The 121,896-nt window shown below is 37.0% G+C and overlaps 1 protein-coding gene and 1 non-coding gene across 6 annotated transcripts; both read left to right on the top strand.

Moving 5' to 3' along the window:
- The first annotated feature begins 3,219 nt into the window (after positions 1–3,219).
- On the top strand, positions 3,220–103,150 carry OPA1 (OPA1 mitochondrial dynamin like GTPase). Of its 5 annotated transcripts, XM_053564738.1 has the most exons (31): positions 3,220–3,444; positions 10,922–11,240; positions 12,163–12,259; positions 13,205–13,312; positions 14,098–14,148; positions 14,833–14,900; positions 22,303–22,413; positions 27,284–27,337; positions 30,630–30,734; positions 40,193–40,279; positions 41,266–41,379; positions 46,954–47,034; positions 47,161–47,235; positions 47,540–47,611; positions 47,697–47,796; positions 48,433–48,563; positions 48,824–48,896; positions 48,999–49,071; positions 49,969–50,084; positions 50,915–50,979; positions 52,041–52,117; positions 64,881–65,046; positions 67,329–67,481; positions 69,056–69,164; positions 69,974–70,053; positions 73,317–73,457; positions 75,482–75,598; positions 76,602–76,695; positions 77,276–77,386; positions 99,972–100,047; positions 102,705–103,150. In XM_053564738.1, exons 1-30 carry the CDS (start codon positions 3,413–3,415, stop codon positions 100,034–100,036), a joined length of 3,045 nt encoding a protein of 1,014 aa, XP_053420713.1. In that variant the 5' UTR covers positions 3,220–3,412; the 3' UTR covers positions 100,037–100,047; positions 102,705–103,150. The 5 variants fall into 5 exon arrangements, with proteins under 5 accessions (XP_053420713.1, XP_053420714.1, XP_053420715.1 ...); XM_053564739.1 differs by lacking the exon at positions 14,098–14,148; XM_053564740.1 differs by lacking the exon at positions 22,303–22,413.
- LOC128568277 (small nucleolar RNA SNORA46) lies at positions 51,159–51,295 on the top strand. The gene has a single exon (XR_008375091.1). It is a non-coding gene; the product is annotated as a small nucleolar RNA SNORA46 (small nucleolar RNA).
- Positions 103,151–121,896: the final 18,746 nt, after the last annotated feature.

Below are 121,896 nucleotides of genomic sequence, written 5' to 3'. Positions count from 1 at the left end.
AACCACAGAGGAAGGGTGCAGCATGGAGGATCTTAGCCGTCTCCCAGGAACAATTTTGCAAACACTTGTATTGCAGAAATTTAGATATAAAACTAGTGAATACAAATGCAAACATTTCAATTTCCATTGACCTCTTTTATTACCTACTTCTCTTTTTAAAGATTCCTGATTTATTATAACTCTGAAAAAGATCTTTTTGCAGGTCATGGTATATATTTTTAGTTTTACATGGTGGATTGCTCAATTCTTGGTTGAATCTGAATATTAACTTTAAACTAGTAAAATTATTTTATGACTTTTGGATCAGAAAAACAGTTCTATTTGTTGTTTTTTGTTTGTTTGTTTTGGTTTTTTTGAGACAGAGTCTCAGGCTATCGCCCTGAGTAGAGTGCCATGGCGTCTTCATATCTCCCAGCATCCTCCAACTCCTGGACTCATGCTATTCTCTTGCCTCAGTTTTTGTATTTTTAGTAGAGAGAGGGTCTCCCTCTTGCTCAGGCTGGTCTCAAATTCGTGCACTCAAGCAATCCACCGGCCTCGGCCTCCCGGAGTGCTAGGATTACAGGCATGAGCTACTGCACCTGGCTCAGAAGAATATTTCTAACATCTATTTTTTTAAGTAATCAATACACACATTAACATAACCAAAGTATAAAGGGTTTTATAAAAAAGTCTCCCTCCCACATATGACCCAACAAACTCAACTCCCTCCCTGACCCTGCCCTTCACTAGGACTTATCAACTCAAATACTTTCTTGGGTCAGGCACGCAACATGCATGAGCAGTGCAGGTGTGTTTGTTGTATGTTGCCATATCACACCGTACCCTTTCAACATCACATAATTTACTTGTATAGTTGTGTTCTTCAACAAGAACAAATGTTGTTCCTCATTATTTTAGAAATACCTGATCCTTTCAGTTTTTCTTTTTCTCACTTTTGATATAAATAGTGGCTCTTTTCCTCTTCATTTTACTAAAAAAAGTAAAAGCATAGCTTCATGATATACATGTTTAGTAAATGATACATTCAATTTAAGGAAGATTTCAGGAAGGAGTGTAACCTGCTGGAGAGGACTTGACGGGGTAAAGGACAGAACCACTCCTTGACTCTGGATTCTAAGAAACTTTTTATAGTAAAAATAGAGGATTGATGTTGGCGGGCCTTCTGATATTTTGATATATTTTTTTTCTTTTCTTTTTTTAACTGTAATTTCCTACGGTAATATCAAATACTAGAACTTATTCCTTCCCTTCCTCCAACTGTATTATTTATTTAATTATTTAATTATTTGAGACAGCATCTCCCTCTGTCGTCCTGAGTAGGGTGCTATGGCATCATAGCTCACAGCAACCTCAAACTCTTGTGTTCAAGAAATTCTGGTGCCTCAGCCTCCTAAGCTGGGACTGTAGGCACCGACTACAATGACTGGCTAATTTTTCTATTTTTAGTAGAGAGAAGGGTCTCCTCCTTACTCTGGCTGATCTTGAACTCCTGAATTCAAGCAATCCACCTGCCTTAGCCTCCCAGAGTTCTAGGATTACAGGTGTGAGCCACTGTGACTGGCCAAGTATGACTTGTTTTAATGTGCAATTTGTTGTTTTTTACATGTTGACAACAAATCCAATCTTATTTTTAAAACACTGGATAGGCCAACACTGTGCAAGCCAAACAAAATAGGTCTGCAGGCTGAATTTGGACCAAGGGTGAAAGTTTGATTATAGAACAGTCTATTTCTTTTTCTTTTATAATACTAAGTGTATACTAGAGATTACACACAGGATATACACATCTACCTCATAGGTTTTCATGTCTATTAGGTGTGTAATTTGTTTAACCAGTTCCTATCTATGAACATTTTTGTTGATTCCATTCTTTTGCTATTTCATACAATGCGGAAATCATCATCATCTTGTGTACATCTTTGCACATGTAAGAAACAACTAGAAAGTAACAGTAACAAAGACATTTTCACACAATTTTAGAAAGACATACATTATGCATAGGTCAGTATAGGAAGCTTCTATCTTGATCTTCCATTAAAATAGTCACCATGAAAAATACAATAAAGAAAATTCCCTGAATCCTACATTTGGAAAATTACTATCAATGGCTGGTCTATAGGTAGCAATGCTGTGAGTGGATGGAACCAGACTCATAATTCTGACAATTAAGGAAAAAGGAGTTTTCTTTATTTTGTATGTGGCGGGGGGGGGGGGGGGCAGAAGAGGGTAGTGTCCTTAAAGAGGGTACACAGTACACTTCGATTTTAGTCTCTCAAAATGGGCTCCTTACCTTTGGTAGGCCACATTCCTTTTACAGGCCCTAATTTCCTTAGAAAACATTTAATAATGAAGTTGGAAGGGGAAAGGCTATTTATAGCCATGGAACTGACTTATATTACCTATGAAGAGAATATAGACAGAGAAAGAAAGGGACGCGGTCTGTTCTGAGATTCGGACTCCCAAAGGAGACTGGGGAGGGGCAGCTTCGGAGAGAAGGGAGACCGTGACCCCGACAACCAGATTGGCGCGTAGATTTAGTAGACCCTCAGCTAAATGCTGCTGAGAGGTCCAGAGACTCCAGACAATGTGGAATTGTTGGGGACCCTCACAAGGACCGTGTCAACAAACTGCTGAGCTTAAAAGCCAGGTGAAAGCCAGTTCAAGAGTGAACAAACTCATTTTTGATGCCTTTGTAAACTACACAAGCTTATTCCAAACCCACAGGTGCGGAGATTCTAAGGCACTCAACATATCCGGGACTCTTCCTCCCGCCTCCCAAGATTGTTCTAAGGATATGAAAGTGCTTTTAAACTAAGACACCCAGCAAGGGCATCCGGCAAATGAGCAACTATTAGTTTTTATTCCTCTATTCTACCACTGTATTCATTTTGCACTCTCTGGGTTTCTCCAGGCTCCCTCAATACCTAAACCTTAATAAACTGGTCGCAACTGGAGAACATTTATCAATCCAGAATCCAGGGCTCTCACTGCGCTGGTCCCCACGCGGCCCTCCCCTCCCCCGCCCCTTTCCCAGTCTTTCAGCTGGGCGGCTAATTCAGAATTCTAACCCGAAGACAAAGACCGCAGGGCGGGGCGGCGCAGGCGGGAGGAGGCGGAGTAGCCGGGGCCTTCCAGAGGCTTTGGGCGCATGCGCTAGTCCTCCACGGACCGTTTGTGCTGTTCGCCTAAGAAGCGTGGGGTGCTTGTTTCCTTGACGGACTGAGTACGGGTGCCTGGTAGGCTTTTGCGGAAGTCCCTGCGCCATTGGGAGGGCCTCAGCGGCTGCTCTGTGTCCTTGTTACTGAGAGTCTCTTTCTGGGTCATTCCTAAGAGCAGGAGCCGGACTGGGGCTTATAAGGTGGCTCCCGCGTGGCCGTCTCGGCACCTGTGGGACTTCCCCGCTGGCGGGATGTGGCGACTACGTCGGGCCGCCGTGCCCTGGTAAGTGCAGCCTCAGACGTGGCTCCGTTATTTCTGGGGCATCTTGAGAACAGGCTTGTCCCATCACTATCTCCAGAATGTGCAGATAACTCTCTGGGCAGGCCGGGGGCTGTCGGATAATTTCCGGATATTTTTGAGCATCCAGAGTGACAGAAGCCGTCCCTGGCTGGCTGCAATACCAGCCCTTGTCTTTGTCCCTTTCCAGCTCGAAAATTCTGGACGCCTCTCAATCTTGGCACGTCTCTAGTCTCCTTTTGTCCCTGTCCTTTTACACCTTTGTGTTCTCGGTGTTATCACTGTCTCTGGTTGCTTCTTTTTTCCTGTCCTCTTCCTGCCCAGTTTGTCCGTGAAGCGCTCTTTCCGCGTTTCTTTTAACCCTTGCTTGTCTTTCTTCCACCTCCACGCCATGTGTACATTGCAGTTGCAGGTACTTCTGCTCTTCTCCTGGGTGCAGAGTCCTCGGTCTCTTTCTCTAACCGGCTGATTGGAGTCAGAACTAGAGCGATGACGCACACGGTGGCAGAGGTGGTGATTAGAGATGCCCTCTTAATAGCAGCTTTTTTCAGTGTTTAGGGAGAGAGACTTGCTTTTTAAATGCTAAGTAGTCAATGTGGCACCACTTTTCAGATCACATATTGTTTCCCTGACCTGGTTTAATCTGAAGTACAAAATCATAGAAGTCCTTTTATTTTTGTGAGTTACTATATACATTTTAATGAGATTAAATTTGATTTTATTTCTGTACGTAGTTTTGTTCTCGAAGGTATTTTTAGATACCTTTAAGCTTAACTCACTGTTGCAGGCATTTGGTAGTGATGCCTCAAGCATGGTTGGAAAAACTTGGTTTTTCTGAATTAACCCGACCTCTGAACACCTGTTTTGTTTTTTTTCCCAGAATTTTTAAAAAATGTCGTAGATAATTTATAGTGTTTATAAAGAATGGAATCCTTTATTTTATCAAGGTTAACTGAAGTCCAAATACGGAACTAGAGGACATATATTAGTTACAGTGTTTGTTAGTCAATTAGAATAATTGCAGTTATTTTAAATCTCTTGGAATTTGAGTTTTGAGTAAATTCACAGACCTTGGTATTAAAGTTTCTTATTTACAGCCTTTGTGTTTCTGTTCCCTAATATTTAGTGAGGAAGCATACCTATCTTTGTTGAAATAAAAAAAGATTGCAGAAAGAGCATGCTCTGTTGGAACACTTAAGATATGTAAAAAAAACTTTAAAAATTGAGTTTCAAAACAAATTGATTTGTAACTATTATTACTGCTTGATTCAGTTGGATGTTGTAGGGCTAAATTATTTCTAAAGTTACTGTGGATGCCATAAGTACTGGCTTTAAAGTGTCTCATGTTGATGACAACATTTTAGCTACCTGAAGAAGTTGGGATGTGGAAAGTCAGAAGTCAAGCTCTGGAATTTGCCTTTCACTGCAGTTCCTTAGCATGTTTTGAAGGAATACAGTTGAACTCCCACTTTTTTTTTTGAGACAAAGTCTCACTTTGTTATCCTCGGTAGAGTGTAGTGGTATCATAGCTCACAGCAACCTCAAACTCTTTGTCTTGGGCAATCCTCTTGCCTCAGCCCCCACAAGTAACTGGGACTACAGGTGCCTACCACAATTGCTGGCTATTCTTAGAGATGGGGGTCTCACTTTTGCTCAGACTAGTCTCAAACTCCACCTCCCAGAGTGCTAGGATTACAGGCATAAGACCGCACCAGGCCTAAACTTCCACTCACATGGGACCTTAAACGTTTTTTGAAATATATATATATGATCATGGATATGTGAGAAGACCAATGACCAATATTTATTTGGGTGCGATAAATGACTTGTGTTAAGTTATAAGAAAAAGAACTATGTATTAGGAAATGGCATATTGGTTAAAAGAGATGATAAATGAACAGGATAGTAGATGATTTCTAGGGGGAAACCTATTTTGCCTCACATTTGATTGTTAGTTTTGATTGAATAAGTGTGTATAAAATCCTTTTCCTTCAGAACTGTGAAGGCATTGCTACATTGTTTTCTAGCATCCTTTGCTGCTGGTGAGAACTCTCATGACAATCTGATGTTTTTCATGTTTTTAGGTATCTTGTTTTTCCCTTTATGGAAACTTGTAGGATCATTACCCTTTATCCTAAATTTCTCAAGGCTTTGTCCAGGCGTGGGGTTTTTGTTTTTTGGTTTTTTCTTTTATCACTTGTCTGGCTTGATAGTCAGTGGGCCTTTCCATTTCAAAGATTCCTATCTTCATTTCTGAGAAAATGTTTTCTCTTATTTCTTTGTTTTCTTCCTTTCATTTTTTCCTTTTTCTTTTCTAGTTACCTATTAGGTCAATATTGGTTCTTTTAGACTGATCCTCTGTGTCTGTGATTTCCAAATAGGATTTGCAGTTTTGGGCTGGGGCTGGGTTTGAACCTGCCCACCTCTGGTATACTCCTTGGACCACAGGCGCCGCCCCCTCCCAAAATTTGTACCCTTCATTTGTTGAAAAAAAAAAAAAAATACAAAAACATGCATGTACTGCAATGTGTGTACATGCGTGCTTACTTTTAAATTATATATATCTCTGTACTAATTGTTTACACGATATGTCTACCCTCCTATCATCTTAAAAGAATAAGATAAAATACTTCATCGGGAAGCTTTGGTACTTTCTTCTGCAATATCAGGGAATCATTTCATGTACCCTATAGGATGCATTCCACCCCTATCTTTCCACCAACTTTGGATACCACTTCTGTGCATCACCTAACTTTCTTTTATGTTTTCTGCCTTTTTTTCTACATACTGGGGAATTTCCTTAATTCATTTTCTGTTTTTGCTATTTATTATTTTTTTTTATATTGGCCATTGTAACCTTTATTTCCATGAAGCTTTATTTTTTTATTCCCTTTCTTCCCAGGTACAGTCTGATCAGATGAACCTTTTTCTTTTAACACTTATTAAAATCTTAAAAGATGTGTTTAATTCTATAAACTTTCTATTCTTCCATTGTTAGCTTTGAATAATAATAGGCATTCATTTTACATCTGCAGTATTTTTAGGAACCCTCCAAAGAATACTAATTAGCATTTCATATCTCTGTTTTTTCTAGGATTAATAATATTGTTTATTTTGGTCTTTTTAAGAGTTGATGGTTTTCTATAAGAAACTGGTTATTTAATCATTTAAACATGAAGGACTAAAGATTGACGTAGATGCCTTGTGTGGGCTACCCTTGAATGAGAGGGCTGATTTAGCAAACTATTTTAGGTGTGTAACATACTAAAGCAAGCTTCATTTTAGAACCCTTGAGGAGTGGGCAGATGATCTGAGCTTGGTATAAATGCCAGTATTGTTGAGGAGGTTCACTCTGGGAAGTCCTCCTTCCTCCAGCACACTTGGGAGTCTTAGTTCTTCCCTGGCAGATTGCTCAGCCTGGGGTAGTTGCTGTTGTTAACATTCAGCTGGATTGGAATGGGATGGAGTGTGACCAAAGCATCCTTTCCTAGGATGGGACATCAATAATGTCAGTTTCTTGTCTTTTCATTCTCTGCCTTGTATCTCAAGAAGATCTTTTTTTGTGAAAAATAGTATTCTCCTGTATGAACACTGATCTTTTAGAATATCTTCTTTAATTGGAAATCCTAGAGATAATTCTGAAGATACATTTCCAAGAAATGCTAGAATTTTGCTTTGAGGCAATTATCTCTTCCAGGGGACTAATTGAAGAACATTTTAAATGTAGTTACCTGAAATACTGGATTCTATTCTCCCCATCGTTGGCCCTGCCTCCTACCCATAGTTATTGATGCTGCCATCGTGGAAATAGGAATTTTAGGGATTTGGACGTAAAAGAGGGAGGAAATAATGAAAAGCAAAAGTGGGTTGGGCGAGGCTGCTCACACCTGTAATCCTAGCACTTTGGGAGGCTGAGGTGGGTGGATTCCTTGAACTCAGGAGTCTTACTCTGTCTAAAAATAGACAAACTAAAAATAGAAAAACTAGCTGGCATGGTGGTGGGTGTCTGTAGTCCCAGCTACTTGGGAGGCTGAGGCAAGAGGATCATTTGAGTCCAAAAGTTGGAGGTTGCTGTGAACTGTGCCACCAGGGCATCCTATCCAGAACACAGAATTAGACTGTCTCAAAAAAAGAAATGAAAGAAAAGCAAAAGCATCCTAGGAATGAACTCAGTCCTAGAATTCATCTAATTACTATATTTTTTAATTAACTCCTTTCTGAAAAATGCAAATTAATTTTTGAGGATTAAAATTTATACATTAAAGTTAGTTCAAAGTAATACTAAAATAACATTTATTGAGCACTTACTCTGTGCTGGCCAGTGATCGGTTCTTTTACCTGTTTTTATTGCAAATTAATTCTTCCAATAACATGTTCATTCAATAAATTTATTGTCTACCATTTGTGAGGCACTGGGGTAGACCTTGGAAATACAGCAGTGCAGTATGAAAACTAGTCCAGGTGGAGCTCTGACACTAGTGAGAGAGAGCTAGGGACCAGAATGTGCAAGTCTGAGGCAGATTCTCACTCTGTCGCCCTGGATAGAATGCCATGGCATCATCATAGTTCACAGCAACCTCAAATTCCTGGGCTCACGTGATCCTCCTACCTCAACCTCCTGAGTAGCTGGGTCTATAGGTGCCTGCCACCACACCTAGCTAGTTTTTTTCTATTTTTAGTAGAGATGAGGGTCTCACTTTTGCTTAGACTGTTCTTGAACTCCTGAGCTCAAGGAATCATCCTGCCTCGCAGAGTGCTAGAATTATAAGTGTGGGTCACTGAACCCAGCGATTTTGCTATATATATATATATATATTTTTTTTTTTTTTTTTTTTTTTTTTTTGAGGCAGAGTCTCCCTATGTCACCCTTGGTAGAGGAGTGCTGTGGCATCACAGCTCACAGCAACTTCAAACTCCTCTGCTTAAGCGATTCTCTTGCCTCAGCCTCCCAAGTAGCTGGGATGACAGGTGCCTACCACAACGCCTGGCTATTTTTTGTTGTTGTTGTTGCAGTTGTTATTGTTGTTTAGCAGGCTTGGGCTGAGTTTTAATACGCCAGCCCTGGTGTATGTGACCAGTACTCTAACCACTGAGCTGCAGGTGCTGAGCTACCTTTTATATATTCTGAATTTCAGGTCAGGAGGAGACTTTAATCCCTTGGCTAATAAAAGTAGACAGACTTACCTTTTTTTTTTTTTTAAAAACAAAGTCTCAAGCTATGCCCCTGGATAGAATGCTGTGACATCATAGCTCACAGCAATCTCCAATTCGGGCTCAAGTAATCCTCTTGCTTCAGTTTTTCTATTTTTGGTAGAGACAGGGGTCTTGCTTTTTGCTCAGGCAGGTCTCGAACTTGTGAGCTCAAGCAATCTACCTGCCTTGGCCTCCCAGAGTGCTAGGATTACAGGCGTGAGCCCCTGCACTCTGCTGGGAGTTACTTTTTTTTTTTTTTTTTTTTTTATAAGATGGAGATTTTGATTTATCTTATAGGCAGAGGTTAAAAAAAAAAATAGTGAATGGGCGGCGCCTGTGGCTCAGTGAGCAGGGCACCGGCCCCATATACTGAGGCTGGTGGGTTCAAATCCAGCCCCGGCCAAACTGCAACAAAAAAAAAAAAAAAAAGAAAGAAAGAAAAAAAATAGTGAATGTTTACCAACTTAAGAGATGATAAATGTTTTTGTGACCAGAAGTAGTATTTACATGTAGAATTACAAATAAGCAGAGTGCCTAATCTCACATTATGATTTTTTGCCCCACTATTGAATCCTGTTTCCCTTAGGTTTCCTGAGTTGGTGGATTCCTGTAGAGCAGTGTTTTTCAATCTGTTTTATCTCACGGCACACTTGAACCTATAGTTAAACTTCCACAGAGCACTTAAATTATGTAGATTTAAAAAATAGTAAAGAAAAGAACATACTGTGCTTTGAACTTCTTCCAAAAATAATTTAATTAATGATCTTTAAAAAATCTCGTGGCACACCAGTTGAAGATCGACTGCAGTAGAGTTTTGAGTCAGAGCAAGGCCCAGTGTCATCCTGAGGGTGCTAGAGCAGGTGATGAGTACTGCATGGTGTCCCCGCAGCCTCCTCTCCAGAGCCACGTGTATTTCTGCATTGGCTGCTCCCACACTCCTTGCCCTACTATCTCCTGTGGAAAGAACTGGGGCTTTACTCAGGCTGACCTGAGTTTTAATGTCTCTTCCACCAGGCGTTAGTCATCCTACCTTAGAAAAACATAGTTTTAAAGAAAGAATTTTGTAAAATGAGAATACTTGCCTTACTGGGTCTCTTCTGAGAGTAAGAGCAGCATTTTAAAAGCATCTCACATCTTGTGCTCAGTAGGAATTCAGGAAATAACCCCTTTCTCCCGTTATCCTTCTATATAGCATCATTTCTGTGTTCCTATTCTTTTTCTGAGGTTTTCATTCTCATGTAATTAAATGAATTAATATTTTAAAACTATTTAGACTCAGGCCTAGCCCTCCGTAAGCTAGGCCTTACGGTAAGCTGTTGTGTAAGATCAGGCTGTGCCGGTTGTTGGTAATCTTTCATTCTCTTCAGGAAGGACAAGGTAGAGCTAGGAGAGCTAACTTGTGCGTTTAGATTCTCCTCTCTGGTGAGCATTTTTACTACTTTCACTTTTCTTTGGCTCCTGGTGCCTGAGGTGGAATCAGTCAATTTCCTTAATTTCCATTCCTGGGCTATTTGAGGATTAGGAAACATAGATTAGGGGGCAAAAAATAGGTCTTCCAAGCTGTCAGTAGAATTTTTGTTCTTGGAGGTAGAAATTTGTGTGCATTTTTTTCCCCATTTTTTAGGTAGAGTGCCGTGGCGTCACAGCCCACAGCAACCTCCAGCTCTTGGGCTTAGGCGATTCTCTTACCTCAGCCTCCCGAGTAGCTGGGACTATGGGCGCCCGCCACAACACCCGGCTAATTTGTGTACATTTTTGTTTTCAATTTTTACTTACAGTGAATAGCAGTTAAAATAAATCCTTACCTTTTCTGTCGTCACTTTTAGTCCTTTGGACCAGGATTGTAGCTCACATGTTGGAGTGCAGGCTCTGGAGTCAAGCTGCCTGAGTCTAAATCTTGCCTTTATTCCTTATTTCAGTGTGTACTTGGGCAAGTTATTTATGTCTTTATGCCACATTTTCCTCATCTGTAAAATGGGGATAAGGCTAGTACTTTCTTCAAAGGGTTAGTAACAGGATTAAATGAGATAGCACATGTTACAGTAGTTTAGATTCTCCTCTCTGGTGAGCATTTTTGCTACTTTCACTTTTCTGTGGCTCCAGGTGCCACAGAAATGGTTAGTAAATGTGAGCTACTATGTGGCATGTGGTTGGTCGTGTGTGTGTGTGTGTGTGTGTCTTGTCTTTAGTATATTGGGTTTTTTAATATCATTTCCTTTGTATTTTTATCCTGCCTGATCTTTCTCCTATATTCATTTTTTTTTTTCAGTGAGGTCTGCCAATCCTTAGTGAGACATAGCTCTGGAATAAAAGGAAATTTACCACTACAAAAACTGCATCTGGTTTCACGAAGTATTTATCATTCACGTCATCCAACCTTAAAGCTTCAAAGACCCCAATTAAGGACATCACTTCAGCAGTTCTCTTCTCTAACTAACCTTCCTTTACATAAACTAAAACTTTCTCCAATTAAATATGGCTACCAACCTCGCAGGAATTTTTGGCCCGCAAGATTAGCTGCACGACTCTTAAAACTTAGGTATATCATACTGGGATCTGCTGTTGGGGGTGGCTATACTGCTAAAAAGGTAAGTTTAACTTTCTTACTGGTTTTCTAGTTATTCTAGCATGATTATGTTAAATTGTTTAGCATAAGTAATTTTTCTTTAGTAGAAAATTTGGATGTTTAAACATTTATTAAGAGGCTTGGCGCCCATAACACAGTGGTTATGGCACCAGACACATACGCCGACATTGGCGGGTTCAAACCCGGCTTAGGCCTGCTAAACAACAATGACATCTGCAACAAAAAATAGCTGGGTGTTGTGGCGGGCGCTTGTAGTCCCAGCTACATGGGAGGCTGAGGTAAGAAAATCGCTTGAGCCCAAGAGTTTGAGGTTGCCGTGAGCTGTGATGCAACAGCACACTACTGAGAGTGACATACTGAGACTCTGTCTCAAAAAAAAAAAAAAAAATTTTTTTATTAAGAGTCTCTACTATGTACTAGGTTGTTTTAATAATGCTAATAGGAGGATGCCTTCTGAATCTTAGTTATAATTATGGAAGATAAAAATGGCCTCCTGGAGGAAAAACTGGAGTGGGAGTAAGAACACCTAGTTTTGATTTTGAGCTTTGCTGTTCAGTAGCACTGACGGGGAAGTTAGGTAGCCTGTATTTCTTGGCAGCTCTGGAACAGAGGCAGGGTGGTCTACCTCCCAGTCAGTCTTCTTTCTACTTTGGCTTCTCTACAGTCAAATCATGAAAACTTTTTGAAATATAAGTATATTTTGAATTTTTACATTTTCTATATTTTGTAGAGGAGTATTTACATGTTTTATGTGCTTACCTGTTAAATTGTTTTTAGAATAGTTGAGGCCATTTAAAATTTGTTTTAAAAATTTCAAATATACATTGCTTTTAGTTGCTGTGTTTTAATGAAATAAAATAATTTTCTTTACATTTTAATATGGGATTCAGTGCATCTAATTGACATACTTTCTTATCTTTTAGACTTTTGATCAGTGGAAAGATATGATACCTGATCTTAGTGATTATAAATGGATTGTGCCTGACATTGTGTGGGAAATTGATGAGTACATCGATTTTGGTTTGTATCATCAACATTAAAATACTCTGGGGGGTCTTTTCTGTAGGAAAGAGAAATATTTTTGTTAAGATGGCTTCTTATGAGTTCAATATGTAGCAGTTTTATTTTAATGATAGAAGTAATAGAATGTAAAAAAAATGTACACGAAATTACAAGTTATAGTGAACATATGCTTTGGTATCTTTTTATTTATTTATTTATTTTTGCTACTATTTTCTCAGCATTTCCATGCTGCCAAGTAGCCTTTCTAAATATCATATTCAGTGTTACATAATGTTGCCCAGAACATACACACTAACTAGCTCCTTTTGATTGGATGCCTTTGTTACCTATACTTTTTGTAGTTAAGTTCTTTAAAAGTCTGTTAATACACAGAGTGATTTGACTTCTTAGTTAACCGTTCTCCTCCTTGTTTTAATAGGTAGATGAGAAAAAAAGTATATTTGATGGCTGTGATTAACAGTAATTATGAATTCATGGTGATCTTAAAAAAAATGGTGAAATATTTTCCATGGTCCCTTTTTTTAAAGACATGGTCTGATTTCTCAACTTAGTTGTATATGGAGGTAGATTTAATTTCTGCGTGCTCTCTATTCACAGCACTTCAAAAGATAAACCTGTGCTGTATTGACAGGTACTTATAAGAAAAGCAAACTTTAAAATTGTTTTTCTAATACTCATGAGGAGAGCTTTTCAATTTGATACATTTGCCAGTACCAGTAGCTAAGAGCCTGGATTCTGGAGCTAGACTGGCTTGAACCCTGGCTCTCCCTGCTCCCCCTTTCTTGCCGTGTGCCCCAGTTTATCATCTCTAAGTGGGTTAGTATTAATAGCAGTTTTGTAGGGTTGCTGTGAAGATTAAACAAGTTAATATTTTCATAGCCCTTAGAATAATACCTGGTACAGCTTCTTATTTTGAGACTTACATGTTTTGGTCTTTTCCAGAGAAAATTAGAAATTCCCTTCCTAATTCAGAAGACCTTGCAAAGTTAACACCTGACTTTGACAAGATTGTTGAAAGCCTCAGCTTACTGAAAGACTTTTTCACCACAGGTAAGGAAGAGCCTGTTTGATTTAATTTAAAATTTTCAGAACCACAGAGGAAAAATACATAGATGTATTTGTTTTATTTCTATTTTTTTGGATGTTTTATGACAATCTGCCTTTATTTATAATTAAAAATATACGAGGGTTTCATTATTCATTTGCTTCTGTATATTACAAGCAGCAGCAAAGTGAATACATGTTGTTATCCTCTTTCTCTTACTGAGAAAATGATGGAAATCTTCACTCTTCTTCTCTGACTACATGGATCTTTTTTTTTTTTTTTTTTTGAGACAGAGTCTCAAGCTGTCGTCCTTGGTAAAGTACTGTGGCGTCACAGCAACCTGAAACTCTTAGGCTTAATTTATTTCTATTCTTTAAATTAGAACATTCATTTCAAATGAAAAACAGGTTTATAAAAGGATAAACAGAAAATTTTGTTGCATAGTGGTTTTAATCTTTAAAATCTTTATTAGATTAAAAGTTTAATAAAGTTAATATTATAGGAACTTAAACATGCTGAGCTTTAAGTAAGAGGAAAAAGTATTACTTGTTCTTGGCAAGTAGATGAGACTTCTTTATTTGCTTTTCATAATTGGTTAGAGCCAATTTGGTGGTTTTAAAACAAGTTTAATTATGTTGGACCATGGTGAGTAGAATTTGTTAAGGTTAATTTTGGCATATTAGCCTATTATTGCCCTATCCTGGTACAAATCTGAGATCTCAGACACCTTTGTTTGCTCATTCCTGTTAAATTTTACATTTCTATTTCCCCTTTTGCTGATTTTTCACAGGTCACAAATTGGTTAGTGAAATCATAGGAGCTTCTGACCTTCTCTTGTTAGGTGTGTAAACAGACAATTTTGCTCACCTTAACATGCCTTTTAAATGCTTCTAATAAACTAGTTGCAAATAAAATTGCAGACCAAATTGATAATGCTGCTTACGCTGAATTTTAAAACTCCAGCACTATATTAGGCAAGCTCATTATCCCTTAGGTAGAAATAATAAAATAATTATTTTGTGATAAAAGTGAAATTCCTAAGTATGTATGTATAAGATTAAAGCTATTGAAAGGATATTTGCTTATCCAAAGTATTTTCTTGAAATAGACTTAATTATTTTTAATAATTGAAATGAAAAGTAATTTTAGTTTGTCTCATCTGCCCTGTCACAGTTGACATTTTAAATTTGTTTTCCTATTATACGTGATCGGTAATGACAGTGGTGTGTGACTGAACTGTAAGTACTCTCATGTAAAATAATCCTTACCAAGGATTGTCTTTAGTTATATGTTTTTTAAATAGTTAGGTTAAGTATACGCTAAAATTGCTATAATTTAAAAAAAATTTATATAGATTGTCAATATTGTTCCTTATAAGAACAAAGGTGATTTGATGCTTTGAACCTGAGTTGCTCTAAAATTTCTAAAAATTCACTTTTCTTTTAATTATTAGATACAATTTTGATTTTAACTTAGGCTATTGATATCACTGGAGACTTTAAAGGAATGCCTATTTATCTTTCAGGTTCACCTGGAGAAACAGCATTTAGAGCAACAGATCATGGATCTGAAAGTGATAAGCATTATAAAAAGGTACGTATAAAAGATAATTCTCGATATCAGTAGTCTTGAAAGATTTTTTTAAAGTTTTTACCTTTTTACTATTTGAAAATAGTAACATCCGAGGAGCATCTAAGTAGAGATGCTCACTAGTCTTAGTGTGCAAAATGCAAGGTGTTATATGGTAGTTCTGGAATGTGGCTAGAGAAGCCCATTTTCTACTAATAGGTTCTGTGAAATATTAGCTTCAAGGGTTGTCCCAAAGAAAGGGTTTTATTGTTAAATATATGTGGAAAAAGCTGGATTAGACCAAATAGTACACTCTTCTTCTTTTCCTGAGGGGACCGCTCATTTATATACATTCTATATCTCCAAGAGGAATCAAAGCATACAGGGTTTTTGGATCGATTTCTTATTAACAGAACTCTTTTTCTCATGAAACATCTTTTAGGAAAACTAAAGTTGACTTAGGAGAAGTATTAAATAGAATGGGAATAAATCAATTCCTTTGTATTGCAAGTTAACAAATTTACTGTGTGGGGTTATTAAGGTGTGTCAGTTTTAATGTATGTGCAGTAACAAAAATAAGTTATAGGAGAATTTCATAGGAAAGCTATTGGAGAATTTCTGATGTAGAATCATGTACATTACTTCATATTCTGAATACGAATTTACCTGATGTTTTCTGAGTCTTCACTTTTTTCATTCTTTTGGAATGGGTAAAATGATTGCTTGAAAGTTTTTTTTCAAAAAATAATACCTAGATAAATGGATTTATAGAAAAAAATATTCTCTGCACATTTAAAAATTAAATATGGAAGATGTGGCTTATATATTGAAGGTTATTAATTTACTATATCAGAGTAAGTAATTTTATGTTTTTTAGGGAGCAGGATAAAAAAATAATTTCTATGTATAGGTTTCCATCTCTTTCCTGTTCTTAAACTTTGAACTTTATGTATGATTTTCCAGATTTTAGTTATACTTGAAAAGTATTTTTTCTTTTGCCTTTTAGATTTATTTTTTAGAGAAAACATGTTTCCAAATGTGTGTGCATGCATGCAGTTGGCTTTTAAATTGTTGGGGGGGGGGGGGTTCTTATTGTTGTTCGAGGCAGAGTCACTCTGTTGCCCTAGCTAGAGGCCAGTGGGGTCATCAAATCTCACAGCAGCCTCAAACTCCTGGGCTCAAGTAATCCTCCAACCTCAGCCTCCCAAATAGCTGGAACTACAGACATGGGCCATCATAGCCAGCTAATTTTTTTCTGCTTTTTAGTAGAGACAGGGTCCTGTTCTTGCTCAGGCTGGTGTCAAAGTCCTGACCTCAAGGGATCCTACCACATTGGCCTGTCAGAGTGCTAGGATTACAGGCATGAGCCACCAAGCCCAGCCAAACTTGATCTTTTTGATACTCTCTGCATTAACTCTTTTTAAACAGAGTCTCACTTTGTTATCCTTGGTTGAGTGCTGTGGTGTCATAGCTCATAGCAGCCTCTAATTTTTGGGCTCAAGTGATTCTCTTGTCTCAGCCTCCTGAATAGCTGGGACTATAGGCTCCCACTGCAACACCCAGCTATTTTTAGAGACGAGGTCTCACTCTTGGTCAGGGTGGTCTCAAACCTGTGAGCTGAGGCAATCCACCCACCTCGGCCTCCCAGAATGCTAGGATTACAGGCATGAGCCTCTGCACTTGATCTTTTTTGATACTCTCTGCACTGACATTATTTTAACTGAAGGACACTCTTTGGCTATCCATACTACTAGGGGAAAAAAATAAGTAGAAATTACCCTAGTATGTGCAGCTTATTTTGAACTCAGTCCTTGGTCCTTAAGGTAAGTAAACTTAATATGCAGAGATGACCTAATCTAACTGGGGAGAAGGAACCTCTTTTACAGGTATGGTAGTGTGGGTTCTCAGAGTGACAGGATTTGTTTTTGCTAAATCAGATCGGGAAGGTCTTGCATGTCTGCTTCCTCTCTAATATGGCCTGGGATCACTTTGGTGGATAGAAAACCTGTTTCAGAGTCTGACTTTAATAATTTTCTTAAAACCCTGCTAAGGTGATAAGTGAATAATCAATGATTGACCAGGAGCTCTGCAATATAGAAGAAGCAAGAGAATTTAACATTGGAAATTTAATTACGTTACGGATTTTATTTTACACAAGAAAAGTAAATTTATTGCTTTATGTTATAATTTCCTGTTTTGCTTATTTGATGATAAATGCCCTTGTAGACTATTTCTTTTTAACTTTTTTGTAATTTATTATTATTTTTCCCATTAAAAACTTAATAATATTTCCCCCAATTATTTGTTATAAATATTGAATAGAGTTGTAATTAAGCTGCTTTCATTACAGGGTAAGTCACATTGTAGCAACTGCTACTGTAAAAATGTACCATGCACAAAAGTATCTCCAGCTTTTAATTCTGAAATATCTTATTTTTTCTTCTACCACTCAGCCTTAAAGCACAGTTCATAACCTTCATGACCACGTTAGTTTCATTACTTACACTTTGCTCAGTGTTTCAAACACTTGCCACGTGAAAGACTTTACTTTGGCTTGCATTCTTACTATTCAGTGGGCCATTTCTATCACTAAATCTTTATTCTCAGAGCACCTAGAATAGTATTGAGCTCTTAGCAAAATTAGTTGATTGATTTAACTCAGTATAAAACAGGTTAATTTAAAATAAATAAATTTGGTTTATGTCAACATTTTTTGCTCTGATTACCTGTGAATTCTTGGCCTTTATGTTTGACAATTATTGAGGAGAACCAGGCTATAAAAGTGGTTCATGTACTAATATTCTGAGTTGGAATAAAGCAATGTTGCTTAAGCAGAATTTACATTTCTGGGATTTCTTACACAACAAATAATGTAGTTACTGTGGCGAATTTAAATTCTCACAGCCAGCACTGTCAAGTAACCACAGATTCAGTAACTCTTAACTAGCAGCTATGCTTGGTTAGATTCTTAGACAAAGGCCAGACCACATGTGCACTGGAGTATGAGAAGCTAAGCAATCAGAGGAAGAAAAGCAGGGAATATCTGTGTGAGGAAAATGGAATTACAACATAGACAGTCTTCATTTCATAACTACACAGCATTTTTATGTCATTCAAAAAAATATTTTTATTTAATATGTGCATATATATACCACTGTTTTAAGATAATTTTATAACAAAAGAGATTTAATAAAATTATAATATTGATAATGGGCTGTTTTGTTCATTTCTTAAAATTTCTTGTAAAAATTTTCCAAGTAGTAAAATGGGATACGATATTTCTGGATTGTACATTAAATAATCCCAAAGTATAAAGATTGCAAATTAAATAATCCCAAGTATAAAGAACTATTTCCTTCTGATAATCAATAGTAAACATTATTCAGTAGCTACAAATATCTTCTGCAGAGTTGTATGTTACTGGGAGGGAGAAAATAGGAAAATACTTCTTTTTAGCTAATCAGATAGAATTATTCAAACTTTAAAAAGTAGTTTGCTGCTTAGGAATATTTTTTAAATGGAGGAAGAAAGAAATCTTTATTTTCATAAAGTTCTTTTGCCAGACCAGAGTCACTATAAAATTTCTAAAGCAGCGATTGGCAAACTTTTCCTTACAAAGGCCAAATAGCAAATATTTTATGTATGCAGGCCATAATGTTGCTATAGACTACTCACTAAGCCCACCATAGTTTGCCAACTCCTGGTCCAGAGGGTAATTTAAATTTACTTTCCATTGTACTGTAGATTTAGCATTTTCCTCTTTAAATATAGATTGAATATGGTGGGTCAGTAACACTTTGAAAATAGTAAGACCACATTAGAGATGGTATCAGATTTAGGTTTGAGAATTATAACATCTGGATTAATATTCAGCCCTTCCAGCTTTCTAAACTGTAACCTGGGATAAGTTATTTAGTTTCTCTGAATTTCTTGTTCTGTAAAGAAGAGGAGACCCTACCTGAAAGTGTTGTTACAAGGGTTATATAAAGTTCTCTGGCACAAGACCTGGTGCATATAAAATAATAAATAATAAATAAATAATAAATTTTGGCTTTTAAGAGGAAGAGGAGGGTGAGAATGATGACAACATGTGATCATTATTTTCTTATACTTGGGATTATTGTGTGAGTTAATACCATATTAATATATTTGATTTCTTCCCCTTTTCTTCAATGGAATCTTTCTGAGGATTGTGAAAAGTGGGAAAACAGGTTGTAGGGTTGATGTATGGCTTATAGATGGCATAAGCATTTTTTTTTTTTTTTTTTTTAGGGACCCCTATTTGGATTTTATACTAGAAACTTTAAATGATTACTGGGTGAAATTGGGTTGTAATTTGATTCATTGGAGTAGTAAACATGTGCCAAGCCCTGTCCTACATGGTGGCTGTAACACATCTCATGTTCCAGGTCTTATTCTAGGTATTAGATATTAAAAATGATCAGGATATTGGCCTTGCTCTCCTGTAAAATACTCTCCTTTTAAAATACTATTAAGAGTTAAATACTGTAAAATACTCTCCTTTTAAAATACTATTAAGAGTTATAATATCTTAAATGTATTCACATGGGAGTGACTTATAATTGTCTTGGTCCATTCAGGCTGCTGTACAAAAATACCATAAGCCAGGTAGCTTATAAACAACAAAAATTTACTTCTCATAGTTCTAAAACCTGGGAAGTCCGAGATCAAAGTGCTAGCAGTTTTAGTAACTGTTGAGGGCTGGCTCTATAGATAGTGTCTTCTCCCTGTGTTCTCACATAGCAAAAGGGGTAGGCGCCTAGCTCTCTGTCGCTTTCTTTGTAAGGGTATTAGTCCTCATAACTTGATCACCATCCAAAGGCCCCACTTTCTAATACTATCTATCACATTTTGCAGTTAGGTTTTAAAATATGAATTTATCAAGGGACAGATATTCAGACCATAGCATGATGTTTCAAGATTACTCTTTAATTTTTTTTTTTTTTTGAGACAGAGAATTACTCTGTTGCACTGGATAGAGTGTCATGGTGTCATCAGAGCTCACAGCAACCTCAAAACTCTTGAGCTCAGCTCAAGCAGTCCTCTTGCCTCAGCCTCCCAAGTAGCCAGGGCTGTAGGCCTGTACCAGCATGCCTAGCTATTTTTTTTTTTTTTCTATTTTTAGTAGAGGTGGGGTCTTCCTCTTGCTCAGGCTGGTCTAAACTCCTGAGCTCAAACAATCCACCCACCATGGCCTTCCAGAGTACTAGGATTAGAGGTATGAGCGACCATGCCCAGCCTCAAGATTACTTAAAAACTTTTCTACCAAACTCATTAACTTTTAGGTTAGCACAGTTATTTTTTTAGTTGAAATTTTGGTGTCTGGAGTTATTACTAATTTTCTTGATCTGATATTAAATTAAGAGAAAAAACAACTGAGAACATTGTACATGAAATAGGACACTGAGGACTGCAGTGTCAAATTGGCAGTAGCCAGGAAATGGTTAGAGAGTATATCACCTGTAGTTACTAATTATTTATTGTTATAAAAATTACTATATTTTATGTATAATGTATACTGTTTCAAAAATAATTATTTGTATACTATTTCTCAAAAGTGAAATGTTCAAGTTCAGACAAATATTCATTGAAAAGTGTAGTTTGTGCCTTTGAGGCGTGCGTCTTGCACAGTAGGTACACACATTTCTTCCCCTTACCATTCCACGTGGTCTTCACTTAGAAGCTCTGTAGCCTGTCACTTGGTATGTACGGTGAGACTTGACCTAAATTGGAGTAAGGTATCTTCAAGATGTATAGTATAGTATAAACAGCTTTTTATATGTCTAATTCTTGTTTTCTTCCTGCTTTTTTCAGGAGGTAAAAGTTAATTTCAACTATCTTCACATAAGAGTGCTTCATTAACAGACTTGGAAGGAAAGTGAGGTGTCACTAGAAATAGGGTGTTTTCTTATAATCTGGTATATATTAGTGTATTAACCATATGGTTGCATGTAGACATAAGAAATGAGTTAGGGAAGAGGTAGAGTGTTTAAAATATAAATAAAAAAGAATTGTGTGCCTCATAGACCTGCACAGTTAGTGTTTTCTAACTGCTTTGGCATTTTATAAATTAGAATACTGCTGTGATGTACATACAGCAGGTGCACTACTGTGTGAGCCAACATAGGAAGCCTTATTCATTCATTCATTTAGAGGCAGAGTCTTGTTCTGTCACACAGGCTGGAGTGTCATGACCTCACAGCAACCTCAGACTCCTGGGCCCAAGCAATCCTCCTGTCTCAGCCTCCTGAGTGGCTGGGGCTGCAGGCGTATACCATCATGCCTGGCTAATTTTTCTGTTTTTAGTAAAGATGGTATCTCACTCTTGCTCAGGCTGGTCTTAAACTCCAATAATCCTCTGCCTCCAGAATGCTAGAATTATAGGCATGAGCCTTCACATCTGGCCAGGAAGCCTAATTTAAAGGGAATTTAAAGGGAATGCAAACACCTAAATAATTAAGAGATGATGATAAGTAACTGAATGAATGAAAGTAAGCCTAATTACTTTCTGCTTGATGAAAAGCAATGGTATAAAAAGGGAAAAATTACAGGAGCGACAGGGATAGTCTATTCCTGTAGTGGCATTGTCTATTGATTTATTTAAAAGATCTATCTTTAAAGGTAACTTCAGGTTTTTGTAAATTATTTTGTACTATTGAATCTGGAAACAAATGTTGAATTTCACTTGTCATATAGAAAAAATCAACTAGTTTCAAAATTTTAGTCAAATAAGTTTGTGTGCAGAGGCTCAGAGAATATATGAATTAATGTAAAACCTTGATTAACTTGATGCTAGAGATGTCAAATTCAGAGGGTGTTTAGAGACTGTAAGCTTTAATTGAAGAAATCAGATATCAAGAAAAAATATTTACTTAAGAATAATAAGTAAATAAGCTTTTAAGATCTTCAGTCAACCCTATGAAAATTATGTTTGAGAACTTGAAGATTTAAACTTATAAGTCAGCACTGTTTAAAAATATATCAGCAGCATTTGTAGTCCGTTTTGGCAATTCAAAAATAAGGCTTGAAGTTTTTTTTTCTTGATTATCCTGTTACCAGAAATTTGATGAACTACAGGGCCACTTTTCAAGCTTACCAGTTAGTCTAGGTTTTACCATGTGCTATGTTATATATCTGGCTTGTTTTATTTAGCGTTTATAGTATTTTTCTTTTCACTTTTTAACTGCTGTTTTATTTTTCTGAGACCCCTAATTTTACTGAGGGGGAAATGGAAATGCAGTACAGAGCCCAATTGTATGATGGCTCTACAGGTACTTGAGTTTCCATTTTTGTTTTAAGCTATCCATACCTCCCTATCTTACTTCTGATCCTTTGTTGTATCTTTTGGTTTAACATTGTTCTCCTCCCCCAATTTCCTCTTCTCCTCATTGTAAACTCATGGCAGGGTCTGCTTGGTGAGCTCATTCTCTTACAACAGCAAATTCAAGAGCATGAAGAGGAAGCACGCAGAGCTGCTGGCCAATATAGCACGAGCTATGCCCAACAGAAGCGCAAGGTGATGGATAGTTTAAGGGGGCTACTGAGGTGTTCACACTAATCAGCCATTTCTGTCAAGATCATGTCGCTTTATTCCATTCATGGACTCCAATTATGAGAAGTTATTTTTGACAGAGTAAAAATATGAAGCATATATTACATAAATAAACATGGAGCTTTTCTGGGATAGGTTGTATAGACAAAGCTCAAAATAATTAAGCTCAAGCACAGAAGCTTAGTTTCTGAAAATTGAGTTATCTGGGAGGTCCATGGATTTATAATTACTGTAAAATTATGAATTGCTATTAATGCTTGGTCCTGTTGTTGAGTCACACCAAGTGTGTAGCCAAGTTATCTACTTGCTTGTTCTCCAAGTTTTTATTTCTAAAATGAAAAGTATTACTATAGATGACCAGCTTCAATTGAACAATCATATTTATTTGTTTTAGCTAAAATGTGCCAACAGGGAACATTCATATTCTTATAGAAGAAAATTATTTTGACTTAACCTTTTGGGCAAAAACGTGTTCTTCTTATATACTTTGATAAATTTTTTACATTAATGAGGTGAGTGCAAATAAATGTTCTCCTTAGACAACAGAAGGATTAAACATTGGAAATTTTGTATAGTTCTGATTACTAAAAAACAGATTCTAATAAATATCAGCATAAATCTATACAAATATTTAGTTACTGGTGTGAGCAAGAAGTCTTTAAAAGTATGATTTTGGCTGGCTGTTAGATAATCCCACAGTGAAGATTTCAAGGTTTATGTGCTGAAGAAACTTTCAGGTTAAAGTGAAATAAACGTAATGATTTTAATGGTACACTCTTAAGATCTTAAGTCAGCTACTTACATAACATCTACTAGATCAGAAAAATTCTAAAGTTAATTAAGGGAAAAAGATTGAGTCTTACAATTCCTATGGATTCTGATATTTAAAGCAACCAGTTTTACAGACAGTGACCTTGTGTAATAATTCTCACTAACCTCATCTCATTTGGTGGTGGTTAATACTGAGAGTACTCATTATTTTTTCAGTGTCACTTCCTGACTTCTCAATTCCATGGCTGTGGAATCAACTCTTGTATATCGTGTTGCTTTCAGTGAATGAATAACATAGGTAGAAAAAATAGGTGTTCTCTTGCATAGTTAAATTAAATCGGATGCATTTAAACCAATGAGGACTTAGTTTAAATGGTACTTGAACATTCTCTGTTCTGTATCCTGTGATTGTATCACTTAAGTATTCTAACAGATTAGATACTTAGGTTTAGCCATATATATATATTAGTTTTGTTACAGAATGATAGAGAGAAGGAGCTAGTATGTTCTGTGTGTTACTTTGAAATATGAATATAGGTCTAGTTAAAGGAGCTAGTATGTTCTGTGTGTTACTTTGAAATATGAATATAGGTCTAGTTACAAGTTGTTCTTAAGTGTTTTTTCATAATGATAATATGGAGTCCCATAGTTCTACTATTTTAAAATTCTAATACATGGTTTAAGATCATCAATGTGCTTTTGAATCTGGCAGTTCAGAGGATATCAGTAATAAATAATGATTCATTTTCTACATTGTTGAAGGTTACCATTCATTTTAGGCCTACTTTACTAGTCTTGATTTATTAGGCTTAGAGATATTGTTCCTGTTTCTGATATTGATGGAATTATCCATTTAACCCTTCTCAACCTCCATTTCCCTGGCAGGACTGTACCTCCATCTGTTTTGTTTATTAGGGTGTACTTGGTTGAGTACCAAACAGGGCCTGTTCCTGCCCTTTTTGTAGATGACCTTGTATGAAAGTAAATGAGATTTTGAAAATGACCTGGGCTCTTCAATGATGAGATCCATTTCCTTTACTGCCCTGAACAACTATTTCCTTACTGTACCTTCTCCTCCTTTCTCCCTATGTTTAGAACAGAGATGATTTTTCAGCTCTTAACTGTCATAATTATCAAAATCCTAGTTCATGAGATTTTATCATTCCATTCGTTTGAGGTTTACTTGAGGCACAAAACCACAGGTATTTTTTGTTAGTTTTTAATCACTCTCCCTTACCTGCTCGAAGATAAGAGTAGCTCATCATTTTTTCCTGTATCTTCTGAGCAAAAGAGTTTACTCAGAGACAGTAGGTTAAAATGACCATTAGTAGTTTTGCTTCCTGTGGATACGTACACATACGTAGAACTTTTCAGAATACCTCTTTTATATACGTACTTCAGAATAGCCACAATCACTATTTAGAAAGAAATACTTAAAACTTTTAAATCAGGCTTGGTTTTGTGAGGAGCTAGTTAAAAGTTTTTCTCTTTCAGCTTTAGCTTGTTTCTGCGGAGGATTCCGCTCTTTCTCCATCAGTTTCACAGCCCTGGAATTGTAGAAAAGCTCTGGTTTCAAGACCATTAATAACCATTTCTGGCAGGGTGAGTTTTAAATTAATGTCATAATGCAAACTGAATATATTAAACAACAGGCCCTAAACTTATTTTTGTAAGCGGATGAATTTTCTAGTAAAGCACATTAAAATCAAATATACTGAAATTGCTAGTTAAGACCTAGATGAATGAGTGCTAGATTGCAAATAAATAATTTGTGCTAGTTTTTAAAATATATAAAAGTATCTTCTCATCGATCTTTTGAACCTAAAAGTTTTTAATATTATTTCTTAGAAGATATTAGGTCTAATTCTTCACTCCACCACTTGTTCTTTAAGGTTGATTTTGACCTTCTATTAAAGTAAACAGATAGAAATATATTGGTAAACTATGCATGACTTATTAAGAATTATACCAGAAAGGCAAATGATAAATTTAAATATTTCTAAAAATTCAAATTTAAAAAAATCTTAACAGTTGTGATCACTAAATACTAATATTGTATTTATAATATTCTAATAACTTTATATCATTAATTTTTTATATAACACTTTTATTTTACCAAATTACTAAGTTAACCTTTTATAGCCTTTGGCTTATAATAAATACTCCAACTTTGTAATTGTGTTAGTTTTTAAGTTATTGCCTCAGATAGCAAGTCATGTTGGATTTTCTGTAGTAATTTAGGATAGGTGTATTGCATGGAATCAGTAAATACATTCAAAACTAAAACAGTTTATACTAATATTGTTAATACATTCATACTAATTTATGAATTAGCATGAATATTTAATGGGACAACGTAAATCTAAGTGCCTTTTTAAATGAATGAGGAATTTACTCTGCATTATCAATTTTATGACCATGTTATTATGTATGATGGCAGGTGATCATAATGTAGAATTATTGATTTCTTCGGTGGTCTTCAAGATTTTGTTTTTTGGGTTGTGGGTTCCTCTCTTTCTTGCTTATCTCCTCACAGTTTAGGAGACTATTAATAATTATTGTCCATTCTATACAAATACACATAATTAAAAAGAAAAAAGCTTCTGCCTGGGCAGCACCTGTGGCTCACGGAGTAGGGCACCAGCCCCATATACCGGAGGTGGTGAGTTCAAACCTGGCCCTGGCCAAAAACTGCAAAAAATTAAAAAATAATAAAATTCATTAAACAAAAAAGCTTCTGCCAGTAATGCTCTGCTTGCTGTACAGGAATGGTAAAACAAAGTTTTCCTTATATTATCTTTTTTCTAATTTAAAAATCATTTTTGGAGATGTTTAGGCGTAGGCTTTTCATGAAAAAAATGTACTTTTCGTTTTCGGTAAGCATTGTCATCTATAGTATATAAATCAAATCTGGGGGGAAATTTTGAGAAAGTATTTGACATAGGAATTAAAATTTGAAAATAACTTTTTGTAGCATGGACAAGACTTATTAATGTTTGCCTCAATAAGCAAATCGTTGAAAAAATTTTCGTGTATATTTGCTGCCATGACGTCTTAAGTGCTTAAATAACCAATGAGTGAACGTCAACAAGAATTTAAATGAAGAAGAATATGAATTTGACTTTTTTCTCCTATGAAATAAATTCATATTTACACATTTTGATTTTTAGAAACTAGACAGATATTTTTAAAGGCTGAGGATGATAACTTCTGCACCTCACCAAGAAGTCAAAGCACGTTATGTGGATTTGTCATGACAACATTTTTATTTTAATCATTGGATTTTGTGTTTAGCTTTGTATTGTGACTACTTTAGAACTTGTTAGAAGTTAAAGTTCTTTGGGTTTTTTTGAATATTTTATCCTAGAACTATTAGCATTAATAACAATTGGAAGTAGTTCACACAATACCTGTGGATTTTATTCTATTTTTTGTTTTATGTTCAAGTCAGTTTTAGTTGTTTTACTTGGCTTCATTGCTACAGATGCATTCTCTGTATTATGGGTTAGCAGATCTTGCATTAGAACTGAATTTAAAAGCAAGCCTCTGGCTCCATATAAAGCTCTGAAAATGCCAGTTGTTCTATATATTATTCACTTCCCTACTTAAAATATACAAATGGGTAATAGTTCCTGAAAGTATACACTGTGACCGATGAACTTGTTTAATAGCTGTAAACAAATAACTTGTATCTGATTTCCCAAAACATGTTTCTGGAGGGATTTCAATGCTTTATGTCTCCAAATGTCTAAATCCCTAAGCTTTCGTACAAAACAACCTCTCAAGAATATGGTAACCATATGTGTTGATCTCTGATTTTTCTAACCAACCTTTTGTAAGAAATGACTCGAACGACAGCATAAAATTTATTTTCTTAAGTATTTACTTCTACTATAAAATTTTGTTTTATCAATGAATACGTGTATTTTTACTTTCTCAAATCAATTGCTTTAAAATTTTTACTCTTAATACTTTAAAAAAAACTTTAATTTAACTGTACATTTTTACATTTTATATAAGTCTAATTCTACACAACTAAAATTAATTTATTTTAAATATTTAGGTGTCAGACAAAGAGAAAATTGACCAACTTCAAGAAGAACTTCTACATACACAGGTAATTCTGATGAGTAAGAAAAGTAAGAGGAAGGGGGGCACCTGTGGCTCAGTGAGTAGGACGCTGGCCTCATATACCGAAGTTGGCAGGTTGAAACCCAGCCCCCCTGACAAAAACTGCAAAAAAAAAAGAAGAAAGAACGAAAAGTAAGAGGGACTTTTTCTTACTAGATTCTAGTGTAAGTTTGGTGATGTAGAAATTTATTTTTTCAACCAAGAAAAATGTGGAATGGCTTAATAATAGAACCTTACTATCAGTAGATGCAAAAGCTAATTGAGAAGAAATAATGTAGGAGCTAGACAACTAAGCATTTAACTCATTTACGTATAAAAAATTATTTTGGTGAATCTTGTGCTTCTAATTTTAAAGAAAAACTGAAAACAGAAAGTGGTTTGTCCTTGTGTAAATTCCTGCTTGAATTTTTACGTTGATAGGCTAATTACTTAAGTTAACAGTTGAAAAAAATTGAGTTGTCTACCCCATTGTTCTAGTAAGCCATCAGGAACCTTTTACTTTGCTTCTCTGAAGGTTGAAACCAATCAGGTAATATTTTTCTAAAGATATTTCTGGCACTACTTTGAAAAGCTATTTTGTTATATTTAATGATAAGATCATTATTTTAAAGACTGTTCTATGCATCTGAATTCAAGCTTTGTGAAAAAAAAAATAATAACGGGGCAGCACCTGTGGCTCAAAGGAGTAGGGCGCCGGCCCCATATGCTGGAGGTGGCGGGTTCAAACCCAGCCCTGGCCAAAAACTGCAAAAAAAATAATAAATAATAATAATAATAATTGTGCAATGTAATGAGTAGGTAACGTTTTAATGCCAAATTGATTCATCACTTATACCACCAGTTTTTCAATCATATTCATTAATTAAGAAATTATTTTTTAAATTTAAAAGACTTATCTTAGGTATATGTTTATAGCAAAATAAATAAATAAATAAATAAATAACAAGCACCAAGGATGGATAAAATAAACAACTGAAGATTAAATATCCCCTATCTGAAATGCTTGGGGCCAAAAGTGTTTCAAATTTCATATTTTTTCAGATTTTGAGATATTTGCATTATAATTAACCAGTTCAGCATCTCTAATCTGAAAATTCAACCTCCAGAATGTTCCAATGAACATTTCCTTTGAGTATCATGTTGGTGCTCAAAATGTTTCAGATTTTGAAGTATTTTGGATTTTGTATTTTCCAAAAGATTAAGATTAAGATTAGAGATACTTAATTTGTAGCATATTTTGAGTAACAGATTTCTTTGCTATATCTCTTCATTAAGTCTCATACCAGCTTACACACTAGACTCAGGTGGTACCAAATATACTTTTTTTAAGGCTTCCCAGGGAGATGATTTCCATCTGTAGTCAGATTCCACTGTGGTCTCTGGAGTAGGAACATTACTGTCTTTTGGGAGCTTGTTAGAAATGCACATTCTTGACCCCATACCATGCCTACACCAGAGCCCTCAATATAATTCTGATGTATTCTAAAATTCCGGAATTACTATTCTAGTTAAATTTTAGCGGACAGCCCTTTAGCACATCTCTATAGGATGACTTCAAATTGGCATCTGTACCAAAGAATGTTTCCATCCCCAGAAAATGTGAACTCCCCAGATTGATTTCATATTTACAAAGAAATGAACCAGTGGAAATCCATTTACCCTTATGTATCCATAGATAACAACCCTTTGGCTTGTACAGTTGCAATAGGTAGCCACTGAGCCTTCACACAACACTGTATTGGAGAGTTCATGACATAATAAAGCATAGCTTTATCTACAGCAATAATGCCCGGTTGAAATACAAAGCATATTATTTTAAATTTTCACATAAAAAAAGAGTAAAAGATAATATATATGTTTTCTTTAACCCGGTTTATCCAAAGTATTGTCATTTCATCATATAGTCAGTCTAAAAAATATTAATGAGATATGTTACTGCTTACAGGACATCTCAATTCAGACCAGCCTGTATTTTAAGTGCTCAATAGCTACATGTGGCTAGTGGCTGCCATCTTAAACAGCAAAGATCTAATTCTTAAATATTAGCATAATTTTGTTGTATTATTTGATATAAATGAACAAGTTTATTTAAAAATATGTTTATAGTAGAATCTGTCTTATAGTTCTACCTGTGTCATACTGTATAATTCAACAGTGTATGTTTTCCTTCAGTTTGGCTTAAGTTGGCCATTCTCAGAGGGTAGAAGTATGGATTTCCTATTATTTACTTTCTTCTTGAAGATGCAACCACCTAAACATTTTCTAAGAAGTATTTTTCATTATAAAAGACATGATATAAGGCGGACACAAATAGTCTGCTGATTATAGGAGCGAGTAATTTTTATCATTTTCTGTACATTGTTAATGGTGGTAGAAGAAATCAAAACTAGGAATACAAATTAGAAAAGATCAAATTTATTTGAGAAAAAGGTAGATAGCCAAACAACTACTGTGACAAACTAACCTGACTAATCATCAGTTTTCTTTCAAATCTGTTCTTGTATCATTCTTTTAAATATTGGTGTATTATCTCTGGACATGGTAACTTAACAAAACTTAGAAGAGTGTGAGCCTATAACTCAGATGTATATTCAAAACCCTGTTTTTTTTATCACCTACAAGCTTAGGTGGCCTTGATCAGGTTATAAAATGTTCCTAATGTCAAATTCCTAATCTGTATAATGCCTGCCTCATGAGGTTTCTATGAAGGCAAAGAGAGTAAATCCCTGGGAAACACAGTGGAGTGCCTGTCACATAATGCATGCATGCTTCCATACTGCTAGCTTTTGTTATTTTTATTTTATTACCTTAATTAAAACATAAAATAATGTGGGGAATGAATGGAAAGAATTTGTATTTTTATCAAATGACTCTGTAACAAAGACTTAAAATTTTGATATAGTAGGAAACATTGCTTCTTAGATTACACTTAAGAATTTGTTTCTGTAAACTCTTACATTTTTAGTATCATAAAATAATTTCTTCAATGTAAGTAGCAAAGAAACCCTTCAGATGAAATGCTAAATTATGATAGAAAATTATAATGAATTTTACTGTTTGAGATAATATTCACTGTTTATTCTCTTAACATTTTTGTAGAAGCTTTAAAATAAATAATTCTTTTTATTTATTTTTTGTTTTAATTCAGTATAACCTTCCTATAGATAATTCATTTTAAATAGAAGATACGGCATTAGGATTTTTGAATATTTTAATTTAGACTTAATATTGTTCGTTAACCTTTTTCTTATATAGCTATGTGTATTATTTTGTTACAGTTAAAGTATCAAAGAATCTTGGAACGATTAGAAAAAGAGAACAAAGAATTGAGAAAATTAGTATTGCAGAAAGATGACAAAGGCATCCATCATAGAAAGCTTAAGGTATTTTAAGTTTATCTTAATTTGTTAATTCTCAGAACTTTACTACTTAATGTTGTGTTCATCAATACCAATTTTTGCAGAGCTTTAACATATTCTTTCATTCTTTTTTTTCTAAACTCACGTCCTTAGGGTTTGGAGGAGCTCTTCCTGTATTAACATAGTTTACAAGTTATAGAGTCCAAAGATTTGGTTTATACTAAGCCCATAAAATCTTTATGCTTTTTTTTTTTTTTTTTTTTAAATCATAGCTGTGTACATTGATATGATCATGGGGCATCATTCACTAGCTTCACAGACCATTTACCAAGTTTCACATATATCCTTGCAAGATCCACCACTGGTGTAATCCCACCAATCCTCTTCCCTCTACCCACCTCCTCCCTCCCTCCTCTCCCTTTCCCTCCTCCCCCTATTCTTAGGTTGTAACTAGGTTATAGCTTTTATGTGAAAACCCTAAATTAGTTTCATAGTAGGGCTGAGTACATTGGGTACTTTTTCTTCCATTCTTGAGATACCTTTCTAAGAAAAATATGTTCCAGCTCCATCCATGTAAACATGAAAGAGGTAAAGTCTCCATCTTTCTTTAAGGCTGCATAATATTCCATGCTGTACATGTACCACAATTTATTAATCCATTCGTGGATCGATGAGCACTTCGACTTAGCAATTATGAATTGAGCTGCAATAAACATTCTGGTATAAATAGCTTTGTTATTATGTGCTTTTTGGTCTTCTGGGTATATGCCCAGTAGAGAAATTATAGGATTGAATGGCAGATCTATTTTTAGATCTCTAAGTGTTCTCCATATCTCTTATATCTCTTTCCAAAAGGAATGTATTAATTTGCATTCCCACCAGCAGTGCAAAAGTGTTCCCTTTTCTCCACATACGCACCAACATCTCTGGTCTTGGGATTTTGTAATATAGGCTAGTCTCAATGGAGTTAGATGGTATCTCAAAGTACTTTTGATTTGCATTTCTCTGATGATTAAAGATGATGAGCATTGTTTCATATGTCTGAAGGCCATGCGCCTGTCTTCTTCAGAGAAGTTTCTCTTCAAATCCCTTGCCCAGCCTGCGATGGGATCCCTTGTTTTATTCTTGCTAATGCATTTCAGTTCTCTGTGGATTCTGGTTATTAAACCTTTGTCGGAGACATAACCTGCAAATATCTTCTCCCATTCTGAGGGCTGTCTGCTTGCTTTACTTACTGTGTTCTTGGCTGAGCAGAAGCTTTTTAGTTTGATCAAGTCCCAGTAGTGTATTTTTGATACTGCTTCAATTGCCTGGGGAGTCCTCCTCATAAAATACTCGCCCAGCCTGATTTCTTCAAGGGTTTTCCCTGCACTATCCTCTAGTATTTTTATAGTTTCATGTCTTAAGTTTAAATCTTTGATCCAATGAGAGTCTGTCTTAGTTAATGGTGAAAGGTGTGGGTCCAGTTTCAGTCTTCTACAGGTTGCCAGCCAATTCACCCAGCACCATTTGTTAAATAGGGAATCTTTTCCCCACTGAATGTTTTTAGTTGGCTTGTCAAAGATTAAATAACAGTAAGTAGCTGGATTCATCTCTTGGTTCTCTATTCTGTTCCAGACATCTACTTCTCTGTTTTTGTGCCAATACCATGCTGTTTTGATCACTATTGATTTGTAGTATAGTCTGAGGTCTGGTAGCGTGATTCCTCCTGCTTTGTTTTTATTTCTGAGTAATGTCTTGGCTATTCGAGGTTTTTTCTGATTCCATATAAAACGAAGCATTGTTTTTTCAAGATCTTTAAAGTATGTCAGTGCAGCTTTAATAGGGATTGCATTGAAATTATATATTGCTTTGATTAGTATAGACATTTTAACAATGTTGATTCTTCCCAGCCATGAGCATGGTATGTTTTTCCATTTGTTAATATTTTCAGCTATTTCTTTTCTTAGAGTTTCATAGTTCTCTTTTTAGAGATCTTTCACGTCCTTTGTTAGATAAATTCCCAAATATTTCATCTTCTTTGGCACTACTGTGAATGGGATAGAGTCCTTAACTGTTTTTTCAACTTGACTGTTGTTGGTATATATAAAGGCTACCGATTTATGAATGTTGATTTTGTAACCTGAGACGCTGCTGTATTCCTTGATCACTTCTAAGAGTTTGGTAGTAGAATTCCTGGTGTTTTCCAGGTATACAATCATATCATTAGTGAAGAGCGAAAGTTTGATCTCTTCTGACCCTATATGGATACCCTTGATCGCCTTTTCTTCCCTAATTGCGGTGGCTAAAACTTTCATTACAATGGTAAAAAGCAATGGAGACAATGGGCAGCCTTGTCTGGTTCCTGATCTGAGTGGAAATGATTCCAATTTAACTCCATTCAATATGATATTGGCTGTGGGTTTGCTGTAGATGGTCTTTATCAGTTTAAGAAATGTCCCTTCTATACTGATTTTCTTAAGTGTTCTGATCATGAAGGGATGCTGGATATTATCAAAAGCTTTTTCTGCATCGATTGAGAGAATCATATGGTCTTTGTTTTTTTTTTTGTTTTTTTTTTATTGTTGGGGATTCATTGAGGGTACAATAAGCCAGGTTACACTGATTGCAATTGTTAGTTAAAGTCCCTCTTGCAATCATGTCTTGCCCCCATAAAGTGTGACACACACCAAGGCCCCACCCCACTCCCTCCGTCCCTCTTTCTGCTTTTCCTCCCCCCCCCAATAACCTTAATTGTCATTAATTGTCCTCATATCAAAATTGAGTACATAGGATTCATGCTTCTCCTGGTCTTTGTTTTTTAATTTATGTGCTGGATTACATTTATAGATTTACGTATATTGAACCAGCCTTGAGATCCTGGGATAAAACCAACTTGGTCATGATGTATAATTTGTTTCATATGTTGCTGGATTCTGTTTGTTAGGATCTTGTTGAATATTTTTTGCATCTATATTCCTTAGTGATATTGGTCTATAATTTTCTTTTCTTGTTGGGTCTTTTCCTGGTTTGGGGATCAGAGTGATGTTTGCTTCATAGAACATGTTGGGTAGTCTTCCTTCTTTTTCTACCTTTTGGAACAGGTGGAGTAATATAGGTACTAATTCCTCTTTAAAGGTTTGGTAGAATTCAGACGTGAAACCATCTGGTCCCGGGCTTTTCTTTTTAGGGAGGTTTTGTATGGTTGATGCCATTTCCGAACTTGATATGGGCCTGTTTAACATTTCCACTTGATTCTGGCTAAGTCTTGGAATGTGATGTGCTTCCAAGTATTGGTCAATTTCCTTCAGATTTTCATATTTCTGAGAATAAAGTTTTTTGTAATATTCATTAAGGATTTTTTGGATTTCTGAGGAGTCTGTTGTTATTTCGTCTTTGTTGTTTCTGATTGATGAGATTAGAGATTTTACTCTTTTTTTCCTGATTAGGTTGGCCAGAGGTTTATCTATTTTATTGACCTTTTTGAAAAACCAGCTTTTTGATTTATTGATCTGTTGTATTATTCTTTTGTTTTCAATTTCATTTAATTCTGCTCTAATTTTGGTTATTTCTTTTCTTCTACTGGGTTTGCGGTTGGAATGTTCTTCCTTTTCCAGTTGCTTGAGATGTCCCATTAAGTTGTTAACTTCCTCTCTTTCCGTTCTCTTGAGGAAGGCTTGCAGTGCTACAAATATCCCTCTTAGAGCTGCCTTTGTGGTGTTTCAGAGGTTCTGATAATTCGTGTCTTCATTGTCGTTTTGTTCCAAAAAGTTGGCGATTTCTTTCTTAATCTCATCTCTGACCCAGCTATCATTCAGCATAAGGTTATTTAACTTCCATGTTTTTGTATGAGTATGCAGATTCCTGTTGTTACTCAGCTCAAGTTTTACTCCATGGTGGTCCAAGAAGATGCATGGAATAATTTCTATTCCTTTAAATTTACTGAGGTTAGACTTGTGACCTAAGATGTGATCGATTTTGGAGTAAGTTCCATGGGCTGATGAGAAGTATGTGTATTCAGTTTTGTTGGGATGAAATGTTCTGTAGATGTCTGCTAAATCCAAATGTTGGATGGTTAGGTTTAAATCTAAGATTTCTTTGCTCAGCTTCTTGTTGGAGGATTGATCCAACACTGCCATATGAGTGTTGAAATCTCCGACTATTATGGAGCTGGAGGAAGTCAAGTTGCTCATGTGTGTTAGAGTTTCTCTTATAAATTGAGGTGCATTCTGGTTGCGTGCATAATATTAATAATTGAGATCTCATCATATTGAGTATTACCCTTAACAAATATGAAGTGACCATTCCTGTCCTTCCTTACTTTTGTTGGTTTAAAGCCTATTGAATCTGCAAATAAAATTGTAACACCTGCTTTTTTCTGATTACCATTTGCCTGAAATATGGACGACCATCCTTTCACCCTGAGTCTGTATTTGTCTTTTAAGTTAAGATGTGACTCTTGTATGCAACAAATATGTTGCTTGAGTTTTTGTATCCAATCAGCTAACTTATGCCTCTTTAGAGGACAGTTTAAGCCGTTCACATTAATGGAGAACATTGATAAGTCTGGTGAAGTTTTGGGTATCGAGTTTTTCAAAAGTCCAGTGGGCATTTTTAATCCTTTCGCCCGTGTGGAAGTTGGAGTTTGACCCGAAGTTTCTGAGTGAGTTTACTTTTGTGGTATAGGGTTGGGTTGGTCATTATGGAGGATAGGTCTGAGAATATTCTGAAGATCTGGTTTGGTTATGGCAAATTTCTTCAACATATGAATGTCATTAAAGTATTTAATTTCTCCATCATAAATGAAACTCAGTTTAGCTGGATACAGGATCTGGGATTGAAAGTTATTTTGCTTTAGGAGATTAAAATTCGGTGACCACCCTCTTCTGGCTTGAAAATTTTCAGCAGAGAGATCTGCAGTCATTCTAATATTCTTCCCTTTGAAGGTAATGGTTTTCTTTCTCCTGGCCGCTTTGAGAATTTTCTCCTTCATATTAACTTTAGTGAAGTTAATTATGATATGCCTGGGGGATGTCTTATTGGGGTTGAGTTGTGCTGGGGTTCTGAAGCTGTCCGCTATCTGAATTTCAGAATCTCTAGGCATGTCTGGAAAATTCTCTCATAATTTCATGCAGAAGGTCCTCTGTGCTCAGCGAGGCCACTTCATCTGTTTCTGGAACTCCAATGATTCAGATATTCGCCTTCTTCGAATTATCCCAGAGCTCTCTGAGAGAATGATCCGTTTTTTTTTTTTTTTGAAAAAATAAATAAAATAGATAAACCATTGGCCAGACTAACTAGAAATAGAAAAGTAAAATCTCTAGTAACCTCAATCAGAAACGATAAAGGGGAAATAACAACTGATCCCACAGAGATACAAGAGATCATCTCTGAATACTACCAGAAACTCTATGCCCAGAAATTTGACAATGTGAAGGAAATGGATCAATATTTGGAATCACACCCTCTCCCTAGACTTAGCCAGGAAGAAATAGAGCTCCTGAACAGACCAATTTCAAGCACTGAGATCAAAGAAACAATAAACAAGCTTCCAACTTTTTTATTGCTCCATTTCTCTTCCTCTTTGAAAGTTTGGGAGCATTCAAAGGCTTTATGTTCAATGTCAGAAATCCTTTCTTCTGCTAGCTCCATTCTGTTGCTGAACGGATTCTACTATATTTTTCATATCTTTGAGGGCTGCAAATTCTTGCTTCAGTGTGTCTAAGTCTTTGGTGGTTTTGTCTTTAAATTCGTTAAATTCTTGAGACAACTTTTGAATTTCTCCTCGAATTCCTAATTCCACTTTGTTAATCTTGTCTGCAATCCAAATTCTGAATTAGATTTCTGACATCTCAGCTAGTTTTTTATGAATGGGATCTTCAATTACATCTGCCATATCTTTCCTTGTGGGAGGTTGATCTATTCTGGTTATTCATGTTGCCAGAGTTTTTCCGCTGATTCCGCCCCATGGTTCTTTTACTCCCTTTGATTTTTTGCCCTGGGGCTTTGTCAAGGGCCTGTACAGTGTTGTGGCCTGAGAAACTGGGGCCCTGTCTGGTGTGGTGGGGCTAAGTGGTTCTGTCTTGTTTTCAGCTGGTTTCTGTTCCACTCTAGTGAAACAGATACTTTGGATTGAAGTCTCAGCTGTGGAGAAATATCAGCAATTAAGTCACCCCGCCCCCCACCGGCAAACAATTGGAAAAGAAAAATCAAACCTTCCTACACCGTGCACCCAGGGCACCGCCTGATTTGTCCTCAGGTGATTGGTTCAGTTCAAAAGGTCCAAATCAATTGTCTCAGTCTGCACCTGTCTCGGGTGAGAGAGTTTAAGAGGTCTCTGGGAACTGGATCCCAGGGGTCTGGTGACTACTCTGGTGTGGCTTGCTCCAGTGCTGTGTGGAGTCAGGAGAAGCCACCCAGCCAATAGATCAGTCTGGGAAGATTGCTGCCTCCTTCCCCACCTTGCACCACTTCACACCCAGTCACTGATAGCCCTGCAGTTGGCTGACCCAGTTGCCTGTAGTGAATCGGTACTCCAGGAGTTTGTACCTGCCTGAATCACAAGGAAGTCTGCCAGGCCGTTGCGCTCTGCCTCTCTCCAGCAGGAGGAGTTGAGGCCTGACAACCTCGGGCGCTTGATGAAGGTTGAGGGGTTTTCACTCAGGTCCAGTCTTGCCCCTGATTAATGTTACTGACAGAACATAACAGAACAACTCTGCGGTTCCCCTGTAGAAGAGAAGCTGAATTGATTTCCAAATCAGCTTGTCTTTGCTCTTGTATTGTCTGTAGGCTGACGATCCCCTGAGGGCCAGGTGCGTCTTAGGTTTAGTAAAGCGGACCTCTGGGTCAGCCCCGCCCTGGGCGTTTCCCTGGTTTGCAAGTTGGAGTTGCCTCAGGCAAACTCAGAGTCTCTGGTTGCCTAGGGAGACAGGGGGTGTGGTTTCAGAATATTTGGTAGTGAGCCGTATTGCTAGCAAAAGAGGGCTGCTGCTTTATGGCTCAGGCAACCGCTGCTGTGGTGTAGCTCCCCTCTGGCCAACCGTCCTCTCTCCGCTCCCGTAGCCCAGAGTCTGCACCGACTGGCTGCAGCCCAGCACTGTCTACATCCCTCGAGCAATCGCCCAAGGGTCTGGACCTCTGGGGCACAGGCCTCACAACCATGGAGCGAGAGCAGAGGGGAGTGCGCGGAGTGCTGGGAGCCTGGGGTTGTGGGCAGAGAACACTCACAGCTTTACAGAGTTTTATGCCTGGCCATATTGTCATCAAAAGATGGCTGTCGCACTGTGCCTCAGGGAACTGCCACTCTGGTGCAGTCCCCTCTCGGCCGACTGACCGGGACCGGCCTCCAGACCCCAGTGTGAGCGAAGGGGAGCGCTGGGAGCTCAGAATTCCAGGTAGAGACTATATACAGTTTATACAGTTTTATGCCTGGCAGGAGGACGCCGTGGCACCCTAGCAGGGGAGGTAGGTCCAGTTTTTAGAGGGTCTCTCCCATGGAGTGTAATGGGAGGACCTTTGAACTCTGCCCGGTTGTTTGTGGGGCACTCTGATCAGTTCTCATGGGGGAGGGGACTCCCGTCCACTTGGTGATGGATTTTGTACCTTTTGTTTGTATCCTTGTGGTCGCAGCTCGCCTCAGCGGGGTTGACGTGCGTTCTACAACCTTCTCTCTTAGTGCAGCTCAAATCCACCAGGTTACTTGCTGAATTTTTGTCCTTTAACTCTCCTTCTAGACAGGAGCCTCTGTGGAAAGCTGGCTTCAGTCAGCCATCTTGTCTCCTCCCCCCTCTTTATGCTTTTAAGAGTCATTTCTTATGAATCAATTTATTTTTCTGAAATACTTAGTTTATTTCTAGACTTAATATCTGTATCGTAAAATCAGAATTGTTAGCTGATAGACATTGAAATGACTTACTATCCTTGCTTTACTTTTTCCAGTGAATGATTAGGCCACTTAGGTATTTTTTTTTTTTAATTAACATTGTTTCCCTAAGATTCTTAGGTATTTACAGAATTTTTGAAAAAGCATATGCTGATATTATTATCATAAGCACATTGGTAATTACCATTAAATCTTATTATTCTCCATCATAGCAATTGTATTTGCTAAATTAAATAGAAGTAATTCTTTTAAGTTAAATTTCTTGTATGTAAACAATTTATGTGCAGCAAAACAGCAGTAAATCATGGCACACATGTTCTGTAGCTAGAGTCCAAAGATAACATAGTTCTGATTTAAGCAACATGAATTAATAGTTCTGACTCTAAATCATATTTATCAAAACAAATAAATATGCTGGCTGATTTATAAGAGGCATTTAGTAGTTGTGGAAAGTCATGTCCAAGTGTTAATGTATTATCAAGAGTTTAACTGTAGAAACTGTATTTTCTCTGATAAAATGCAATAGTAATGAAAATTTTTTGTTTATGTTTAGATAGAAGGGTTGCCAGTCGTTTGCCATTTAATTATTTCTGGTATTAAGAGATGAAAGGAACCTGAAGCCCTCATTTTGCTCCTATCTTAGCATTAAAACTTTTTCTTATTTATGAAATGATTGACTGTACCCATCTTTCCCATTCATCAAATAATTATTTGACACTTGTTACATGCAGGCACCATGTTCATTCCTGGTTATACAGAAACAGTACAGGGTGTTTGCCCTTGGCATTCATGTTTTAACCTGCCCAGTTATCAGGGTACACTTAAGCAGTTTTAGTGCTTTACTGTCTTCTTCATGTTCATTTCTCGTTTTAGCCTTTCTTTAGGCATTTACTTGTACATTTTCTCTGTTCTCTTCTCTCTCTGTTGCCGAACTTGGCAAATAATTTCATTGCTAGTTGATCATATGACTCCTTACTTGGCCCATTTTTGTATTAATGGTCTTCCTCTGTTGGGCATTTAATATTAGCTCATCAGTGTTAAATAATAATTTCTCTAGCTGGGCACAGTGGCTCACGCCTGTAGTCCCAGCACTTGGAAGGCCAAGATGGGTGGATTGCCTGAGCTTACAGGTTCAAGACCAGCCTGAGCCAGAGCAAGACCCCATCTCTAAAAAACAGCCGAGTGTTATGGCGGGCACCTGTAGTCCCAGCTACTTGAGAGGCTGAGGCAAGAGAATTGCTTAAACCCAGGAGTTGGAGGTTTCTGTGAGCTACGAGGCCATAGCACTCTACCCAGGTTGACCAAGTAAGACTCTGTCTCAAAAAAAAAAAAATTTATCTTTGTTATCATTTAATTAGAAGGTTAGGAAATCCTAAATTAATGAACCTTATTAAATCAGTTTATCACTAAATAAAATAAACTGAGTAAAAAGAAATGGAATTTTTATTCTGTACTGTTTAGTTTTTACTGTGAAAATATATTTATGTAATTAGGAATAAACAATACAGTGATTATGGAAAAACAATTTAAATTTATCAGTTTTTTTCTTGACCTGTTTTTGGTATTTCTTTTTTTTTCTTTAGTATTTATTCTATATTGTTATTATTTTTAAATTTTACAGAAGTCTTTGATTGACATGTATTCTGAAGTGCTTGATGTTCTCTCTGATTATGATGCCAGTTATAATACACAAGATCATCTGCCACGAGTAAGTAAAACACTTACTAGACTGTGAACTTGCCCATTAGCAAAAAGGAGAAGGCAGTTTAGCCTCTTAAAAATTACATGTCCATATATACACTCATATAGACCACATATATGCATGTATATGCATATAGGAATATATTTTTTACATAAAATTATTCATGTGTTCCAGGTGATATCCTAAGTAGTATCGTTTAACAATTTTGGTCCATTTAGCTACCTAATATTTATGTGTTGCTTGTATTTATATGTTATAAAGGAAAGCTACTAGGTATTATTTATTCATAATATTTATGATATTTAATTACTGAATAGTAGATTATTTTAGGAAAATGAGTGAAATTTAATCCAATAGAATTGGAAATGTGTTTATAAAGAATAAACTAGCTATGGGAACGATTTGTGGAAAGTTAGTAATCTCGTTTTAGGAATGGTAGTCTAAATTAGTGTAACTTTTTTAAAATAAACACTTGGCTATAAATAATGGATCCAGTTAATGTTTTACAGTTTAATTTTTCAACGTGCACATGTGTATCAACCATAATTTTTTTCATGGATTTTTAAAAAATTATTTCTTTAATTGTGAATATTTTCAGGGACTAAAAAGCTGGGCATGGTGGCTTCATGCCTGTAATCCTAGCATTTTGGGAGGTTGAGGCAAGTGGATTGCTTGAGCTCAAGAGTTTGACACCAGCCTGAGTAAAAGCAAGACTTCGTCTCTACTAAAAGTAGAAAAATTAGCTGGGCATTATCACAGGTGCCTGTAGAGCCAGCTACTCGGGAGGCTGAGGCAAGAAGATTGCTTGAGCCCAGAAATTTGAGGTTGCTTTGAGCTGTGACTCTATAGCACTCTACCCAGAGCACAGAGTGAGACACTGTCTCCAAAAAAACAAAAAAAGACTAAAAATCTCAGAGCAGCATTCCAGATCTACTTAAATTTAATTTGGCCTGAGAGAGATATGAATAAATGGTATTTGTTTTTGTGCTAAGGTTGTTGTAGTTGGAGATCAGAGTGCTGGGAAAACAAGTGTATTGGAAATGATTGCTCAAGCACGAATATTCCCAAGAGGATCTGGAGAGATGATGACACGTTCTCCAGTTAAGGTAACAAAATAGGCCATCTGAATGGAGTTCCATAGGAAGGTAACCACTACAATGAGGTCTGTTCATTGTGTTAAAATGAAGACTTTTAGGCCAGGCGCCTGTAGCTCAGTGGCTAGGGTGCCGGCCACATACACCAGGGCTGATGGGTTCGAACCCAGCCCGGGCCTGCCAAACAATGACACGTATAACAAAAATAAATAGCCAGGCATTGTGGTGGACTCCTGTAGTGCCAGCTACTTGGGAGGCTGAGGCAAGAGAATCACTTAAGCCCAAGAGTTTGAGGTTGCTGTGAGCTGTGATACTATAGCACTCTACCTAGGACAACATAGTGAGAGTCTATCTCAAAAAAATAAATAAATAAAAATAAAATGAAGACTTTTAAACAAAGGAAGAATCAATGTATGGTTCTTGGAATCATTCCTGGTGTAGAAATCAGTAGGAGGCACAGTCAGGAGAAGGCCATTGTGGTAGGAGCTGACTGAGGGAAGGTAGGTAGGGGGAAGATGTCAGGACCCAGAGGGAGGCCAGAGTATACTGAGCTATTACAAGGCCTTTGGGCTTTTATTCTGAGTAAGGTAAATGATAAGTTGAGTAGAGAATGAGAATATTGGAAGTGGAGTTAGTGAATGTAGAAAATTTTCTAGTTTTATTATTAAAAAGAATAGAGAAATGAAAGAGTACCAGTTGAACTTGATGAGTAAGGGCAGGTTTTTAAAGATATTTTAAGGGCAGGTGAGAATTGTAATGATCTAGAAAAGGGAAAGAAAATGATGGACGGGAATGCACAATGGGAAGAGCAAAGTTACTGAGGTAAAAGAGGCTGGGAGTCCATGTACAAGTTGTTCATATATATAAGCACTAATGATTTATCCATGTCAGAGGAAGAATATGGCTACAGAGTCTTTCACTGAACAAATATTTATTGAATAATTAATATGTACCAGCAGCCAGGCACAGTGGCTCACACCTGTAATCTCAGTACTTTGGGAGGCTAAGGCAGAAGGATCACTTGAGGCCAGGAGTTTCAGACCAGCCTAGGCAACATAGCAAGACCCCATCTCTATAAAAATTAAAAAAAAAAAACATTATCTGAGTACAGTGCCTGTAGGTCCTAACTACTCTGGAGACTTGAGGCTGCAGTGAGCTATGATCATGACACTGCACTCCTGCCTGGGTGACAGAGTAAGACCCTGTTCCCAACTCCTTCTCCCCCCAAAAAAAGAAGTGCTGGCACTGTTGTGGGCAATGTGTTGGTTAAAACAATCAAAAAAGATCTTTGCCAAGTGAGATGAATAGAATCTTCTTTGAAGAAAACAGACGAATGACAAACGTATGAAAAAAGGCTCATCGTCACTAATTATCAGAGAAATGCAAATCAAAATCACCTTGAGATATCACCTAACCCCAATGTGAGTGGCCCACATCACAAAGTCTCAAAGCTGCAGACGCTGTCTTGCTGTCGTGAATGTGGAGAGAAGGGACCACTTTCTTTTACATTGCTGGTGGGACTGCAGACAATACAACCTTTTTGGAAGGAAGTATGGGAGAATCCTCAAAGAACTCAAACCAGACTTCCCATTTGATCCTACAATCCCATTACTAGGCATCTACCCAGAAGAAAAAAAAATCCTTTTATCATAAGGACATTTGCACTAGACTGTTTATTGCAGCTCAATTTACAGTTGCCAAATTGTGGAAACAACCTAAATGCCTACCAATCCAGGAATGGTTTAACAGGCTTTCATATATGAAGTACTATTCAGCCACTAAAAAAGATGGTGACTTTACGTCTCTTGCATTAACTTGGATGAAGCTGAAACACATTCTTCTTAGTAAAACATCACAAGAATGGAGAAGCAAGAATCCAATGTACTCAATTCTGATATGAGAATAATTGATGCTAATACTTGGTGAGGGGTGGGGAAGTGGAGAGAGGGAAGGAAAGAAGGGGTTGGGGGTCACGGTGTGTGACACGCCTCTTGACATGGGACACAATTATAAGAGGGACTTTACCTAACAAATGCAAGCAGTGTAACCTGATTCTTTTTACCCTCAATGATTCCCCAACAATAAAAAAATAAATAAATAAAAAGATTCTTGCCATAAGGGAGGATGCATTCTAAGAGGAAGAAACAGACAATAAATAATAAACATTGTGAATAACCAAATAATATAGTATGTTAGAAGGTGATAAGCGTTGTGCCAAAAAAAAGTAGAGCCAGGCAAGGGGAATGAAAGCCAGATTATCAACTGTTTAATTAAAGGTCCCAGGGTGCTGGCCTACTGCATTGATAAGGTAGCCTTTGAACCAACATTTGCAGTAGTGAGGGGGAGGCAGTCATGTGGGTATCTAGTGCAAAAGTGGGGAGATCAGAAGGGTAAGGGAGGGCAGAAAGAAGCAGAACATTATGGCCTCAGAGGCCGTTATGCAGACTTTGGTTTTCATTTTTAGTGAAATGGGGAACCAGTGTAGGATTTTGAGCAGAATAATAGCATAGCCTTTTAAAAGGCTCTTGCTGCTCTATTGAAGATGGATATAAAACAATCAAAAAAGATCCTTGCCAAGGATCCTTGCTCTATTGAAGATGTATATAGGCAAGATAAGAGACCGGGTTGGGAGGCTGTTAGAGTAAATACTTGGAGCAGCACGGTAGCAGTGAAGGTGATGAGAAATGGTTGGATTGTGAATCTGTTTTGAAAGCAGAATCAACAGGATTTCTTGACAAATCAGATACGGGAAAAGAGAAAAAGAATGTGTCAGTCATCAGGGGTGGCTTTAGGGTTGGCCTGAACAAATTAAAGAATGTGGTTTGCATGGATAAGTCTGTAAGTGGATCAGGTTTGGGGTAAGAAGATCGGGAGTTCAGTTTTGGACTCACCGAGGGTGATAACAAGTAAGCAGTTGGACATACAAGTTTGGAGAGAGGCCTGGACTAGAGACACAAATTTAGGAGTCATGATCAAATATCTAAAAGTGATATTTAAAGCCATGATCTTACTGGATAACATTTCCAAGGGAGTAAGTAGAGATAGGGAAGATGCAAGACCAAGAATTAGATCCTGGACACTCAACGTGAAGAGGTTGAGGGAAGAGGAAATGACAAAGAAGTGTGTGAAGGTGAGGGTGAAACCAGTATGATAGGAGGGAAACCGGAACAGGGCAGTGTACTAGAAGTCAGGGAAAGAAAGCTGAGGAGTAGGGAGTGATCAAGGGAGATGAAGACTGAGAATTGATTATTGAACCTACCAGTGCAGGCAAGTAAGTGAAGTGTATGGAACTTTCCTTCTCATTGTGTCTGTTTCCTCAGTTAAATAAGAAGCCAGATTACCAGCTGTTAACTAAAGAGAAAGGAGAAGAGATTGAAGATTAAAGCAGGGACAAAAAGTGAAATCTTTTCTAAAAGATTGTGGTGACTCTAGAAATAAATTGATGAGCGAAGTCAAATAATATTAGGATTGCTGAGTTGGACTTAAACCCTCATTAAGGTTTGTGGACATAAGTTTAAAGTGAATCTATGGGCTGGGAGCAATGGCTCATGCCTGTAATCCTAACATTCTGGTAGTCCAAGGTGGGTGGATTGAGCTCAGGAGTTCAAGACCAGCCTGAGCAAGCCACGAGCTCCCATAGCAGACAAACAAACAAACACTAACCAGGCACTGTGGTGCACACCTGTAGTGCCAGCTACTATGTGGAGGTGGGGGGTGCTGAGGCAAGAGGATCGCATGAGCCCAAAAATTTGAGGCTGCTATGAACTGTGATACCGCCATGGCACTCTACCCAATATGGTGAGACTAGATAGATAGAATCTATATGGTTATGTTTGTTTTGTTTTCTTTCATGCTCACTTGATAAGGGTAGGTATAGTAGAGATAAGAAAATTGAAATTACCAAGAATTATAACCAGAATAGTTGTGGAAAATGAGACAGTATGAGGCTAATGCCTTTAAAAAATGAAATCTGTTTATAGTTACAAGAAGGAAGAGTATTGGGTGCCTAGTGTGATTCATGCAGAGTGCACTTTTGCGGGTCTGGCTATGAATTGAACCATATTGTTGACACTGGCTCCTTTTTTCGTGTTCTGTGGTATTGTGTGACTGTACTACACTTGATGTATCTATTTTACTGTCAATGGGAATTTGGAATGCTTCCAGCTTAGGGGGAAAAAACAAAAAACAAAATGAACCTCAGACTCCACCTCATATTATGCTCAAAATCATTGGAAACCTACCTTTTACATTATTAATAGCAACCAAAGGTAGAGGCTATGGATGATATTTCAGGAAGGAGTTAACTGTTTATTGGCAGGTGAATAGCGTATGGCAGGTTTCCTTGACACAGACAAGGCTGTTCTTTTTCCAGTTTGTCATCAGTTCCCTAGTGTTTACCAGAACTTCTCTTTGAGGGGCCCTGAACTCCAGGTTTTTCTTTCCCTAGAACAGTGAAAATGCCAAAATTTTGATTTAGTATTTTAGCTTTAGCAATTCTGCTTGGTTTTTAATATGCCAATGTCTTGAAGGGAAATTGTGTGTAGGGCTTAGTTTGGGAGGTTATTTCTGTGGTCCACTTTTCTCTGAGATCTCAGTACCTTAAGTTGTGGCTGCATGATAACCTTGAACTGTAATTTTTTCCTGTCACCCAAACTGCTACAGATTTTAAGCTTTTCACTTGGGCCTCTGCCTTGTGCCACAACTTAGCATATGCTCTGATGAAAAATAACTACAGGAAAATCCTTACAGAATCCTTTGGGATCCTGGACTTTGAAGCTGGACTGCCATGACTGCTTTAAAACAGCTGTTTTTTTATTTAATATAGACTATTCAGCTAATCTCAGTGAAAGGAATTTTTTTTAAGTAAAATAGAATAATTACAAGATGCCGAAAAGCTACAGCTGAAAGTTAAGAAATGTGAAGTTCGTGTAACCTCTGATTTTTAATATACATTGCTATAAAATTTCTTGCCCCAGCATGGCTCCTTGGGTGCAGCCTGCCTTAGCTCCAGTACAGTCAGTACTCTTCTGTACAGGGTACAGCCACGTTGTCTTCTGTGGCAGCCTGGGTTTGGTTATCTCTTCTGTTTTATCTGTGTACATTGCTTTCTCCCAGTATACAGTGGAGTTCGTAACAGAGACAGTCTACTCTTTGTGTTTCCCCACCTGCAACACTGGACACGTGAAGTTCACTCTCAGTAAATAAACGTTGAATGAGTGAATTGTCCCTTAAAGTTAAGTGCAAGTTTTCTTTTAGTTTTTTGTTTTAGAGTGATGACTTTGCGCTTGTATAACATTGACTTGGGAAAGAAGTGCAGCAGCATTTTACATCACAAAAGGTATAAAGTAGCTAGCAGTCTGGTTGGGAAATCACAATATGTGTGACGTACATCTGAACGATACAATACAAAATTATTGTGTTCTCAGAACTAGCATGTTGACAGCTCCGGTGGTGCTCCTCAAGTGTCATGTGAAGGGACTCTCAGGTTCATGCAATGCAGTGGCCCTGTCTGAACCATGTAGGTGCTATAGAAGTTACTGTTATTTGTAAATGCATTATTACATCTAAGTTTTCTATTACTATCAGGTGACTTTGAGTGAAGGTCCTCATCATGTGGCCTTGTTTAAAGATAGTTCTCGGGAGTTCGATCTTACCAAAGAAGAAGATGTAAGTAGACTTCATCTAATGTTTATGTGTGTAACTTTATAACTTGCGTGAACTGTGCAAAAGACAATTAAATGAAATATTTGTAAACTAAAATTTTCTTAGCCTTTTGTTGTTTTCCATCAACAGCTTGCAGCACTAAGACATGAAATCGAACTCCGAATGAGGAAAAATGTGAAAGAAGGCTGTACTGTTAGTCCTGAGGTAAGGGTCATAGTTAATTTCAACAGTGTTTTATGGAAATCAGTGTTTATGGTTTCAAATAAATCATAATATTGACATTGATGTTTAGATTGCAGCTGTTCTGAGATGCACAAATTTAAAAAAAATTCCAAATATATCATTTTATGAGTAATTTTCTAATAATTATTTTAGTATCTGAAAAAGAATACCTTTTTTCTGAATAGCATATCTGATTGGATGAGATATAAAATTTCAAAGTATATGTTGCCAAAATAATTTTAGCAAACTCCCTTCAAAAACTAATATTTTTTTTCTTCCTGAGTAGACCATATCCTTAAATGTAAAAGGCCCTGGGCTACAGAGAATGGTGCTTGTTGACTTACCAGGTGTGATTAATGTAAGTGTATACCAAACATATATCTTGTTTTAATTGCTATTGTGGGAAACATTTTTAATGACATTTAAAATCTTTTTTCTTCAAGACAGTGACATCAGGCATGGCTCCTGACACAAAGGAAACTATTTTCAGTATCAGCAAAGCTTATATGCAGAATCCTAATGCCATCATTTTATGTATTCAAGGTAAATATTGTAAAAATACTTTATACTGATCTACTTCCTTCTTTAGCAATCCAGGCTTTGCTCTAAATAATGCACATTCTGTGAACAGACAAAATAAATGCATTTTTGCCTTCTCTTCTTACTCATTTTATTAGCAAATAGAATTGAATTTGGAAATATTTTGATAAATTTCACTGTGGGCATCATAGAAATTTTTATTGGCTAGAATTTCTTCCTTTCTTTTTTTTTTTTTTTTTTGAGACACAGTCTCACTGTGTCACCCTCGGTAGAGTGCCATGGTGTCACAGCTTATAGCATCCTCAAACTCTTTGGGCTTAAGCTTTTCTCTTGCCTCAGCCTTCTTAGTAGCTGGGACAACAGGTGCCCACCACAGTGCCCCACTATTTTTTTTGTTTGGAGTTGTCATTGTTTAGCAGACCTGGGCCAGTCTTGAACCTGCCAGCCTCGGTGGCTGGCACCCTACTCACTGAGCTACAGGTGCCAAGCCTGGCTAGAATTTCTTTTCATAAATAAGGTAAATATATTAAGAAATATTTCTTGCTATAATGTAGACCCAAGTGTATAGCTTGTGCCAAGATTTTAAAATTCACTTTGCATTTTAAAAATCTACAGTGTCATTTTTAAATTTTTTTTCAGATGGATCTGTAGATGCCGAACGCAGTATTGTTACAGACTTAGTCAGTCAAATGGATCCTCATGGAAGAAGAACCATATTTGTTTTGACCAAAGTAGACCTAGCAGAGAAAAATGTAGCCAGTCCGAGCAGGGTTTGTATAAGCTCCAGCTATAATAAAGATTAACTATTTAAAAAATTAATTTCGGTAGCTATGTTTTAATAATACATTCTCCATATAGTAAAATTAAATGTATTTTTTACTCTTACAGCAGTTGAAATATATTTTAAATGCTTTTGCACAGATATTTATACATATATGGTGTCATTATTTTGCTTTTATATTGTATATTATGCTTTTTAAAGTTACGTAAGTCTACATCTCACATTTATTTTTTCTACTTTTTAAAATAGATTCAGCAGATAATTGAAGGAAAACTCTTCCCGATGAAAGCTCTAGGTTATTTTGCTGTTGTAACAGGAAAAGGTATGCAAAGATATACTATTGTAATTAATTTTTAGTTTGTGTTATTTTCACATAATAAAGGTTCATTTTCTTGGTGAAAATTTGGCCTCCATCTTTTCCCAGGAAACAGCTCCGAAAGCATTGACGCTATTAAAGAATATGAAGAAGAATTTTTTCAGAATTCAAAACTTCTAAAGTAGGTGACTTGTTAAACATTTTATAGTGAGAAAGTAGCTTAAACTTTTTACGTAAAAGTTCATGTTTTATAGGTATTAGTTTGACATCTAATTTCTAGAATTTTTTGTAAATACTGATACGTATTTAATCAGCAGGAGCTCAAGCCACTCTTTGACGGTATTGGGAACAGTGTATCTCATGGTACAGCATCATAAACTGCCCTTCGGAAGGTGGGCACCAAACGAAACACAGACAATAATATCATTTTACTTTCCATGTAATTTTTAAAAACGAACACTTTCATTTTTACATACGTGTACACATTTTTCTTACATATTAGGGGAAGTTGGAGTGAAGGGTATCAAAGGACTAGTATCCCTGATACAGTGACAGAAAATAAGATATTGACCAAAAGGCAAAAAGGAAGAGGTAAAGGGCAATTGATTACTATATACTGAAACTATATGTAGAGAGTTTCTGGACATAGGAAAGTATGTTTGCTTCTAGATACAGTAAATCAAGATAGTTCTTGCAGACACATCTTGCTGTCATCTATCGGGAGGGAACTGACAAGCACATAGAACTGTGCTGTCCAATACGGTAATCACTAGTCCTTATGTGGTTATTAAAATTTCAACTAGCTGGTGTTCAGTAAAATTAAAAATCCTGTTCCTCAGTCACACTAGCCACACATATAAAAGGCTCAGTGACCCCATCTGGCTAATAGCTGCTATATAGGACAGCTCGGACATAGAACATTTTCTTTATTACAAAGTTTTATTAGATAAAAAGCATTGAGATAAAAGGTGTAAGTAGCTACTCTCATTATAACAAGTGCATTCTCAGACTTAGTGATAGTGTTATTATCCACTTTGCCATTTTACTATGCTTTAGCTCTTGTTATTTTTTTTTATAGGACAAGCATGTTAAAGGCACACCAAGTGACTACAAGAAATTTAAGCCTTGCTGTATCAGACTGCTTTTGGAAAATGGTACGAGAGTCAGTCGAACAACAGGCTGATAGTTTCAAAGGTAAGTTGGATTTTTAAAATAAGCGAATAAATTTTGACATTTTAGTAGACGGCAACCTTTATCATTTATTATGTCTATACTCCTTTTATTTTAACAGCTGCATAGTAGTTCATTCACTGCTAGATATAATATGTGGAAAATGAGAAAATGCAAATCATCACTTGTACAAGAACAGGATTTTTCCTTTGAGAGGAAAATTGCTAGTGTTTGGGAGAAAGTTTAGTAAACTGTAGAGAACCTGGATTTCCCCCCCTGTTGCAGGAGAAGAGAGGAAATGTGTTGGGAAACAGAGTGCCCTGGGCTTCACTCATACTATACTGTTTCCCCAAGGTCTGTTCAGTGACTTTGTTTTCATAGTTCTGTCTTTCAAGACTATATTCTCCTTCCCTTTTTTCATATGGAAATCTTACCTGTTAATTACCACTTAGTCCCTCAGCAACCCTGTAAATATATTATCTTTATTCCCATTTTACAGAAAAGAAACCGGAGAACAGAGTAACTTACCCAAATAGCTTGCCAGTATCAGACAGTAGTAGATAATAGACCCACGATTTGGATATTGGTGATACGACTGCAGAGTCCATCTTTTAGCATCCATACTGAACTGCTTTAACTGTGTGTTTGTGGATTGAAAATAGAGAAACTAGAATCAAGGAGAATTGCTTACAGAGCTTGCAGTAGTGAAATTCGGAGATGCTGAGAGCCCAGAGTACAAAGGAGCCATAGGTGCACTCTGAGAAATTCAGTTAGTACTGTAGATACGCAATACAGCCTTGAACCACTACAACTGGAATGAAAATCATCAAATTTGTGCATTTCCTTCTCCTCAGCAACACGTTTTAACCTTGAAACTGAGTGGAAGAATAACTATCCTCGCCTACGAGAACTTGACCGGGTAATATTTGGTTACCTCATGTATTTTGTAGATATCTTAATTTAATATTGTGTTCTAATGAAATTTACGTTGATGGTTGGAATCTGGTAAGGTAAATTACTTTGGTTTGGGCCATAACTACTAATTTAGAGCTAAAGGAATACATATCTAGAAGTAGTCTCTTCTACAATAAATTATTCAGCACTATATTTAAACCTATGGATGGGAATTTTCCCCATTCTTGGTTACGCTGTAGTGCAAAAGAATTTCTGGCTCTTTCTCTTGCACAGCTGACTTATACCATTCTGCTGTTGCTATATGGAGTTCAGGAACATGAGTATACTCCTCTTTAAAAAAAATAACAATAATAATTATTTACTATTAAAAGTAAAAAATATTTAGGGTCTAGATGCAATGCCTTTTGCCTATAATCACAGCGCTTTGGGAGGCTGAAGTGGGAGGATTATTTGAGACTAGCAAGGTATAGTGATCTGTGATCTCACCACTGCACCCTATCTCTAAAAAATGAACAAAAATAACAATTAGAGATCATAAGATGTCAAACCAAATGTTTGCAATATTCTGAGAAGATCAAGAATATTCTTTAATGGTCTTATAGAATTAATGTATGTAATCTAATTTTTTTAAGTTTATATTAACTTTTCATCTTAAGCATTTACCTTGGAGAAGTTATTCTGATTTAGTGGGAACTAAATATTGTCTTTCCTTGATTTTAAAATGATGTTTTTCCTTGATTTTAAAATGACCATTGGTTATTAAACAGCATTAATTTACTGATCGACTAAATTAACATGTTTTGATGCTTTCACTTAACATTTGTTATGTGACAATCTTATATGAGCAATGTGAAAAACTGCACTCAGAATTGAGTAAATAAGGTAGACATTTATCTGTTTCTTTGTTCTAGTCTGAATAATAGCGTTCCTAAAAAAGAAATTAGAAGAGTATTTTTGCTAGTCATGCATGTTGAAAGTCAAACTCAGTCTGCTTAGCTGTCTGTAATCATGACAGGGCAAATTTACTATATTAACGGAAATCTTACTTGTATCCATATTGCCTAGAATGAACTATTTGAAAAGGCTAAAAATGAAATCCTCGATGAAGTAATCAGTCTGAGCCAGGTTACACCGAAACATTGGTGAGTATTTGACTTTCAGCCCTTGCCTCACAGACTTTACTGTACGAGTAGGGTGAAATACTAAAAATTAGACTGATGCAGTGGTGATTACTGTGGTCTTAGCTTGTCTCTCAAAGTACTTAGTAACTATGCAAAACATGCAAGTATGTCTTTTTGCAAAGACTAACCACTGTTACAGTCTAACCAATTGAATTTCTGGAAGATAACTTTCTCCATGTCCTTTTTCAGTCTTAACTCATGATTTCTATAAAATATTTTGGGCAAAATACCAAAATACCAAATTGTCCGTTGTATAATAAATGTTAAGCATCTGTCTGGACTGGTTGCTCCTGTTGGATTAATTATAGAGAATGAAACTGTAGAGAAAATTGATCAATAAAAGGAAGTTGGTATGTATTTTCAAGTTCTAATTCCTGAGTAAGAATAATTACTACTTCCTGTGACATGTGTTTATGTTGTATGTAAAGCACATTTTGAATTGAATCATATTTAATACTTTAGATAGCAAGTAAATGCATCCTTTTGAAAAATTCTCATGCAATTCTCTTTTAAAGCAAACTACTGCCTTGAATTTATGTTTTATGTAAATTTGGCCATTCTTAAGTTTGTTGAAATGGGGCACTATAATAAAACACACATTGGGGGAGGGCCAATAACCAGTCTAAGCCTTAGTTTCCCCATTTGTAAATAAATAAATTTATTATTTATTTACAAATAAATAAATATACAAAAAATAAATAAATAAATATATATATAAAAAATTAATTTATTTACAAATTAAATTAATAAATTAAATTTAATAGATTTAAATAAATTTAATAGATTTCAACCTTCTGGGTTGGGGACGATCTGAAAAAAAAAAAATAAATAAATAAGCACTAAATACCACAAACCAGCTGTGTGTAAGTAGCCTTAAAATTTTTTCAGTCATATTTTAATTAATAAATTCCTTGTGCATAAATTATATTTCTAACAAAGTCTGTGGTATATTTAAGAATTTGTCATTCTTGTAGCAGAACTATTCTTATTGCCATTTATGATAAATATTACTTCCATATACTACGGTAAAGGTTATCAAAATTGAGCCTAGACAATATCTAGTCCTTAATCTTAAATTTGATATCACTAGCTTTCTCACCTCAGTACCCTTTCTTCCAAAGTGCTGAAGCCTCTTCTCTCTTTAAGTAGTCAAAATTCGCCTATGTTTAATCTCTCTTTATCCACAAAAAGAGATCTGACCTTGTCAGTACTTATTAATTGATTAATTAAATGTTATATATACAACAGTACTGATGTTTGTTACTTGTATTTTAAGCCAGTTCTATGGCTTTGTGTAAGTCATTTAGCTTTTGGAGTTGCAGGGAACAAAAGGATTTATAGATAAGTGTATGTATGTATACACTTACATACATATATACACATATGTGTGTGTGTGTATATCTGTATGTGTTTACACAGATAAATCTCTCTTGAAATGACCTAGAAAGGCAGCCAATATTATTAATTCTGTGTGTCCCATAGAATGAATATAATACTAAATGTTGCCCTCCTAGGATACGTATGGTAATGTACATAAAAGATTTGTAAAGTATAACAATTAATAATGCTATTTATAGGAGGAAAAATGTGATCCCTTTGTAAATTCTGACAACAAATGGAAAGGTTAATTTTGTTTGGGCAGAGCAATCGTGAAATTAAAATATTTCTCCACTAAAGTAAACCTTGAAGACAAATCTAATTTATTGGAATGCCAGGTGTCTGAAAGGAATTGTAAAAGTACAAGAAAACAATACTGCCAGATTGCCCATTGAAAAGGCAAGAGAAAACTAACACATCTGGCTGCCCAAGATTTATTTCTGTGAGCTGCCAGATCGCATAATTCTCGATGATCTTTTTCGTGCCTTTTTTTCAGACTCCGGAGCTTAATGCAAACATAAATCAGAATACCAGGTCCTCACCTTAACTATTCATGCCATATTGAATTCAGCCACATTATACCCAAAGCACTTCACTTTTTTGTGATATAGTTGATGTTGTCTTATGAGTTTTTATTTATTTATTTAATTTTTTTTTTTTTTGTACAGACAGAGTCTCACTTTATTGCCTTCATTAGAGAGCTGTGGCATCACACAGCTCACAGCAACCTCCAACTCCCGGGCTTAAGCGATTCTCTTGCCTCAGCCTCCTGAGTAGCTGGGACTATAGGTGCCCGCCACAATGCCTAGCTATTTTTTTGTTGCAGTTTGGCCGGGGCCGAGTTTGAACCTGCTACCCTAGGTATATGGGCCGGCATCCTACCCACTGAGCCACAGGCGCCGCCCCTGTCTTACAAGTTTTTATGGATATATTTTTGCTGCTTAATGCTGAATATGGTATTTTAGGACCATATTCATATTTTATGGTGCCTAGAATGTTCAAAATTATTTTGTCACAGGACTGTTTTGATTTACATTTGGTGATCTGAAAGTAGTGTTATAAGCATTTTACATCCTGACATGAAACTTTATTTATAAACATTCTGTTGTTCTTTAGTTATATTTTAAGAATGTTATTGGGCGTTTATATTTGACTTATAGTGCATTATAGTGGGAAATAGGCTCTTTGATTTTTCAATATACCTGATTTTCAAGATTCAGTTAACTGACATTAAGCAGGAGATGTTGGTATATCATTAACATTATATGACCATCAATGTAGACGTATATTTTCTATAAGAATAGCTGGCTAGCTCATAGAATATTTTTACCTGTTAAAAAATCATACTATGATATGCATGCAATATTTGAAGAGAAGTAGTAAGTTTATTTTGAATTAGTTTAAAGGAATAAACACAGTCAAGTACCCTAACTCAGATTTGAGAAATCAAAGATTTAAATATAATCTGACAATTAAAAGGTAAATAAGTGTTAGGTAAACGGAGGGGCAGGAATGTTGCAAAGGCCAGGTGAAAACAAGAAAGGTAACACAGGTACCTGTGTCCTGTGGCTTTAATACAGATGAGGGCTAGAGGCAGGAGATAAAACAGGTGTGACAAGATTATTACGGTTATAGGCATGTTCAGAAGCTTAACATTTAGCCTATGAGCAATAGGGATCATTAAAGAGGATTAGGTTAATTTGCATTTTAGAAAGATTTTTGTAATATGAAAAATGGAATCAGTTGTTGCAGTAATGTAGACAAGAGGTGATGGTGGTGTGAACTTCGATAGTAGTAGTGCAGGTAGAGAAGGAGAGGTTTTTGAGATGTTCGAGAGGTAACCTAGAAGATAGAAATGACAGGACTTGAGGGCGGAGCAAGATGGCAGCCGAGTAACAGCTTCCTTGCATCTGGGCACCGTGAGTCTGGGGATATAGGACTCCAGGCATCTCTGGCTGGTGGGATCTGCCTATCATCACCCCTGAGAGGATACAGGGAGTCAGCGAGAGACTTCTGGACCCCAAGAGGAGGACTAAAACAGTGGAAAACCAGCAAGTGGTCGTGTGTGTTCAATCCGTCTAAACCCGCCCGCAACTGTAAGTTCAGTTGCAGCGAGACTGCAAACCAGAAAGGCCTTACCTGTGAACCGTTTTGGTGTCTTTGGACTTGGCACTCAGCTGAACTGCCTTGGGGAGAGCCTGAGCGGCAGTGCGGAGAACTTTGGCCTTTGTCTAGGGCCCCGTCTGAGCCACTGAGCCAGACGGAGCTAATAGTGTTTGGCTCTGGTTCACAGGCAGACATTGTGAGCGATCTGCCCCGGCAAGCTCCGCCCTCAAGGTAGCAGAGCTGGAATTGGGTGGGAGCTGGTAACCCAGCAACCAAGTAGCCTAAGGGCGGGGTATGAGCTGCCTTGCAGCCCTAACCCTCGGGGGCAGAGGGAGACCAGTTTTGACACACAGGGTAAGTGGACAGCCACTTCAGCAGTGATTCCAGCGACAAGCACTTCCCTGAGAAAGCTTCTGCTCTGTAAGTGAACAAGTTCAAAGTGCCTTTTAAGTGGGCTGAAGAGAGATTTAGGGTGTCTACCTGCTGAGGTTTGAGAAACTAGCAGCCTCCAGTCGTATCAGAACTGTGATTAACATCTCATACCCCAGAAGACCACGTGTTGCCCAGGCAATATTCAATAACATATACATACTGCTTTGTTTTTGGTTGTGTGTTTTTTTTTTTTTTTGGTTTGGTTGGTTTTTTTGTTTATTTTGATGTTGTGGATTGTTGTTTTGTTTTTTTAAGTTCAACCTTTTCCATACAGATCCTTTTTCTTTCTCAATTTTTCTAGTTTAATTATAATTTCCCATTGCTGCCTATTTCAATAATTAGAACTTCATTTTTGTTAGTGTTTCTACCGCTATTATTTGGTTTTTCCAGCCAATTTTATCCCGTAAAGTTTTCTGTTTGCTTGTTTTGCTTTGATTTATAGCATTTTTGTCTTTCCTCTCTACTTGGTGGAGGTGGGGTACTGTGTCTGATCAGGTTAGCAAAGAGCTATTGACCTCAAGGGAACCACCCAACTGGGCACCCCCAGAAGGTGGTTTTTTTTTTTTAAGGTTGTATCAAAGTACCCTACTGTACACCTATATTGCTCTGTCTCCCTCTTTCTGTGCCTCTCTTCTTTTTGTCAATATTCCTTTTATCCACCCCCTCTCCTTTCTCTATTTTTCTTTTTTTTTTCTTATCACTCGGTCCTTCTTTCTTTCATCCCTTTTTTGCTCTTAAACCTTCTCACCCTTCTGGTCCTGTAACCCTTAGTCCACAGGCACAAGAACTTAAAGAGCAAGAGGAAGTGAAAGGAAAATTAGGGCAAGGAAACAGATAAAAGAAATCACCCATGAGGAAGAATCAGCAGAAAACTCCAGGCAACATGAAGAACCAGTCCAGAACAACCCCGCCAAGGGACCATGAGGTAACTACTACAGAGGATTCCACCTATACAGAAATGTTAGGAATGACAGAAAGGGAATTTAGAATACTCATGTTGAAAACAATGAAAGAAATGATGGAAACAATGAAGGAAACTGCTAATAAAGTGGAAAATAACCAAAAGGAAATCCAAACACAGAATCAAATCAGAGATGAACGATATGAAGAATATATAAAGGATATAGCAGAGCTGAAGGAAATGAAACAGTCAATCAGGGAACTTAAAGATGCAATGGAAAGTATCAGCAACAGGTTAGACCATGCAGAAGAAAGAATTTCAGAGGTAGAAGACAAAGTTTTTGAGATAACTCATAGATAGTAAAAGAGGCAGAAAAGAAGAGAGAGAAAGCAGAACGTTCACTGTCAGAATTATGGGACTTTATGAAGCGTTCCAACATACGAGTTCTAGGAATTCCAGAAGGGGAAGAAGAATGCCCCAGAGGAATGGAAGCCATATTAGAGAATATTATAAAAGAAAATTTCCCAAATATCACCAAAGATTCTGACACACTGCTTTCAGAGGGCTATCGGACCCCAGGTCGCCTCAACTCTAACCGAGCTTCTCCAAGACACATTGTGATGAACCTGTCCAAAGTCAAGACAAAAGAAAAGATTCTGCAAGCTTCCAGGAGTAAGCGCCAGTTGACCTGCAGGGGCAAATCCATCAGATTGACCGCTGACTTCTCTAATGAAACTTTTCAAGCAAGAAGACAATGGTCATCTACCTTTAATCTACTTAAACAGAACAATTTCCAGCCCAGAATTCTGTACCCTGCTAAGCTAAGCTTAAAAGTTGACAGAGAAATCAAATCATTTACGGATATACAAACATTGAGGAAATTCACCACAACAAGACCAGCTCTACAGGAAATACTTCAACCTGTTCTGCACACTGACCACCACAATGGATCAGCAGCAAAGTAAGAACTCAGAAATTAAAGGACAGAACCAAACCTCCACACTGATGCAAAAGATAAAACTAAGCAATGGACTCTCACAAAATAAGACGAATAAAATACTACCACACTTATCAATTATCTCAATAAATGTTAATGGCTTGAATTCCCCAAAGAAGAGACATAGATTGGTTGACTGGATTAAAAAATACAAGCCATCCATTTGCTGTCTGCAAGAAACACACCTGGCTTCAAAAGACAAATTAAAGCTCCGAGTCAAGGGTTGGAAGACAATTTTTCAGGCAAATGGAATTCAGAAGAAAAGAGGAGTTGCAATCTTATTTTCAGATTCATGTGGATTTAAAGCAACTAAAGTCAAAAAAGACAAAGATGGTCACTTTGTATTTGTCAAGGGAAAAATACAACAAGAAGACATTTCAATTCTAAATATTTATGCACCCAATTTAAATGCTCCCAGATTCTTGAAACAGACCTTACTCAGTCTGAGCAATATGATATCTGATAATACCATCATAACAGGGGACCTTAACACTCCTCTTACAGAGCTGGACAGATCCTCTAAACAGAAATCAAACAAGGATATAAGAGACTTAAATGAGACCCTAGAACAACTGTGCTTGATAGACGCATATAGAACACTCCATCCCAAAGATAAAGAATATACATTCTTCTCATCACCCCATGGAACATTCTCCAAAATTGATCATATCCTGGGACACAAAACAAATATCAACAGAATCAAAAGAATTGAAATTTTACCTTGTATCTTCTCAGACCATAAGGCACTAAAGGTGGAACTCAACTCTAACGAAAATGCTGGACCCCACCCAAAGGCATGGAAACTAAAGAATCTTCTGTTGAATAACAGATGGTTGAAGGAAGAAATAAAACAGGAAATCATTAACTTCCCTGAGCATAACAACAATGAAGACACAAGCTACCAAAACCTGTGGGATACTGCAAAAGCAGTTTTGAGAGGAAAATTCATCGCTTTAGATGCCTACATTCGAAAAACAGAAAGAGAGCACATCAACAATCTCACAAGAGATCTTATGGAATTGGAAAAAGAAGAACAATCTAAGCCTAAACTCAGTAGAAGAAAAGAAATATCCAAAATCAAATCAGAGATCAATGAAATTGAAAACAAAAGAATCATTCAGAAAATTAATGAAACAAGGAGTTGGTTTTTTGAAAAAATAAATAAAATAGATAAACCATTGGCCAGACTAACGAGGAATACAAAAATAAAATCTCTAGTAGCCTCAATCAGAAATGATAAAGGGGAAATAACAACTGATCCCACAGAGATACAAGAGATCATCTCTGAATACTACCAGAAACTCTATGCCCAGAAATTTGACAATGTGAAGGAAATGGATCAATATTTGGAATCACACCCTCTCCCTAGACTCAGCCAGGAAGAAATAGAGCTCCTGAACAGACCAATTTCAAGCACTGAGATCAAAGAAACAATAAAAAAGCTTCCAACCAAAAATGCCCTGGTCCAGATGGCTTCACTCCAGAATTCTATCAAACCTTCAAGGAACAGCTTATTCCTGTACTGCAGAAATTATTCCAAAAAACTGAGGAAGAAGGAATCTTCCCCAACACATTCTATGAAGCAAACATCACCCTGATACCAAAACCAGGAAAAGACCCAAACAAAAAGGAGAATTTCAGACCAATCTCACTCATGAACATAGATGCAAAAATTCTCAACAAAATCCTAGCCAATAGATTACAGCTTATCATCAAAACAGTCATTCATCATGATCAAGTAGGCTTCATCCCAGGGATGCAAGGCTGGTTTAACATACGCAGTCTATAAACGTTATCCACCATATTAACAGAGGCAAAAATAAAGATCACATGATCCTCTCAATAGATGCAGAAAAAGCATTTGATAAAATCCAGCATCCTTTTCTAATTAGAACACTGAAGAGTATAGGCATAGGTGGCACATTTCTAAAACTGATTGAAGCTATCTATGACAAACCCACAGCCAATATTTTACTGAATGGAGTAAAACTGAAAGCTTTTCCTCTTAGAACTGGAACCAGACAAGGTTGTCCTCTGTCACCTTTACTATTCAACATAGTGCTGGAAGTTCTAGCCAATACAATTAGGCAAGACAAGGAAATAAAGGGAATCCAAATGGGAGCAGAGGAGGTCAAAGTCTCCCTCTTTGCTGACGACATGATCTTATACTTAGAGAACCCCAAAGACTCAACCACAAGACTCCTAGAAGTCATCAAAAAATACAGTAATGTTTCAGGATATAAAATCAATGCCCACAAGTCAGTAGCCTTTGTGTACACCAATAACAGTCAAGATGAGAAGCTAATTAAGGACACAACTCCCTTCACCATAGTCTCAAAGAAAATGAAATACCTAGGAATATACCTAATGAAGGAGGTGAAAGACCTCTATAAAGAAAACTATGAAATCCTCAGAAAGGAAACAGCAGAGGATATTAACAAAAATGAAGAACATACCATGCTCATGGATGGGAAGAATCAACATTGTTAAAATGTCTATACTTTTCAAAGCAATCTACCTATTCAATGCCATTCCTATCAAAATACCAACATCGTACTTTCAAGATTTGGAAAAAATGATTCTGCGTTTTGTATGGAACCGGAAAAAACCCCGTATAGCTAGGGCAGTTCTCTGTAACAAAAATAAAGCTGAGGGCATCAGCATACCAGATTTCAGTCTTTACTACAAAGCCATAGTGCTCAAGACAGCATGGTACTGGCACAAAAACAGAGACATGGACACTTGGAATCGAATTGAACACCAAGAAATGAAACCAACATTTTACAACCACCTAATCTTTGGTAAACCAAACAAGAACATACCTTGGGGGAAAGACTCCCTATTCAATGAATGGTGTTGGGAGAACTGTATGTCTACATGTAAAAGACTGAAACTGGATCCACACCTTTCCCCACTCACAAATTGATTCAAGATGGATAAAGGACTTAAACTTAAGGCATGAAACAATAAAAATCCTCCAAGAAAGCATAGGAAAAACACTGGAAGATACTGGGCTGGGGAAAGACTTCATGAAGAAGACTGCCATGGCAATTGCAACAACAAAAATAAACAAATGGGACTTCATTAAACTGAAAAGCTTCTGTACAGCTAAGGAGACAATAACCAAAGCAAAGAGACAACCTACACAATGGGAAAGGATATTTTCATATTTTCAATCAGACAAAAGCTTGATAACTAGGATCTATAGAGAACTCAAATTAATCCACATGGAAAAAGCCAACAATCCCACTTATCAATGGGCAAGAGACATGAATAGAACCTTCTCTAAAGATGACAGACGAATGGCTAACAAACACATGAAAAAAATGTTCATCATCTCTATATATTAGAGAAATGCAAATCAAAACATCCCTGAGATATCATCTAACCCCAGTGAGAATGGCCCACATCACAAAATCTCAAAACTGCAGATGCTGGCGTGGATGTGGAGAGAAGGGAACACTTTTACACTGCTGGTGGGACTGCAAACTAGTACAACCTTTCTGGAAGGAAGTATGGAGAAACCTGAAAGCACTCAAGCTAGACCTCCCATTTGATCCTGCAATCCCATTACTGGGCATCTACCCAGAAGGAAAGAAATCCTTTTATCATAAGGACACTTGTGCTAGACTGTTTATTGCAGCTCAATTTACAATCGCCAAAATGTGGAAACAGCCTAAATGCCCACCAACCCAGGAATGGATTAACAAGCGGTGGTATATGTATACCATGGAATACTATTCAGCCATTAAAAAAAATGGAGACTTTACATCCTTCGTATTAACCTGGATGGACGTGGAAGACATTATTCTTAGTAAAGCATCACAAGAATGGAGAAGCATGAATCCTATGTACTCAATTTTGATATGAGGACAATTAATGACAATTATGGTTATGGGGGGGGAACAGAAAGAGGGAAGGAGGGAGGTGGGTGGGGCCTTGGTGTGTGTCACACTTTATGGGGGCAAGACATGATTGCAAGAGGGACTTTACCTAACAATTGCAATCAGTGTAACCTGGCTTATTGTACCCTCAATGAATCCCCAACAATAAAAAAAAAAAAAAAAGAAATGACAGGACTTAGTGATTAGATGAATAGGTATGAAGAAGAGCCCATTAAGTAGTGAGTACATTTATAGTCAGTTAATTACACAGCTCAGAGTATATGGAAGCGAGGATTTGTTTGACAGAGATCAACATGCAAGACTCTTCATCTTGGTTTTGTTGGTTTATCCTTACAGTGGGTTATTGTTCAGCCATTGAAAAATGTGGAGTGCTGACATGAAATCTGTATACAATATACTTTTATATTAAAAACCTTTTACAAAACAGTGTGTATAATATAATGCACTCCTAAATACATACACCCACAGAAATATATATAGGTATTATATTCTTTTAATGATAAATTAAGCTGTAAATAGTGGTTATCTCCTGAAAGTATAATTATTGGGGACTTCTTACTTTTTCTCTATGGATTAAAGTTATATGGAGTAAATCCTCTGCTTTAAAAAAAAAAATTATTTTGAAAACTATTTTTTAAATAAAATGAAGTGTAGGTAAAGTTCCTAGAAATAAAGAAGGTAAAAAGACTACAGTGTTAATTGTATTTTGTATATTTGTGAAAGTTATCCCTGGTTGATGGCAAAACCTAGGCTAGAAAAGATACCTGTAATAATATAGAACATAGGCTGGGGAAATTGGTAGATAACTAGTGAAGCTAATAGATGGGGTGACCTTACAGTACAGGTGTTTTTACATGAGAATTGAGGAAGAACAGTCAGAGAGAGACTGGTAAGGAGGACATAGCTTCCACTCCCTCATTCTGAAGCCCATTCAGTGAGTTAACAGCTTCTACTCAGCAGAATCTGAGGACAATAACAATTCTTAAGGGAGAGTCAGAAAAGGTTTGGCGATGAAAAGACTAGGAAGAGAGTAGGAATGTAAAATGGTTTATTTGTCATGGAGGAGGGTATGGGAAGCACAGTAAAATTGTGGTGGTGGAGGGGAACACTGGGAGTTGGACAGGGGACAGCAGCTTGGTGATGAAAAAAAAGCAGAGGCTGGGCAAGGATAGATAGCTACAGCTACCTCTGTGGGCTAGAAAGCAGCAGCCTCCTTTGAGAAAGTTACTTCAGGCTGGCCAGGATTTGGTAATCTGGATTTTTGTCATGGTTTCCTTGAAAGGGTGCCTCAGCTATAAACTCTTGGCCCACAGACTCCTACAAAGAAATAGCATACCAGTTCTGAGGCTAGAACAGAAGAAAGCCCCAGCAGCCGGAGGCTGGATCCTATTGAACTTCTGGAAATCTTCTTGAGTTTGTGTTTAAAATGGTATCTGAATAGGAATCCCTGACAAGCTGCTTGTCTTCTGTCTTGCTCCTTAAATTTCCCCATTCTCTGTCATTAACTCAGTGACTAAATTAAGACAAGATCGCCCCAGAGGTCAATCCTCTCCTTACATGCTCTCTTTTTTCTGATTGTAACTGAAAAACAACCCACATTTGCAAGGATAATCCAGCAGGTAACTCCTGGATTCTACAGGCTTCATTTAACACAAAATGTTTTGTCTTGGAGGGGCAAGGAGATATTGAGTCTTCTCACCAGAGACAGTACAGCTTGGCTTTGGACAGCAGAGATGTTGTTGCTACCCTGAGTGGCATCCTGAAGGCCTGAGGTTACTCTTAAGACTGACCTGTGCCAAGCAGAGTATTTGTTTTTATTGTAGTATGTCTATTGCCGTGAAAATTATTTGGAGAGAAGTCAAATATTTTCTTGAGATTTTTGATATTTTTCTTAATTAAAATAGTTGTCTTTTCTTATTTAGTGATCTGTGTTCTTGTAAGAAGTCTCTTAAAGCAGAATTTTTAGCATAATTATGCATCTTTTATATTGTTATAATCATGAAATGTTGAAAAATGTTACCTGGGAGTAACATAACATCCGTGTGCTTTGTGCTGTGGTATGATAAATTGTAAAAATGATACCAAGAAGTTTTCAGTCTTGGACTACACAGTAAACACATAAAAAGTGTTAATACTAGGCAAATAAGCACATGAAAAGATGCTCAGATTTATCAGTCGTTTGAGAAATGCTAAGTAAAACTACAGTAAGATACCACTAGAAACCTGCTAGAATGGCTAAAATTAAAAGTGACAGACTATACCAAGTGTTGATAAGGATGTAGAGCGGTGACCCATAGGAACTATATAAAGGGTTGAGACGTTAGGAAGGTTGAGAACCACTGATGTAGAGGATTTAGAACTCTCATTCTCTTCTAGTGGGAATATAAAATGGCACATCTGTTCTGGGAAGCAATTTGGTAGTATCTTAAAAAATTAAACATATAATTACCACACAATCCCCCTATTCTACTCCTAGATGTTTTCCCAAGAGGAAGGAAAGCATATATCTATATACAAACTTGGATGTAAATGCTCATAGCAGCTTGTTGTAATGGTCAACAACAGGATAATATCCTGACTGTCCATCAACACTAGTTCTAATGTACTAGAATACCATACAGCAATGTAAAGAAGTGGAATACTACGTGTTAATATACACAACAGCCTGATAAATCTCAAAATAATTGTGCTGAGTGGAAGAAGATAGACCCAAAAAGGGTACATTCCAGGTGGTTGCATTTATATACAATTCTAGAAAATACAAACTAATTATAGTGACAGAAAGTAGATCCAGTGGTTATAACTTTCATAGATAATGGATATGTTTGTTATTGTGAATACTGTGAATCAAAGATGTATGCACATGTCAAAGCTTATTAAAACCTTAAAGAAGTGCAGTTTAATGTAAACTCACCAGTATAAAAATTTACTGTAAGCTGTTTTTAAAAGCTTAATGTTATATTTAGATTTGGTGTTCTTGATTTTTTTTTTTTTTTTTAATTTCAGGGAGGAAATCCTTCAGCAGTCTTTGTGGGAAAGAGTATCTACTCATGTGATTGAAAACATCTATCTTCCAGCTGCACAGACCATGAATTCAGGAACTTTTAACACTACTGTGGATATCAAGCTTAAACAGTGGACTGATAAACAGCTTCCTAATAAAGCAGTAGAGGTTAGGATATAATTTAATTAAATGGGTAAGAAGCATTATCTGAAGGGAGTAAGAGCTGTGAATTATAGGTTTTATTCCCATCACAGCCACTGTCTTTCTTTTTGGTCCTTATATACCATTTATTCTTTGTTCCTTATGTCTGTGTTGGGACTAACCTTAATGTTGCTACCAGTTACTATTGTTATACTAATTTACTAATTGGTACATTTTGCACTGAGGCTGTTGGTTCTTGCAATGATAGCATTTAACAAATCCAGCAAGCAACATTTGCTTGAATGCTACAAACTTTGAACAGCTTTTGCAGATAGAGATTCTATAAGGAAGATATGGATTAAACATTTCATTTACTAATTTTCCACAGGTACAAATATACTTTAAAAATCATTTCCTTAGGGCGGCACCTGTGGCTCAGTGAGTAGGGTGCCGGCCCCATATGCCGAGGGTGGCGGGTTCAAACCCGGCCCCGGCCAAACTGCAACAAAAAGAAAAAATAGCCGGGCATTGTGGCGGGCACCTGTAGTCCCAGCTACTCGGGAGGCTGAGGCAAGAGAATCGCATAAGCCTAAGAGTTAGAGGTTGCTGTGAGCCGTGTGACGCCACGGCACTCTACCCGAGGGCGGTACAGTGAGACTCTGTCTCTACAAAAAAAAAAAAAAAAATCATTTCCTTAGTTAGGATCCTGACAGAAGATTATACTATATAAAAACTACCTTAGAGAATTTATTTCTATTACCCAAGTCTTGGCTGTACCACTGAATAGCTGTATAATCCTTGGACTAATTGCTTAACCTTTCTGTTCCACATCTGTAAAATAGGGATGGTAATATTGCCTACCTCTCAGGGTTGTTGCAAGGATCAAATAAGTTAACAGGTATAAAATACTTAGACAATATGTGGCCCAAAGGAGCTGCCCAGACAAATGTTAGTATGTCTGTCATTTCAGTTGGTCTTTCATACACATAACTCTATGACCAGTGATTTTCTAGCTGTGAGTCAGTGTGTCTTTTTCTTCTTTATGAAGTTGCTGGGGCCACAAAATTGGGGCTAGTGTTAAAAGTAATTTTGTTTTTCCTACCTATCTTAGATATGAAGTATGAGTTTCTCATTTTTCAGGTGTGATTTCACTCCTTTCCAGTCTTAGTTTCTTTTACCTCTGTTCTCTATTTTCTCCATCTTCTCTTTCTGTGAACTCTTGCAGCCTCTCTGCCTAAGCTGCATGTTGCTGAGCCCTGGTCAACTCTTGGCACATTTACTCTTAAAATAATTAGGGAGCCGCTGCCCCCTTCACCAGCTTGCCTTGCTATTGAAATTAACATTTTTCCGGGCCCTGTCCCATGAGAAGACATTTTCATATCTTAAGATGCAAACAGTGGAAGCAATCATAAAAATGGCAAAGATTATGTGTCCTGCAGTTTTTTACCTTCCATATTGGGTGTGGTAGAAAGGATGTGGCACTGGTGGGGGTCAGGATCCACAGGTGGATCTTAATGCTCACCCCATTTACTCTGTTTTCTTGGACTGCCACCTTTCTTTATGCCTTAATTTCTTTGTTTCAAATAAGGAAAGGCTAAATATAATATACAACATTAAAAAGCCCACTTAATTGTAAGTAGGTTTAGTTCCAGTTATTTTGACACTGGTCTTCCTTTCACCACTCCAATAATTAGGAATTAGCTACAATACAAAGTTGAGTAATACTGTTCTGTGTTTGCAAATATTGATGCATTGCTTCATCCTTTTGCTTAAAGACAAAGATGTGAAGATGATTGAGTCATTAAGAAATTTTAAACTTTTTACAATGTGGAAGAAGCAGGCATGCTGAAATGTCTTATAGGTTAAAATAAGTAAAGTAAATCCTGTGGCAGACTGAGGAAGCATATGGTATCTAAGTGAGGCAGCGCCTTTTCATGCCAACAGGTGGTGTCTTGTAGGAATATGGGCATACCGTTCCCTAGTTCAAGAGAGGCTGGAAGTAACAGATTTTTATATGACGTCTCTCAATTTTTAAATATTAGAAACTAATTTTCCAAATGTAGAACATTGGAAAACATTGTGCATGTCTGCCAAAATGTGTCAGGAGGCTGAAAACATCCCACCTGCGACCAGTGTGAGACCTCCACACCATAGTTTATATTTGCCTTTTTGTTAATTGTATGTATATTTTCTGATAAGCTGATTTTATCATATCTATTTGGCTTAAGTTTTCGTGTTACTTTCCATGTTATATTTTAAATTAAAACGTATAGTTATAAATATAGCTTTTTTCTTTTAAATAATTCTAGGTTGCTTGGGAGACCCTACAAGAAGAATTTTCCCGCTTCATGACAGAACCCAAAGGGAAAGAGCATGACGATATATTTGATAAACTCAAAGAGGCTGTTAAGGAAGAAAGTATTAAACGCCACAAGTGGAATGATTTTGCAGAGGACAGCTTGGTATATGTCGTTTGTATATTAGGATATCAGCCTCAAACTTTTATATAATTTCTCAAATTAATATTATTTCATGGGAAACTATTTTTGTTTATTTTATATAAGTATTATCACATTCTTAATTTAACCCTGTCCAATCCAGTTTTTTTGCCACCCACATACTCTCCAGTTCCTATTTATTTTAGGCAGGAAAGAGGTTGGACTACTTGTAATTATCTTGTAGTTTTAAAAGAGGAAAACATAAATATGAGTTCTTTTAGTGATTTTATTATCATTTATAACCCCTCCCCCCCAAAATCATTATGTCAGACTTTGTCTTACATAGCATCAGAAAGTCTTATAAAATAATGAAGTGAAGAAGTAGATTTATGCCCCTTTAAATGTCTCTGCCCTTCTAAAGTCAACTTTTGCTATTTTTTTTTTCTTGGGTTTCATTTCAGAAAAAAGTCACATTGCATAAAAAGGCTTCCATAAACTTCTACAAATTGTCATCTATTAGCCATTTCATGGACCTGTCTCTAGAGAGCTGCTTCTAATTTTATCCTCTGTGGTAATGAAAGGAATACATTGGTTTTCAGTGGATTTGAATCATAAAATGTTAGACTTCTAAAATTGTAACACTATCATGTCTTGAATGTTCACTGTTCCAGCAACTCTGCTAAATATTTTACAAGTATGATTTAGTTCTTAAATAGTCCTGTTATTGTCATTGGCAGAGCTGTGATTCAAGCTCTGCTCTAACTACAACGCCTGGCTCCCAACCTCTACCACCTGATAAATCTTTTGCTATGTAGAAAGTTCTTACTGCCATAATGAAATCTATTAAACACCTGCTTTGCTCAGAGAGTTAAGATAAGTACTGTTGAATTATAGGATTGAGCAGTTTTTTTAGGAAGGCACTTATCTGACTGTGGACTGGTTGTAATTATAATTTGTTTTGGAAAAAAAAGCTTGTCTTCATGTTTGAATACCACATTTATTCCTGTTAAGATTGGTTTTCTGAGAGAAGGGTGCCATTTTTATTCATTCACTCAAAAACTATAAAATTTGGAAGCCAATTTTAATTGTAATAACATTTATGATTGTCTAGACCTTTTAAGCATCTACCCTACTACTTTTTTTCATTGCTGTTAGCAGTGAGATAATAATTTTTTTTAGTAGTTACAAAGAAGAACTTTAGCCTTCTTTTTTGAGAAGGCTAAAGACAGATCATATGGCAAAAAGAAGAGGTGAAAATGACCTGAATTATAACCCAGGAATTTTTGGGTTCTGTATGTTGCATTTTATTAGTTATTTATTAGTTTATGTAGTTAAAAGTGTAATATACCCCACATCCCTTTTAGAGATGGTTAGCTTGTTTTAATTTGGGTAAGAGAAAATCTCTACTGTTTATTTTTCAGATAGAAAGCTGACAAATAAGCAGGCAAATAAAAGGAGCTACCACATATTTATGGGAGGGACATACTTTTGTGCAATTTTAGATATGTCTGTTATTTTTCATATTTACTAAGATGTCAAATAAAATTACTAAATTGATGAGATATAAAAACTAGCTTTGTCTTTACTTGTCATTTTAGAGGGTTATTCAGCACAATGCTTTGGAAGACCGGTCCATATCTGACAAGCAGCAGTGGGATGCAGCTATTTATTTCATGGAAGAGGCTCTTCAGGCTCGTCTCAAAGACAGTAAGTGTCCTTACCATCATGGATGTTGACATGGGATTATTGAGGGATGAGGAATATTAAATTCTGAGTATTCTGAGTGGTTAAGAAATCACCCACATTTATGAATGTTTGTAAAATATAATATCAATTCAAAGTCTGTCATTAATACCATACTTGAATACTATTTGTGGAATTTTGTTTGGTCAACTTCTTTGTAACTGCTTAAAAATAATAAATAAATTGGACATGTGATGTTTATATATACTCATTCTTAAAAGCTGTAATTCAGAATATTTTAGTGTGTTTCCTACTCTACTTATAGGAATTTTATAAGCAGTTGTACTTTTTGTAGATCCTAAACACATATAATTAAATTTTTTTGTACATGTGTCATGTAATTTTTTTTTCTTTATTTTTTTCTTGAGACAGAGTTTCAGTTTGTCGCCCTTGGTAGAGTGCCGTGGCATCACAGCTCACAGCAACCTCAAACTCTTGGGCTTAAGTGAGTCTCATGCCTCAGCTTCCCAAGTAGCTGGGACTACAGGCACCTGCCACAATACCTGGCCAGTTTTAGAGACAGGGTCTCACTCTGGCTTAGTCTGATGGTGAACTCCTGAACTAAAGCAATCCATCAGCCTTTCAGAGTGCCTAGATTATGGGCATGAGCCACCACACCTGTCCTTTTTCAGTTTTTTCTTTTCTTTATTTCAACTGACTTCCTATACAGTACTTTGAAATAGTTGAGAAAGCAAGACCATTATTGGTTGTAATTCATGTATTTGGTAAGTGATAAGATTCTTGATAAATTAATTTTTTTTTAATGTTTCTAGCTGAAAATGCAATTGAAAACATGATAGGTCCAGATTGGAAAAAGAGGTGGTTATACTGGAAGAATCGAACCCAAGAGCAGGTAAAAATAATAAATCTCTAGTCTCATGATGACATGATTTTGTTCATTTTAATTTGAGCATTCAAATACAATCTTTCCATGATTCTAGAACAACCTTGAGAATTTCAAATCTTTTTTATTAGCCTTTCTAAAATATAATCATCTTTAGAAAAAAGAGTAAACTACATAAGAAAGTTTTTTTTAAAAGTGAAGTGACTGTATTATTAAAAGAGGAGATGAGAAACATGCCCCTTTTCTGGCTGATTATTCATTTCTGTTCTCTACTTGTAAAAAAGATGAAATTTTTGAACAAAAAATGGTAATTTCACATGATGTACAATGAATGTGATTGGGGGAAAGGTATCTTTTTGTTGTTGTTGTTGTTGCAGTTTTTAGCCGGGGCCAGGTTTGAACCCACCACCATATGGGGCTGGCGCCCTACTCCTTAAGCCACAGGCACCCCCAAAAGATATGTTTTTTTTTAACCTATTGCCATTATCTTTGGATCTTTTTGTTGATTATTCAGATTATTTTCTTTGTTTCTATGTTTCAAAATAAGTATAAAAATTCAGACAAGAAATTGAATTGTAGAAATCCTACCCATATAAACGTTTAATGAGTACTTCAGAACAATATAGTAAAGTTAAATATAAATAACTTTAAAAATGAGCAAATAGTAGGAAAATCTGTGAAGTCCTCACCCCATACCTTTACCCCTTTATATTTTTTTCTTATGGCTTCTTTTCCTATTTACTAGTCTCATATTATTGGCTCTTTCTGTATTCATTCTTATTAAATGAAAGATTCCAAATAGAATATAATATAGACTCTAGATACATAAATGAAATAATGAAAGAGAAGAAGTTACTTTCTTGTTTTCTTTGGTCCTTGAATTCATTAGTTAGAGAAAAGAGATCAAGAGATGAAAAAATTGAGAGGAAAGATAAAGAGAATGAAAAATTACCAAATGACATATCACTGTTTACTTTGTATTCCTGCTTTCATTTTAAATACAAAGTTAATCAAATTGTTTTCCACAGTTCTTATTTCTTAAGTTCAGTCAGATATGTCTCAACTTGTCTCTAAGTAGTGACGAGACAGTCTTCTCTTTTTATTCTGTTGCGATTTTGTAGAAAATGAGTCATTAAGAGATGGAAGAAAAGCTAAGGAGGGGGCATAGTCAGTGATGGGATCATGTGTGTGTTCAGGGTGCACCAGTTGTTATCTGTGCTCTGCAGATGGGCTCAGAGAGGGAAATCTGTCAGAAAAGGGTTTCTAGGGGATCCAGCAGAGGTTTCTGACTTTGATAAAGGAAGAGGCATTGATTAGAAAGAGCTGGTATGAGGCAGATAAACTGAAAAGAAAAACAGTGTCTGCCCTTCAAGGCTTAGGGAAATTAGGCCTAAAGTCTAATCAATGATGGCAAAGCACCAGCACTAAATATGCTTTGGCTAAACACTCAGAAGGAAATGATTACTGGTTGTAAGTTATTTTTCTAAGGAATAATAGGGAAATTGGGAAATCCCTTCAAGAGAAGCAAAGGAATTGGTTTTAATGTCAATACAAAGTGTCCATAAGCCTAGAAGAGGAATCCAGAAACATTTCAGAGAAAAGTCTTATCTCATCAGGGTTCAAGGCAGTGCCTTGCAGTGCCTTAGAACAAGGGCCATAATTTAGCAAGTAGAGGGGAGGGACATCAGAATTGCCTGGGGGGAGGCATTTACATACGTCATTTTGGTTTTTCCTTCAAAAGATAGCCTCTAATCAGACTCACTGAGTCAAGTTCTCCTTCTCTAACTTTTCTATCCCTCCCAGTTGAAAACTGTGTTCTAGACCCTGTACCTGAAGGTTACAGTCAAAAACAGATTCTAGAAGAGGTTCAGAATATCCTCAGGTCTCACATTGCAAGTATAGGTGGCTGTAGAACAATTTCTTCTATTTTTGTGACATGATTTAACAGGAAAAGAAACAAGATTGTCCTGTGTTAAAGATGGGAAATCCATGCTCTGCAACTATTTTGTGCTTTTAGCATGTTTGTTTTTCCTTCGTTTTCTATGAAAATCTCTCCCTTTGAAACATTCTCGTCTTGTTTGAGATAAACTAACAGAGATCTCTGTCAGAATAGAGGGGGGAGTAGGTCTCTTCTGAAGGCCAGCCCGGTGTGGTGCAAATGGTGCATGTGGGGAGTGGAAAGGCAGAAGTGAAAGCACAGCACAGGATGAGCCGGGAGCACCGTTGACAGAGATTGCCTCCCTGCCTCCGAATAGCAGGCATTTAAGCAAACAGTGAATTCTCTGTTAATTTACATTTCCGCTAAATTGTCATGTTTTCAGAGTAATAATTAATAGTTCCATTTATGAGCCAGTTATTTGCATTTTAATGTTATCCTTGTATAGATACTCAGATTCCATAGCTGTGATATAGTTTGTGGCAAAGTACTCTTCCCTTAGGGTAGTATAATAAGTAAATTTGAAGCTAGTTTCTTTTATTATATATTTTGAATGAAGGGTTGAAAATGACAAGATACATTTAATTTGACATAGTTTAAGAATTTTATTTTCTGGGCGGCGCCTGTGGCTCAAGGAGTAGGGCGCCGGTCCCATATGCCGGAGGTGGCGGGTTCAAACCCAGCCCCGGCCAAAAACCAAAATAAATAAATAAACATAACCATTAAAAAAAAAAAAAAAGAATTTTATTTTCTAACTTATAATTAGGGTATGTTTTCCTCCTGTGGTAAAAAGATTATGAACAATTATTTAAAAGAAATTAGAAGTAAATTTAAGAACGATAAACACAGGAGCAGTGTAAAGTATGACTTTTTAATGAAAAAGCTTTTTTAAAAAAATCCAACTGCATTTTATATTTAATTTATTAGAAAAAAAGTATATAAAAAGATTGACATTGTTATAGTAATGTAATTCTTAGAAAAATTTAGAGCAGCTCTTTCCATGTTTTAAGAGTACTTTTTCCTAGCAAATTATATCCTAAGATCAAGAAAGAAAGTACATAGTAAGATTCCTGGAGCTTCAACTTAAAACATTTCAGCATAAATAAAAACATAACAAATAAGACTAATTCCTTTCTCCACTCCACCCCCCTTCAGAAAGCATGTTGCTCTATATTCATAAGCCAGTTAACCAGATTCATAAGCCAACATATCTTGTTTGTTGTGATTAAGGTTGGGTCCCCTGTGAGACAATAGTAGTGTATTGAAATTGGGGCTCTGTTTACAAATGCCAAACTATGATCCATCTAAACACAGCTGTCTTTTACACATTTTAAAGAGTGTTCACAATGAAACCAAGAATGAATTGGAGAAGATGTTGAAGTGTAATGAAGAGCACCCAGCTTATCTGGCAAGTGATGAAATAACCACGGTCCGAAAGAACCTTGAATCTCGAGGAGTGGAAGTGGATCCAAGCTTGGTAACAAACATGGCTGAAAAGTGTGAACCTGATTCCTTATGTTTGCTTTCTCCAGCCAAATGTTACTACTTCTAATGTGTCACTTAGATATTTAAGCACTTAATTTGACTTCGGTCAAATGTACATTTGCTGACAATGAAAATTTAGTTATTTTGAATGCGTGAAGAGTAGAAATTTTATTCTTAGTATCACTTTTTAAAGGTAATACTTCAATTTTTAAATGGGAAAATTGAGACTTGAATTTATTGGGTAAGTTCAGCATATAATTCTTGGAAAAAGTCATGAAACCCACCCCATAACACTGTTTGCGATTATAAAATAGAATTTCTATTTTAATATAGCTTACATATTTACACAGAGGGTGCCAAAAATATATATACATTTTAAGAAATAAAAAAGCTTTATTTAAATTGTAATACTCAACGTATACCAATAACACTTGTTATATTGTATCTTGTATCTGTTGCAATTTGCAGAAGTCAAGTGTCACTTGCATATTAACAATTTTAGTAGTTTTATCCTTTCTTAAAATATATGTATATTTTTTGGCACCTTCTGTATATTTGTGTTTAACAGTCAAATATAACTCAATTAAATCTGAGTGAGTTTAGAAAAATGTAACTCTTAAGTTTTTAGCAAATTAGATAAGACCTTTAGATTCTATCTCATTTTCTTCATTTGTAACAAATATGAGAATAAAACTAGTCTTCCTTTTAGGCTACTTTTTACTTCATGGTGTTTGTTTGGGACAAAAAATACCTTTCAGAGACTGTGTTCTCTCCTGTTTAGTTGGGCATTCAAAAGCTCTAAAATGAATTAAAATATATTAGCTTAAGTGAAACAGAAAAGTAAAACTAGTAGGGGGAGTAATCATATAAAAAATTCCAGAGCCACACATAAATTCTTTTAAAGATTATCAGCTATTTATGTCTGTAGTTGAGGAATTGAGAATACTTATTTTCAATTCCACCAGGGGTCACAACAAGGAAAGAAAACTAGTGAAACTCAAAAGTAGTTTGAGCTGCTGCACATCTAGCATTATTTTAAATTGAAACTGAGATTAAAACTAATGATTACATGAGATTTTAGTTGAATATAGATTTAATTTATTCACATTAGTCCTAGCTCTCTTTAACAATAAATTGTGTTTAGTTTGATAATTTTATGCTTTATGTATCTATTCATGTTAACACTTTTATCTGGACAGTGGAATGGAAGAGATGATTTTTTTTTTAATTTTTGCCCATATCATAAGGTATGGATTAATTACTTTCTATGAGCAAGAAAATTTCAGTTGTTTTCAACTGATATTTTTTCAGTATACTTTATAAAGCTATAAAATAAATAGCAGAGTACCATGAGAAGAATGTTGAATGAACTAGATGTTAGGAGATGTGAATTCTAGCATAGTTCCATTACATTAGCTAGTAATAATTGCCTTTTGTAATTGTTACAATCTCCCCAGCTCCACTTTTCTTAATGGCCAAATGGTGTTTGTTGGTGTTTATTGTACCTGCTCAACGTTATTATGCTCAAAAAAAGAAGACACTGGATGTGAAGGAACAAAGTGATAGGGATTGTTGCTGTAGAAGCAGTGAAATTTAATAATCAGAAAGGAAATATGATTGGGTTGATGGACGTGATCTGAGACCAGCTTCCTGGTCTTAGTTCTATTGTTAGACAAGGCTTTTGACCTCTTTTTGCCTTAGTTTCCCCACCTTTTTACTAGAGGAAGATGATCTCTTGTCTCCTCTGCCAGATAATTGTTTGACTATAATAATAGCATTTGTTTAAAACACTGCTAATTTTTAAGGACATAAACTGGTAAGAAGTCAAAGTAGTAACTCTAATCTCTGTTTTAAGACGTTGATTAAAAAGTAGATAAAAAGGGTTGTAGAATAAAAAACATTGCCCTTTTAATTAACTATTTTTATAAATAAATTCTGTGTACACCTTGTCAATGTGGTTGATCAACATGAAGAATGTAGAGTAACTTTGGTTTTTGCTTTCTCTTCTCATTTTAGATTAAGGATACTTGGCATCAAGTTTATAGAAGACATTTTTTAAAAACAGCTCTAAACCATTGTAACCTTTGTCGAAGAGGCTTTTATTACTACCAAAGGCATTTTGTAGATGCTGAGGTAAGGTTTCCAAAATTGAAGTGAAATGTTTTTTGACAAATGTTACTTAAACGTAAAAAAAAAAGGAAATAGTCACTTATAATTCCTTGACCTAGAAGTTATTTTAGTTATCATTTTTATGTATTTCTATTCAAGTTTTTCTGTACATGGGGAGAGTATATTTATATAAGTATATAACATAACCATTCATTTGCATAGTGTAAATAATACTTTAAAAAAATTTTTGTGCTTTTTATGTGTTGTAATTATTTTTTATTACTGAATCTTATTTTAAATTTTTAAAAGAGCCATATTAAAGTCTTGTAATAGACTATTATAAATTAATGTCACATTTTACAAAATAACCCCTAGATGGCAGCAGACTGGTATATTTTGAGCATTTTTTTCCAAGTTAAAATACTTTTAAATATCCTTTTGAAAAAGCTCTTTTAATTATCTTATTTAATTGATACTTCTAAAATAGTTTTCTTTTATTTTCAGAAGTTTAAAAGAAATTTGTATTTATATGCCCCTATGTAAGTGTCAAATATTTTGCATAATTTTAATTGTTGAGACAACCTCTGTATAGAGTAAGCTTCTTTTAAACAATCTGTTTATTTTTGTATACAGTTGAATTTCAAAAATGGCTTGAGTGTACACTCAAAAAAAAAGAGGTTAACCATAGGACATATTTAAGAGAAACGTGGTTGTTAAACTGAAACTAAATATAAATTGGGGGTCTATGCTCTGAATTTCTACTTATATATAATGTAATGAAATTCTCAACTTCTCAACCCTGTTTGCTTTGTCATTGAGATCAAAACAAAACTGTACAGAGGTGAAGGGCAAATAGAGCCCAAATCATGTAGAATGTCATGGATTCTGTAGCTTGTATCTGTGATGAGAGTGTATGTAATAAGTAAACCTAAGTGTTTTTATTAGGATGTATGTTCTGACTTCATAGTTGTATGTGTTTATAATCGTGCTTTTTATTTTAAAATTTGCATCTTGATTGATATTTCAGTTGGAATGTAACGATGTGGTCTTGTTTTGGAGAATACAGCGCATGCTCTCTATCACTGCGAATACTTTAAGGCAGCAACTTACAAATACTGAAGGTAAGCCATATAGGGACTGCTTTCTCATTTTGACATTAAAAAATAATAGTTGGGCAAACCTAGGAATTTGAGGTTTCAATGAGCTGTGAGTGCATCACTGCCCTCCAGCCTAGAGTGCAGAGACTTAGTCTCTTAAATAATAATAATAGTAATAACATCATTTTTAATAGAAAGGTACCAGAATACTTCCCTAAAAGTCTACTTAGTAGAAAAACTGAAAATTAAAATTTGTCTTTAAAATATTAATGAAAACAAATCGTAATTGTCAAAGATGGGAAATAAAACATACCCGGAATGTATTGCACAAAAACTCTCTAAGCATCACTTAGGTTTTTGGGTAATCTGTACTTCCATTAAAGTGTCATGGCTTGAGAAGGTAACATTTTCTGAGATTATGTATCAGTTTCTTGCTGATAAAAGTACTGTATGACAATAGAGAGTCTCTGTGAGAAGTATGAGCCTAGCAACGTATCTAACATGATGAGAAAAAATGTAAACTTTCTCCTCGTATATAGATTAATTTTATCATTTTATGTGTTCTTAAAAATCATACTGAGGTCTTTTCATTTGCCTTGAACAGTTAGGCGATTAGAGAAAAATGTTAAAGAGGTACTGGAAGATTTTGCTGAAGACAGTGAGAAGAAGGTTAAGTTGCTCACTGGTAAACGAGTTCAGCTGGCTGAAGACCTCAGTAAGTAGCTCTTCCTGCCTATTCATCTTTCCCCTTTCCGTTTAATTGTTCATCCATTTAATCTCACACTTACAGGAAAGTTACAAGTTATCTTCAAGGAAATTTTTTTTCCTGTGGACTATTTGAGTGTAAGTTGCTGCCTTAAAGTAATACCATGGCCAAGTACTTTAGTATGTATTTCCTAGAAACAAGGATTTTCTCCTAGCAACCATGATGCAAACACCAAAATCTTGATGTTAACACTGATGCATTACTATATGTAATCTCAGAACTCATTCAAGTTTCACATGTTGTTCCAATATTATCCTTCCTTGTAACAGGATGTTTCAGGCTCTCTGACCCAACTTGTTTTATTGGACAATAATATGTAGAAATCGAATCTGAAAACTAGAAATGCTCCTTGTTAATAGGATATCATTGTTCCCGGGCCTTCTCAATGGAAAGAGCTAGGAACTAAACCTCGTGTGTGTGTTTATGGGCAGATTCATACACACACAATGACATGTGAATTCCTAATCGTATGTATGTGCATACATTGAAAACCATGAGTTGATGCTGATACTTCCAGTTTTGATCCTATTCTACGAGATTTGTTCTCATCTTCTCCCATTCTCATTTCTAATTCCCTTTCCTGACAGTGAGAAACCTGGTCCCTAGTATCCTTAATGGATTTACTTATTTTGATCAGTCTGCCTGTCTGTGACCAAACTTTAACAAAGACACATTTCCTTTATTGCAAAGGAATATAATTTATTCCACCCAGTTTTAACTCCTTTCACCACCATCTGAGCCTCACCCTGTATTGACATCTTCTTATCTTGTCTGGGCTTTAGCATCCTGGGACAGTTTGCTCTTCTTTAAGGAGTCCTTTCGACGGAGCTCACACTCTGGTACTCTGTGCTGGCATCTCCCCAACTCATCCTTCCTACATACTATTTCCTGTCTCCTGCCCCCTGCCTAAACACATTCCTTCTTCACCTGAAGCCAGACCATGCTTTTATGGGGACGACTCTCTTCATCCGCTTGTGCTGTAACACCCTGCATCAGGCCATTCTACAGGATCCTCTCTTCATTACTGGGCCAGGCATCTGGTATCCCTGTGTGAGCCTCCTCTTAGCCTGGTCAGGCAGTAATACCTGTCATAAGCCACTGTGGTGTCCCTGCACTCCCTGCCACACACATGCCTCCACCTGGCTGGACCCTGCTAATCACTTTGTTGCTTTGTTTGGAAGAATATTTGGTTCTTTGTTGAATACTGGTAGTTTCCTAGCTTTAAGATTGGATTGCACACTAAGGTTTACTTAGATCTTTGAGAACTCTCAGAGTTCAGGAAATCAGTGAAACATCAATATCATTATCTAAAAATAAGAAGACTGGTGGTTGGTGCTCCTGTTTGAGCCTCACTTGTTCTAAGTTCCCTTTGTTTGAGGTTCATGAAACAAAGTGTTTTTTCTTTCAAGGTGTACTTAAATTTGCAATCATATAAGTTTTCTGATATCTAAAAAAAGAAGATACTGCATAGAAAGAAGTTCTTAAAATTTGAAAGCAGTTTCTGTGCTAAATTTATGTTACTACAATGCAATCCCTGGACTGTCCTGCAATCCCTGCTCGTCATTGCTTTGTCTTTTCCTTTCCCTTCTTTCTTTAAATGTTGTTTTTGAAACATAACTCATTTTAATTTTTTGTTTTCTATCACTTTTAGTTTCTTCGGACCACATGGCAGTCTAGTTAAGTTTATGCTAACAAAGAAGGTCTGTGTTTAACTCTGAACTCTCATTTACTGGCTGTGTTATCTCGGGAAGTCTCCCAGAGCCTTAGCTGCTTTGTTTGTAAAATGGCTGCTATACTGGTTATTTCTCAGGATTGTTAGAAGAGTTACTTCAACAAGCATTTGGGAGTCCCTGGTTTGTATCTCATGCTAACTTAGTACTATTACAAGAATAGGTATGTCACTGTCACAATGTATACAAATATGTATTTTGTATGTCCCTCGGAATATAACTATCAGACCAGCAATAGGTCAATGAATTTTTACCAGCATATATACTTTTAAGTGATTGAAAAATAACTGTGTTTTCTCTTGTTTTATATCATTCTTCACTCCTAATTTGATCATATAAAGTGTATTACTTACTCAAATGTGTACACTGTCAGGCCAGATCTTATGTTCTACTGTTGGTTTTCCTGAGAAAGTAGTCGTATGACTCCCGTGAAATGATTTACTACTTTTGTGCATGTGAAATTATGATGTCATTAATGTAGCAGATAATCTCCTTTACCAGTGACTCAGCTTCATCAGTCACACTAAAAGAGATGAGCCATGACTTTGCCCATGATTTGAAACAGAGGCTTGAGAGTGCCTTTTCCTTACTGTTTGTTTTTAGTCTTAACGCTTGGGAATATGGTCATGGATGCTTTCAGCCGGAAAACCTATTAAAGTTTAACAGTCACTAATGTATTGCACAGATCAAAGTTTCTAGTGTAACCTATTCAATTAGAATGTAGTTTGTTAATAGAGTTTGGAGAATGGAAGGCAATCAGGCTTTTACTATAATTTCAAAATAATACAGAATATTGTATAGATTGTTAAAATTTTGATACATTCATATATTTTGCCCGTCTTAAACTTGCCCAACTTTAAATCATCATCTTACTACTTTGGAGATTCACTAATTGATTACCCTTTAAGATGAGTACATAAGAAGTAATACATTGTTCTCTCACATTCTGGAAAAGATATTCCAATCATGTTTAGTCCTGAAGTGAAGCCATGAAGCCAGAGTCAGGGAGATCAAAGAACTGAAAACGGAGTCTCCTTGTCCCAGGAGGCTCGTGGGAAGAGGAGTCATACAGAGAAACCAGGACTCTTTGGAATTAGAACAAGGTGAACCTGCTGCATCTCAGGGTGTAGAAAGGAAGGGACTTCATGATGAAGAAATGTCAGTAGGACACAGAGGCCCTTTTGAGGAGCCTCCAAGTGACCAGATCTGGGACAGTTTGGGCATCAAAATAAGTACAGTTACAAATAGCAACTCAATGAATGAACTAGGAATTCCTAAATTGTTTGTTATATAAATAAGCAAATAGAATCAGTGATGCAGAAAGGGATATTTATATAATCATACACAAACTCCACAGAAAATACTAATTAAAAGAAGGAAAAGAGAGTAACTTTACAGTGGAGAAGCCTGGTAATCATCACTTTAATCAAGCGGACAGCATTAATATTTTTCAGTAATGTTGAAATCAGAACCATCTTATAGATGTGCCATCTTATAAAATGCAGTGAGAAAAACAGTCTAGAAGATGCTATTACCGAAAATGTATAATTCAAATCCAGTCATAACATTACATCAAGCAAACCCAAATTAAGGCACTGCAAAAGTAATCTTGTAATCCGTAATCTTAAGTGTATCAAGATCATGAAAGACAAGGCAAGACTAAGAAACTGTTCTGGTTAAAAGAGGCTGAAGGATGGAGACTATACCTCTTTCATGTTTACATGGATGGAGCTGGAAAATATTCTTCTTAGCAAGGTATCTTAAGAATGAAAGAAAAAGTACCCAATGTACTCAGCCCTACTATGAAACTAATTTCTAGCTTTCATACGAAAGCTATAACCCAATCTCAGCACAAGAATATGGGGAAAGGGGCAAGGGAGGGGAGGATGGGTGGAGGGAGGGTAATTCGTGGGTCCACACCTACGGTGCATCTTAGAAGGGTACAGGTGAAACTTACTAAATGTAGAATATAAAAGTCTGAACACAATAACTAAGAAAATGCCATGAAGGCTATGTTAACCAGTTCGATGAAAATATTTCAAACTGTATATAAAACCAGCACATTATACCTCATGATTGCATTATTGTACACAGCTATGATTTAATTTAAAAAAAAGAAAAAAGGAGGCTGAAGGACTTGAAATCTAAATGCTGTATGACCCTGGATTGTATCTTTTTGTTCTAATAGAACAGTCATTGAAACTTGAATGGATCTGAGGATTCTATGGTGGTCATGCATCAGTGCCAACTTTTAAATTTTGATTGTTAAATTGGAATTATTTAGGAAGATGCTCTACACATAGAATATTTTGGGATGATGGAGGCTTACTGACGGTAAATGTTTCAGGAAAAATTTGTTCTTTATAGTGTTCTCACAGTTTTTTTTGTAAGTCTGAAATTGTTTTCAGATAAAAGGTAAAATGAAATGGAAGATGTAATTTCACTTTTACTACTGAAAATGGATCAGAATCATGTAAAAATACTTCCGAGAAAGTAAGACTTTTGAAAATAGGATTTCCGAAGATATGGAAAAGACTGAGTTACCTCATGGGCAATTTGAATAAAATACGTGGTGCTTCAGTCTACCTTGATTCCTTATTTATACCATCTACCTACACTTACAACTGTGTGGTACTTAAATATGCCCATTATGACCTTTGTGGAATTCTTTTGATTCTATGAAAAGTTTAATTTCAAAGGATTTTTTAATAGATGTCTAAAGATAGGGTCAACTTAGATGAAATCTGTTTGGATCCAGTTTGTTAGTAATGTGTCTCATCCATTTTTGACGTAGACTGTAGTTTTGGAATACTTTCTATGGCGAGGTGAAGATTAGTATATTATGGCTTAGTTCAAAGTTGTTCTTCCTATTTGTGATCTATTTTATGATTTATGAAATCAATTTTATGATTGTCATCATATGAAACAAGTAAGAATGCTAACATTGTACAAATTTGTTGGTATTTGTTTCCTCCCCCATCCCACCTTAGAAACTGAGTAGCTGGGCACTGGTAACAATTTCTGGTAGTGTTTGCTGCTACACTAATTTTTAACAGTACAGCATGGAATTCTTGTATTATTTGCTCTGTGAATATTGTATGAACTGTTAATTAGATTCTTGTAAGTTTCAGACGTCTATAAATTACTTAGGACTTAGGTTTATTTTTCAACTCTTGCTCACTAAAGCTTGAGTTATACTTTTTATTCTCTGTGTACATTACCTGAGAATCATTGATACCCAGGAATTAATGGGACCTTAGTGATCATTTAGATTGCTCTTTCTAAGACCTAAGAAATCTTTTTTCCCCTTATTTCACAATAGCTTCCTTTTTGTTTTGTGTCAAAATTTGAAACTGTTTATGAATGTCAATTATTATTTAAATACTTGTCCTATGCCAGATTTCAGGTTAAGTGCTTTCTATGAATTCTCACTTGCTTGTCCTCACAGCCTTTTAAGATAAGTACTACAGTTATTTTTCTCATCGTACAGGTGAAGAAATGGAAGCTTAGAAACCCAACTGGTAAAGTGCTAATGCTAAGATTTGGGCCCATGTCTTTTAACTGCTACTATGTCAAACAAATTTGGGACAAAACTCAAGCCTTTGGAAAATATAATTCCATAAAATTGTCCTTTATTTTGAGAAGCTTTCATAGTTGACAGTGTCCTTCACAGGGCTATTCAGAAAAACATACACATTACTGATGAGAATTATCATCATCATCATCATCCTATGTACTTACTATAATATAAAAATCTTTGGAATTTAAGCTTTCCGACTATATGAAGACTTTGATAGAACATCTGGGTTAGAGAACACTAAAGTGTGTATGAAGCCACTAAACAGATTAAAGAAAGTTAATTTCCTTTATAGGACTTATAAACATGTGTCCAGATATATCCTGTCAAATTCCTCCATAGTTAAGTAGTATCTAAATTGCCCACAATGCAAATGGATTTCCAGCGTGGTTATGTTTATACTTAGAGTCCTAACGTCCGGCTACAACAGAGGCAGAATCTTTCATTGAACATAGTGGCAATTCATCCTAAGGTGAAGCTTTTTATTGAGCTAGATTAGAAATGCCAAAAATCTTTTCTAAATTTTAGTGTATTTCTTCCTGTTTCTTGTACTTTATGTGGGCATAAGATACACTTGAATGGAATCTGATACTTTATAGCTTTATCTCATGTACCAATAAAATGTGAAAACAATGGTAAATTCCTTTACCTGGGCTCCCATTGTACAGGCTTATTTTAATGATGTATTTTAATATCCGTAATGTTAAAAACAATATAGCTTAAAGAGGTTGGTAAATTAGAATTTTCCAATATCCTCAGCTTTTTTCCCTGCCACAGTTAATTTGCTCTGCTGACTCCCTACGCGAGGTGGCAACAGCTGGCCTTTTTACTAGAGCTTGGAGGGATTAGAGAGTAGGAATCACAGCAGCATGCTCGGCCTCTTGCCTCTGTTGACTGTTCTTTATTGTTTGATTCCTGAACATCTCCCAGACAGCAAGCAATTGTTTCTTGAAACTTAAAGTTTGTTTCTCTCTGGAGCACACAATGCCGTTGGGGCTCGTCTTTGTGTTTCTTCATTTTCCAGTCCCCTCTTATCCTCCATCCTGTGCTTTGTCTTGATAATTAGAAAGGAGCAAAGATACAACCTTTGTATTTTAGTGCACGAGATGCAGTTTTGACTCAGAAACTTAGAAATATGGACTGTATGGAAGTTTCTTTGTTCTCTGGGCAATATATTAGATATTCAGCAACAAAAATTATTTTTAAATGAAAAATTTGTTCTTCATAATATTTAATGAAAAAATAAATATGTTAACATATTTTAAAATCATGGCAATAAAAAGAAAGCAGCAGCTGAATGATCTAACGTCGCCCTTTTAAAAACTAAGATTAGAAGAGAAATGTATCGTAGCTGTTTAAATAGATCCATTTACTGACTCTCAAACCTAATTCTAATTTATAGGCTAGTTATAAGAATATTTCCATGCTGTGTTGAATAAAAAGTAGTCAGAACGTAGTAACATGAAACCCTTAGCAAGAATGATTTTATTCTTCTGCATGTAGAAAAGATGTCCAGATACCCTTGAATTTAATTTCCTTTGGTTACGTCACATTCCTATACTTCCCTCCTACCTGCCATATCCTTGAGGATTGTGAGAGATGAGAATAGTGGCCCTGAAGTAGTTTGAGACTGCAAATCATCCTAGGAAGATTATTATACTCAGAATTTGGAACTTAAAATAGTAGAAAGAGGAATTTGTATGTTTAAAGCTTTTTTCAGAAGCGGGGCTCTGACCTGCCCACTTTGTCAGGGCTCCACAGGTGTTCTTGCCATCCACTATTGCCATCTGCCCACTTGTTCCTGAGCTGGAACTCCAGAGTTCTTTCATAGCAAAACAATTTGGCATTTTATTAATTGGGATAAAATTGACATATGTCTTCTTTTGTAGAGTAATATGTTTGTTTTGTTTCTGTAGTCTTAACCCAAGAAAATGAATTTTAAAGGGATTTAAAGGAAGAGAGGGTGACATTGAGTTGTAGAATTCTAGGTGCCTAGATACAGAGGAGATTAAAAAAAAAAAAAAGATACAATCAAAAAAATACAACAGGGTGTCCTACAGAGAAATCATGAACTGTAAGCGTCTCTGTAGCATCATTTATGTGCTGTTTCTTTGGCTCACCGGTCATAAGACCTCAACACGGTTTCATCACTCCAGGCTTCTAGCACATCTCTGAGCAGTCTTCCCTGAGGCTCACTGTACCACCTTCTTGATCATTATCCCTTGAACCTAAACTGCTATTTTTCGTCCTACCTGCTTATTTACTATCCTTCAGTGATGAAGAAACCTTACTCAGGTACTACCAGTGTTGTTGGTTCAAGTGGAATGTAGGCTTCCCACTATAGATAACTGTTATACAACCAAAATTACCTATTAAAGAAGAAAAACATGTGAGTCTATTTTGATTGATCCACTCTACCAGAATGATTTGGTCCATTTATAAATTCATCATATCTTGTATGTTATATATTCTACTATAAGTGTTCAGCAAATGTATGATCATGGTCTTTTAATATAGGCTCTTCATTAGCCTGCTCTTCTTGATTTAAAAAGAGAATAAAAAGAAGCTAGTTCTTTCCATCCGAAGGAACTTGTCTTTGTCTTACCAGAAAGCTGCCCTCTCATTTCCCTCGTAGATGAGCTTGCGTTTGCTGCACTCACTGCTGTTCTGCCTACTCTTTTCCTAGGGTCTGGGTTTCATCCATATCGAAATCACTTATATGTAGGTCACTAGTGATTTCCTAATTAACAATTTGCCCAATTCACCAAGAAACTTTACTTTTTGTGTTTATTAGGAATTTTTAAGTTTATTGGAATATATTTATTTTCTTTGACAGTTAAGTACTTTTTGAAATGGTAATTACTACAAATGTGTATATTCTCTTCTTCACTACCAAACAAATGACTTATTTCTGTATTATATTATCATAAAGGCAGCTTTTCAGCGTGAAAGTAATGTAAGATTAAATTCTGCCTTTGTAAAATAATACACTTATAGTAAATTAAAATTAGCACATTAAAGCCACTAGGGAAGATAAGAATTACTTTTGCCTGGCTAGAGTCTGCACAGATGAAGTAGGCTCTACTTCGTGTTGCAGCAAAAACAAACAAACCAAAAAACCCTCCAGAGCTGACACAGGAAAGTAATGCTCAGGGACAGTCTTCTGTGTTAGAGAAGTACTGATACACAGAATTCCCTATGGGGAGGCCTGGGCAGTGTGCTTTCCAGGTTATTGATGAGAAAATCCAGACTCAGAATGGGCCTTTCAGAATGAAGCACATTTTTCATGGCCTAAGTCTGTCCTTTAAAGTCACCCTTGAAGGATATTGACAAATTGGTACAAGAGTAAAAGATGGTTACTTCTCTGTAATGTTACATGTGTCTCCAGCGCTGAGTGCTCCACCAGCCAGTATGTTCTTTTGGCTGTGAACTCAGTTGTTTTTTTTTTTTTTTGTAGAGACAGTCTTACTTTACCGCCCTCAGTAGAGTGCCATGATGTCACAGGACTCACAACAACCTCCAGCTCTTGGGCTTTCATGATTCTCTTGCCTCAGCCTCTCAAGCATCTGGGACTACAGGTGCCCGCCACAACTCCTGGCTATTTTTTGGTTGCAGTTCAGCCATGGCTGGGTTTGAACCCGCCACCCTCGGTATATGGGGCCAGCGCCCTACTCACTGAGCCACAGGCACTACCCAAAACTATGGCTCAAGGAGTAGGGCGCCGGCCCCATATAACAGGGGTGGTGGGTTCAAGCCCAGCCCCGGCTAAAACTGCAAAAAAAACAAACGTGAACTCAGTTTTTAACTGATTAAAAGTAAACGTAAAGACAGAGTTTTCTTCAGTAATTTATGTATTGAGTTTGAAGTAAATTTGATTTTTTTCTATTAAGAAAATATTCTCATCTATTTAAAAGGCCAATGCATATATTTAAAGCTAGAAGTTAGACTGCTTTTCTTGTGTTTCTTATTTCCTCAGTGAGAGAGATTAGAATGAAATAGTATCTTTAAAGGTAGGATTAAACTTTGTTTTAAACATTTTATTTATTATTTTGTATTTTAATTATGTTTTTGTGTATTCTCTCCCTTTCTAAGAAGGAAAAAATAGAATCCGTTAATCAAAAACTAAACCTAATTATAAAACAATTGGTTTATGCAGCAGTATAAAAAAAAATAAAATTAAGCAAAAGAAGAATAATTTTTTTAAGAAGAAAAGTCACTGAACTGGTAACTTTGAAGTATGATTCTTGGGGTAGTTGGAGAGGTGAGTGAAGGGCAAAGGAATTTTAATTTTATACAGTTCTAAACTGTTTTCTCCCCAATGAGCACAATTCTAAATTACCTTAGAAATTTTATGGTCTTATTCTATTCAGGGAAACAACAAAGCTAATAAATGATACATTCCATCTTAAAAGTGACAAATGTCCAAATGATGGTTTTGATATTAAGGGATAGTTTATGGGACCACATGGCAGTTGCCCATCATGGTATCATCCTCAGCAGTTGGGATTCACAGTGAATTCTCATTTCCTACAACTGCCCATCGTGGTTCTATGTCATCTGAGAATGAATTGAAATCTTTCTTGGACTAATGAAGCTTCCCAGGTTGTGCATCCCATTTGAGATAATAGATTTTCTTTAATTGTTACCTCCACATACAAAATATTCTGTTTTAGTTTCTCTTAGAACAACTCTTTCATCTGTGGTTTTAGTATTCTGAGTTGTGGAAGGAAATGTGCTATTTTTATTTTCTTTAGATAGATCTCTTTCCCAGGCCAAGAATGAAAGCCACTACTTCACATTATGACTCTTATCTAGAGATGTCTTTAGACATATCCTTACCAAGTATTCTGCCAGAATTTTAGAGGCTTTTTAAAAATCATTTCTATTGTCACAGAACTCTAGTACAGAGGCATTGTAGAAAATTAGAAAATATAGATAGCCAAATTTGAAAAATAGCTAATGCCACCCAAAAGTTAGCACTATAATGTAGTTTAACAAAAGAGTTCTTAGGGACATAATTTCTGGAATACATTTTTCATGAAGAGCTGCCAGGTTGGCTTCAGCTTACACCCCCCACATCTTCAGTTCATTGTCATTGCTCCTATATCAAACTTCTCATCCATTAGAGTAGGCTGAATTTCTCTTTTCTTCATGAATACTTCAAAAATGTTCATTAGAAGGAATAAGCAGCATTAGTAAAAATAAAACCTATGGTATCAGTAACTTTATATAGTTAAGTAGACCATACAGTTTAGAGGCCATTGTAGCAAATGGCATATGCTGAGAATCACTCTTCTTTGAAACTTAATCCCACACCTGCATCTAGGACCCCAGCCTTCCTGTGTGTGCCGTGTCTTCATCGTGTTTCTCCTTTCCTTCTTTCTTCAAAGATGCTCAAGTCATTCTCATTTTAAGACTAGTGGATTGACCCTTCCTTACAGTCTAGCTACTTCTCATCTTGATTCTTTCACACAGGAAAACTCTGTGAATGTTTGCCTGCTACCAGTTTTAGCCATTCACTTTCTAACTTTGTAATCTATATTTTTAATTTCTATTGAAATTGTTTTATCCAAGATTACTGAAAACCAGGAGAAAGCAATGATCCAAGCAAGCATTCAGGTAATGAAAGCATTCATAGAAAATATTCAGTGCTTTAGAGTCATATTTGTGCAGTGCTTTACAGTTTATGAAACTTAACGTTTGGCCGCATGTGTCTTGTAAGGTTATATGAGGCTTATAAGACATTATCTCCATTGTTTAGTTGGGAAATTAACGTTCATTGAGATAAAGGATTTAGCTTATTAACATATTTGTGGCAAAACTGGGGCTAACCATATGTGTTAGAGATAGTATCTTTTTAGAATTGTTCTGGGATTCTGTTCATCTTTAGCCTTTGAGGCTGTCTGTAGATAACCAAGTTCATATAATTTGGCATTTTTTTATAGTATTTTTAATAAGTGTTAGTTTTTCTAGTTATAAGTTTAAAATACTTTCTCTTAAATACATCTTATTTAAGAGATATCATATATTTCATTTTTACTTTTCATCTCAGTTAATCCATAAATGTATTAAAGCCCACATTTTTAATTTCATATTTTTCATAAATGTTTAGCTTGATTTATAAATTATAATTTCATTCTCCAATCTTACATTATTTCTTTTACTTTTAAAATTACATTGATAAGCTGTTTAAGAATCATTCTCATGATTCATTTGTCTGTTATGCCTCCCTTTTAAAGCTTCAGCACTGAAGGTCTTTTGACAAACCAATATTTATAACAGTTTGACAGCAGGATGAGGAACAGCGTTTGTCTTTGTAACAGCTTGAAGAAAGACCCTTTCCAGGACCCAGTCATGCAGTTGCAATCTTGACCTCTTTCTTATGCTGGGAACATGCATACAGCCGCACCTCCCATGTGTTTTCTTGTCCCATTGACTGTCCATTCACTACCCATCTGTTTTGCAGTCTTAAAGGAACAGAAGGGGCCCTCTTCTTATAAATCTGTCTTTGCAGGTGATAAATGATGTCCTCTCTGTTGAAGGGCTGCCTGGGTGGTTTTCCTTTTTTTAAAATGTTTCAATTTTACTCCTAACAAAATTCAGAGTAAAGTATACTTTTAAAAATAAGAAAAAAAGAAAAAGGGAAAAATGATAGATTTTTTTAAATCGTGTTTTAATTGACTGTTACAGAATATTTTCTTGATCTTCTTTAGCCTTCCCAATTAATTGCTTAAGTCATATTTTTTAATGTATTGACATTTAAGTTTTTCTGTAAGGATAAAAGAAATGTATTCATTTTGAAAGAGTATGTATTTTTTAAAACAGACAAACCAATGCATCATTAATGAACTAGGATATAACATAACTTTTAAGGTTTTGTCGTAATTTGAGTTGATAGATACTACAATATGGAACTTTTTTGTGTTGAATAAAAAATAAAATAATTCAGAGCAAATAGTTGTACTCTAGTGGTAAAATCCAACTTCTATATTTAAAAAAGATGATCATGAATCCCATAAAAATTTTTGATTTTCACTTCTATTATTGAAAATAAATGCTCTAGGTATAGATATTTATACCATTTGGTTATCCAAGAATTGAGCAGAAATAAAAATAATTCATTTTTTTCTTCCATGTAGAAATTATTTCTGCAGATTAAATGTGATGAATATCATTTCCCCACTATCCTACAGATTATTCTTAAATTACCAATTTAAAAAGCCTTGCCAGTATAAAAATACCCCTTTTATAATATTATTGTGTATTGTGTGAATTAGCTGACTAATGGTATATCTTCTACAAACTAGCTTTGTTATTTTTATTAATACTGTAGCTTATCCCAATGAATTTGAGGCAATTTACAAACATGTCTTCTGTGCAAAAGATTACTTAAGTGAAAATGTTGGGTAGAAGGAAAAGGAAAACCCAGATGAGTGAAATAAAGTGAAACTTGGGATAACATTGTACTCCCTTAAAATGCATGGTCGAGTGTTCTGCATTGTAGTGCACTTCGCTTTAGGCCATTTCACAAATAGTGCGGTTTTTACAAATCGAAGGTATGTGGCAGTCCTGTGTCAAGCAAGTCTGTTGGCTCCATTTTCCCCCAACATTATATACTCACTTTGTGTCTCTGTCACATTTTGGTAATTCTCAGAATATTTCCAACTTTTCCATTACTATTATATCTATTATGGTCATCTGTGATCAGTGATCTTATCATTCTAATTGTTTTGGGCTCCACTAACCATGTCCATATAAGATGGTGACCATAAATGAAAACTGTTGGGTGTGTTCTGACTGTTACCCATCTTTCTTGCTTTGCTCAGACCACCATTTTGCAAGACACAATATTAAAATTAGTTCAGTTAGTAAGTCTACAATTGCCACTATGTGTCTAAGTGAAAGGAAAACTTGTACATCTATCATTTTAAATTAAAAGCTGGAAATGACTAAAACTTAGTGAAGAATACATGTCAAAAGCTGAAATAAGCCTAAAAGTTAGGCCTCTTGTGCCAATCAGTTAGCCAAATTGTGAATAAACATTCTTGAAGGAAGTTAAAAGGGCTTCACCACTGAATACACAAATAGTAAGAAAGTGAAACAGCCTTATTGCTGATATGGAGAAAGTTATAACGGATGGAAGATCAAACCAGCTATAACATTCCCTTAAGCTAAAACCTAATCTAGAACAAGGCCTCTAACGCTGTTCAATTCTGTGAAAACTGAAAGGTTAGGAAGCTGCAGAAGAAAACTTTGAAGCCAGCAGAGCTTGGTTCATGAGATTAAAGGAAACAAGCTATCTCCATAACATAAAAATGCAAGGTGAAGCAGCGAGTTATTCAGAAGATGTAGCTAAGATAATTGATGAAGGTGTCTATATAAACAACAGATTTTCAATGGAGAGGAAACTACCCTCTTGGAAGACGGGCCATCTAGGACTTCTATAGCTAGCAAGGACAAGTCAGTGCCAGGCTCCAAAGCATCCGAGGACAGGCTGACTGTCGTTAAGGAACAATGAGGCTGATGACTTTTAACTATGATAGAAGACAGTGTTCATTTGCCATTCCAAAAATCCTTGGCCCTCAAGAATGATACCAAACGTACTCTCCCCATATTCTATCAAAGGAACAACAAAGCCTGGATGACAGATCACCTGTTTACAGCATAGCTTACGGAATATTTGAAGCTCACTATTGAGACCTGCTGCTTAGAAAAAAAGATTTCTTTCAAAATATTACTGCTCATTGACCATGCACCTTGTCACTCAAGAGTTCTGCTGGAGATTAATGTTTTCGTGCCTTCTAATGCAACATTTATTCTACGGCCAATGGATTAAGGAGTAATTTTGACTTTTAAGTCTAATAAGAAACAAATTTCATAAGACTGCAGGTGCCACAGAAAGTGATTCCTCTGAAGGATGTAGGCAAAGTAAATTGAAAACCTTCTAGAAAGTATTCAGTGTTCTAGATCCTTTTAAGAACATTTGTGGGCTTGGTGCCCATAGCTCAGTGGATAGGGCGCTGGCCACATGCACCAGAGCTGGTGGGTTCGAACCTGGCCCAGGCCTGCCAAACAATAATGACAACTACAAAAAAAAAAAAAATAGTTGGGTGTTGTGGTGGGCACCTGTAGTCCCAGCTACTTGGGAGGCTGAGGCGAGAGAATTGCTTAAGCCCAAGAGTTTGAGGTTGCTGTGAGCTGTGATGCCATGGCACTCTACCCAGGGTAATATAGAGAGAGTCTATCTCAAAAATAAAAAAAAATATTTGTGATTCATGGAAGTATAAAATGTCAATGTTAACAGGCATTTAGAAGAAGATGATTCCAACCCTCATGGATGACTTTGAGGGCTTCAAGACTTCAGTGGAGGAAGTCATTGCAGATGTGGTAGAAAAGCAAGAGAACTAGAATGAGAAGTGGAGCCTGAAGATGTAACTGAATTGCTTCAGTCTCATGGATAAGGAGTTGCTGCTTACGGATAAGCAAAGAAAGTGATTTTATGAGATAGAACTCCTGCTACTTCACTACTCCTGGTGAAGGTGCTGGGAACATTGGACAACAGGTGGTTTTTAGAACAGTATGTAAACTTGATAGATAAAGCAGTAGCAGGGTTGGAAAGGATCGACTCCAGTTTTGTAAGAATTTCTACTATGAGTAAAATGCCATCAAACATCATCACATGCTACAGAGAAATCTTTCCTGAAAAGAAGAGTAAATCTATGTAACAAACTACAGAAATCTTACTTTAAAAAAAAAAAAAAAGCCACAGCCACACCAACCTTCGGTAACCACCACCATAATCAGAGCCATCAACAGAAAGGGCAAGACCCTCCAGCAGCAAAAAGATTGTGACTTGCCTAAGCCTCACAAGATTGTTAGCATTTTTTAGCAATAAATTATTTTTAATTAAGGTGTACACATTGTTTTTTTAGACCTACTGCTGTTACTAGATTACTATATAGTACAAACAACTTTCATAAGAGCTAGGAAGCCAAAAATTTGTGTGACTTACTTTATTGCAATATTCAATTTACTGCAGTGGTCAGAAACTAAACCCACGGTGTCTCTGAAGAATGCCTGTACTTTGCTTGAGGTACTATGCACATTTAACCCTGAGCTTTCTAGTGGCTGATTCAAAATGGAAAGCAGAATCGATTACATGATTCATGCTTGCCATCAGACAACACCACAGCAGTTGGTTAGGAGAAGCATAGGTATTCTGGTACACATGCCTGAGAAAAATTTTCCTCAGTGCTCTTAAAAAGTGAACACTGAATTAGATGATATAGTGGATCAAATGGCTAATCACATAGACAATTATGGTGGAGATCAAAATCATGGTGTCCAACTACTTAGCTATTTGGTTTGCCTCACCTGAAGATAAATTATATCTAGAGAAATAAATGAGTTAAACATGCTCCATACAGTCTTCCATGAAAATTATTTCTTTTTGCAGCTGAGCCCTTAAGTATATCAAGTAATCAAAAGTTCAAGGTTCTAAACTCAGTGACATTGACAAGCACCTGCCCTGTGGTACTACTTTTTCTTGTTAAGGCAGAGCCCTACTCATTAGTAGCTAACTAAGCTACAATTATAGTTGCCATCCATTTGTGAATGTTGAAGAGTCTAACAAGTAAAAAATTCTGAGTATGAGAGTTCATCCATGTTTATTCATACTGAAATCTTCTGGGGAAATAGGCTTAAAAACGCAAAGTTATTGGAAGAGATTTTGATTGTTTCAGCCAGAAGGAACCTGATAGAAATGTTTACACTAAATGAGTGCAAAGAACTGAATTAATCCACAAATCACTATTGAGTTATTTATATAATGAGCAAATATATGTTGTAATTTGCCTTACAGACTTTCATAAAGCAGATTTCTTTATAATTATACTCTCTGGGGTCATAAAATAGCATTTTTTTATAATCATCTTGAATATTTGAATTAAGTATTGATTAAGTCAGATTGAATTAAGTATTAAGTCAGATTTTATCTACCTATGAATGGATGAAAAATGAATAAATGGATATTCATGGGCATCTATTACATAGTAAGTGCTGTGCTAGGCTGAGTGATTTTGAAGACAGACTTCTGAGTAAATAGATAATTCATATGCACCATCCCTACTGTTTCTACACTGATTTTCAGGGGGGAAAAAAAAACATAAAAATGATCTTTCTAAGATGAATTACTTAGCTTCATGAGACTAATATTGCGATTTGTGATAACATTTTTTTACCAGAAGATTAACATCAAATAAATAAAAGATACTATGGAGCCAGGCTACCATGGTGACTTATGTCTATAATCCCAGCACTTTAGGAGGCTGAGGCAGGAGGATTGCTTGAAGACAAGAGTTTGAAATCAGCCTGGGCAACAGGCCCTATCTCTACAAAAGCTAAAAATATTAGCTAGTGTAGTCATGCACACTTGTAGTCCCAGCTACTTGGGGAGGGTAAGGTGGGAGACTCTCTTAAGCCCACGAGTTGGAGGTTACAGTCATCTAAGATTGTGCCATTGCACTCCAGCCTGAGTGACTAGAAGACAAAGCAAGACCCTGTCTCTTAGAATTAAAAAGAGAAAAAGAAGAGAGGAAAAACAAAAAGATACTAAGAAATAAACAAGTTAAAGAGAGTGGATAATAAGGATATAAGTAATTAGAACAGTACCTTTCAATTCTAAGTTTTAAAGTAATGTGGCCTTTGAAGTCTTCTGGACAGATTACTTCATTTGATAAAGAATAACTTGGACCATGACTTGTTCACAGTCATAAGGTCAATGGCAAATTACCACATTGTCATATATTTTACAAGGTATATATTCTATTACAGTCTCTACTTTGTAAAAATCTTATTAAATAACTAACTGCCCCATTGATTATTAGAGGTGTTAGACTAATGATTACTAAAAAATTTTTTCATCAAACACTTCTTTCATCATTGTGTGCTCCTGTGAAATTCACGTTTGATTTTGTCGACAACAGACTACAAAGAATACACGCGCTCTTTTTTGTTAGAAACATAGCTACAAATTATAGGTCTTATTCAGGTTAAGTAAGTGGTAGTTAGGAAATTGGATATCTTCTAGCCTGAATGGAATTTTCATTTGAGTTTTTGAAATAGTGGAAATAAGTCAGCCTTCACAGACCCCAGAAGCCTGGAAATCCCAACTTTAAAAGTCTAAACAGCCTCTTAGGACATGTGAATTGATGCCTCCTTTTCTGTAACAAGCCAAAGTATTCCATTTGTCTTCATTAATGAGTCTGTTTAAAATAATGATGCTTAGTTCTAGGGAAAAAACTACAAAGTGAACATTTTGGAGATAAGTGCTAGATTTAGCTATTCGCCTTTGACTATATCTCTTGGGTTCATCCTTTTATCAACTATGAAAGGTGCACTTTTTTTTCTTGTGCTAAATCTAGGATTTTGACTTTCACTTTGAGAATAATTTGGTCTCTTGTTACCTTTTTTTTCTTTCTTTGTTTCCCTCAGGTCCTAGATTTAAGTTTTGAGTTCTAAAGAACATATTTTAGATAGTATAATTGTCTACTAAAAAGCAAACTTTCAAGAACAACAAACATTACATAATAAGTGTTCCTTTAATTTTTACTACTATAGTGAACAGCTTTTTACAGTAGAATCTCACAGGGTGGCGTAAGGCTTGGTACAAAGTGCTTATGTAGCACGTTACAAAATAGTTCTGTATATTTAGATCTTTGGATGTGTGGTTTGCTGAAAAGTATGCTGCATTAGTAAGTTTGCAGCTTGTTTTTTGATGTTTTCTTTTAAAACATCAAAAGTTGTTAAAGGTATATTTCAGTGCATGTGGTAGTGTTTTGTGTGTGGTACTTTGTTCCTGTTCTAAACTGTTATTAACCACTGAAGTGAACCTTCTCCCGCGTTTGGCCTTTCGTTATTCACAGTGTATTCAAAACCTAATTACAGATTAGTCTATATTTGAGACTTTTAAGGCAAGTATCAGAATACGCAAAAAAGAAAATCAGAGTAGCAGTATCATTTCATGTAGAAATAAAGAGACTCAGAATGTGAATCAGGGTGTCAAGTCATCTGAAGAAAAAGAAAAAAAAGAACTTCATTCACTGAGATGGTTTATGAGTTGGGGATTATGAGAATATTCATGACTCAATCAAGAAGCACAGTGAATTGATGTCTGAAATAGCTCATCTTTTAAGTAAACATTGGATAAATGGAAAGTAGATTCTGTATTCACTATGTGTAGAATTGGCTATCTCTGTGTAAAATGAATAGCGGTTTGTTAATCCCTTCTTGAGTTGGTTTAATTTATCAAGTAAATCACAAGTTTTATAAGAATGCTCTATTTATGAATATTTCATTTAAATATTTGTAGAAAATTTAAGATTTTATAATAATGATTTGTACACATATTTCTATGAAAAAGTAATTTCTAATGGTGAAATTGTTACAATAATATTTTGGAATTTGAAAACATTGTAATTTAGAAGAATCAAAACAAAAAAGTTTTAGTTGCTAACATTCAACTTCATTTTTTATGAATAAACTTAGTTTTCTTTGCAGACAGATGGCATAGTTAGTATAAGACAATCTTGGAAACTTGTATCAGAATTTTAAATGTATGAATTTAAATATGGGAAATATTGCTGCTTATTATTTGTAATGTAGCATTCTTGCCAAGCATGAAGTCAGAGAGTAGTTCCCAAAGCTGCAAGTGAATGTAGTCAGCATATTTCAGCCTTGAGAATGAGATGCAATAACTAAGTTGATCGTTTTTTCCTCCAGTGGTGTTGTGTTGTCAGACCTGACTATTCTCTGATCTCTGTTGCTTTTCTGGTTTAGGTGTGACCCACCAGCTTTTCTTAACCCTCATTGTCTGTGTGAATCCTGCCCCCCACTCCCACTCTTGCTCTAGATCTTGTGGTCCTGTCTTCTGTCCTCTTGGCCAAGGCTGTAATGTTTAGGAAGCCTGCTAAGTGTTTTTGTTTGTTTGTTTTCCGGTGATGGTATGATTCTTTTTTTCATTAATTTCAGATTAATGTAAGGGTACAAACAGGTTACAAAGTTTGCCCCAAGTGGGTTTTTTTTTTTTTCTTCTTCCTCCCACAGCCCTTATTTTCTGTGCCATATTTTCGGGAACTTCATTCATCTCTCATTTATTTAGTATTATTGAGCACATATAATCATCCAGGCATTATTTTAGACACTGAAGATGCTGGTGTCCCATTTCATACTCTTGTGAGTGAGCTTTACTGTACCACATGCCTGCAGATAATCTGTCCAGCTGAGAATAGAGGTCATTGACAGGGCAAAAGGATGGACAGAACCAGCCCTGCAGCTGCCCTATTCTACTCAAATCATGTATTACATAGAATTGGATTTCATCTCTTCTTAAATAGTTCAGCATACTCAAGTACAAGTATTTTGTCAATGATATTCAGAAGCATCTGAGGCTGTAAACACCCTTTGGAGATTGTGTGTGTGTGTGTGTGTGTGTGTGTGTGTGTGTGTGTGTTAATTGAGGTAGATGACTTTTTAAAGATCTGTTTATTTCCAAAATTCTGTGAGACAATTTAAAAAACATTTTTCCTCTATCTTCCTTTTTTTTTTTAATTATTCAGCTGATGAACTGCACTTATAATGTGAAACTCTTATATTCATTGAAAAAAATAGGTTGTTTCTCAGCAACTAGATGAATTAATTTTAAAGCTGAGTATGTCTTACTTTGGGAAAGCAAATATGTTTCCTGGTATTAATACTGTCTAAAAGAATTTTTTTTTAATTGAAAGCCTACCAAAAAATACAGTCTTAAGTTTCCAAAAGATGGGTTGGTATTATTTTTTCTAGTTTCTCTTGTCTAATCTTATTTAATACTGCTTTTGTGATAACTGTCATTGTAGTTGCTTGTTAAACTATAGTTGACCACTTCCCTACATTGACCACCTCCTTAAGGTGACCTACTTTTCATAGACTGGACATGCCCCACATGTACACTAGTATTCCTTATGTTGGCCATCTCCATATGTGGACCAGCTCGTTACAGTCCCTTGGGTGGTCAACTTATAGAAGTTCTATTATAGTTTGCTTTAAACAATAGAACTGTTTAAATCTGTGGATTTTTTATTAGTGTCAATTTAAAACCAAGAATTAAAAGTGTTAAATTACTGGAAAAAGAATATGAAAACATTATGTTCTTTGTATGTGACCATAATAACTTTGTTGAGTTCCTGCAGTGCTACTAAGAATTTATAAAAAGTTTTATTGGATATTCAACACTAATGCTTTGTCACTGGTGAAAGGGATACTTATATCTTTAGTCGCAGCTTATTTACTTTTAAATATAAAAGGTACACATTTTGACTGTTAAATGCATCTTATATGATTTTCCTATGGATAGAATGTAGACTGCTTGCCAATTTTGCCTCTAGATTATTAGCTTTAAAACAGCCAACCCACTTTAATTGATAATTCCCACTAATATGTTAAATTTTGTTAAAAGGGCAGAAATATGTTAGCATGTTTACTATAACCTATATTTTAAAATAGGAAGTGCTATCATGACTTTTGCACTTTTATTTTTTTATTTTTATTTTTTTATTTTTTTTGTAGAGATAGTCTCACTTTATCACCCTCGGTAGAGTGCCGTGGCGTCACACTGCTCACAGCAACCTCCAACTCCTGGGCTTAGGCGATTCTCTTGCCTCAGCCTTCCAAGCAGCTGGGACCACAGGTGCCTGCCACAACACCCGGCCGTTTCCTTGTTGCAGTTTGGCAGAGGTCAGGTTTGAACCTGTGACCCTCGGTATATGGGGCCGGCCCCCTACCCACTGAGCCACAGGTGCTGCCCTGACTTTTGCACTTTTAATAGGGGATTCTCGTGTACTGTGAATAGTTCACATTTGTGGAGGAAACATATTTCAGCAGAAAATTGCAATTTTTTTTTTTTTTTTTTTTTTTTTTGAGGCAGAGTCTCACTATGCTGCCCTCAGTAGAGTGGGGTGGCATCACAGCTCACAGCAACCTCAAACTCTTGGGCTTAAGTGATTCTGTTGCTTCAGCCTCCCAAGTAGCTGGGACTACAGGCATGCACTGCCACACCCAGCAAGAAATTCCACATTCTATTTGGATGTTTATATACATGAAAATCAAATAAATTATGTAAATATACCATGAGTGGCTCTAGTGTTTTTAAACTTTTCTTTTCTTATTCATGGCTGGAAAACTTTTTTTTTTTTAAATCCCTTCTTCGTTTCCAGAGCTCATGATCTTGAAACCATTTTTTTGAGTTCTGAGCTGGAGAGAGGTCAGAAAAGTACTTTTTGTGTGTGTGTTTTTAAAATCCATGCTCTTTCATCCTTCGTCCTTGCAGCTGTTTCCCCCAGTTTCCTTTTTGTCTTTTAATTTTATGACATTTTGACATGTAAATAAAAGTGTGCATTTCAGTGTGGCAATATTGGTTGTTTTTTTCATTTATAACTCCTCCTCTTACTTGATACTTAAAACGCCATTCCCAGTCTAAGTCTAGTTTAATACTCACTTATATTTTCTTTTATTTTTTTTTTTTTTTTTGACAGAGTCTCACTTTATGGCCCTCGGTAGAGTGCCGTGGCCTCACACAGCTCACAGCAACCTCCAACTCCTGGGCTTAGGCGATTCTTTTGCCTCAGCCTCCCAAGTAGCTGGGACTACAGGCGCCCGCCATAGTGCCTGGCTATTTTGTTGTTGTTGCAGTTTGGCTGGGGCCGGGTTTGAACCTGCCACCCTCGGTATATGGGGCCGGCGCCCTACTCACTGAGCCACAGGCACCACTCTTTCTTTTAATTTTTTAAAATGGTTTCTTACTTTAATATTTTCCTCTGTTCCAGGCATTGCTAACTGTGAGCCCTTGCTTGGGCTTCAAAGAATCTGGGAATTCCATAAAATTCTGCACACAGTTGTGCGTTTAGCTATATATGTATTTTTCTCTGTAAGAGACCATAACTGTTATTAGGTTCTCAAAGAAGTTTGTCATAGGTCTCTCTCTCTCTCCCCTTTTCAAAAAATGGCTAAGAATTACTACTATAATCCATCTGGACTTACTTGGGTTTAAGGTGCTATGGTGAGGCTCTAATTTCTTTTTCCTTTTCCTCAGATAGTTAAAGAAGTATCCCAAACCAGTAAATAATTGTCTCCTATAACTTGTGATACCTTTGAAAATAATTTTTTAAATTTATTATCTCTTTTATCTAAACAGAGAAAGTTAGAGAAATTCAAGAAAAACTTGATGCTTTCATTGAAGCTCTTCATCAGGAGAAATAAATTGTTACTAAGTGAGTAAAAAGTCTATTACTATGTTGGTGCTATCTAAACATAAAATTTGTATTTTAAATTTATCATAATCATTTATCATTCTGCTTGGCTTACATCCTGTTTGTTCTTTATGATGTAATAATTTTAATGACATGAATCTTTGAAGCTCACTTCTGAATTTCTTTTGTATAATATTCCTTTGAATAACTTGATTACCTTCTAGATGAACTCGAAATATCCTCTAGAACTCCTTTTTAACAGAATAAAGATGAACAGAGATTTAAGATACTATGTAATAGGCAGAACTGCTATTTTCTGCATGTAAAGAATTGAACTGTAGTCATTCTGTGTTTCATTGTTCATAATCTAGGAATAATTATGCGTATGTTAAATACTCAACTTGAAAAGCTTTTTATTTATTTGGCTTGACCAAAAGTTTTAACATTTCTTAATCTTATTCTCTTTTGTTTAAAAACATTCAGATAAGCTTTTTTCTATTTAATTTACATAACCTTGGAATTAAGTATTGAATGTGTTGACCTGCTTATCTGATTCTATGGTCTGACATTATTGCAATGTTCATAATAAAATATTATCATGTATGTTTAAGGACTTCCCCAGTAGCATAATCAATTGTTAATTGTCACTGAAGAATTACAATCAGTAAGTCATGTGCCTTTATTGAAGAAATTGAGAAAAAGAAATGCTATAATTGAGCTATTATTAATTTCATGTATTTGTAAACTTTTATCTATCTGTTAGCTTTAGCCTATAAGCACCTTGTAGCAGGATTGGAACTGGAAGGAATAGAAAAGTGAAAGATTTCCTCCCTTGTTACACTTAATTCAGTTCAGGAAAAGGTCTTAAACCAAACTACCTATTCTCCTCTAATATAGGGAAAACATGTGGCTCAGATGGTACATCATTCAGAACAGTCAATCAGCAGTGAAGGAAAAAGGAACGTGTTAGGAAACATTAGACTGAAGCCTCGTTACTTTGTTTCATTTATGTCTGTCATAAATTAAAACATATATGTAGAAGTATACAGGGTGGAAGTAAAGTTTGGGTATAATTTAAATTAGTTTACTATTTTAGTAATTAGCAAACAGTAAACTAAATTGCACCCAAACTTTACATCCACCCTGTATATAAAAATACATAATAAAAAATACATAATCATTTTTAATACAAGCCAAACATAATTTTGGTGGGGTTTTTTTTTTTGTTTGTTTGTTTGTTTTTGAGACGGAATCTCACTGTATAACCCTCAGTAGAGTGCCACATGGCATCACAGCTCACAGCAGCCTCAAACTCTTGGGCTTAAGTGATTGTCTTGGCTTCAGCTTCCCAAGTAGCTGGAACTACAGGCACCCACCACAACGCCTGGCTATTTTTAGAGATAAGGTCTCACTCTGTCTCAGGCTGGTCTTGAACTCATGAGCTCAGGCAATCCAACTGCCTCAGCCTCCCAGAGTGCTAGGGTTACAGTCATGAGCCACCGTGCCCAGCCTAATTTTGGTGTTTTGTCTGTGTTTGTAAATGTTTTCTGCATCTTCAGTATATTCTTTTATAACCGTAAGTGTTGTAGTGTCATCCTAGTCATGGTAAGTACTATGAATGACTACTAGTAGAGATGGCTATTTTTAGTACTGTCTTGATTTGGATGATTCTCCTTTTTAGCACCAGAATTTACATTATGGTTTTGTTCACATGTGGCCTTTGGGAGAAAACTCAGGAAAGCCACAGAAACCCCATTAAAAATAATAAGCTACATTTCTGGTTTATTAATGAAATGAGGAAGGCTAGAGCCAGCCATTGTTTCACATAGTGGTGTTGCTCTGCTAAGCTGAGCAGTGTGACCTCCAGCGTTGCCATTGCTACTGGGAACATGCCTTTTTCCTGCCAAAGTGTCCATGTCAAGAGCAGGTCAGGGCAGTCCTGAGAGCCAGGTTGTAATATTTTTGCACAGAGAGGCCCTGAGCATAGAGAAACCAGCCCCATTTTCTGGTTTCCTACTTGTCCCATCTCTAAGGCTTTTCCCAACCTTTGTGATCCTGTGAACTGTTACAAAATATCTATGATTTGGACAGATGATCATTTTTACCCTGTGGACCCAGGGTAAAGTGATAAATCTGGCAGACTGGTAGGTAGCCTTGCTTCATTCTGACCGTTTTATAAAGGTTACCAAGCATTCTAGCTGTAACATATGTGGAGTTCCTAAATAATTGTAATTCTCATCTATGTATTTGCTGAAGATGTTTATACCCTACCCAGCCATGTAGTGATTCTTCTTTACCAATTAATTTTAATAATGTGGGGGGTTTTTTTGTTTGTTTGTTTGTTTGTTTTGCAGTTTTTGGCCGGGGCTGGGTTTGAACCCACCACCTCCAGCATATGGGGCCAGTGCTGTACCCCTTTGAGCCACAGGCGCCACCTTAATATATGTTTTTAATTCTTTTTCTATAAGAAATAAATTTCAGTGTATTTTTATTAATGTTTGATAAAATTATGCTAGTCTTGTTATGGAAGGTGGTATTCTAAATAATTTTAACTAAACTAGCAAACTTAGGCAGTTAAACTTTCAGTACTTTTATGATCATGCCGTAATAAAGTTTATTTGAAAATTTTGCATTTGTCTCCCCAGTCCTAAATCTATCAAATGGGTTTATTTTTACAGAATCCTACTCATAATATAATCGCCTCTGCATACATCTGAAGAAGAAAAGTTTAAAGTCTTTTGTCCTGCCTCTTTCTCTTCTGCTCTCCCACCTTTCTAAACATACAATAAAGTCATGAGATAAAAATAATTGATGCGTGTTACAGGCATTTTAACCATCAGCTGCCTTTTGAGTGAAGAACAGTGGTAATGGCATTAACATCCTATTTTCGTTGTACAGAAATGATAAATTGGGATAATATAATTGTCATGCCATTAGGTTCATTTCTTGAAGATAAGAAACTTGCTGTCTGCTTGATTCACTTGTGGTGGCACTAATTTAATTCATTAAATCATGTTATTCAGTGTCAGTTTCTCTTCCAGAAATATAATGCTAGGTGTCTTGAAATAAAACTTATAGCAATTTTTGAAAGTTGTCCATTGTATATAAAATGATAGTAGCCCGCTAATTCAATCATTGTCTGTATCTGTAACATTCTATGTCCAGAACTGTTTGACCATGATAATTCAATTTATGTTCACCACATAAAAGAAAACTGGTTAATAGAAGAACCCTTCAAATTGGTTAATTTACATTCAGGGAAAGAAATTTCAACCGTTTATTAACAGCTTAGAAATTTACCTTGGAAGCTAAGTCAGTAGCAGGTTACTTATTCGATTTGGTTGTTTCTGTGCTATCTGTATCTATTCGAAATAAATTCATTTTAGATGTTGTATACTTAAGTTGGGCTTTCTGTTAACAGTGGATTTTTTTCCTGTTGACAGATCCATTGGATTATGACATGGGATGGGAAAGATAAGGATAATCAGTTGACTGATGTTCATTTAAAATATTGTCAAACATTTCATATAGGCATCAGGAAAAGGCTTTCTTTCATAAGGTTATTTTAAATAGAAATTATTTCAACAATTGGAATAATTTCTACCATCCTTCTTTTAGCTGAATAAAGGAAAAATTTAAACTTTAATTCATTGTGGTTCAATTACAATAATACCCTCAACATTTTCCTGGATTGTACATAAATGTCTTTTTATTGGCTAAAGAAGGTTAAAGCAAGGAAATATGCTCTTTTTTTTTTTACTTAAAATATCTATCTTATTTGCTGCTTTTCATTAAGCCTTTATTTTATGAATAAGAATATCCATTATATGACAGGTTTAAATTTACAGTTTACTTAATTTCACAATATTCATCAGAATATAATTCATAGGAATTGTTTTTGGCAACAATGCTTTTGCTATTCCCACTCTCATTTTTACACCAATGTATTTTTTTTGTGACTTCCCCAGATCGAACGCTTAATACATAAGTGTAAGGTTGGAGGATATCACAAAATATGTCACAAACTGGGAATTCAGTAAATGTTTGTTTTATACTATTTGATAAGGAAAGTAGATTCAGTTTTAAACAGCTCATAGCAATATACATTATTTGGTAGATGAATAGTTCAAGAACCTCTTGTATTTCTTTTAGGTCTAGGGACAATAAAGAACAGAAAGGGAATAGTGCTCCATAATGTCCCGTACAGAGATTAGGAGATGACCTCGCTGGTTAAGCCCTTCTAAACATTGCTAGCAGGTAGGTAAACCCCCTCACTGTAGCAGACATCATAAATGTTAGTGAACATTTTGGCAGTTGTAAAACATAACCTTTATAGCTACACATCTATTTCTAAAGAAAAAATAAATAGGACTTTTATTTATTCCTGTGAACTGTAGATGGAAAAAATATCCTCAGCTGTTTTTCTACAGATTTCTCCCAAGGTTTAATCAGTACTGTTATCATACCACTTTGTATAAATTTTAAAAAGGGGAGAGGATGATCTTCATTTCTTTGAGGATGTCAGTATTATACCTTATATAAACAGATGATAAAAGTTAATATTATTAAAAGTCTCATACAAGAGTCGTAATATTCCCCCCACCCCCAGCAATGTGGCTCCTTTTACAGGTTTTTTTTTTCTTTTTAACTGATACCATACTAAAAATGTTTTTTCCTCTTCTTGAAAGCTAAATATTTATTAAATGCAGGTGTTATTGGAAGAAAAATAAAATTCAGTCTCAACCATAAGCCCTGTCTATTGTGTCTATAGTCAAAAAAGTAAAAATTATTCAAATTTAAATAAAAAATGTCATATTCCATATACAAAAGTTAAATTACAACTAGGCAAGGATTTACTTGTTTTTCATGTCAGAATTTGCAATGAATAGAGTGGACAAAGCTCTGTATGGCAGACTGAGCAGTTGTAAACAGATTATATCCAAAATTAATCTAGTCAGGATATCAGTTTTAAAAATCAGTGTATGTAGCGTTCACAGTAGGAAAGTGGCTCCTGCTGCTTCACTGTTGAACCAACTGTGCTGTAGTTCCAAGGGGAGCAATCAGCCTTCCTCGTAGTTTAATTATACTGTCTTGGTTTTGTATTATCCACATTTTCCAGACTTTATTCCAACAGACTTCTTCCTACAATACATTTAGCCTCCAAATGCAAATGAATAGTGTAAAAGTAAGTCGGGAACACTGCAGAGAGTGGTGGTTCCTAACCTCACAATTTGGGAATTTTACAAATGATAAGAATCAGAATATAAGTTTAAAAGATAAATTATTTAACTAGTTAATAATCTTGTGTTAGCTTATTTTTTGCTGTATTTATCTGAGAAGGAAAATATGATATTTTTGCTTTGGAATGAAGGGGATCAAAGTAATGGTTTTTATCTCAATTCTCTGATCTGGTGTATGTTACAGTTTTAGCCAATTGAGCAGTATGGAAGTGTGTTTTAAAATATGCTTACCTTTTGAATGATCATGGCTGTGTGTTATAAATATTTGAAACTTATTTTCATTTGTGCATTGTGAATGAACTTTGTATTAAAAAAAAAAAACCTTCACATTACATGTAGATATTATTGCTACTTATATTTTGCCTGTGCATGATCTAAGGTCATTTGTATAGATGAGTAATTAAAAAATATTTAAATCACATTATAATTCTTATTGGAGAGCATCTTTTAAATTTTCTCTTTTCTAATGAGGGAGAGAGGAAGAAACGTGTGTACCTAGGGTCATTATATGACCCCACAGTATAAGCACATTCATGGTCTACTGAGCTTATAATGTGTCCCTTATCTGAGTGCTTGAATTTCACATGCTTTGGATTTCACAGTTGTGATCTTGGTCATCTAAGGCATTTTTTCATATCCTGACACTTGTCGAAAAATTTTGGTATTTTCTTTGGTAAAATATATATAAAAACATTTTCTAATTGCACTTTGCTGCCAATGCCATCATTTTCATTAATGATACTAATATGTGAAGCTTACTAAAAAGTTATAACTAAGTCTTAGAACTAGAAAAACTTTTAAGATCTTTAAATTTCATTTACTACTTTATTATTAACCCTCATTACTTCTTTTATTTCTACCAAAACTTTGTTCATAAAGATCTAAGTATTTGTTGATTGTTGCTGTGTAGGCGTGCTCTCTAGGATTCATAACTGGGCTAAAAGTCAAAACCGAGGAGAGACTCAGTCACGTTTGCTTCAGTAAATGCTACACAGTGACTGGATGATGGTATATTTTTGGTTCATAATGACAAGAAACTTTAAAAAATTTCTTTAGAATGTACATAAGCAAGAACATGTTTCCATTATATTTGCATTTATTTCCCTGATCAATTCTAACAGACCAGTCCTAATGTGAGGCCCAAAAAGTAGTTGTAGTCTAAAATAAGTATTCATTGTTTGTATAATTCAAATTAAGAATCTTCATATATCAAAAAAGTTTGAGGAATTGAGTTACTAAAGATGTAATACAATTTATATTTTCTTTTAGCATGTCCAGCTTAGCTACCACTTGCTTATAGATAAAGATAATACAGGTATATTATTTAATATTAGAAAATGTGTTTTAAAATAATCACGTACCCAATTTGTGATAATTAAGATGGTCGTGTGTTCTGCATGTATGAGACTAAGTTGACAAATGTAGAAAACCCAGGGGTTAAGACAAGTGTTACAAAAATTGTTAAGGTTTAAAAATAAGACGGTATTAGGAAAGTTTAAATGTGGATAGCCATTAGCCTGAAGAAGATGATTTACAAAACTAAGGGTAAGAAAAGCCCACATCGTAAGTCATTACATCTATATCCTTAAATGAGAATTGAGTTTACAGCTTGAAGATTGAGTATGTACATAGTTTCACTGTGAAAAGTTCTCATTAGTTATATTCACATTTTCTAAGACCAGTGTTAAGGTTCATTTGAGATCGAGCCACTGACAAGGATGTGACTCCTACTTTTAATTAATTAATCCAGGTATAAACTGGTTCCTGTTCAAGTTGAGAAGATTCAAAAATCTTTTTTGAAAAAACTAGGCCAAAGGCACCACTGAAGACCGGGTCACCATGCAGTTGTACTGTGTGGCTTATTTATGTTATCTTATCATAAATAGTACTGCATCAACAAATGCAGGGCTTACTGCTTGCTGTTTCTTAAGAAATGTGTTTGTCTGGAGGGCTTCAGTCAAAAGTTGTCACATTTGCTGTGGCACTCCAGGTGGTAAACAGCCAGTCCCCTTGCATGCCAGATGTACAGGCATATAATATAATATATATAATTTCTATGTGTTTAATTTGTTAATATATGTAGTAAAAACCAGGAGTCACCTTATTGATGGCTCAAGAACACAGCAATCACCCAGTGACAGAAGCCTCTGTGCTACCCTGAGCAGCATTACATGACCAAGAGGTGCCTGATGCCTGTCAGGAGGAAAGGGGCAGAGAGATGCCTACAATGTGCAGTCATTCTAGAAGGGCCACACACCGTAGGCAGCTGGCCATGATGTACATTGTGGGATTCATCTAGAAAATCTCTTGAAGCCTTTTTAATTCAGTATCCTATCTTGCCAAGGATTGGTCCCATGGAACTTTTTTGGTTTTGCTTTTAAATTTTGAAGTTAAGAGAACTTGAATCCAGAGCAAAGAAGCCAGTATGTCTTTATGTTTTGCATCCATTATCACAGATTGTATTTTTCCAATTTGTAGATGAGCTCAGAGAAATATCTTGTCAAGGTCATTCTAGTGAGTAGCAAAATAAGAATTTGAAAACAAGTCTGATTACAAGCCTATACACCTTTCCAAAATAACCCCCTGACAAACATAGTAGGGCACATGATGTATCTGGGAAGTACAAAGTGAGCTAACTTCATAAGAGAAATGGCCAAGGATGGTCTTCCCTAACTGTGAAGCTGTGGCTGCTGCAGCAGAGGGGTGGTTCCCTCTGGGGCCCCAGTAGACAAGACGGTGCTAAGATTCACGAGGTCCCGGTTTCATGTCTACCCCAGGCCTGAGAAGTAAAAAATGAGTGCTAAGTTTCTCCTTAACACCGGAATTGTGTTAATTTTCCTGTCTTCACTTAGGCAGATTCTGTAAATCTTTTTGCGTTAGCCTGCCTATTAAGGTACAGAATTACTTTTACTCCCATTTTTCAAACTTTGAATGTTTTATTTTCTCAGATTACTACTTTTGACTGCCTTTGGTTTCTAATAAAAGTAACACTTTGAAAGGAAAGCTATTTATAATTTCAACTTGGTTTCCCAAGACTACTAAGATGGAAATAAGACCTTTTTTGCCAAAATTCCTGTGAATTTATCTTTTCATGTATCAGAACATCGGTAGTGTGAAGGCTTAACACAGCATCTCTGCCATTTGCTGCCTCTCCCATTTCAGAGGCTCTCAGCACAAGCACAAAGCCCCTCCCACTTTCATACATTCAGATTTCTCTTTCTAAATATGAGACATTTACATTCTTGCTAATCGTACTAAGTGCTGTGGCCATAGCTGAATCAAGATTATGTGAGTGTGATTTCATTGACGTCAGAGGCACAGTGTTTTGTTACCTTGATGGAGTGAGGCGTTTGGACCTGGACGTCCTCCCTGTCGGGCTGTACCCTTGGAGCTTTCCGCCAGCTGTGTACTCTGTGATTGGCTGGGCTTTTGATGTGCAGATACTACAAGTTGGTCACAAACTTGTGTACAATGGGCCTGTTCTGGTTCATGTGAAAATCAACATCCTTTTTTGTGTTACCGGGTGACAGGATGCTACAATACTATTAGCATTTGCAAAGAGTGTGCTCTGTCCAAGGGTGTAACCACAGATCGTGTGCTGCTCAGTTTGTGTTTCTCTATTATGTGAGAGACACAAAGAAGCTGAAGGCTGGCAAAGGCCTGTCAAATCTTTTAATGTAGCGCTCGACCCCCAAACTCCACTTGGCCTCCAAGCATCTCTTGTTCCCTGTCCCACCCCTTGCTCTGAATGGGCTCTGAGGTAGGTAAATGAATTCAGCGGCCTGGTAGGCGGGGGATCCCTTTCTGACCTCATCCCTGTACCATTTGTTTGCAGGCTTGTAGGGGGAGAGGAGGACATTTTGGAATCCTTTGTGTCAAATCATTTTCTTGCAGGTTGGGGAGTTAATGGTAACTTTGTCTGAAACCAGCCAAGCAGAAAGCCTCCACGGATGAGGCGTGGCATGCTCAGTCTCCTCAAAACTACCAGATGAGAATATGGAAATGGAGCACTTTCTAGAGCAGATGGATACGTGGCACGTCTGCGTGTTCAGCACCTACTAGTGGGAAGCTCACTCCTTTCCGTGTATTTCAACATCGCTTCTTTGAAAAAATGTTTTTCTGAATCACCATGGCTTTTACACTGGCACCTATAGTTTGGATGACCAGTGTTTATATATTGTGAAATATTTTGAAAGCGTTTACTACCTGGCCAACTATATAGAGTATGGTATGATTTCTAGAAGTTACATCATTTTTTTACCCTCATATTTGGTTTGTTCACCTAAAAATGAACTATAGTTTTATCACAGTGATAGCTCTTATTTTGCAGAAAAAAGAAGAAAAGAGGCCCAGAGAAAAGAAACCATTTGCTTAACTAGTATTAGAGCTGTGAGGTCTGTCTCCTGAGTCGTAGGTCAGTGTTTCTATTCCACAGAGCTTGAGATGCAGGACCACAAATTCAGTACCTCCAAAACCAGGAATTTTGTAAAAAAAAGTGTGAAAAAAGACCTTCATGGGAAAGCTCCCTGTTTTTATGTTAGAAACTCATTGTGAAAATCTTAAATATTTGTGTGAGTCAGACAGAAACATCTGCACCTAGCCCTCTGCCCACCCTGTGAGTCGCTGTTTGAGACCTGCGTTTTAAAATACAACTTTTTGTTAGTTTCTGGCTTTACTCAATTTGGGTAATAATATTACTAAGGCCTTGTGAAACTAACATGATTTCTGCTCTTTTTTAGAGATATGCAGATTTAGTTTAGTTCAGCTTTATTCATTATGAAGCTGGACTGGAGGGAAGTTCTCATTTACTAAACGCCTGCTGTCTTCCAGGCCTGCATTGCCTTTGAGTACATTGCCTTACTTATTCTTGTAACTTTCTAAGCTTGGCATTCCCATCATTTTACCAACAGGTCGACTCTGGCTCAGAGAGGTGGCCTGAAGTCCCACAGCTGCTAGTGAGCAGTGTCTTTACAAGATCCTGTGTAGGTTTGGCTGCAGAGCGCAGGAGAAGAGCAGGAAGTATACTAGTAGTTTGCTTCCCTTACCTGTCTGATTGTCCCTGAAGTGTCAGTTCCTTTTCATGTCATGAGTCAGTTGACAACACAGCATGTGTATTCATAGAGATGCCTGCATGCGCCACTTTGAGCACAGTGAATCAGAGAGATGCTAAGTTAAACCCTGATTGAATAAGGCACACATATTTATATAAAGGCCTTTTGTTCTAAACATCAAAGTTTGGGGAGTTCTGAGAGGTACGGCATGCGCTTCAGCAGGGGAATGGCGCGTGTGATTCCAATTTTATACATTTTTAATTCTTAATGTTGATGGCACGTTTTATTTTTAAGGGTTACTGAGGAAGAGGTAACCCACAATCTTAATTATTTGCATTTGCTAAACTGCTTAAATAAGTTCATCTCAGTAAATGGTGCTTTTTTTATAGAAGAGTGTGTGTGTGTGTCTAGAATTCATGAGAAAAAGTTCATTCCTGCTTCCAGAAAAAACGGTCCTACATGGGAAAATTATACAAGGAAAGAAGGCCACTGCTGAGTAGGGAAAAGCAATGACACAGAGTCCAAATTGTGCGCATGTGTCTCAAGAAGGATAAGAGCAAAGAATAAGAGCAGCGTACAGGCCCATGATACAAAAGAGAGCTGTGTCTTCTAGTCATGCTCCACCAATGGTGACCTTATCAGAGCCATCGTCACATCAGGCCCTGAGTGTGAAAGGACAGTGAGCTGGACAGTCCCAGAGTTTTCTTCCAGCCCAGATGGCCCATAAGCTTCTGCCATTGGTTAAACTTGGTGTCTCAAGATGTTCTCCCCAAAGCATCTTTACTGTTGATAAGGGGAAATACCTCCTGGTCCAAGTCAAGACATTTTCCAGGTTACATTATCTTTCAGTGAAAAACATTCTAATATTTGCCTCCAGAGCAATTATAAAGCATTTCACTCTTGAATCCTTCTAAATAATGACAGCTAACATTTGCAGGTGTTTATTATGTGTCTGGATATTATCGGAAGCGCATAACCCAGGTAAGTGCTAAGAAATGGAGCTTTTGCATTGGTTAAGGTGTCAAGTTTGCTCTAAGTGGCAAAACAGGGATTCCCACATTGAAAATCTGGTTCCAAGTCTGTGCACTTAACCACTATGCTATGATGTAAACTGTTTCTTGACTGTAAATGGCTGGCATTGCCCAATTGGAGGAAAGAGGAGGAAGCCACTATTGGCAAAGGATGTCAAGGAAATTTGAGAGATTGTGGGTTCAGAATGCAGGTGTGTGGGAGATATAAGACAGCCTTCTTCCACAGGAATGTTCACAAACAGAAGCATCTTTGCTGGCTAATGGGTGACCTCACCAAACCCCAGACCTGATGTCCCCCTGACTGCTGAGGAGAGAGCTCACATCCAGCAGCTTCTCCCTGGTGGGGGGGTGTAGGATATGAGCCCAGGTTTATCTGCATTGGAACAGGGAAGGGCAAAAGGCCTAAAACCAAAGTAGTTTTTAAAGAGACTATTGAATGCCAGGCACGGTGGCTCACACCTGTAATCCTAGCACTCTGGGACGCCAAGGCCGATGGATTACCTGAGCTCACAGGTTTGAGACCAGCCTGAGCAAGAGCAAGACCCTGTCTCTAAAAATAGCCGGGTGTTGTAGGTGCCTATAGTCCCAGGTCCTTGGGAGGCTGAGGCAAGAGAGTCGCTTGAGCCCAAGAGTTGGAGTTGCTATGAACTATGACGCCACGGCACTCTACCGAGGGTAACAAAGTAAGACTCTGTCTCAAAAAAATAAATAAATAAATAGATTATTGATTGATACCTAAAGAGCCACCTTATTCCCGAGGGGACGCAGTGTGAGATATATGAATGCTTCTGTTCATGGCCAAACAGCAAAGAGACCAGGTTCTTATTACTGAGAGGCCTGGTACCATGCTTTGTTCTTTATTTGGCATTTAGAGTATTCAATATGATTGTTACGTTAGCTAACTTTATATTTTTCTGATTTAGACAAGCCTTTCTTCATTCTTATTTTATACCATTCTTCAATTTACTGTGTTCTGAGTACACTAGAGTTACCTAGAAATAAAGCACATGATTTTTTTAAATGTCCTGGAATCCCAGCATCTAGAAAGCTATTATCTCATTTAATCTTTAAAATGTCAGGAAGGTGGGTAAGATAGTCATTGTCTTATGTATGAAATGAATAGAATTTATCTCATTTTAAGCATTTAATCTTAAAATAGTTGGATTCTGGTGCTAAATTTATAAAATATTTATAGCAACATGAATGCATTTATAATTCCTTTCCTATCAGAGCTGTACTCAAGACATAAAACACTTCCTTGACGAAAATCATTGCTGTTTTTTATTTGACATCTGTAGAGTTTCTCCATGAGTAAACTGCCTTCATAGATGTCACTCCTTTCTCTACACAAGTAGTTGGTGGAGAGTGATCTCTGGACTCCTGAGAAGACTCAAGAGCCCTTTAGTGGTCCCCAAGGTCAACATGATTTTTATAATACTAATATTTTATTTGCCCTTTTCATTGTGTTGACTTTCGAACTGCTTATGCAAACACAATGATGGATGACGCCGGAGCCTTAGCATGGATCAAGGCAGCAGCACCAACATGTACCAACAGGCATTAATTACTCATCTTCACCACCGTGCACTCACAATTTAAAGTGCCCATGCGACAGATTAGGAGATTCACCTGCATACAAAGCATCATGGTGATTTGGGGGGGAAAAAAACTTGTATATAATTGTTTGATTTGAGACCTAAACTACAACTTTTTTCAAGGAACATCAACCATTTTGTTTAAAAGAATGACAAATTATGGAAATTCAGATTGGTCATCTGGCAGGCATTTTCTCAAAGCTAAGCAGAGTGAGGCTGCCACTTCAAGGTAAACAACTATTTTAAATTTGATGCCAATGATAAGATGTATACGTTTAAGGAAAAATGAGACTTTTGAAAAACTTGACTCTTCCATCCTGAGTTTGACAGCCTCTCAGTGTACGTATTTCTGACGAGATGGATGGTAATGTTAACGAATGTGATTTTTTTATATATTGTGAATGGCAGTGTGTCGATGCTTGAAAGTTCTGCATAACCAAGAGTATCCTTGTTTTGGGTGGTGCCTGTGGCTCAAGGAGTAGGGCGCCATTCCCATATGCCAGAGGTGGTAGGTTCAAACCCAGGCCCGGCCAAAAACCACAAAAAAAAAAAAAAAAAGAGTATCCTTGTTTTTCAGGTAGCTAATGCGTGTTGGTACCAGATCAGGCACAGGTAAAGGTCCCTACCACGTGGGAGATAGATGACTGGTTTTAAGTCACAGAATATGAGAAGCTCATTGATACACTCAGATTCCACAGTATGCCCAACGCTTGTCAAGGGATGGTGCAGTATCAAAGAAGATTCACAATTACCTAAAAGGGCTGATAAACTCTCTAATTACATAACTCTGTGAGGCCAGTTTTTCTTAATATACTTCAGCCAAAACAACTGTCAAGGGCGGCGCCTGTGGCTCAACGGGTAGGGTGCCGGTCCCATATGCCGGAGGTGGCGGGTTCAAGCCCAGCCCCGGCCAAAAATAAAAAAAAAAAAAAAAACTGTCAAAACAGATTAAATACAGAGGAGAGATGAGAATCCCATGATCATCTATCAGCCAGGCATTAAAGATAACTGCAAAAATGGAAGACAGTGCTACTCTTCCTACAGACTTGTTTTCATAAGAAACGTTATGTATGTTAACATAATTGTTCTACTTTTTGAATAATGAGTATTTCTCAGTTTTAATTTCTAATAAATCCCAATAGGCATAACCTACATAAACAAAATCTCTTGGAGTACCCAATAATTTTTAAGAGCTTAAAAATTTGACAGTCCCTGCTTTGTACTCTGTGGCTTACCTGTAGGACAAGGCCCTTTGTTTAACACATCCGAACCTCTGCACCCCCTTGAGAATTACCTCTTTGTTTCATTACGTGAAATCAGGACATATTTTTAGATAAATGCCAGAAGCCAGGCTGTCGAACATCAGTGACCCCTGGTGTGTGGGTTGCACATTCATATCACCCACACTACTTCCCCAGGCCTGACCACACCAGGGTTGCTCACGTCATTCCATCTACTGGACGGTCTCCAGGCCACGTCTCACTTGACCCGGTCCCTGCATTCTGCACTGTGGACCACGCCCTCTTCCGTGTACCTGTGTCTCTCGGCTTCCATTTTAGCACATGACTGATTTTTCTCTTACCTCTCAGGCTGTTCTTTTAACTTTAACTTTTGTCACTTGTCCCTCTACTCGGTCATTAAGTGTGATTCTTAGCATTCCATCCTGGCCCTCTGCCCATCGATACTCTCTCCCGAGATTTCATCCACTCCCATAGTTTCAACATTAACTTGGTTATCAATGATTCCCAAGCCTGTTCAGCATTTCCTCTTGCATTCTCAAAGGTACCTCGTAACTAAAATCATCCTCATCAGCCTGCGCTGAGTCCACTGTGCCCTGTTTCATAAATGGGAATAGCATTTACCTTTCTACTCAAGCTCAAAACTAGGAGTCATCCTCGGCTCTTCCACCTGCCTTAATATCCACCTCAGACCACCCACCAAGGCCTTTCAGACCCCTGAGCATCTCAGTTCCATCAGTGCCTCTCCATCCCCACTCTGCGTCCTGGCTCAGCCACCATCTGCAGAGGTTCCTGTCCCAATTCATTTGCATCCCTCCAACCTGCTGTCTATTTTATAGACACATCGTTTTTTAAAGTACATAAATGATTGTTACTCTCCTGCTTAAAACCATTCCACTGATTGGCACTGTCCTTATGATAAAATTCAAAGTCACCAACAAAGGTTTTTTGGGCCCATTGAGATCGGTCCCTGCCTTCTCCAGCCTCCTTTGCTTCACTTGTATGGACTTTTGGGCCTTTAAATATGCTCTTTGCTGGCTCATGCCTGTAATCCCAGCACTCTGGGAGGCCAAGGTGGATGGATTGCCTGAGCTCAGGAATTTGAGACCAGCCTGAGTAAGCACAAGCCCCCATCTCTACTAAAAATACAAAAACTAGCTGGGCATTCTGGCGGGGGCCTGCAGTCCCAGCTACGTAGGAGGCTGATGTAAGGGGACTGCTTGAGCCCTAGAGTTCAAGATTGTGGTGAGCTATGAGATCACAGGGCTCTACCCAGGGCAACAGAGTGAGACTATCTCAAAAATTAATAAATAAATACTCTTTGCTGCCCTTCTTAACTCCTGAAGACCCGTTGGCCTAGCTAACTGCTATTAACCCTGAGGGCTCAGCTGAAATACCGTGTCCTTTGGGGGCTCTTCCCTGAACCAGCCCCCAACCCAGACTCAACATGTTACTGATCTGCCACTGCACCCTGAAATGCGCCCTCCTAGTACATGTCACATTTCTGGTTACTTATTAAGTGTCCATCTTCCCATTTAGATTGTAAATTCAGAGAGATCAGAGACCACATCTGATTTCCCCACAACACTATGCCTGGTACAATAAATTGTCACATGAATGAACGGATGCGCTTGATTGCTGGGATTTCAGACACCCAATCTCTGCTCAAAAATACGGCAAAAATGAATCCCCAAAGGAGAACATAGCAAAACTAGTTTGTTAGGGCAGTGATCTCTGAACCAAAGACCAGATGTCCCAATTTCCAGTATGATTTTCTTCTCAGGATGGTGTGTTGGTGAAGACCTTGAACAGACAGAGCTGCGTTAAAATCCTGGCACTGCCACTTCCTAGCCGTGCGGTGTCTGACAAATTCTTCTCTAAGCCTTGGTTTCCTCATTTTATTTTTTAAAAAAAGTGTGTGTGTGGTCTATCTCATAGGGTTTTTTAGGTTAAATTTAAATAATATATTTAAAGCACTTTCAAAGTGTCTAGCACATGGTGAGTGTTCAAAACTATTGGCTATTATGATGATACTGTGTTGGTTTAATTAAGATTCATCAATAGTTGCTTCCAAGCCAAAAATGAGAATGGCATCAGAAATACTGATGCAATGTTGCCCCTCTCCAGCCACTGACACATGAATCAGCTTGTTCTCCAGAAGTGTTTCCTCTACTCTCTCTGCTAAACAGAGTTACCTCCACGTTTAGGAGCCATGCTTCCCAGTCTGGCCGAGGTTGGGGCTGTGAACTGCCCAGGCCCAGCTCCTCTCTGGGTCCACCATTGCTCCAGCTGCTGGGTTTGCCCTAAGCACTATGGACCTTGGCCTCCGAGGAGTGAACAGTCCAGCTCAGCCCAGGTCCCTGACATCCATGTGTTTGTCCAAAGGCAACTACAGGCCCCTAAGAGCCTTCCTGTGTGACATTGACTCAGTGGGCTGTACTTACAGATTCTGAAGAAAACTTGGCCTGCCATACAGGTCTCTGTTTTTCTGAGACTATGCGGAGAAGCTAGTTTCAAACCATTTTAGCACAGCTTAATGAAACTGTTGTCGTTACTGCAGGCATAGTAAGGATGATATTTTTAATGCAGCCCAAGGTGATTTTGTTTGAAGACCTACTGTTGTTGATACAGCTGTCTCAGAACTCGGGAGAATTTGCTCTTAGCTCCAAGGACTATTTTTCTTTTCTTTGGCCACCAGGAACTCCAAAACTAAATTCTCAGCCTCTCCTTGCTCCCATAGGGAAGCTTCCATTTGTATATCTATGATGTTAAATTTTTCTCTGACTTGATTTCAGTTTGTTACCTTCCCCCCCCCCCACATTTAACTTTGATTTCTTCATCTGCATTTTTGTGGGTATTTCCAAAAGCTATCTCAAATTCTTTTGTCAAACAAAGTGCAGACTTAAACATATGCCGCCACCAATGGTACAGTAATGTACTGACGCCAACTCCTCTCTAAGCAGCAGGTTGCACGTCTATAACTTTGTTGTTATTTCCTTGAATTTGTCTGTAAAATAGGGACATATCTTAGCAATGGAAAACAGCATAGCGAAGCCTTATGAAAACCTGGTTCTCCATCCAGCCCATGGCAAGAGCTGAAAAGCCAGCGGGGCCCAAAGGCGGTGGAGCAGGAAGGCAGAGAGGAGACAGGGCGTGGGCAGGAGTAGGTGGGAATGCTGGAGGCCCCTGGGCCCAATCTGCTCCCTCATGAAAGGGCCCTTCTTTCCGGGGGATTATGAGAATATTCATGACCCTTGAGATCAGCAGGTGAGGTGCAGCCCTCCCTGCTCATCCTTTGGGCAAATAGTTCAGAAAGCCGAGGTTGCCAGGATGAGAAAGAAACAGTGGGGGTGGGAGTGGGAGTGGGGGGGCTTTTCCCATTTCCCTTGGCCCCCAGCCCCCTTTTATTTTCAGAAAAGGGCACGGTGGGGGCACTTGTCCTGAGGTGAATCAAGGACTGTGTCTTTCACTTCTAAAGAGCAGGCAGCCAGGCTGAGGCAGAAGTCCCGTGACATGACTCGAGACACAAAATGGTATCTTAGCATCGAAGAGCCCCTTTGACAAGAAGAAGAAAAGCCCTTTTCTTCCCAGCCCGGATTAGCGAGGAGGGAATTCTCCAGAACATGTGTGCATTGTTTCCTGGAGGGCAGCAGGCTGGCCTGGGGCTGGCCTCCCAAAGTCAGCCCAAGGAAGCTTGTCCCCGTGTAATTAAAAGGGAAGGGACACAGCGGGGAGTCTTGTTCCGCTACTGGCCACCAAAGTGGGGGCCAGTGTGGCCCAGGAAATTGGATAAATTAATGGTTATAGGAGGCCTCTCTGAATGCGTGGCCCAGAGGCAGAGAGAAGGCAAGGCAGAAATGTCTAAGGACCTTGCCACCTGATGGGGCAGCCAGGCTGCCCTGGGGACAGCACCTGCAGGGAGGGGTCAGCTCTGGAGGAAGGTAGTACCTCAAGGCAGCGCATCCAGGCCCTCGTTTGTCCAGCTGATAGCCCAGCAGCAAAGAGGTCACAGGTCATAGCTGGGTGTTGGGGCCCTGGAGCTCACAAAGCGGGAGCAGCCATTTCCCTTGGCAACATGCATTTCTGGAAAACAGTCTCTTATATTTGTCAACAGTAATTGTCTCCCTCAGACAGTGTAGGGAGAAGTACAACCTTGAACTGGAAGCTAACACATTTTGTGCTTACAGGGTTTAGCCTATTTCTTACAGGGAAAAAAAAGAGAGAAGAAATCTTTTCTTCGTGAATAAATTCTTTCTCATTGGCATCTCCTGAAAACTTTGTTCAAAAATGTGAACTCCATGCTCCCTTTTTCCCAACTCCCTTCCTCCAAATCTTGCTGGTTGGATTACAGAGTTTAGGCAATCTTCTTAATCAGCAATCTGGAAATTCATGATCCCTCGCCACAGCCTCGGTACAAGGGAAAAATAACAGTGACAGAAGACACGAAACCAAAGGGGCTGGTTTTCTGTGACCCCACACATTCTGCTGAAGGCCACGCACTGCCCAGAGGCCACAGTGGATGAGCAGGCGGGCTGGGCACTCCAGGTTTTTGGTAAGTGATGAATCTAAGTCAATATTGCAAAGTAGATGTGGCTGCTCTCGGTCCTCAAATATTGGACCAAGGACTTGAGTGTGGTGATGCTATTGACGATTACGAGATGGTGGCATTGTTGTCTTTGTTACCGTGAAGTGCAGCTCGGTGGAGCCTGGCCTAACACCCTGTGTACACAGAGGGGACAGTGTGCTCAGGGGCCCATGTGTTTGCTCTGCCCATACACACCAGTGGCTGGCCCTCCAGCCTTCCCCTCCCATGGTTACAGCTGAGGGTGTTTGCAAGGCACTGGCCTCTCCAGCACATGCTGGGGGCTGCTGAACAGTTCCTAAGCCACATACTTCTTCTTTTCGTTCATTTTTTTAAAACTTTATATTGAAGTGTAATGTACACATATCACCTGCACAGCTTGATGAATTTCTTTGAACCGACACTCTCTTGAGTGCCCACATCAAGAAACTGAATGTTTCCAAAATCCCACAAACCCACCTGTGTGCCCTCATAGGCAGGACCTTCTGCCGGGGTGACCACTAGCCAGGCTTCTGCCACAGATTACTGTTGCCTGCTTTAAGGGCCGGGATTTTGAACCTTCACCTTATGTTTGAAGCCAGTGTAACACGTGTTGGTCCAGTGGACCACAGTTACAATACCACCAGGCACAGACCGTATGGCTCTGCCCCTATCTTGATCAGCCCGTTCTAAGCTGTGGCAGCCCAAGCCGGGTCCCTCTGGGGTTCCCCTCATACCACTGGGCAGGCGTCTGACTTGTTCTGGTCCTGAATCTGGCTCTGCCAAAACCATCCCAGGCAGATTTAGAGAGAAGTGCTGGGTAATGTTCTTCCAGATACACTCACTCTTGATACCCACTCCTCTTAGCGTTCATAAAGCGTTTTCCGAGTCCGTGTGTGGGATTTGGTTGGGGGGGGGGGTTGGCCAAGAGCTGAGGAGACTTGTTAAACAGCTGGCAAAAAGCATGCCAGGGCAGGAGGGGGTTCAACTTCCTCAGGTGGGGTGCTGAGGCCTCATAAGAAGAAAGGGCTTTCTCAAAGCTGTGGCCATGCTCCTTCCCGTTGGCCAAATGCAGCCCTAGAAGGCTTTTTAAGGACTTTACAGCTCGTGTCAAGGGGAGAAACAGTATCAGCAACACCGCCCCCTACCAGGAACACACACATGCAGCAACAGCAAAAATAATCAGTGTTTGCTGCCATCAGAATTTTCCATTCCTTCTGCTTTTCCCCTGCATTTGTGTCAGCCTCTGCAGTACCCCAGGACGCTGCTGAATCTACCTGATTCCACGGTCACAACAATCCCATTATCTGCTGGGATTATTGCTCTATTATCATGACCCCCATTTACAAACCAGAACCTGAGGTCTTCATCTTACCTGAGTTACCCAATACACTGTCCAGGGAGCTGGCCTGGTGATGCCAGGTTCTGAAGAAGCCACCTCCCCCTGGTGCCCAGCCCTGTCACCTCATTGAGCATAACCTCTGAATTCCGCTCACACCTCTGAACTCAGCACTCAGGCTGATGGTTGAGAGACTCCACAGACTAGAGGAAGAGGGTTTGGGCAGAGACCCCACAGATCACCCCTCGACTGCAGCCTGGCCAATGCCCTATAGGCCTCCAATCTTGAAAACTTTATAACCTCCATTCCCAAGGTCTTTTTTCACTTCCCTCCAACATACAGGGCCAGTCTTAGGGCTGGGGGCTGCTGAGGTGGTGGGGGTGGATCTGGCTACAGACACAGGAGGTTCCATTCAGTTCACATTCAGTTCAGTCTGACTCCTGGCCTTGGGTGTGATGTGCAGCTCCGACCCAGGTAGTCTTCATGGAGGAGGAGGCATCCAGCTGAGTTGAAGGATGGGCAAAAGTGAACTGTCATCTGTGCATAACAGCCAAGAAAGTTTATAATGGAAACACAGCTAGCCTGGTGTCTGGTGCCTATTAGGTGTGCCTCAGTGTCATCTCCGAGTTAGGTAGTAATAGCTAGCCTGGGGTGATGAGAGCTAAGTGTGTGGCTTCGTGAAGGAAAGGGAGGAAAGCTGGGAGACAAGATCAAAGACTCGGATTTGGTTTAATCTGTGACAAGCTAAAGAGTTTAGACTTTCTCCTGAAGGCGGTGGGAATCACTAAGAGTTGTGAGAAAGAAAGCGACATGACCAGAATTTTTTGTTGTTGTTTAAGACATCATTTTGGTAGAGAAAACATTTATAAAAGGCCATGTCTGACCATTAGCCAAAAGACACAAAGAACTCTTAAAACTCAGCAATAAAGAAATAAGCAACCCAATTAAAAATGGGTCAAATACCCAACAGACACCTCACCAAAGAAGACAGAGGGCAAATAAGCGTCATATGCCAGGAGCGCATTGCAAGTTAGAACAACACAGAGATGCCGCTAAGAGCCGCGTGACTGTCAGAATGGCCAAAATCCAGAACACTGACAATGCAACTTACCGACAAGGATGTGGAGCTGCAGGAATGCTCATTCCGTACTGGCAGGTCTGCAAAATGATAGAGCTGCCGCGGAGGTGAGTTTAGCGGTTTCTTACAAACGAGCCATCCAGTATCACACGATCCAGCTATCACACTCCTTGGTACTTTCCCAAAGAGCTGAACACTTACATCCACACAAAAGCCTGCATGCACATGTTTACACAAATTGAGCAAAATGCTCCCAAACCTGAAACTTTGTAAGCACCAGCATGACGCTCAGAGAGACGGCTCTCCTGAAAAAATCCAAAACACTTCTGGTCTCAAGCATTTTTTTTTTTTTTTTTTTAGTATTTATTTATTTATTTGAGATAGAGTCTCAAGCTATCACCCTGTGCAGAGTCCTGTGGCGTCACAGCTCACAGCATTGTTGTTCTAGCTAGCCCAGGCTGGGTTCGAACCTGCCAGCCTCAGTGTATGTGGCTGGCCTCCTACCCACTGAGATACAGGCGCCGCCAAACATTTCATATAAGGAATACTCTGAAGCAGAGTATTCTTGTAGTAGCTTTATTCGTAACTATTAAAACCTGGAAATAACCAAGATGTCCTTCAATAGGTAAATGGATAAATAAACAGTGATGCATTCACACAATAAAATACTAACACTAAAGTGAAATGAGTTATCAAGAGCTCTGAAGACATAAAAAGACATGGAGAAAACTTAAATA

The sequence above is a fragment of the Nycticebus coucang genome, chromosome 16, assembly GCF_027406575.1.
Source record: "Nycticebus coucang isolate mNycCou1 chromosome 16, mNycCou1.pri, whole genome shotgun sequence".
NCBI lineage: Eukaryota > Metazoa > Chordata > Mammalia > Primates > Lorisidae > Nycticebus > Nycticebus coucang.
Note: the sequence above shows the minus strand (reverse complement) of the source record. Positions and strands in the feature narration are given on the sequence as shown.

Excerpts from the sequence above, each read along its gene's own strand:
- OPA1 (XM_053564738.1), top strand. The coding sequence starts at position 3,413 with ATGTGGCGACTACGTCGGGCCGCCGTGCCCTG. Across the intron at positions 41,380-46,953 it reads TGACACGTTCTCCAGTTAAG|GTGACTTTGAGTGAAGGTCC; the intron begins GTAACAAAATAG and ends TATTACTATCAG. Across the intron at positions 48,564-48,823 it reads ATGTAGCCAGTCCGAGCAGG|ATTCAGCAGATAATTGAAGG; the intron begins GTTTGTATAAGC and ends TTTTTAAAATAG.